Raw genomic sequence first — 141084 nt, 5'->3', positions numbered from 1 at the left:
TCAACGAAGCGAAGAAGATGAAGATGGGTTCATGACGAGGTGTAGAGATAGACAAACATAGATTCAGTGGAAAGAGAAAGGATAAAAGAAGAACTCTAATGGCGTCTCTCTCGCTCGCTCGCTCTGTCTCTCTCTCTCTCTCTCCTTCCCTCCCCTCCGCTCTGTGGGTGAATGCGAACAAAAAAAACAGAGTATGAATTAGGCTCTGTTTCTTTTCTTGTGAGACTTGAATAGACACACACACACATGTTCTATGCATACATACCTAAATCACTAAATAACAACAGCAAATCCAACACAAAATAAAATAATTCGGCTATGGTACCCATGTATTCCGTGACATTTCTTCTTCTTCTTCTTCTTCTTCTTCTTCTTCTTCTTCTTCTTTGGGCCTATGGATTGATTGGGTGATTCCTTTCCCTTCCATGTTTTGGCCCTAGGAAATGTTCCGTGATGTGCCTGCCATGACAATACCACCATTGGTTGTTAAAACATCTTCGATCAAATTGTTCTATAGTATGAACCATTGATTTGAACTTATCATATCAATTCAATGGCCGGCCCATACCCATGCGGCCCCATGAAATTACCCTCGAAGTGTTTCGAAATGTCCGTAAATGCTACATCTTCCAGTATATTTTCTCGCAATTCATTGTATGAAACCACATGTTGGAAGCTCGAGTCATTTATTCACGACCTGTAATGGCCAACATCAATGCACCCTTTTCAAACAAAAGAGTATATTCGATACAAACAAATGAGAGGATGTGAAAAGCTAGAATGAAATGGGTGTGCCTATATCACCTTGAGAGTGGTTGATAAAATAAGATAAAAAAGATGTCCATCCATGGAAGCCTTTGTTAATACAATATGATTTTGTTACCTTTCAAACAGTTAAGGCCTTTTCATCTCAAGACATAAACCATTGCAAACATTAGTCATACGCCACATTCGCTTGCTACCCACTAAGTAGCTTCATCATGGTCACCGACTGTTGACAAATATTGCCCTTGTCATGGGTTTCATGTGTGTATGTTATCGATCAACCCAAATGGATTCCTACTTCTCCATAATCCACGCAAACACACATATTAGGCGTAACACATTACACTACATGAGGACTACATTAGTTTATACTACTCCAAGGCATACCTAGTCTTAATGTCCTTTTCAAGTGGATGGCATGAAACTCCATGTTGAATTATACCTACAATGCTTCGACTCTAAACCATTGCCTATGACCACCAACTTCATTGGGGCCATCCCATGAATGTGTTGTAGGTATGCACTTAATAATCGAGGTTGAATGTTAACCCTTGAGTGGTTCAAGTGAAAATGTAGTAATAAACATAGGCATCAAGAGAGGAGGATAACATACACAATGTGTTTTGCATGGTCATTGACAGCATAGGGAAAATCCCCATTATGGAAGTGAGTGAGAGTGGTCGCATGCCAAGCTCTACCATGTCCCCACTACACCCAAACGCACTGTGTAGTAACAATAATATCTGGCATGATGAGGTAATAAGGTCACCCTCCCCCCCTCGATAAACTTGAAAGTCTAAGGCTATGTTTCCTTGCTCAACTCAATTTATTGATGACCATTAGACTGATATGGATGTTGCATTCGCATAGTTTTAACAACCTTACAAGGCTTATTGTTTCCAATCGAAGATACAAGCAATAGGCCAAATCTGTGTATGGAACATGATCATAATTTGTGGGTAACTAACTACCCTTTATCGTATATGAATGGTTAATGGCTAACAGGCTTATATAATTCAAATTTCATACCCTTCTTCCTTTCAAAATTAACCCCCACATATTCATCATAAGATTAGGAAAAACTACGGAAAATTGATGTCTTGATCAGTTATGGGTATGCACATAACACTCTTGATTTGTATTCTATGCCCCCTTTGTATCCACAAAGAGCCACTTTCCTCCGTGTAACTATTCCACGTTAATTAATCGAGATATACATGTTTTCTGCTTAGTATTATCTACTTAATTGAGACACACCTTGCATGTTTAATGTGTACTAATGATCTCTTTAATCAAAACTAACCCATTGCTTAATTATTGTGGTGATTAGGTGTGTGTTTATTTTTTATTAACTTGAGAAGCCTTCGAGGCGTTTAATGGTTCCATGGAGTGGAGCTATGGTCTTTGCAATTGAGGAGTGAGACCCCCCAAATCCTCAACCAACCCATTGTGAGGAAGGCAACTGTCAGGACCAAAGTTAGGAACAAGTTTTTAAATGAAGAAGAGAACGAGAAGCGAAAGATATGAGAGAGATAAGAAGAATTTGATAATGTATTAACAACGAGAGCAATGTTTACAAGAATATGCCGAAGACTGGCGTTGAACCAGAATGGTTCATCAATAGTCAAATACACGCATGATCGCCACTTGGCATTCATGCAAGCATGCCCCTTGGCAATCCTGTGTCAGCCTAAGCAATGTGACAACATTTCAATAATATTATTATATGTATTTCCTATTGATATAACCGAATTTATTATTCAATATATATAATATGATGTATCCTAATGGATGGGGTTGTATGCCTTCTTTGAGGAGGGCATGGGTTCGAATCACCATAAAGCTTATTGGGTTTTGTATACACATGACACTATCCCCCTCCTTTGATAACGAGTTCCATGAGTCGTAATGCATGAATTCGAACTTGGCTTATTTGGATATTGGCGATGAAATTCAGCCACCAAGTCAGAGGCATTATCAAGGTTCTCAACTAGCTCCCAAGTATGATCATTTGGTGTATATCGTAACCAATCCACGAGATAATAAAGTTTTTTACGTATTATCTTAGAGTCCAGAATAGCTTTGATTTCAAATTCTAGGCCATCAACAAGTTGAATTGGAGGTGGGGGTAGAACAACCCGATTTGGAATGGAACTACCAATGTAGGATTCCAACAATGAGACATGAAACACCGGATGTAGATGCATCTGTGGAGGTAGATCAAGGCATAATGCAACATCATTAATCTAATTGGAGATAATAAATGGACCAAGTTGTTGATAATCCAACTTGTCACAAGGTCTAGTAGTCTTCACATTACGTTGTAGTAACCATACACGATCCCTAATTCGAAACTTCAGTTCCTTTGGTGAAGAGTTGAGACGGTGACGATCTGTGGCTTTTTTGTGTGTGGCTTGAGCAGTTTGCAAATGTCGAGAATGTGCAATATGCATGTCTTGGAGTTTACACACACAATCTTCAACATCAGGATTTTTCGAGATTTCTGGATGTGCCATCATTGTCCAACAAGGATGATATCCTATGTTTGCAAAAAATGGAGTATACTCTGTTGAGGAATGAACTGAATTATTGTATGCAAACTCTGCAAAGTGCAAAAAATCCACCCAATCACCCTGTTGGTAATTGATGAAACACCGAAGATATTGCTCTAATGTTTGATTCGTCTGCTCGGTTTGACCGTCACTTTGTGGATGATAGCTTGACGAAAGTTTACAAGAGATTTTGAGCATCTCAAGCAAGTGTTTCCATAAATTTGAGATGAATTGTGGGCCACGATCACTAATGATGTCATTTGGAAGACTGTGAAGCCGAAATACTTCTTTCATAACAATGTCTACAGTTTCTTTAATGTTGATGGTTTTTGTGCATGGAAGAAAATGTGTCATCTTTGTGAATCGATCTACTATAGTGAGAAATGCATCAAAACTCTTCGAAATTGGAAGATCTATAATAAAATCCATTGAGATGGATTTCCACGAACCAATAGGAATTGGCAATGGTTGTAATAACCCATATGGTTGATGTCATGGAATCTTTGACCGACAACACACATCACAACTACGAACATAATCTTCAACAAACTCTTGAAGGTGAAGCCACCAATAGTTTTGAGAAACTAGCTCCAAAGTGCCCGACCATTGGGTAGTCATGACAATATTGCATTACTTGAAGTCAAGATGAACCATTTGGGACATACAAAAGAGTGTTGCGAAAAAGTAAACCATTATCCCATTTAAATTGGTTATAATCTTTACGAGGATTCTTGGAGCTTGAAGAAGAAGCGCGATCTGAAATTATATGGTTCAATATATCTTGAGCAAATTCATCAGAAATTATATATGTTTGGATTGAATCAAGAAGACTTGAATCTTCAAATTCTTGAGAGGCATTAATAGTTAATAGTTGTAACTGATTAGGCCCCAAGACGATTTGTTTTTTATGATCAAATCTGGGCTCTCCTGGTTGTGGAGCCAAATAAGATTGTCGTGAGAGAGCATCTGCCTTTCCTTGTTGTACTCCTGGGCGATATGTGATGACGAACTTAAAATGTGTTAGAAATTGTGCCCAACGTAAGAGAGCATCTGCCTTTCCTTGTACTCCTGGGCGATATGTGATGACGAAGTTAAAATGTGTTAGAAACTGTGCCCAACGAGCTTGTCGACGACTCAAGACTCTGGCACTTTGAAAGTATGTGAGGTTTTTATGATAATTGTAAACAATGATTTGGTGGGGAGAACCTTCTAAGAAATGTCTCCATTGTTCAAACGAGTCTATAATGGCTAGAAGCTATTTGTCGTGAATCTCATAATTGATCTTTGCGGCTTCGAATTTGCGTGAATGGAAAGCAATTGGATATAGCTTCCCATCATCTCCTGTCTGTGACAAGATACTTCCTAGTGCAAAATTAGACGCATCCGCCTCGATGATAAACGGGTTTTCTAGGTCAGCATGAAGTAGAATTGGAGCAAAAGTGAATGCTCTCTTTAGGCTTTCAAAAGCTTTGGTTGCACTAGAACTCCATGTGAATGACTTGTTCTTTCGTGTAAGCTCTGTAAGAGGCATCACAATGTTTGAATAATTCTTGATATATTTGCGGTAAAAATTCGCAGATCCTAAGAAACATTGAACATCACACACTGAATGAGGTGGTTGCCAATTTAGAACTATCTGAACCTTAGATGGATCCATAGATATACCTTGTTGTGAAACCACATACCCTAGAAACTCCACATGGTTTTGATCAAAGCTACATTTCTCAAGTTTGGCATAGAGCCCATATTCTCGTAAGTGTTGGAAGATTTGGCAGACATGTATGTCATGCTCTTCTTGAGTTTTCAAGTAGATCAAGATGTCATCAAAATATACTATGGTGAATGAATCCAAAAAATCGCGGAAAATATCATTCGCCATGTGTTGAAAAACCGCGGGGGCATTCATGAGACCAAAAGGCATAACCGTGTACTCAAAATGTCTGTATCGAGTACAGAATGTTGTCTTCCATTCATCTCCTGGATGTATCCGAACAAGGTTATATGCACCTTGAAGATCTAGCTTCGTGAAAACTTTCGCTCCACTAAGACGCTATAGTAAACTCGAAATCAAGGGTAGAGCATATCTATTTCGAACTGTGATTTTGTTTAGACCTCGATAGTCCACGACCAGTCGTAGAGATCCATCTTTCTTCTTGACAAAGAAGATGGGTGCACGAGCAGGGCTTTTAGAATGTCGAATGAATCCATTTGCTAAGTGCTCGTCTATATACTCTTGAAGGGCCTTGAGTTCAAAAGGTGATAGATTATATATTGGGCCCCATGGTGGCTCTTTCCCAGGTTGTAGATTGATAGGACAATCATAAGGACGATGGTCTGGGAGAGAACTAGCTTTAGCTTTGTTGAAGATGTCTTCAAAATCCAAGTACTTGGTAGGGAGGGGAGTACCTGCCCCTTGTGAGCTAGAGGATGGGTTTGCTATTACTGCAAAGACAAAAATTTCATTTGTTTGCCCGGTTTCTCGTAATTTTTGTAGAGAGATGGGCGAGGTTTGGTGAGGTTCTGAATCTTGGTTGCTAGTAACAAGGCAGCTGGATTCAGGTTTCTGCTGGAAATCATTGATTGTTCGATTTCTCCAGTCAATTTCAAGATTATGAAGTTCAAACCAAGGATAACCGGATGCTCAGGGCTACTAATTATATTGAAGGAAATCATACAAGCAAAGCTACCAAAAACTACTCTGATTGGCTCAGATTCTTCAACTATATTCCCGAATGAAATAGGGCGACCATGAATGACTAACAACAGATGCAGGGCAAGGGAGGTTTTTCAATAGGATTTCCTCGAATAAAGCAAATTCTTTGTCCATAAAACAAGAGTTGGCTCCTAAATCTAAGAGAGTAGAGGCAAGAACTCGATGACACCTAGAAGTGCTAAGCTCAACTTGTGCTAAAAAAACTATGCTAACATGATTTGATAAAATGGAACCACTACTTGGGGGTGACTTTACATATTCATGACTGTCCAACCAAATGGCTTTGAATTTGGTTGGACTTATTCGTTTAATATTTCATCAAGTTGACTCAAGACTTCAAAACTATGGACTGACCATTACATGTGGAACTACTAGGGCTAGACGATCTAACTAGAGAATTGGAATGAAGATTCTCACTAATACTTACTTGATTTACTTGAAGTTTTGGCCTATGTGGGCATGTGATCGAGATGTGTCTTGGACCACCACAATACAAACATAGACGGTTTGCTCAACGTCATTGCTTCTCAGCTTCAGATAAAGGCCCTCGACAACGTGTTACATCGATCTCCATTGGACTTGGACCACCTAATGGAATCATGTGTGAAGTTTGGGTAGTGCTCGTAGGCGTCAAGGCTGCTACCGAAGCATATGTTTGATCCGTTCTTGGTCATGACACTAATTGACGCTCCGAACGTCGCTCGAATAAGCGGTTGTCACATCACAGTGCACGACTTATCGCTTCTGTAAGTGATCTTGGATCTTCATGAAAAGTTAATAGCAAATCCTTTACATCATTTCTTAGTCCATAGCGAAATTGATCCATTAAGGCTTCTTCATCCTACGGAATATCACAAGCTAGGAGGCGAAAATCTGTGGCATAGGTAGAGGTAGGACAGTCCCCTTGATGCAATCTTTGAATCTTGTTAATCGTTGTTCTAACAATATCAATGTCTCCAAAGTTTGCTTGAAATTCTCTAATAAAACCTTCGAAGTCTTGGAGAAGAGAAGACTTCTTTTCTAGCAGTGGTGCAAACTGCGCTAATGCAGTTCCTGTTAAGTGGGTCCCAACTAGTCCAACTTGAGATGCATCAGTCAGATACCTATTAGGGTGCATATGAATTACTAGTCGTACTTGGTTTAGAAACCCTTCAAACTGTGATCGATTACCATCGAACTTCCCAGGCAAACAAATCTTCGGTTCTTTGGGAGAGGTTTGTTGCATTGAAACTTGTTGATGAAGAGACCGCAATGTTGTTTCGAGTTGCAATACACGTATCGATAACTCATCATATTGTTGTGCCTTTTCTATGCTTACTTGTTGCAAATCTCCAAGCAATCATTGATTCTCTTGTTCTAACGCCACAAACTTATTTGTGAGATGCTCTAGTTCAGAGACGATGCGAACATACGCTTGTTTGCTAACTGACTCCATGGAGAGGATAACGTTTGGCAAGATTCTCAAGGAGAAGGAAGGAAGGAAAAGAGAGAGAGAGAGAGACAGAGAGTGAAAGACACACACACACACAACAAGGAATAAAGAGAGAAGGGAGGAAGATTTTGGTTCAAACTGTCAGGGCCAAAGTTAGGAATGAGTTTTAAAATGAAGAAGAGAATGAGAAGCGAAATATATGAGCGAGATAAGAAGAATTTGATAATATATTAACAACGAGAGCAATGTTTACAAGAATATGCCGAAGACTGGCGTTGAACCAGAATGGTTCATCAATAGTCAAATACATGTTTATATAGCAGGGTTTGGATACATGCATGCTCGCCACCTCATAGGCCCGCATGATCGCCACTTGGCATTCATGCAAGCATGCCCCTTGGCAATCATGTGTTAGCCTATGCAAGGTGGCGACATTTCAATAATATTATTATATATATTTCCTATTGATATAATAGAATTTATTATTTGATATGTACAATATGATGTGTCCTAATGGATGGGGTTGTATGCCTTCTTTGAGGAGGTCATGGGTTCAAATCACCATAAAGCTTGTTGGGTTTTGTATACACATGACAACAACCCCTTAAGACTTGGTAGAGACCTTTGGAAGTGCAACACTCCTAGGTAGGTATAAGTCATGTTGGCATATTCAGGAAAACTTGATCAATATCACCATAATCAAACTTCAAAATAATGAAGGTTCAACGTGGATCTATTTTTTCAAATTTAAGGTGAATCGTCTTTAATAGTTACGGGCCTTGAATTGTGAGATGTCAAACCATCAACTCAAGCAATCTTATCCCTTGATTGTTATTGAGTACCTAGTGTACTTAACGGGATTAAAAAAAAAAGTAGGGAAAATAGAAAATTATAATGTGATTAGTGACAAGAATCTGGAACAAACAAAAGAAAAAGATCAACAAAAAAAGTAACATAATTAGCTCACAACTAACTAGTTAAAAAACTAGATGCAATTAATATGGATAATTAGGGAGCCTAAACTTCTCGGTTTTGGGCTCATCTTATATTGTGAGGAATCCCTTATTATTACCTTCTTACTTAATATTAACACTTGTTTTGCTCATGGAGCTTACAAAAAGGTGTACCGAACGCTTTAAGTATCAATCTCTAGTCCCCCACAAAGATAAGAAAATGATGTGTTGTCCTAGAGGTGTTGTTACCCCAATGCACAATTTCCTCGAGCAAAGTACTCTCACACTCAAGTCTTCTTGGGCGGATTTGAGCCAATTTACACCCAGTTGACTGGGGCAAGTCGAGTAAAAGTGAGTATTAACCATTCTTAAGGATGTTAACAGAGTGTTATTCACTTCAACATATTTACACGAAAACTCTCAACTCCAACACTTAGAGAGAGAGAGAGAGAGAGAGAGAGAGAGAGAGAGATTACTGAAAAGAGCTTTTTATCCAACATTGGGAAATAAAAGAATAAGTGGGGAAGAGATAATAAGTTAGTTTTTATACTTCGCCTTGCATTTAAGTGCTTGCCTTTGTCCTGTTTCACATTATTGCTACATGATGTCATTTATGAGGCTCCAAGCTTTCTCTCTTAAACTCTAGATCTAGAAGATACACTTGCATGAATTTCTCACCTAGTCACAATGTGCACTCTCAATTTTGACATTCATTACTAAATTTATTAAACATCAGGAGACGCTACTCACTTTCACATGTCTTACGTGAAAATGCTATATTTTTTTGTCTCATAAGTCATTCTTTTATTGTCAACAAGTGTAATTCTTCCATATCTCCCCCCACTTTGGTGCAAACAAACAATTATATTCATAAATGTGTGCGAAAGAATAATCCCCCAACCCCTTTCTTTGGTAGCACAATTGAGTGGTATTGTCATTATATTGGTAAGCAAGATCAACACTCCACCGAGGAAAGAAATTCAACTATGTTCCAATAAATAAATTTGCCACATCAGTACTCCCTTCAAGTTTTGTAGATATTCTCTATCTTCATGCCTATCATCACTTTCATAAGCATTGCACATATCCTAGTTGTGACACAATCCCTAATATCTCAGAAATAAGAAAACGATCTCCATCTCTAATTTTAGGTCGATCTATGTGAATTATGCAAATACCCATTTGTCTTTGCTTTGAATAACAATGAGACAAGACTTGCCAAATCAGCGAAATGTAACTCCAAATCTAACGATCAATTAGACATTGTATGAAATGACTCTCTCTCTAGTTGTTTGTTGGGTGGTTTACATTGTAGGATTAAAATCATAAAATTTGGAGAACCTAAGCTTTATCCTCGCCATGGGCTACGCTTTATCTCGTAAATCATAATGAGTCCCCCATGGATGTTGAAAATGTGCACTCTCTTCGCCTATTGGAATGGTGGTTTAATGCTTAACATTGAAATGTCATAAATATGCGAAACCCCATGTGCCGTCTTCACTATGGGCTTGGCCTTGTCTCGTAGATTGAAATTCTATGGACATTAAAAAGATATTTACCCCTCCATGCCTTCCTCTCTCCCCCCTGTGTTTCCTCATACCAATGCTAGTGTATGTGCCAATGAATTGTAGGCAATGAAGCGCACATTGAGCACTTAGCTTGATTAAGAGGGGAACGTCTAGAGGATACAAAGACCTTTGTATGAGCTAAATCAACCATAAGAGGGTGAAATAACTAGCCACACATAACATTAACTATTCAATATACACAATACAATTATATCTTCAAAGCATATAGTTTTGATGGTGTCCATACATTGTGAAGTTTTGAGTAATTTGCATATAAAACTTAGTGTGCCATCTTCATGAATTTGCCTCATGGAAGCATCATGTCCTCGATGACATGATGCCAATATTTATACTAGTTTAAATGAAGATCTTTCCATAAGAAATTGTTCCTTGCCATTCTTGCTCGACAAGTAAGTAGTTTATGGTTGGTTGAATAAAAGGTAATATGGGATGAGCCGGAGCCATGATGGATCATGTGTTCATTCAAGCAACTGTTCAATGAATCAAATAACTTTTAATAAAAATATTGATGCATGGGGAAATGAGTTAGTTGCAAAATGTAATACTTTAGACAACAACAAGAATTTTTGTGCGAAGCACAATGTGATTGGTCAAAAAAATGTTTGATTAAGATAAAAACTAGAGATACGACACTAATTGAAACAGGCACATGAAAATATGAACTCTAACTACAAATATTTTTCCCTTGGAGTGATTTGGCTCTTTATACTTGTTACAAAATGAGACCTTGGTTGAGCTTTTGAGGGTAACAAAATGGCTAGTGATGGAGATCCCCAAAATGCCTCACTCAGACTTCCTTGATTCCTGAACTAACCTTCTATGACGTTTAGTTGATGAAATGCTCATGATTGCCAAACTATTCCTCCCTTCAATGCCAACGAGTGCTTGAAGCACGATGCACACCCTCCTCTCCGAAAGATTCTCAACATACTCTAGCTCTCTTGTACCGAGGCTCGAAGTTGTAAAGTGAGACGGTCTCTCTCGAGAGGCGGTTTCGGGAGAGCAAACGAGCAGACGTTTGTTTGTTGGTCTTCGTGAGGGCGATTTCAAAGAGCCTCGAAGGGTACGAAATGAATGGAAAGATTTAGAGTAAGTATATTGAAGAATGCTGCACATTTTCTAGAGAAGGTCTCTGCGGCGGCCAAGTGTGAAAGCAACCCCCACATTTTATTTAGGGTTTAGGGTTTAGGTTTAGGGTTTGTGATATAGCTAAGGGCACGTTTTACTGCGGTCTCTGTGGCCGCACCATGCGCTAGGGTTAGGGTTTCCTGTTTGCAGAAGACGTGTACTGTCTCTGCGACTGTCTGTGTATCTCTGTGGGGGGGTTCTATTGTAAGGAAACATGTATTGTACCTGAAAGCATATGTGTCAAATATGCAGACATAGCATCATAGCCCCTCCGAGCCTGCAGCATCACCGTCTCGGCCATGGTGTATGACTGCAATAAGAAACAGTAGAGAGGGCAAGAAGGAGAGAGGTACTCTTGGTAAAGTACGAGAGGATGGAGCTACTTCCATTCATCCTCTTTCAAAGGTCAAGCAACATCACTCATGCAGTCTTGCAGACGCGTAAGACCCTACCGACACACACATGAATGATACCACCACATATACATCTTTACATGTTTCTTACATTCGTATAATATCCATGGAAAACAGAGTTCTCCCCTGCTTATGTATACATGTCTGTGCACATGTACTCGAGTAAATGAACAGTTAAAATACAAGAAACAGGGCACTTCAAACCAATGCGACAAAACCAGAGACAGCAAATGCATTTTGTTGCCGTCATAACTGTTAATGCAACAGCTTAACACATTGCAAGATATTGCAGTGAGCATCATTTCTAATTTTGCACATTCGGAAACCCCAGGTTTCTGAATGAAAAGAAGCCCAGAATTACCTATCAGAGTTTGTGATCTAGGTAACAAGTATTTTCCAGAGTAAATTAACTGCATTGCTACACGTTTGAGTAGACGGTAAATACAGAATATGTTTTGGAGTGCGGACAACAATTGTCAATGCTTAACAATATTGCTTCCTTCATACTTTCCTCCATTATTTAACCTTTGTGGAATTGAAGAGCTTCTCTTCTGGCTCATCAAATTCAATTATTGTGACTGTTGATTTGACAATTAGGAAGGAAAGTGCTCCTGCAATCAGACCTTGACGTAATTTACTCCAAGATTGAAATCCGTCGTCTCCGAATGTGATTGTTTTTTCACCAAGTTCATGAATATGCAATAAAAAATTTGAGCTTTTCGATTCATGTTTTTGCTCCTTATTGCCTTTCATAGTGATCATTTGCCTGTATGGTATTATGCCAATGAATTTTGATCGCAAAACGAACAATTGGGGGTCATTGGATCATCCAATAAGCTCATGAGCTTGATAATACAGAATGAATACCATTCCTCATCATGATTAGATTTGACTGTTCAGCATTGAATGCTGATTGCACGTGAGTCTCTACTCCATTTCTCCCGTCAGAGCATCCTCACAGCATCCTCAACTTGTGAGTGTTTGGGAAATTAACAAGTCTTGTTAACCTACCGAGAGTTTTGAATAAACAAAGATCAACTTGAATCATTTCGAGCCTTGGAATTGGACGAAATGGCTGTTCAAAATCAGCATTTATCTATCAATTGATCAATGCACATTGTGCATAGCCCCCCTGAGACCAATCATTTCGTCTTAATGAAATTTGATGTTGAAGAAATTCATTATGTAAATGTTTGTCTAGTGAATGAAAAGCTCATTTTTATGATGGTTTTTCTTTAAAATGAAAAAACAATCCTGGTTGGTTTTTTTTGTAGGTCGATTGTTCTTAAAAGTCGATATATCTTGTTACATTATAACACGCGTAGTATGTTAATTGATATAGATTGTGAGTCTCCTAAAGGAACTCGTAATGTCAATGTGATTGGCCCCAACTCCTCTAATGTCCCAAACTCCATTGACGATTTAGAGAATGAGGTTTATGTGGACTAGGCTCATGATCAGAATTTAGCACTATCCCTTGACATGCCTTTAACATGTTCACCACCTCTCTTTGGACTAGGCCTTCTTTTTATTAGTTGTGGAGCTTTTTTATAAAGTTTCTATATGTACAACTTTTTACCGTCACCAATCTCTTTACTCGATCGATTGCATTGAGTACACAATTTTCTTTATATTCGATTGTGTGTATCAAACTAAAATGAATTATATGGCAAAATGAAGAAAGCAACATGCTGTAGTCTTTCCGAAACTAGTGGTTTCAACCTTTTGGGTTTACTATTATTACTATTTGTCAGTAATGACTGAAATTTCTACAATAGTAACTACCCAAAAAATAGTAGCTTGATGGTATGTGCGGCATTCATGACTAGTTTATTAGTGGTGGAATTTCTATAGACACAAAAAGAGGGGATTTCATGCCACATCTTTCTGACATATCTTGTATGTTGTGATGTAGCTACACTATACATAGATAATCACACGAATGTACATGCTTTCTACTTCTCTTTTGATGGCTCATATTGAGAGAAGATAGTGTTGTATCCTAAACATGCATTGCGAGAAGATAGTGTTGTATCCTATTTCATCGACTTACTTTGGATCTCGTTTTATAGGATCGTCTTCCCTTCATAATTGCATGCATTGCTTCTCATTATATGCATTAGTGAATACGTGAGCACGTGAGCCACGAAGGCATTAACACAATGGCATAGCTGCTTGTGTGTTGGTGAGGCCATTATATTCCTCTTCAGTGCACATGAGCTACAAAGATAGTGTTATGCATGGGCATAGTGGCCTTTTACTTGATGATGCCATTATAACCAATACCTATGGCATTTCTTTTCCATAAATTCTGATTTTGGAGTTGGAAGATCTTGTATTGTTACTATATCTTAATTAACGACATGAAAGCATTACTGAATGTAAGCATGTCCATGATTATGAATGATCACTATTTACTATCTACGCCATGCAGGGATATCAGGAGGCATCTCTTATTTTTATTTATAAATTATTTTAGGGGACTATAAATCAGTGCTTAAACATTCCCTTGCTTTAAAAATTGATGGAGCATATGTAATAGTGGCACAACATTTCTCTTTTCATTCTTGTTGAGACATATTGTTCGGAGTAACATTTTGCTAATTCGCGGTGATTCAGAGGCTTTGGTTATTCTTTTAACATATCTAGAACTTATATCTCCATACTTTGCAATGTGGATTTACAAACTCATTAACTTGTACGTATTGCATCTTTCTCACTCAAGGCATTTTACTTTAGAAACATTCCATTGTAAACAATTATTCCCCATGTTGGCTTACCACATGAGGATCTTTGTCGTATACTCAAAGTCACTTATCAAGTTATTAGGAAGACAAAACATAGTCTAGTTATGGGATCATTCTTGTCGGTTTTTAGTAATATATATTTAGTATGTTATCTTTGACTGACGTCCACTCTTTATGGTTTGGGTAATTTGGAGTGATGCAAGAATTCCACTTCGATGTGTATCAACTTATAATATGTTTAGACTAAACATTGCTATGTACTCTCACTCCTTTTTAATATTTGTAATTTAATTAGCAAGAGGGAACCCTCAAATCATTGCATATCATTACAAAGAGCAAAATTCCTCTCTTAAAACTTCTTGATGTTATGCCATTGATAAAATGAGCATCAAACTATCTTTCATTGTAGAGTGCGCTTGGTCATTTATCATTATGTACTTGCTCTTTACGGGATTCCAAACCTTAGCCAACAAATCATTGGAGTTCAACCTCACAACCTGGGCTAGAAGATATTATATACATATATGTTGGTCTTCGTGCTTTGAACCTTATATTTTAATCCAAGCACAACTTTATGTTGCATCAAGTATATCAAACACTTTCAAGCAAGAGTTTCTCTTTCGCACTTGTATATATATGTTTTCCTATCTCTCAAATAAGTGAATGCCTTTGGTCTATCTTACTTTCAATTGCCTCAATACCTCTCATTTGACCCTTGCATGTTTCCTTCATGGATATATTTTCCAATTACTTACTCTTTTGTTGGTCATGAAACTTTAAGTTTACTTGAATACATTAATCAACACGATTTTCAATAATAAAACAAGACTTATCACTATAAATGGTGTTGAGGTACTTGAACAGGTATGCATATGTAAGTTTTGAAAGAGAACATATATTTGTGTCAAAATTAATATCCTTATATAGCTTGCCATCGATATTTGACTATGACATCCATCCTTACATAGTTATATATTGGTTCATTGATCAAGTTGTCCAGTGATAATGATGCCACAAAACTTTATGTAATCCACAAAAGTGCATTTAGGATTAAGGCATTTGATACCTTATGAAGTAGGCTATGTCAATGAACCATTTTTAAAACAAATAACTGTGCTTGATTACTTCATAAAGGAATATGTTGAAGTTTATATGGATGGTGGTGATGATGAGTGTGCCCCTACAAATACTGGTGAATGGGTTGATCATGAAGGAGGTGGTCGGGAGGTATGAATTCTTGATAGAGAATGCGGGGATAGCATCGATGCACACAGCAGTGACACGATTCAACACAGTGGTGCTATTAGATCGCACCAACATTGGTCCCTCGCGAATTTTGGCTACACATTGTCGTGACAATACACAAGACCTAGTCCTAAAGCATGATTGTACAGCACATTCCGTCATGTTTACACCGGGCCTCAATTCTATCCGCCCACTATTCATCTTCAGTGACACATGGTGCTCTTCCGGCCAATTCTTGCCTGATGGTACACTTCTACACACGGGTGGTGATTTTGATGGGAAGTCTACCATTCGTAGATTGTCTCCATGCCCTTCTTCTAGCACATGTGATTGGGTTGAGTTCCCACACAATCCAACCACCTCCCTTGTAGATCCTCGTTGGTATGCCACCAACCAACTTCTTCCCGATGGGCGTGTCATAATTGTGGGCGGTCGTTCCGTTTTCACATACGAATTCTTCCCTCGCCCCCCTTCGCAACGTAGCTTCTTCCTCAAATTCCTCTATGATGTGAACAACTTTGAAGGTACGATTTCATCCTACTTTCTTCAACCGTCTTTGTTTTATAAATAAACAAGCATATATTACAAAATAAGCTTAATGAACCATCATCATGATTCTTCGTCTGTATTCCCAAGCTCCAAATCGCAATACATATACCACTCTCACTTAATATTTATCATAGAGTTAAAGCCTAATAATATCCTTGTATTTTATATTGCCAATCATCCGGTCTCTTGCATTGCATCTGTTGTTTATCCTTTGTCTTCACTTATAACCAATGCACACAATGAACGATCAACGAGGCCCACAACTCCCATTGATCAACAACAAACATTTCCCATGTCCATCCCTGCCTAGACCTTCCCTCCCCTTACATGCAAAGGTTGCAATAGTTGGTCGCCCAATATGTTCATTTCCTTAGTGGCATTTGGCACAAACTTCCACATCTAACTTGTTTGGTAGTACATTGGGTAGTTATTATTTATTAACAAACTTTATGGTTTAATCCTTGTCTAACTCCTTCAGTGTAAACTCTTTGGATCATCTTTGTCCTCAACAAATACAAATGGGTAATTATCATCCATGAGTAATAATACCCAATAAATTCCTCCATGAACCAAAATATTCATAGATTTTATCTACATTGTAGGCATAATCCTATTTACTGATTTGGCTATGAAACTAGGGAGGTGTTTTCTAAGAATAGGCAATAAGGTTTTTGCTTTGTCACAAGCATTTTTTGATGTTATCCCATCACCTACACCATCACCTACATGATTACATTTTTGTTTTCAATATAAAGTGCAGGTTAAAACCATAGGAGGTGAATACTCAATGATTACATAATGCCCATCTTTTCGTCAATTATTTTCTTATAACACAAAAATATTTTTTCTCTCATCAAAGATACATTCCACATTACAAATAACAAGAGATAATGTATTTTACACTCTTACAACACTCTTACATATCATACTCCGAAAGAAATATGTGTGGGGCATTGTGTACACTTTTTATTTGAAAGAAATATGTACAAGGCCTTTTACAAAAGTTTGGTTTTTTTTATGTTAGAAAGGCTATACCTTGAAATATCCTAAGAATATGTATCGTAGAGTAGATTTTATGGAGCTTCAAACCTATTTCCTGCAATTTAACTAATTGAACTATACTTGAAATATTGCAATGTGGTTGCAAATATCACAAGGAACCTTGATTTCAAAAACTTTACCCAAGGAATTTGCAATGCAGTGTAGTTTGTGCATCCATGATCAAAAGCTCAATTGTAGCTTTGGGGTGCAAAAGAAAAAGTGAGTATGGTGGCAAAGAATGGAAGGGATTAGTGCTAAATAAAATATTTGTGCTACAAAAGAATGTGAAACTATTTTCTTGATACATCATAGTTTAAATTAAGGTAAGTTTTTGAAATTTTCATATTCCAATATATGATGAACATGACAAATGTCATGATATGCAACGTTAAGGCACTAGGTTCCTCTCAAGTAATGGGTTTGATGTCACATTCGTGATTGAAAAAACATCCTCATTATTTCAGTTTGAGAGCATGCATGTTTAAGTGTTCGCTCCTAGAGTATGCTTTTAGAAAATTCATAGTCATTTGTTTCACAATACAAAGAATGCAAATGCTAACATTAGAAAGAGACAATTAATTAAAAGACTAATAAACTATGCTAAAGAGCTCAAGATTAAGAACAAGATATGTTAATATCTTGATGGATGCATGAAAACATGGCCTATGGGACCCTTAAAAGAGTGTTATAGTGTACCTTAAGTATTTCATAAGGATGTTTGTGTTCTTAAGTAAACATACATATGTTCTGAAGGGGGCAAGTTGGGGTTTCCATCTTGGAGACATGGTGTGAGGTTGGTGCATTTTATATTTGATGGTGGGAAGCATTGTAACCCCACTTGTAGATTTGCACTTGTGAATAGTCAGTTAGTCTAAAGGTTTGATTCTTGGTCATCGAGTTAGAAAAGTAGGTTGCCAAATAAGGAAAGCAATATACAAACAAATCAACATTGTCAATGCTTAGGTTCTTGAATCTTAATATAGATAAACCCAATATCCAGCTTCCAATCGGGAGACTAGCATATTGGATCTTGAATGTTTTTTCTTTATGCAAAATGGTTATGTTAAAACACGAGTACATTTTACGCTACTAAATTCAAATAGAAAACAAAGGATTCATTATGATGTCACAACTCGAGGGTTTCTTCCAAAGTTGATGCTAAATTTAAAGCATCCTGGACTCGCTTGATTGAAACAAAATGAGATGTTATATTCAAATTGAGATTTACAGATATACTGTTTTTAATCACAAACACCAAAATTTTATAAGTGCTTGAAATCTTCAAAAATATGAATACAAATACTAGGAACGTATCTTATTATTGATTAGTAAGCCTAAACTTTTGGACCATTTGATGTAGGTGATAATTTGTATCCATTTGTCCACTTGTTACCGAATGGTCATCTCTTCATTTTCGCCAACCGTGATTCCATTTTGCTCGATTACAAAAGTAACATTGTCCTCAAAACCTACCCAACTATTCCTGGGAATCCGAGGAACTACCCATCAGCTGGAAGTTCAGTGCTCCTCCCCCTTGATGCACCTACTGACAACTATCAATCTGCCGAGGTGCTAGTTTGTGGTGGGGCACAACTTGGAGCCTTTGCTCAACCCAAACTACAACTAGGATGTTCAAATACATGTGGAAGAATGGTCGTTACTTCTCCTAACCCATCATGGACAATGGAAACTATGCCCCTTAGAAGGTGCATGGGTGACATGATCCTCCTACCAAACAGAGATGTTCTTATAATCAATGGTGCACAAAATGGGTCTCAAGGATGGGGTTATGCCTCTAACCCTGCCCTTAATCCGGTAATCTATCGTCCAAGATCTTATCCACAAGCACGTTTCATCCTCCAACCTGCGGGGACAATCCCTAGAATGTACCATTCAACTGCAAACTTGCTTGTCGATGGACGAGTTTTGATTGCAGGGAGTAACCCACATGAATTCTACACCTTCGATGGGGATTTCCGCACAGAGCTTCGACTAGAGGCATGGTTGCCCTTTTATTTCAATGCACCATACTTACCAAGGAAGCCAACCATACATTCGAGTCCAAATAGGTTGACCCATGGTTTGGTATTTAACGTCACATTTTCATGCCAAAGTTTCCCTATGGTTGTAGAGATGAACTTAGTGAGTTCATATTTCAGCACACATTCTTTTTCCCAAGGCCAAAGACTATTGAGAATGAAGACTTCTCCTCCCATACAAGTTGGGAATAACCTATTTGTTGTGACAGTTACAGCACCCCCTAATGACAATATAGCACCACCAACATATTACATGATGTTCCCAGTGGTGATGGGAATCCCCGGGGTTGCAATATGGGTGCAAGTTGTGTCTCCTTAATGAAATATTGTGGGGTGATCATAGAGTTTATCAGGTTCTAGTTGAATCATCAAGTGAATATTGTATATATGTATATAGTAAACAGCCATGATTTCTCAAATATGTGACCATTTCATTTTTCTAGCCAAAGCTCTCATTGATAAATGTATGTCTACGTCTGCCCAATGAGATTGGCTTCTAATGAAGTGATAGCAAAAACTTGCACATGATTGTATGTATGTATATGAACAAAAAATAAGGAGGGCTACTCATCATTTGCATGGATATTTTTACAATGACATTCTACACATACTAGGATTTCTAATGAGAACTCCTACCCTAGTTCTCTCCTTAATGAAGACTATGATGCTTCATTGTTAATGAAGTTGGATATTTACACCATATGCTTTGGAATCCATCGTTAGATAGAGCATACACCAAAGAAATCTTCTTGGAGATTTGGAGATTTAGTAGTTGATCACGGCAGCTTTGTTTTATGAGCAATGGATAATTACAGTATTAAAAGTTCATGAACACTAAGGTCTTACTTTCCATCTAACATACTTCACAACTGGCTTTCCATCCCTGAAGTAAGGCACATTAATCAGCTAATAGAGTGGACACATCATATGTTGGAGCAATCTCTAGCTCATACATTGAGTTTGGTATGTGCAATGACAATGAATCAAGCAGTAGATCCCCTGAGAGTGTAGGTAGAGATCTATGCCCTGAGGCGACCATAACAGTCCAAATTGTGGTCAATCAAAGGGTCATGCATCCCTAATGGGCATACTTTAGCTTTATTTAACCGATACTAATGTCAACCAATAGATTAGAAGGAAAGTAAGTAGAATTGAGAATAGGAGTGAAAAGCACATAAAGGTGTCTAGCTCTTTTATATATCCAAAAATCCTAGATCTATGTCTTGCCCCAATCACATTGACATGAGTTCTTGGTTAAATTACCCATTTCAATTGGTCTACTTGTTTTAGTTCTTTTCTCGCAGTCTTTTCTTTAGTAAAGAACATGTCAAGTTTACAACCTCACACATATATTCAACACAAGAAGAGAGATCAATACACTTACAAATATATAAATTGATACACTTTCTTAATAAATAAAAAGTCCTTGGCACTATGAGTTTATTGAAATAGCCGTAAAAGTTGATAGATTTACAGACATTTTTTAATTTTCAAGCTAGGCTTGTCGAGACAATAGCCTGTCTCACCAATAGTAGACACAGCTAAAAAACAATGGGTTGTATATACGATATGTACCTTGAAATATACATTACATATATAACCTTTAAAAATACATGACCCCATGAGCTGAAGGTGATATAAGGAGAGAAGCTACTCCCTTTTGTTATCCTCGAAATCTTTATCATCATCAAGGCTAGATTTGGTATGGTTGTCCTTCAAGTTACTCTTATGTGGCTCTACACTCACAATAGACGTTAAGAGAATAGCATCTTCTTCGTCGAAAGACCTTCCAGTATCTTCTGAACACTCAAATCTACACCCCACCCACACACATAAAAAAACGTTGTAAGGGACACTCTTAAACCTAGGGAAAAAACAAATATTCTAGCACACTCTTAAACCTAGCATAAAACACCCACAAAGACGAGGAAATCTACATTCCCAACTATTTCTCTTCTATATAGAAAATCAAACAAAAAATCAGAGGAGTTTACAAACAAAAAGGGAAAGAAACAGGGAAGATCACTTACATTTCAGAATTCTGTGATGGTGCCCAAAGGGTGCAGAGGAAACTTAACAATAGCAATGTCAGGATACTCCAGAAAGCACTAATCAGCCATGCATTCCTCCATTCTTCACCATTTGCATCCCTGGTCTTGAAATAGAACTGAAAAAAATCATGACCACCACCCTCACATGGTTACTTTCGTGCAATATGTTTGCAATCATATGACAAAAGAAGTCAAATTTATCATCATTATTGATTTCTATTATAAATTACCTCATAGCCTATCCAAGCTACTGCTATCATTACACAAATTGACAAAGTATTTGTAAGTTTTCTATAGAAGTTTAGCTTCACCATCCATTTCCTGGCCTGAAAAGAAGAAGAAATAATCACTGGTCATCCTCTCTCTATCTCTCTCATACTTTATGAGGACGTGAGTGATGCCATCCACAGGTATATATGTATGTAAATGAACATGCATACATACATACGAACCTTTTTATACAGTTTTTTCTTTGTTTTGAGTGAGCATTGAAGAGACAAGTGTCTTACCTGGAGTTTCTCGAGTGTTTTGGATAAGGATGCAAATATCCATATAATGAAGATACCATCCAAGATAGCCACCGGAAAAACAAAGAAGATTTTGGTTTGTCCAGAGAGATCATTGACAGCACCAACATTCTCAAAGATATCCAAAGCTTCAGCCGCAAGAAAATAAGTGCCACCAAGTATGGCTATCTTTAAGGTTTCAGCACCTAGAGTAAGGCGAACAACAGAATAGCCCATTGATATGGCCAACATAAGTACTCGTGAAATCACTTTCTTTAGTGCCCCGATCGTTACTGCCCAAATCGTTATGCCAATTGGTCTAAAACCACTAGAATTGAAATTTGCATAGTCAAAGTACCATAGAGTTGTCTCACACATCCCCAATGCTATAATGAGTGTAAGGTATTTGTGCAATTGCACCACATCTTTCCAATTCCTAAGACACAAAAGAAACCATGCCAATCCAAGAAGCATATACGCAAGTGACAATTTTCCATAGAATGATAACAAGGGTGCCATGCTTCCAGGGAGGTAGCCAGAAGGATTTTTCCAGATTGTAGACCCATCTATGATTAGATCTTTTAGCTCGGGATCACAAAACACGAAGAAAACATTATAAAATCCCGTCTTGGTGATGTTTACCCTTTCAATATGTATTGAAGTTTGAGGTAGATTTGCTTCGAGATTGATGGAGATTGAGACTGGCCAATGTGGGTCATATAAAGAAGGTTTTATGATGACTTTCCCTTCATCGCATCCCTCATTCTTTGCCAAATCGGAGGTGCAACAAAGAGCATCTCTTCCCCCAACATTATCTTTATCCGATACTTCAAAAATGATGACTTGAATCAAACCACCTTTGGATCTACTTATGTGTTTGAAGTTGATCGAATCAAATCTAAAAGAAAAAAAAAACATTTTCCATTGAGAATTAGAGATTGGTTGACACATTAATCCAGCTCTTTGAACAAACAAAGCATAATGCAACAAATCCATGAAGTAAGCCACATATATGGATGGGGTGAAATATCATTAAAAGGGAAAAAAACTCAAATGTACATAGCATTACTACATGAAAGCAACAACATACATACATATATTAGAAAGGAAAAGATAAAGTCCTTACTTAAACTACAACACCATGCATAATGTCACAAATCCAACATATATAGACATGGTCACATAGAAATATTAACATTAAAAAGAGAGATAATAAAACCCTAACATACAGAAAAAAATGACATACATATACATGCATATAGATGAGTATGCGCGTGCACGCACACACACGCACGCAGTTGCTTTGATGTTGAATATGCATACAGACATACATATTGATGTGTAATTATACACGTGTAGCTGCTTTGATGTGGAATAGGCATACATACATCTAGATTTGTATATATACATACATGTCGTTGCTTCAATTTGGAATATGCATGGACATATGATATTCCACATCAAAGCAACTGAGTGAGTGTATATATTTTTGTCAAATACCATATTAACATGCAAAAAAAATGGAATTTACTTACTTCAATACCACGATTTTAGCCTACATTATGGAAGGATTCTCTTTCGGATTAGATTGAAGACTTACCCAATGTAAGATCTACCATCTGCCACACCATTTTGACTAGATCTTGAAGAAGAGGATTTCATTCCTTCACTCCCACCATAGAAAGCAAATCCATTCTGAAGAGCTGAGAACTGTTTGTTAGAGTAGTGATGAACAGAGCACTGAACATTCTGGATACTGGCAGAATGGATCCAGATGAAGAAACAAAAGCAGAGGAAATGGGTTCTCATCATTGGCACATACTCATATGAATTCAATAAGCTTTTTTTCATTGCATTATGATTGAAAAATAGAATTCCGATCCAATTTAGTACAACAGAGTAAGACAAGTGTACATATGTGTAGTTGGTTTGTGTGTGTGTGTGTGTGTGTTAAGAAGAAGCTGAATGAGAAGAACATAAGGCTCTGATTCCATACAGTGACAGAGTAAGAGCTTATTAGGATTTGTGAGCTAATAATAATAACTTGACAAAGACAATCAAACTGCCCCATCTGTGTGTCATATATGATATATGTATATGTGGAAAAAGGGTCATCTTTTTCGTCTTTGTCTTTTATTTTTTGGTCTGAGCGGTCGCAAACTCTCGTTCCATTGATCTACTATGTGTACATAATTCGCTCATCGTGAACTCGTTATTGCCGGTGCACAAAACTGGTCTTCACTGACTCGTTCGATTAATACCATCACATGGTGAGTGCCTTGGGTAAAAATGTCCGCATTCGAAATTTTGAACTAGAACGGAGCACCATTGGTGACACAATTTCAAACTCATATGGGCTCCACAAGCACTGCATACCTTGCTAGATCTAGCTAGGCATGATCATGGGGTGGTCGTCAATGTTTCTTGTTTACGACATTGCTTTTGCTAGAGAGAGAGTCTCTTGCTACATATTGTTTATGCATTATATAGAAAATCACAAACTTTTGTGCATTTGAGACACGAGGACATGAGTATGCAACTAGATGTTTTGGAGGAGCAATGTGTTGCCGACCCTAAAAAGATCCTCGTGCACTAATAGCTCTCACAAAGTACAAAAGGAATTGGTTGTATAAGGTGCATGGATACACTAGTGTGTATTAGGTGAGCAATAGTTTCATATATTGAAACCCAAAAACTGAACATAATTTAAACAATAATCCAATTTCTTTCATGTTATGTAGTTAGGCGTAGGATATAATATTTATTATAATAGCTCCAATTTCCCATAAGCATAAAACAATTTCTTCTCTTTAGCAACGGGGACTATCATCCTTTTATATCCATGGACTATCATGTGGGGTATAGGTAGGTAAGCTTACTTCATTTTTCTATCAAAGAACAAACAAGTGTGTATGTGAGAATGTGATGTCTCTTCCATATTATTGTGTCGATGAAACAATTTACGGCCATTCTCTCTTGATTAATCTACATGCATACTTCATATTCTGTATCAAAATCAAAATAGAAATCTTGTAATGATTGTTACAAAGTAGGTGTTGCCCTAAAGACTATAAGCAATAAAGCACCATAATTGAGTGAGAGTTTGTTTCAACAATCAATGGAATGTTTGCATCTTAACATTAAGCTCTAGTGCTTATCATCTTTATAAGGATACTTAAAATGATAGAGATTAGTATAATGAATTTGCCATGTCTCTCGTCGATTTCTATTGATGAAGAAAGCACAACCAACCTCTTAGAATATGCTCTCTTGTTTTGTGATGATAGTCAATGATGATGCAATATTGGTGAGAAATTGAGAATGCATTATGTCAAAAACCACAAGCATGGCACACCATCGACCCAAACCCTAGAACCTAAACCTTGAACTAAATTCCTAATTCTCAAATTATAAATGATTCCTTGCATTTTACTTGATAAATTTCTAGATGTGTATAAATGTAATGTTATGGCTCCAAAACACATACAATTTAAAGACTACTTGAAACCCTAAACTCAAAACTTCAATGTTAAACCTCGTACACACTAGAATAAAGCCTAAACTTTAGGATCAATTTCAGTAGTCCATTCCACTTCCTCATCCAACATTATTACTTAATTAATTATCTATCATGGTGATGTTGATTCCTATGCATAGTGCCTTTCCCCCACACCCACTCATAAAATCTGACTATTTATTGGATGAGTGCTATCGAAGCAGTTTGTCTTGCTTTACATTTGGATCCCTAAACAAGTTGTCGATGATAAGTCAGAGGAAGGTGGGGATGACATGAAGTCAATGTGCCCTTTGCACCTTGTTCATGCTTTCTTTTGCTTTTGGAGCATTCCAAACACGTGCGCACTAAATAAGAAACCTAATCCTAAACCATGAGCTTTAAACAATAAAAAAAATCACCAAATGCCATAGATATATGATATACACTTATTTTATACCTTGGCCTCACCAATAGAGTCTCAACAATGTCTAAAAATGTCATATTGAAGGGGGAATAACTAGTCCCCTTATCTTCATATAGCTCAACACCTAAGGCTCCCATACGAGTATGTGTCCCCACATATCATAGGTCCATCTGGGTTAGTCCTAGTTCCTAGGTTAACTAGTTTCCTAACAGTCCTATCCATCAATTTAGTTTTACAATTGGCTCCTAAGGTTATGCATATACATAATATGTTGTAAGCATAAATATGATGCAATACTTTTTAATCATTATGAGGTGCAATATGAGCATGAGAAGTTGTCGATATGTTGATAATTGTTAGCGCAAAATTATGTAGACAAGTGTCCACATTGATACTCATAAGCTCTAATGATGTTGTAAATTTGTAATTGTGATGATCCCACGGAGAATTACAACTATTACATGTTGGAATGTAAGAAAGGGATGGAAATATAATTATGCGAGGGAAAGTATGCATTATTTGTTATGAAGTTATTTTGTTCAAGAAGATTATATAGAAGCTACAAGTTGTAAGTAGAAGAGCAATCATGGATGTGATGGCTAACAAGATAACTAATTGCATCATGAATCGTAGAGTAGTAACTCTACCAAGACTTCAAATTAATATGAAATGTGAAATGTGATAGGTACACGCATGCAGTCTTCTTCCACCTAGGTTCAAAGGTATAGTGTGGTAAGGTTGTCTTCGATCGTATGAACCAAAAGAGCTTAAAAGAGACGATCTAGTCGATCCAGAAGAGCTTAAAAGAGACAATCTGGTGACACTGTCCAAAGGGTGCATCTTTCATCGGGTGTTTGGGGAAGGGCAATAAATAATAGGCGGCTTCTCTTCGGCGTGAGTTCTATGATTCTTCGCATTACAAGAAGCCTCTTCTTCTTCTTCTTATGTCTTCTATCTATCTACTACCTACATATAGCAAAACATAACCGTTGCAAAAATCACACCCTATGAATATGAAAGAATCAGAAGAAGAAGATGTAAAGTCTCTCTCTCTCTCTCTCTCCATATACACACAAACACACTACTTCATCTTCAAAACTCTTCATTCTTTTCTTACTCTGTTGTTTTACTTGTGCTCTGTTTCTTCCATCCATCTCTACTTCCCAACAAAGAACTAAGTCTCTGCTCTCAGAGCTATGGCAGTGAGCAACAGCCTTGTGGGCACCCTTAATTTCATCGCATTCCTCCTCTCTCTCCCCATCATAGGAACAGGGATATGGCTAGCCAAGCACCATGACACAGACTGTTATAGATTTCTGCAAGTACCCATTATAGCCCTAGGAACATTCATTCTACTTTTATCTTTAGTTGGATTCGTGGGTTCTTGTTTTAGGGTTTCCTGCCTTCTTTGGGTCTACTTAATCATCATGTTTTTGCTGATTTTGCTCCTCTTTGTTTTCACGGTTTTTGCCTTCGTTGTCACTAACAAAACTGCTGGAGATTTTGTGAAAGACAAAGGTTATAAGGAGTATAAGTTAGGTGATTATTCCACTTGGCTTCGCCATCAGATGAATGTGACTTCTAATTGGAATAAGATCCAGAGTTGTCTTGTTGAAGCTAAGTTCTGTGATAAACTGAGGGATAAGTATACATCTGCAGCGGATTTGAATAATTCCACGCTTACTCCTGTACAGGTATGCGCCTTTTCATAGCAAATTTGATCACAGATATGTGCATTCATGGAAATCTATGTATGACAGCAGGTATAAAGATGCATGCATGCATGATTATGTATGCATTAATTGGATACATGTGGGCTGCTTATTAGAGATAGATGTATCGGTTGGACATATCCACAAGATCATAGATGTATTGGACATACCCATAAGATCATCGATGTATTGGACATATCCACAAGATCATAGATGCATTGGACATATTCACAAGATCATAGATGTATGTATTGGACATATCCACAAGATCATAGATGTATTGAACATATCCACAAGATCATATCAAACATTCATATGTGATGTCTTGTTATTCTTTTTAGGCAAATGCTGATCTTTGTTTGTGGAAATTTAACATCCCACACGCATCTGTGGTGAACTTGGAAGAAGCATGATCATATTCATCTGGAAACTGTTGCATTCATGTCTATGATAGTTTTTTCTTTTTGCATTGAAGCATTAGCTGTAGCTATTTATGGGTAAATTAGGTTGATGTTACATTGCATTCTTTGATTAATATGTGGGTGTGTGGGTTGTTATGTAAATATAGTGCTAATTTTCATGTCTAAAAATGTAATGTAGGGTGGATGCTGCAAACCTCCGGTAGCATGTGGATGCTCATTTGTGAATTCGACGTATTGGAACAACTGCACAACCCCATCGCGCGACGACGATTGCACAACTTATGACACCGATGACACCATCTTGTGCTTTGGTTGCAACTCCTGCAAAGCTGGAGTCCTACAAAACATTAACAAGGATTGGAGGCGAGTCGCTGAAGTGAACATCGTGGTCCTCGTCTTCCTCATCGTTGTTTATTCCGTCGGGTGTTGCGCTTTCCGTAATGTGAGAAAGAATCGGGATTACATTAAGCGAGGCTATGCTTAGTTCGGAAGAGGAATATAGCTCAAAAACCTTCCTCGTAGGAACCCTCTTTTTTTCTGTTTTCTTTGGATTGAGTCCTATATCTTGGATTGTATACCAAAAGGCTCATTTGGTTAGAAAAATGCATCTAGCTTATCGATCGCAGCCAAGTTTCTTTCTGTTATTATGCTTGTACTACCTGAAGTACATGTTGCATTACTTTATGTGAAGATATATGACCTTATTGAGGTCATAACATTTGAAAAGTAAAAAAAGAAGATGCAATGCCTTCTTGTCCACATTACTTGTTCATATTGCTTTGCATCCTTGTTAGGTTATGAAATGTTTTTACAAAACTTGGCCATAGCCGTGGGTGCGAATCACGATGGATAGATATAAACTTCAGCAAAGTATATGCAAATTGTGTCGTAGTAAGAAAGATAGACAGTAAAATATGAATTCAGATACCTACAAGCAAATAATGCAACATGGGCAAATTTCAAGTTGGGAGTGAATCTGCAACTTTAGATGACCCTTTATGACTGATACTAGAAATAACATATGAAAAAGTTCACTAGTTTTCGTCATCATGGCTAAGTATCAAAGCTTAAATACTCTACTTTTCAATATATGACCAAGCTTGTTTCTTAAATAGCTTTTACCTTCACTATTGGCAAAGCAAACACTTATTTCATTGGGAGCACCTTAATGGAATCTTCACGTGGGTGTAAAGTAATGAGACTATGGTGTTGGATATCACAATTACGGTATGCAACTAGAGATCTTCGTTATCCAGTGCATATGCTCCAAGTAGGTGAAGTACATCTATACCAATAAGACACATGTCTAATGTTGTCGTAATAAGATTATCTTTTCATAGTAAGACTCGCTGTTATATCACTTCAGTCTTCTTGACCCCAATATTCCACAATCCTTCCATTCTCTCCTAGGTATCATCAGCATGCATTGTTACAATAGTTCTTGCTTTTGGACATGAAAACATATTTATATACCTTTCAACATAAGGTGGTATAGTTGACCAATGCGCTTAAAAGATTATGTTTCTGCAAGCTGTAACTTAATCTATATGTAATCTAGAATCTCTCGTCTAGCTCATCCAAAGCATGTCTCTTCATATGTCGGACTACTTCATACTGCTTAAAAAAATATGTTTCTACAAGCCGTAACTTAATCTATATGTAATCTAGAATCTCTTGTCTAGCTCATCCAGATTCCAAAGCCTGTCTCTTCAATTGTCTATACATTTCTGGGCCAATTATAACAATGATTTGAATCTGTCGATCTTACTTTTCAACTTCCTAATTTATTATTCATGTTAACGTGAGCTTTTCTTCGTTAACAAATTACGATGGATATCAAAGTCACAAGGGTTTTGAAACATCACGTATCCATAATTGCGACATATTCTTCATAGGCATTATTATTACACCACACAAGACACTGACGAATTTGTTCTATACCAATTGGTGAGATATATGAAAGCCAACACAACAGGGGAAATCAATCATGTATCTACATTTTTCTCCTGTTCTTGGCTGATGATGTTTACCATTATTATGAAGTTTCAATTGAAATCTCATTTGCTATTTTTCTTTTTTCTTTCTTGTAAAAGAGGAAATAAAGACCCTCACTAATGTGCAGATGCTAATGAAAATCACAAGACGTTTCTTGGACCTTTGACTTTCCATATCCTCATTTTGATCCTTTTTCTGGATGTAATATTTTGTGTCATGATATTCTTGATTCCCCATTGTTTCCAGATTTGTTTTCTTCGGTCATTTGATGAACTGAGCTGTTTATATTTCAATTTAAAAATTTGTTTTTTGAGTTATTTGGAGGTATATAGCAATTCATTGTAATGTGGGATCTGTAATGTGAAAACATGCCTATATGTCAACATAGGGTCATTTATTTTATATTTAATGATTGATGGTTGAAGTAATAAAGAAATTGTGTGACGCACTAGTAGTCTAGTAGTCTAGTTTCACATTCACCTGTCCAAGAATCTGGTTATGTTTGTAATTATGCTATTCACAAATCAATACATCATGAGCCATAAATGTAATAATAAATTAATGAAATAGTTTGTCCAAAATTATTGCTATCTTAGAGACGCGCATTGAAAATAATGATGTGTATGTAGATATAGTATCTTGATAGCACCAGATTCCAACCTATATAATATGGAAGATTTTAATATATGTATTCAATATCCTGAAGACTATATAAATGGTGCCAAAATCATCCACAATCATGTTGATGGTACAAAAATATACATGTCATCACCTTTAATAAAGCCTCTAGTGATGTTTTGAATATGTTAAATCCATCCAGAAAATATTTTACTTGCATATGTTTTGAACATTTTTACTTCCTTCTGATGCACTTCTAAGAGGATGTGGGTTTGTTTCTTTACAATATTATGTGCTCAACAACTCTCTCCGTCACCACAAACTAATCTGCAACTTGACTAGAGATTTCACAGGGAGCTGTTTTCGAACATTTCCAACTCTTCACAAATATGCTACCCTTAATTTATCCAAGAAAGAAGAAATCATGACACCTCATTCATTTCCATCTGTGACTGCAGAATACGTCAATGAGGTAAAACTATTTGAAGCTTTCTACTATCTTTAAAAAGACTCAATTGGACAATGCATGATCCATCCATCTTCTTCTTCTTTCAGCACGGGCATGGGCGTGTGTTGTGTAATGAGAGAGAGAGAGAACTTCATTATAAGTAGCAAAGAAAAAATAGAGAACTAATAAAACTGGACAAAATCTAAATAGTACAAGTTATTATCTAATAGCAGACTTTCAGTAGGTAAATGAAGGTCAGCAGAAATACAACCTCACCACTTTGAAGCATTGCCACATTTAATCTTTAAGTGAATTAACTCTTTGTGTGGTATGGGTATTGCAACAGAATTAACCATTTTCATTTATCATTGATCGACGACATTCCATTCCCTATTATTTGGAATCCTCTTTAGTTTATAAAACATAGAACTCTTCATTGACAAATGTCAATCTGCCAAACGATGCAAAAGGTAACTACGGCACCAAATCTTCAGTAACCTATACAGCTTATATTTAACATGTCATTATCTACGTCAGCCATAACACCTAACACGAAAATCTAGCAATTACATTTTTAAGCAGCATCCTCACTTCTTTGACACATCTTCATATTCTGCTTCAGTGGCCTGTTCACCACTTTCAGAAGAAGCTCCTCCAGTCTGTTTGGACAGAGTCTCACCAATCTTCATAGCAGCTGTTTGTACAGCACTGACCTTTTGCTTGATGGCATCAGCATCTTCTGAATCCATAACTTCCCTAAGATCCCTAATTGCTGATTGAATTCCTTCAATTGTATCCGACTGCAACTTGTCCTTGTATTCATTCAGACTTTTCTCGGTAGAATATATTGTACTGTCGGCCTCATTCCGAGCATCAATTAGATTCTTCTTCTCCTTGTCTTTTTGTGCATATAGCTCAGCATCCTTCACCATCTTTTCAATATCAGATTCTGACAAACCACCAGACGATTGAATGGTGATTTGCTGCTCTTTTCCTGTGGCCTTGTCCTTTGCAGATACATTGACAATTCCATTGGCATCAATATCAAACGTGACCTCAATTTGAGGCACACCACGAGGAGCCGGAGGGATTCCCACAAGTTCAAACTGCCCGAGCAATTTGTTATCTGATGCCATTTCACGTTCACCTTGGAGAACCTTAATACCCACTTGTGTCTGGCTATCAGCTGCAGTTGAGAACACTTGACTCTTCTTCGTAGGAATAGTTGTATTCCTTGATATCAACCGCGTGAACACCCCTCCAAGGGTTTCGATTCCTAGAGAAAGAGGAGTAACATCCAATAGCAGCAGGTCCTTCACATCGCCGCGCAATACTCCACCCTGAATGGCTGCCCCCATGGCCACACATTCATCAGGGTTCACACCTTTGCTCGGCTCTTTGCCAAATATCTGAGATACTGTCCCCTGAACTTTGGGCATTCGGGTCATTCCTCCAACTAATAAGACCTCATGCACATCCCTTGCTGAGATCCCAGCGTCTTTCAAACAATCCTTGCAAGGTTGCTTGGTTCTTTCGATAAGATCATTGACAAGAGACTCAAACTTGGAACGTGTTAAGGTGATGTTCAAATGCTTCGCTCCGGAAGCATCAGCTGTTATAAAGGGCAGGTTGATATCGGTTTGTGTTGAAGAAGACAATTCTACCTTTGCTTTCTCAGCAGCTTCACGAAGCCTTTGAATAGCCATTCTGTCACTTGACAGATCAAGACCCTGATCCTTCTTGAACTCCTGAACAAGATACTGAAGCAGAGCATTGTCAAAGTCTTCACCACCAAGGAAGGTATCACCATTTGTGGCTTTGACCTGCACAATGAGTATTCAAAAGATGGAATCACTTTTTAAGACTAATAGCTACAATCATCTTAATTGCATCGACCCCACAAACTTTTAAATGGAAAACTCAATATCCTAAGATGTTCAGCTGATTTTTGATCCAGAAACTTTCTGCAGTATTAAATTCAAATGCTTTCTGGCAGGATAACATCTCTGAAAAACAGCAATGTTATAGGAACTTATACTTATGTTATATCTTGATAAATATAAGTCCATGTCTGAATCTACACCATCCAATAAATGCTCATCATTGAGTATAGATTTTATTAACCAATTCACCATAGCATGGACTCATTGGTATGGCATCTCTACTGAGCATACCTAATTGAAATCAATATTCTTGAATATAGGTTGCATTGCAGCAGCACAGCATAATAAGATGTTCACTCAGCCCTTTACACAGGCGAGTTGGAGATTACATGGAATAGTGACTTCCACATTACGTTTCACATAGCATCTTCTTACCTATGTATATAACTATGCATTAATCAATATTAGCAGTTTGAAAACAGTCACCAAGATTTTCCACTAACTCTTGTGATTTTCACTTTGAATATTTAGTCAACAGAAATCAACCACAGCAGCTCCAAATATGAGACCGATAATCAACTACACTAGAGAGAATATGAAAACAAGACAAAGAATATTTTTTCATGTCAGCAACTGAATACATAGGAACCAGAGAAGTTAACCGGCATCCGCCTAACAACAAAAACAGACTAGAATCTCAGACTGTTGTAATGTTTTGCAGAAAGGCCCTTGAAATGAGCATCAGATATGCTGCATATGGTATTATGCTATGCAAAGAACAAAACGCAATTACTTGCAAATCATACTAACATTAAGGGTGACGGAGGAGAGAACAAATTAGATGAAAACCAAGAAATTTTTGAAGCATACCTCAAACACACCACCAGAGATTTCAAGAATAGATACATCAAAAGTCCCACCGCCAAGATCAAAGACTGCAATCACTCCTTCCTTCTTATCGGCACCATACGAGAGGGAGGCTGCAGTAGGTTCATTTATAATCCTCGCAACCTCAAGCCCAGCAATTCGCCCAGCATCCTTTGTGGCCTGGCGTTGTGCATCGTTGAAGTAAGCTGGGACAGTGATGACCGCCTTGGACACAGGCCTTCCAAGGTAAGACTCGGCCGTCTCTTTCATCTTCGTCAGGACAAAGGCACCAATCTGGCTAGGCGAGTATTGCTGGCCACCGGCCTCAACCCACGCATCTCCGTTGGCACCTCGCACAATCTTGTACGACACCATCTTCATCTCCTTGGTGACCTGCGGGTCATCAAAGTTACGGCCTATAAGCCTCTTGGCACCGTACACGGTGTTGGTGGGGTTGGTCACGGCTTGCCTCTTGGCGGGCGTGCCCACGAGGCGCTCACCTTTGGTGGTGAAGGCGACAACGGAAGGCGTTGTCCGGGCACCTTCAGAATTCTCGATAACTCGGGCAGTCTGGAACACACACACACACACACACACACAGATGAGACACAAAGAATGTACATACATACATAATTCAGCACAAACACTGGAAAATAATCACAGGGAGTGCAAACACAGCTACATGTTTTGGCACAATCGTTGAACAAATTTTGGGATTGTATTGATGATACAACATACCTTTCCTTCCATGACAGCGACGCAGGAGTTGGTGGTGCCGAGATCGATCCCGATGATGTCAGATGCCGAGGCTTTGGAGTTGAAGAGGCGGCGAGAGGGGGCGGAGGTAGGGCACGGGAGAGGACGGGAAGGGGAGGTTGTGGCGTGGCGGAGAAGAGAACGTCGGAGGAATCGCGCAGCCATGGCAATGGCAATACGTGGAGAGAGGGAGTGGCTCTCAAAAACCCAGAACAGAGACAAACCCTAAATATGCAAAAAACAAAATGGAAATGGATGGAGGTCTCTCTCTCTCTCTCCTTCTCTCAGACACAGCAGCAGGGGCAGGGGCAGGGGCAGGCGCAGAGGAGGCTTCCCATTCATTCATTCATTCATTCATTCCTTCATTCCCCCATTGCTGTATCAGTATGCATATATATATATGTACATATCACTTCAAGCATAGTATGAACCATACGTGCATTTCCCATTCGAGAATGCTTCAATCCTTCGAGTATGTTAAACACCCTCGACGAAGTATGGTAAATACCATACTTTTGTATTCATTACTTATTATAAGGTTATAAATAAATAAATTTAATGTAAGAAACATAAGAATGTTTTGATAACATACGTATTCGTTATGTTTGGCAATGCATTCGAGTATATTATGTACGAATAATGTATGTATGCATGCATGAGTGATATATGCATGTGATATGTATATGTATGTATGCATGTGTGTGTATGTATATGTGTATCATTCCATCATCCCATGTCCCTTCATCATCATCAACCATCAACCATCAACCATCGTCCATTAATCATCATCTTCTTCCATCCATCCATCCATCCATCTCGGCTCCCCCGATGAACCTCTTTTCTGGTCGTGTTTAATTTGTATAAATGGCACACACATTCATCGGATCCCCCTCCCCCCCCCCCCCCCCCCATTTTCTAAGTTTCTCGGTCCACGACAATTATTCTTAGCTCGTGTTGTTGAAGCGTTACACGTACAAGAAAAAGCATGATACTCTCTCATTACCAATCAATCGTGTAGACACACGACCCGTGTATAACTAACTAACTAGCGTTGAGGGTTATTGGCAAGGAAGGCTTTCTCATATGGGGTGGTTGCCCTTGCCTCGTGAGCCTTTGCCTACACCAACAAAAAAATAGGGAAACATAGATGGAATGAATGTTGAATGGTGGGTAGATATTGATTAGTGGAGGAATTTCAATTCAAACATGGAATGGTGAGCTCTTTTGCCCCAATGCAAGCAAAGCTCCCACAAAAGAAGAAGAAGAAGAAGAAGAAGAAGAAGAAGAAAAGCAAAATATCCCCAAGGGGCAAATCACTCAACTCAGCCTTTACACAACAACACTCTCCCTAAGAACAAAAAGGAGCCCTTCAAACTCTTTCTGCATTTACACTACAAAAGCTATGATGTATGCGATGTATGCTTTAGATCAATCAGCTCCGTAACTGCAACTGCTTGGAAGAGCTATGATGCACAGCACAAACAACTCTGCACATCCAGGCAAGCATTATAATGACTTGCTGGATTGCTCAGCCCGGTTACTCGACCTCCTCCCTGAATCGTGTAACCGCAATGCAATTTATTCATATCCCTGCGTGAAGAAGAGATGCTTCCTCGACTTTCGATTGATGGCCTCGAATCGCTTTTACAGTGGTGTAGAAAGAATCGAACCCAGCCATATTATGCATTCCGTTTGTTTGGTTACATGTGTGGACAAGGGTTCGAATCACATTCCTGGATAGGCAATCACCTCGTGTCAATGCTTGCTGAAGCTCGATTTATTGATGATGCAAAGAAGGTTTTTGATGTTCTCCCGCATAGAACTCTTTGTACTTGGAATTCTCTTATCAAAGCCTATTCGGAATGTGGGAACCCCCACCATGCTCTCATCCTTTACCACAGGATGTTGGATGATGCCTTTATTCCGAATGGATATACATTTGTTGCTCTGTTGAGGGTCCTTGGCGAGTTAGATGATTTGGAAGTGAGTTACCGTATACATATCGAGATCGATAAGAAGGGATTACTTGGAAGAGATCTTTATGTGGGAAGTAACTTGGTACATATGTATGCCAAACGTGGTTTACTCGTTGAAGCACAATATGTATTTGAAATGCTTCCATTCCGGAATACAGTCGTATGGAACACATTGATTGGTGGGTATAATAGATGTGAACAAGGTGACAATGCATTGTATTATTTCAAACAGATGCAATACCCTCGGAATGCTATTACATTCGTTTATGGCTTGAAAGCATGTGGGATGACCAAAAATATCGATGTGGGCAAAGATATACATGTTCAGATTGTGAGAAATGGGATGTTGGAAAGAAATTGTTTTCTTCATAGTGCTCTGATAGAAATGTATGTTAAATGTGGGTCTCTTGCAAAAGCACACAGGGTGTTTGATAACCTTGTGGCCCGAGACATAATCTCATGGACAGCCCTTATTTCGGGATATATATTACATGATCGTTGTGAAGAAGCACTTCAATGCTTACAGCTCATGGAACTTGAGGGTGTTACTCCGAATGTTGCAACATTTCTTTGTAGTTTGAAAGCTTGTGCCAACATTGAGGCCATAGATAAGGGCATGAAACTCCATGAAGAGATTCTTAGGAGGGGTTTGATACAAGGAGATTCTGCAATGGGAAACACCCTAGTAGACATGTATGCGAGATGTGGTTTACTTGCAATAGCATTGGAGGTATTTGACAAGCTTCCATCCCGAGATGTAATATCATGGAATGCGTTGATTGCAGGGTTTGTCAACCAAGGTGTAGCCAAGGAAGCATTGAATTGCTTTGACGAGATGCATATGGAGGGGGTATCACCAGATGCTATCACATGCATAAGTGGTTTGAAAGCTTGCATTAACATCAATTCTGCATCAAAGGGTCAAGAGATACACATAACAATTGTGAAATTTGGTTACTTGGGCAGGGATGTTGCTGTAGAGAATGCGTTAATTGATATGTACGGTAAATGTGATTCCCTTATTGAAGCACGGGAAGTGTTTGAGAATGTTCAAGAGCGAGATGTGGTATCATGGACTACTATTATGTCGGCATATAGTGAACAAGAACAGAGCATAGAAACATCGATATTATTCAAAAGAATGCAAGTAGAGGGAACTCTCCCAAATGCTGCCACATTTCTCTGTGGCTTGAAAGCTTGCAGTGACGTTGGGGACACATACAAGGGCAGTATTATGCATGCTGAAATTGTTGGAAATGGGTTGTTTCAAAAGGATTTTGTCATTGGTGATGCTTTAATCAATATGTATTCGAAATTGGGAGAACTTCTGAAATCGAAAGAAGTGTTCGAAAAGGTTCCAACTTTAAGTAAATCCTCTTGGAATGCATTGCTTGTGGGATATGCCAAACATGAACACGGGAAGGATGCATTAGAATGTTTCCACTTGATGCAACGAAAGGGTTTCATGCCAGATCACGTGACCTTTATCTATTGCTTAAAAGCATGTGCTATTCTCGAGTATTCTAACATTGCTGCTGATTTTCATACAGAGATTTCTAGAAGAGGGTTCCAAGAAACAAAAACCGTGGTTAGTAATGCATTAATAGACATGTATGGAAAGTGTGGTTTACCACAGATGGCACAAGAAGTATTCGAAAATCTTAGGCTTCAAGATGTGGTCTCATGGACTTCCTTGATGGCCGGCTACGTCAAAGAAAAATGTAGTAATGATGCAATTTCATGTTATGAACATATGCAACATGAGGGTATTGCCCCAAATGCTGTTACGTTCATTTATGCCTTGAAAGCTTGTGGTGATGTTGTAGCCATAGCAAAAGGAGATGAAATACATGGTGAGGTTGTGAAGAGAGGGTTTCTGGAAACCCATCTCGGAGTGGCGAATGCATTGATTAACATGTACATAAAAAGTGGATGGATTGAGAAAGCACGGCAAGTGTTTGACTGGCTTCCAACTCGGAATACCTTGTTATGGAATGTGCTTATCATGGGTCATGCCAAATGTGAACGAGGCCAAGATGCAGTTAAGTGTTTCGAAGAAATGCAAGTCCAAGGCTTCAGTCCAGATGATGTCACTTTCCTTGGCCTTCTAAATGCATGTAGTCATGGAAGTCTTGTTTATCTAAGTAATATGTATGTTGGTGTCATGAGCAGTGACTATGGAATATTGCCAACACGGAAACATTATTCTTGCATTCTCGATCTTCTCGGTCGAGCTGGTCATTTAGAGGAAGCGATGTTGATATGTCAAATGTTGTCTTTGGTTCAGAATTCTGTCACGTGCCGAAGTCTAATGGGTGCGTGTTACAATTGGGGTAATGTCAAGCTTGGAAGGCAAATGTTCAAATCTACATTGCATTTATGATTATTTGGAAATGTTTGGAATCTACAGAAAGGCATTGTGTGACATAGTAAAGATAATCAATGTTATTATCATCAGGAGGCTCCCATATAAATCTATTGACAGGAAAAGATACAACTTTAGATAAGCAAAAAAAGAACTTGGATTAGCACGTGCGTCACATGTACCAATAATCACTAAGATTTGTTAGAAACAAGACAATTTGAGCTAAATCAGAACTACAGTTCTACAACACATTATTATATTGTACGATTGTCAAGCATTAGCAAAATTAACCACAAACTACTCTCAAGCATTAATTTTGTCCTCAGAAATTAAGTATGTTAAATCCATGTGAAGCTACATAAGCCATGGAAAATATGTGACCTTTGTCTTACAAAGCTCTAAACTTCAGAACATGATTATTAAGTTTGTAGCTCAAATTCAAGATTTTTGGCTCAAACATGATTTAGAGAAAGGGCTGAATGGTATGGTATCTACACAACCGATACACTGTCTATTAAATCATTGTTGATAGGTAAATAAAAAGCTATTTAAACATTCTGCAAATGCCCATAATTCAGGATGTACTTATAGCAAGCAAATGACAAGAAGTTTAATAACTACTCAATTATAATATATTCTTTCTAAGTATTTTATGCCAAAGGATCATGACAACATATTGGCATGCTTAGATGTTGAGGTAATTCATTGGAAATGAGAGAAGAGAACTTAGCCTTACCAATAGAGTCTCAATAATGTCTCAAGATGCCGTAATGAAGGGGTAGCTAGTCCCATTATCATAGTTCTATATGGGTTCATCCCAAATCCTAGGATAATTGATTTGAGGTAAATCAAATGTCATTCAACCAAGGACTAGGCTCTCCTCGAAAAGTTCTTTAGTTTTCCTTTCCACTTTCATCTAAGCATCTCACAACTCCTTATATCCTTAAGTTGAATCATTGCCGCACACAATGTTGTGATTTTCTCTATTTCAAACTTGGCATGCTTCGTTATAATATGGGAGTCCCAATCCCAAAGAAATTGGGACCCTTCAACTTTGACCAACGACATAATTTCACAATTTTGCATATAACCAAGCATATTTCGGGAATATTTTGTGAGATCTTCCTTTATGTGTTTCAACTTAATGCACTTAATTGCATCACAAGAGATGGTGGGATTCCTTGTAAGTATAAATAATAAAGATCCATTGAAAATCTAAGATCATCATGGTTGGTTTTGGTCTACTATTAAGAAACATGTTTCCTTAATTGACTGACTACATAAAGAACGTTTATCCTATCATTGACAAACCGATAAGTTAAATGAATATTCAATTTGGAAGGCTTATCCTTTGTGTGTACATAGAACAATGTGTGCGTTCATATTATTAATATTCGTGCATAAACGTTTGTGAGAGGTCTAATATAGTGTGACCTCCTAATGAGAAGGAGCTCCAATAGTAATGGAAGACTTTAGGTTTCGAAACTTCTTTTTCCTATATATGTAGAATGTCTCTTCTATCTTGTATGTCTAAATTAATGAAAAGCATGAAACATATTAATGAATGGATTCAATACAACAGTGGAGTAACTATAAAAAGCAAGAAATGTCACTCCAAATATATACATGCCATGAAGATTGTGTGTGTGTGTGTGTGTGTGTGTGTGTGTACAAACAAACAATGGGGATGAGGGGGGGCCTATTATTACCAATATGTATGTATACGAGATATACATAGATATATATACATATATGATATACATATATGTATATATAGTGTATATATATATATAGAGAGAGAGAGAGAGAGAGATGTGTGTGTGTGGATGTGTGGTGGGGAATGCTCCACACCAATAAATAAAACCAAAATCAAAACAAATATCAGCCGCCTTGGCCAATAGCCTGCTGCCACGTGGACGGGCTCCCCGGCATGCAGAGCCTCCCAGAAGATGCCACGTGTAGATTGCGCAGATTTCCCCACGCCAGCTCAGCACCGGGGAGGGCTGGCCACGTCAGAGAGGAGGGGCTGACGTGGCCGCCACGTCGGCGGGCTTGGATTTATTCTGTATCTTTGTGTGTGTGTGTGTGTGTGTGTGTGTGTGTGTGTAGCGGGCGAGAGCAGAGCAGAGCAGAGCAGAGCAGAGCAGAGCAGAACAGAAACGTCTCTCTCTCTCTCTCTGTAGCAGAGGCCTTCGCCATCGCCAAAACAGAAGCAGCTTTCTCTCAATTCCTCTCTCTCTCTCTGCCTGCCCATGGCCTCCCCTTCTTCTCCGTCCGTTTCTGCTTGGGCTCCTTCTTGCTGCCATCTAACTCACGATCATCATTCCTTCAGCTTCCCTTCTGCTCTTAACCTGCAGGCCTGTCCTCCCCCTCTCCTCGATCTCTCCTACAACCCTCATCTTAAGAGGCCTCACAGCCATGCCAGCTCCTCCGCAGCCATGACCACAGTAGTTCCTGCAAAATCAGCTACGAATAGCCGCTATCATCATACGCACAGGATAGCCAAATCCCTAATACGTTGCAACAGCAACATTAGCGGTTACAATGGAGGGGCAACTGCTAATCGTAGAGAAGCAGCAGCAGAAGAAGAAGGCTCATCACCACCAATACCATCGGGTCTCGATTCATCATCATCAACACCATGGACAGCACCAGGGAAGCTCGATCCTCCACGTATAATCATCGCAGGCGGGGGTATCGGCGGCCTAGTGCTAGCCTTGGCAGCCAAGAACAAGGGTATGTCTGTCAAGGTGTTGGAGAGGGATTTGAGTGCAATTCGGGGAGAAGGGCAGTACCGGGGGCCCATCCAGATACAGAGCAATGCCCTCGCAGCTCTTGAGGCTGTGGATGCATCTGTGGCTGAAGAAATCATGGAGAAAGGTTGTGTCACCGGAGACCGCATCAATGGCCTAGTAGATGGCCTCAGTGGAGACTGGTACATAATAAATTGCACATAAAAAATGATGATGATCCTTATGATGGTATATGATTATGTATATATATACCACCATGTCTTCTTCATTTTCGGCCTTCTGTGCTACATATATATTTATGTACTTAGATATGTAAAATGAGCATTCATGGCTTCCTCTTTCTTGTTTCTTGTGTGTTTTTCAGGTATATTAAGTTTGATACCTTCACTCCCGCCGCGGAAAAAGGCCTTCCAGTGACGAGAGTGATCAGCCGGATGACATTGCAACAGATCCTGGCAAAAGCTGTCGGACCTGAAATCATAGAAAATAGCAGCAACGTCATAGATTTCGGAGATGATGGAACCACAGTATGTGTACAAATTTTAACTTTTAATTATTCTCTTCATCATCATCATCATCATCATCATCATCATTGTCTGAAGCTTTCCTGACTATTGTGAAGGGAAATGAAGCTCCAAAATTCAGTTCCTATTCGCTCTAATGCCCTCTGATTTTCCCATATTTCCCTCAACAAGACAGAGAGAGAAAAAGTGGTGATTAATTGACCATATTATTTGCTCAATTAGCGCATATAATTTCTCTAATTTCAGGTGGTTGAACAATGGTATTTTTGCAATAATAATAAAATCATAAAGGGCATTTGGGGAACAATTTAACTTCCTGGTTGGCAGAAACCCCACAAAAAGTCTGATTTTCCCTTATCAAGTTTTCTGATTACTGTAAGAGAATTACCCATCAAACTTTGATGACAGGTAACAGTTGAATTAGAAGATGGAAGAAAGCTGGAAGGTGATTTATTAGTAGGTGCTGATGGGATCTGGTCTAAGGTTAGTAAAATATCCACTAAGATCCCATAATCATGATTCTATTACGCATTGATTGTACCATAGAATCACCATTGTGAATGTGATACCGGAGTGTAGTTATGAATATTTTTAAATCACCATTTTAGAGTGTTTAACAACGGATTTTAAGTCAGAAATGTGGAGAAATCCCCTCCCCATTTTGGAAGAAGTTTCCATATATCTCCTTCTGGTAGGTAGATAAAATAAATCAATGTTAAACCAAGTTTCAACTCGGGGGTTTTCCTCTCTCTGTTTGAATAAAGTTTGAATGTCTCACTCTGTTTCCAAATGTGTATGAACTTTGCCTAGTGCTATTCTTGTATTTGCATTACAGGTAAGAACCAAACTTCTTGGACCTTGTGAGGCAACATACTCTGGTTACACTTGTTACACAGGAATTGCTGATTTTATCCCTCCCGATATTGAGACAGTAGGGTATGTTTTTTCAGATTCATGCCTCATGTTAAATCGTCAGATTAAGTTTACGGAAACTCAAGTATACAGCCACATACATCCAAACACAGAAACTGTTTTTTAGACTCAAGATTGAATTCAAGGAACGGTATTATATTAAGAATTGCTCCATTAAGAAACATCTACTGCTCCTCGTAAAAAGAATAGAGAAATACATGAATACACATATGCATGCAGACACACACACACACACACACTCATATTATCAGTCTTCTTGGAATTTACTGTTTTGTTTAGTCTGAGATATTTGGTTCTTGGTATAGGTATCGTGTGTATCTAGGTCATAAGCAATACTTTGTATCATCAGATGTTGGCTACGGTAAAATGCAGTGGTATGCATTTTACAATGAGCCTGCTGGGGGAACCGACTCCGGAGGTATGCTGAGAAACTTTTCCATTGACATGTATTTGTGCATCAATTGATCTCTTCTGGATTAGCTTTTAAGTAGACACTCATACATGAGAGAGCATTCCCACAGTATGTAAGCAGATGAGAATATTGAACTTTGTGTGCAGAAAAGAAGGAAAGGTTACTGCAGCTTTTTGCAAATTGGTGTGATGGTGTGAAGGATTTACTTCTTGCAACACCAGAGGAGCTGATACTTCGTAGGGATATCTTTGATAGGGTTCCCATATTTAATTGGAGTAGAGGACGAACAACACTTCTTGGCGATTCAGCACATGCAATGCAACCAAACTTGGGGCAAGGAGGATGCATGGCCATTGAGGTAACACACTTTCGCTGTTTTAACATAAACCGTCTTTCATCCCATGGATAGATAAATAAATAGATAGATATTGAATTTTAGTTATGTTGACATACAAACCTCATGTAGATGTATGAGATGAAATGGACATAAATCTCATTAGATACATTTAATTGAGATGGACCGATGAATCCATGTGTCCAACCATTGAGATGATGATCGTCACTTTTTATGTGTGCTACGTCAGCACATACAGTGTATTTATCCCTTGTCCAAGCTGGTGACAAACGTTTGCCTTAATGGGGAATTGCATAATATAGCACTACATCTGTGAAGCACACATTGATAGTGAGGACAAAACGTATCATGTTTCAAGCACTATGAGAACCAACACTTAGTTGCTTGTGTTTCAAATATGCTAGATAGAGGGCTGATTTTCTGTATCCGTGGCCTAACGTTGAAATTGATTTTGTGGAGACATATTCTGAGTCAGATTTAGGCGAACTCGGCTTTCTCTAACATGTTAACTTGCCTATGCAGGATGCTTACCAACTCTCACTTGAACTTGAGAAAGAATGGAAGCAATCCTTGAAAGACAATAGATTCGTCGACATGTCTGCTGTTTTGAAGAGGTAAACAAATTATTCATATGCTGAAACATTATTGCTGCTTTAAAGTATTGCAAAGGGAATACGTGCATGTCCCAGAAGTTTAGTGGCAAATGTTATGAAGTTTCCTCATGGTTTGTTGGATATATTCAGGTATGAAGATGAAAGGGTTTTGAGGGTTGGTGCAATTCATGGCATGGCTCGCATGGCTGCTATAATGGCCTCCACATACAAACCTTATTTGGGTGTGGGACTTGGACCTTTAGAGGTGAATTAAGGATGTATAGGGCTTATTTAAGTGTATTTCCCTTGCTTTGACTTAAATAAGTGATATATGGTGCGTTATTGAATGTTCCCTCAGTTTCTAACAAATTTGAGGATACCTCATCCTGGGCGAGTAGGAGGGAGGTTTTTCATCAGTATATTCATGCCATTAATGCTTGACTGGGTTCTTGGTGGAAATAGGTATAAAAAATCTTCTAAAAACTTGCAATTCATATATACTATCTTAATGATGCACTTGCATGAGGAATGGAACACGCCCTTCTAAACATTCATCTTAAGATATAGCTCATTTTGTGTGCAATTTCAAATAAACTGCTTTTAAATTACTCTAGTTATACAGTACCTGGCCTTGCACTCTAAAGGGACTGTGCAATATTGACGTTTAATAGTTATCACGGAGAACAACGTGATTTTAACAGAGCTCATTTTTGCCAATTTTGAATTCTTCAGTGCAAAATTGGATGGCAGAGTACCCAGCTGTAGGCTCAGCGATAAGGTGTGAATGGACCTCTGTATGTATGAGTATATAAATCTTTGTTTTCACTGCTATTGTAACCAATGGAGTGTTTATTTCAGGCTGATAGCAACTTAAGGAAATGGTTCAAAGATGATGATGCTTTAGAGCGAGCAACTGATGCCGAGTATGCACACTGTCAAAATTTAGGTTTTTCAGCTTTAGAATAAGGTTCTTGCTATCAGAATGAATGTTTGTTTATCCTATTCTATTGAAATCCTCTGCATAGATGGTATTTGGCTCCTGCCAATGTTATGATGTCTCAAATCAATGTTATTGGTGCTGGCGGTATACAGTTATTTCAAGAAGAAAACTGCTCAGTTTTAGTAAGGTGTGTTTTCATTCAGAATATTTGCTTCATGTCACAGATAAAGAAATGTGTTCCAATTTTGATGAAGTTTAATTCATGCAGTAATGCCCCTGGTGAACAATCAGAGGGGAATTATGTGGTGGTGGATGCACCGGGTGTAAGTGAAAATGTGGAATTTGGTCAGTGGTTTGCATTTATGTTTTAACTCAGAAATAAGTATTTTGGTGCTCAGGTATCGACCAAGCATGCTCAAATCACATTCCGAGAAGGAGCCTTTTATGTTGTAGATCTCCAAAGTGCTTATGGCACGTGGATCACAGAGTGAGTAGTGGAGAGAGAGAAAGACACATAAAAGAATGTTAACTCATGTCCTTGCCTGTATTATAAATTCTTATGACTTTAACATGTTTTTTATGTGATTGCAGTATTGAAGGACGGTGCTTTAGATTGACTTCATTGATTCCTCAACGGTTACGACCAGGATATACTGTTGGATTTGGAACTGATGCCAAGGTTCTCTCTCTCTCTCTCTCTCTCTCTCTCTCTCTCTCTCTTGCACTGTCCAGTGTCTCTATAGAAGAATCAAAATTAAAAGTAAAGTACACATACTTCATCAATTTGAGGTACAAGTTGTGATATAACTGGCACATATATACATGCTGGATAGATGATATAGAACTCATTTACTGGGATTTTCATGTAGGCATCCTTTAAAGTGAAGTTGCAGAAGAAACATCAAGCAAAATATGCAGCTGCCCTAGTTGAAAAGCCCTAGCTGCCTGGTTTCTTGTCATCACGACGGTAGCTACTTGTATTTGTAATACTAGACTGTGGATATTAATGCAGTAGACGAGTACAGAAGCGGTAACTTGTAATGTAAAGAGAAGGCAGAGATATTTGTACATAATGACATTTGTGAGTGGGATTCATATTTGGAACACGTTCTAATTTTGTATACTACAACAGTACATGGTGAATGTTGAAATATACCATGCACTTCAAATATAATACGAGATTTTATTATTGCATACTATTGTTGTGATCATGCATTATGTAGATATTTAACAATAAACATTCGAAATTTTTTTGTTCACAATGCTAAACTGTTTATTATATATTCAATTAGCATTTAGCTTTGAGTGATGATTGATTCAGTATGGGTTGCATGTATCACCTGACCTTTTTCACCATGATTGTTAGTTTTATTATCCATTTAATTAGCATTTAGCTTTATGTGATGATTGTTGATCCACTAGAAGGGGACAAGTATATTATTTGTGGCTAATATTATCAATTTGTTGACTTCATACATGATACATGCAGAACACATTTTATTGATTACTGGCATGAATGAAACAATTATAACCAGCATTTTATTGCGTGAACTTGCAACAATCAATTGATATGTTTATCCATACAAAGAAGTGCATTTTCGCTCTTCATACCACTAAATCTGTGTGAAGTCCCTTCGACAAGTATTTACTAATGCTAGAACCAGCAGGAATTTTGATAGCTTTATGTCACTGATAGCTACTTGAACTCCAAGACGATCTTTTCTCTTCCAGGTTGATGTTGCCAGACCTAAAATAGTCCAAGATATGCAAATACGATGTACATCATACAAAGTACTAAGAGATGTTGTAGAATAAGCAATCCATACTAACCTTAACCCTTGCCAATGACAGCAGCTTCTGTGATGCCAGGTACGAGCAATCTAATGAAGAGTTCTTGTCAATAAAGTAAACCACTTCAGCAACTCCTGCCTGCAAAATGCTTCACTCAGTTATCGATATGATCATGCTTGATTCAAAAGAATTCAAAAGAACTCAATAAAGGTTTTCATAACAATGCAACATCATAGACCAAGTTCTAACTGATATATATTATGAAAATAGGGTTAAGGGTTTTTAGTGCAGATCATTGAGACAACATTTAATTTATCTGCTTTATTTAACATTTCCTTAAGCCAATGATTATTCCTCTTAATCCTTAGGGTTGGGAAAAACGAAACATAATGATATATTTCAAGGAGCAAACTATTAGTGCGTGAGGAACTTTCTGTAATCAATGCACAATCAAATCAATGGCACAATTGTTACGGGCATGACCATAAATTATCCCATGGTAAGATTGTACCATAATATTCTATACACATGACCATAAACGAGAGCGTTAAGCAAGATGAATTACTTTTAATCCTAGGGGTTAAGACAACCCATTAAGGCCAAGTGTAAACTTGCCTAGGGGCCTTAGGTCTGGTTATAAATATGAGGCCTAGCTACCCTCATTTGAACAAGAGTAACGAGCATGCCAACACCAAGTACGACTTGATACAAGAGTTGATCACCAAAAGATCAGAGTCTCCACATAGTCAATAATGTTCAAATGAGGGTAGCTAGGCCTCATATTTATAGCCAAACCTAAGGACCCTAGGCAAATTCACACTTGGCCTTAATGGGTTGTCTTAATTCTTAAGATTAAAAGTAATCCTCCCTTCTTTACACTCTCGTTTAACCCTCACACTTTATCTACGTGTATAGAATATTATGGTACAATCTTACCACAATATGATTTATGGTCATGCTTGTAGTAATAACAATACTTAAAAGTCATAAATTTCACAAAGGACAAGCTTTATACTTATGCCCTTAATTTTAAGCCTTATAATAACGTAAACATACAATAGTTTGTTAAATGAATTGATGGAGATGTAAGTCAAATGCTTTCAATGGTCATATTGTGTTTCGTTGAGTTACTAATCATTGACCAAATCTATCTATTGTATATATAGCTGCAATTTTTACACATCACAATTTTCTCATAGAAAAGGGCCCTAGAGAAATGCACCCACAATCGTGAGCAAAAAAGGGAAGAAGATTACCAAGAACAGAATTTAAACTCTATATTACGCTTAAAACTGTTCTCTACGAATTTCATAAATCTCTTCAAATCTTTTAGGAACTTGTCAAGGACAAGAAGAAAACACTAGACCTGAATTATGATTTTGGCACACTCGTTGCATGGAAACATTGTAACATAAAGGCGCTGTCACATTAGAAAAACAATAAAGAGTTAGAACTCGCATAAACAATCCTGAAATCATAACATAAAAAACTATAGAGTATAGCCCCTTAACATAGTGAGCAAAATAAACAGATGACCCTGGCCAAGGCCCCAAAACAGAGAAAAAGGGGATGAATTGAGCATAAAACTTGTACAAATTAGCACATGTAACTGCTCTGTTTGGGGGTGGCCAAAGGAATTTCGAGGAGACAACAAGAACACAGTAGTATTTGGGGAAACAATGAGAAACTCAAGTATTTTGGGAGTTCTTTCACATGGAAAATAAATACCTGGCCCCGAGCTGAAGCATGATTTTTGTTCAGGATGGCATTTACTTCTGCATGGCACACATACCTGCATAAAAACAGAGAGATGTGCCTCTCTACTACACCAAAGTACCCATGTTCAAAACTACTTTCACACTTGATCATGAATTTCTTCGATAAGTAAGGCATCTGTTTTCTTTCTATCTGAACTTACGGATATTTTGTTTGAAGTGGATCGCCATCAACCGACAACTGCAAAAAAACCAAAGCAAAAGAGCATATAAAATATATGCAGAAGGGTTAGTTGGGTTTTCTTTGAGAGAGCAATAAGGTCAAGTTTTCACCTTTGCCCATGGAAGTTCGTCATCAGAGCAGCCCCGAGGAAAGCCATTGTAACCAATTCCTACAGTTGCAAAGTGAGTGTGGTGAGTCATGAATCATCCACCCGCAACAATCAAAGTGTCTCAATTAAAGTATAAATGCATATATTACATATTGAGAAAGAAAGAGAGAAATTTGGCATGAAGTTGGAATCATGATACATTATGAGTTCATAAACATACCTAGAATTACTCTGTCTTGGCTCACCAAACATGCCCCAACCTACAAGTTTCCACAAGAATAAGCTTGATTTTATGAAAACAATTACACAGCTTTGAGAATATCTCAAAATAGTGATCCATATATGGCCATCAATATTTTGCAATCTAATTCTAATAAAAACTTTAAAAATGCAATAAAGAATGGCAACATATGTGATGGAAATGTCCTAATATAAACATTCTACATACCTGACGATTGGGATCTTTTGATCGATGAGCAGAGAGGAAAGCTATTGCCATAAAGTAATCATCCCAAGACAAATACCTGTTATCATTTCCAGCCAACAGCATGTTATTCATCGAAGCATTAATGATTACCTTTTGAATTGGGCACAATGAAACAGGTAGCACACCATTTTACCGAACTCAGACCTTAATCCAATGAATGATTTAATTGGAACACTATGGTATATATAAAATAAACAAGTAAAAAATATAAAACAACATGATATGAGACCTGGACATGCAATTTCTCTGCTATAATTCATAGGTCAGAGATTCATTCCCCCACTTCAACTGGGTTAAGACATAAGTTTTTGTTTTCTTGGTTTGACAGCACTTGCCCTTAAGTGAAACACGCCAATTGTCTGCTAAATTCCCACAAATTTACTGTATTCTCTTGTAAGATTTTTATTCCATTTCATCCGCTGAAAACAAAAATATGACCTATCCTGAACACATACACTACAGATATAAATGAACAACAAATGGCATCCAAACTGAGGGATGACGGAATCTATATGCTTAGAAAGTCGATAGATTTAGAGAGTGTGCAAAGAAAAAGTACATATATTATACGCAGCGAAATTTACCCTTTGCGTTTAGATGGATCAAAGGGATCCGGCTTTGAGACTGCATTTAAAGAAGAGAGAAGAGGAGAAGAATCTATTTCTTCAACAATTTCGTTGGATTCATCGTCAACTATAGGAGAAGAAGGTAGATTATGTCGGCATCGTTTTTCATGGCAAGATCCAGAAGAACAGCTATCTGGGCAGCGAAACAGGTGCTGCGAATAACAAGGACATAAGTTCTCAGTTTGCAGGAAACAGAAGATCGACACACAACGGACTCTAGCAATGTGTGTGTATTTGAGAGAGAGAGAGATAAAGAGGGACCTTAAGGATTGCAAGCAGTAGAGGTGGAGCGAGGGAGGCGATGGAGATTCCAACGAAGACTGCAAAGAGCAAGGCTAATAATAAGCCAACCATTACAACCCCTGGGTCTTCTTCTTCTTCTTCTTCTTCTTCTTCTTCTTCTTCTTCTTCTTCTTCTTCTTCTTCTTCTTCTTCTTCTTCTGCTGCTTCTGCTTCTGCTTCTGCTTCCCTTCTCAGACACCTGCTTAAGCTGTTAGAGATGAATAGGAAGAAAACAGAGGAGATGGAGATCCCACAAAGAAGACAACAAGGAGCGAGGCAAACTGAAGCAAGGGCACCATTGCAAGCTCCAGGCTTCCTTCACGACCTTTTCTTCTCCCGTCTTCTTCTTCTTCTTCGATATCCGTCGGAGTCCTCCTACTGTGCCGCCATGGATTCCTGGTGGTTCTTCGTTCTGTTCTCTGCATGGGTTTTACCTGGGTCACTTTGTCTCTGTTTTGGCGCCAAAAACAGGGGAAGCCATAGCTTTCCCGCCACAACCATATCTCATTGGGCGATGGATGTTTGAAGGAAAGGAAAGGGGAAGAAGAGGGTTTTCGGGGTTAGGGTTTATTTGGGATTTATGATTTACTTGATTAATCTTGGAGCATCCATCGGATATTCCCGGCCATATTCATCGACCACAATGAGACGTAGAGATCTCCCCTACATATATATGTATACACACACTTGTGTAAGTTCTCGATAGTTCTATGCATGCTCCACAGTTCTTCGATTATGGGTAGCTAAGCTATCCCACAATGGTGCTACATGATCGTTGTAATGTAAAGTGACATAATCAATTTGAATGTGTATACTTATCTGCAATTGGATCGGGTTTATGTTCACGGAGCCAAAGCTTTACCGCCCCCCCCCCCCCCCCCCCCCCCCCTCTCTTCCCCATCAAAGGGTTGTTTGTTTCATTGGGGGTATGTGGTGCATCTAGCTAAGTGGAGTATGAGACATGGGGTTATTGTTTGATGGTCTCCATTGAGTACCATGAAATGAAAAATAACGTTGAAAGGAAAATTTATTTGACTTGATAGTTTGTTTTCAAATAAAGGGTTGCAAGCACCTTGTCCTCGTAGGAATTGCCTCGATGTCTCTTGGTCTACTAGCACCTCAATGGGTTTTACCTTGCATGTAACATCCTCCCCATAGCACTATGGACAACCAATGGGTTTTTGTATTGTCGTGTTCTTTTAATATATATTATTTTATTTTGTTACGAGGAATGAGACAGAAAATAATCATGGTGACATTATTGGTCATCCGCATTAGCTACTTACCTTTTGACTAGTGCTATAATTATTATTTTTCAATTTACTACGGTACTTTCAATATTTCCCATTAATTTTATGGTATTTAGGAATGTGAATCTCGATAGCATTTCACATGCATAAAAAAAGAGTAAGATATTGTTTCATAAGAGTACACAACAATTTCAAGTATACAAAATATGCCATATTTAGGCACACAAAGCAACGAGGAATATATTGCGTCTAATTTGCATAATGGAACATGATATAAGCAATGAAATGAAGTGTTTGTATTTGTATATATATTATAAGAGGAAGCATGAATATCTACAAAGTTAAGCATTGTGCCACGTTTCCAAGTAGGAATCGGCAACGGCTTGACTCAAGCCTAAACCGAACCACCAAACCGTTTGGTGGTTCGGTTCGGTTTAGATTTGAGTTTCCTTAACTGGTTTGGGATTTGCTCAAACCAGTTAAGGCTTAATCGACTTGGCTAAACCGGTTCCTAAGTCGGTTTAGGTGGCCAAACCGGTTAGCCTAAACTGGTTTAGAAACCGGTTTGGTTCAGGTTTGGAAACCCCCAAATTGGTTTAGCCTAAACCGAACCGTTGTCGATTCCTATTTCCAAGTACTCTTAAATGAAGACAACCACTTATCTTTCTGGTTACTTTTTGTTATTTGAGTGGTGTTATTTGTAGCAAACAATGTGAAATGTGTTGTGTGTGTGTGACGTGGCCTATGAAACCAAAAGACAAACATTTTTCACATAGTATGTGTAGAATTAAGTCGCGATCGTTGATAATTCAAAAATTTTGCCAATGAAGATTATGATCGAGAGTTCACATTGTCATATTGAGGGGAGTGTACGTCAGTTGTAGGTTTAATTGACAATGTGAGGAAAGAAAACATGAACGTAGTTGAAGTCAATGCATTGTGTCAATGTGTGATATTCTAGAGCAAAGTATGCATGGTTGATGACCTTATGATCGCTTGTGCCCCAACACTTCATCTTGCATAAAAGAGAACGCGGGTTGAGTCACTTGGAACAATGTTACAATTTAAGCCTACACATGCAAGTAGAGGATAATACAATTCAAAACTCGTGTTGGACATTATTACTATAAAGAGAATGAATGCAACCAAACAAACCCCACACAAGGCGCCTCTTCTCGATTGCAACATCATGCTCGAGGAGCCTCAACTCAACTTTCAATGTTTCCTAATGACAATGCTTAGTTGGGTGTGAAGAGGGCGCCTCATTCTTCTCCCTCACGGGTGGTCTACAACATTTTCAAATCCTTGGTTTCAATAACTCTCTTCAATTTGGATGAAGCCCTTTCCAGTAAAAGCTCGTTTACCTCTCACTTGTACTCTATGTTGGGCCCAAGCGAGACATGGGCAACGTGGTGATACATGCGTGTGGATGGCGAAGATGGTCGTGAGCTAAGGTAAATGACCCCAAGTTCTTTCAGAAGACCCCTTATCTATATCGGCATGGATGCGGATCAAACAGTTGTAGCAGGACGAGAGAGAGGTAGAAATCTTCTAGCATGCAGAGGAGGAGCAAGAGGAGGCACATACGTAACGGGTGAGATATAAAAATCGATGGGATAGAAACAAACTCGTACAAAGGTCTACATGCCCACCACAAACGAGAAAGATGAGAAAGAGAGGTTTGACGGGAATTCGAGTAGTGGAAAAGGCTTCTCCTCCTCTTCTCATCAATCCAAGCGTATACATACATATGTATAGATACGTATACGTATATATGTATAGATACGTATACGTATATATGTATGTATGTATGAACAGCACAAAAGAAAGAGAGTGTGTGTGTGAAAGCGCTCTCGAAGCTTTTGCCATTCTCCATTTGCTTGGCCTCCAAGAAGACTCTCTCTCTAGTCTTCTGTCTGTGTGTGTGTGTGTGTCTGCAGGCAGGAACACACAGAGCGCGCGCGCGCGTCAGATTTCTGTAGAGAGAGACAGAGAGATCGTCTGTCAGAACAGAATATCACGCAGAAGAAGGAAAAGAAAGAATAAAACAGAAGCAGAAGCAGAATTCGCAGCTGCAGAAGCAGAGGTAGAAGCAGAAGCAGAAGCAGAAGGAGAAGGAGAAGGAGAAGGAGAAGGAGAAGCAGAAGCAGAAGACGACGGAACAGGTGGAACGAAGAAAACGTAAAGAAGAAGGCGAAGAGTTGGGAAGAAGGAAGAAATCAGAGGAAGAGAAGGCATGAGGGAAAAGAAGGAAGGACGAAAGAAAGACAGAAGGTAGTGGGGAGGCGGGAAGAAGAGAACGGGGAAAGCCAAAAAGAAAAGAAAAGAAGGAAGACAGAAGGGAGAAAGCTGAAAAAAAGGAGGGAGCACTGACAGCCTGCCTGCCTGCCTGCCTTTGGTGAGCTTCCAAAATTTTACTTGCTCCTCCACATCGTCTTATTCGAGTTCAACTCGGATTCTAAGGTAACACAGACAAAGGAATAAGTTCCATAAGATCCGTGGACCTCGAAGAAGCAGAATCTGTCTCATTTTTCTTCTCCCCTTCCTACAAGATTCTTTTAGCATCGTAGAGGCAAATTTGGTGGATAATTCCTATATTCAATGGACCGCGATACAAAATAATTAGATGTAATGTACTCTCCTCCCCTTCCGCACACACTTAAGCTTTTCCTTTGATTAATCTCGCATAGGTACTCATGTTTAAGCCATGGAGGTTACATGTTCTCATAATTTTCTGCTTCTTGGTCTCGTTAAACATTCTGCTAATGTTTTGTTATAGATTACATGTTTTCATCAGCATTATGGCACTAGCGCTTTTCCTTCCATGGATCTCTTGAAGCATTTTGTTCCTGCTTTGTTACGTCAACACCTTTTCATTTGCAACATATAGCTTTAATGCACATGTTGTGATCTCATGATCCATCAAAAAATTTCTGCTGGTTGTTCTTGTAAGTAGCTGTAGTTGCACTGGAGATTTCCTGTTCCCATGATACACACTATATGTTCTTGTTCAGCTGAGCATATAGGCCTTATTAATTTACCAAAAGAAGCATTAGTTTAACGATAATAGACATTGTAATCTTGTATTTTTGATGGTATGCTAGCTTGTCTGTGTTATTTTTGAAGTTTCTTTTAGCAACAGAGATATATAGATAGACTTTGTTATCGTCTTCGGAGGTCAAATATGACATTTGAGACCAAAAGCATAACATTTTCTATGTGATACATGTGAGAGTGAGTAGTGACTCTCAATGTTCAAGAACTTTCATGATGAATGTACAATTGAAAGTGCATGCTGTGACTGAGTGAAATTCGTGCAAGGATTGGGTTTGGTTGAAGAGGTGTTGAAAGTAGAAACAACAAAAACTGGTGGGAAAATGTTTTTCTTGCATACCTCTTCCATTTAATGATTGCTTCATTCATTAGTCTATGTCTTAAATATTAAATCCATCCTTCTAGGTTTTTCAAGAAAGCCAAGATTCTCAACTATGAGTGAACACATTGTTGAATGCATTTATTTCAGAGGATTGGTTTATCACTCTTCCTAAGTAAATGTCCTACTTGATTTATGCATAGTGAGGATATTATGTAGAAATAGAGAGAGAGAGAGAGAGAGAGAGACTGAGGAGATGTAAAGGCTTAGCATGAAACCCACGATTTTTTATGCTAACTGAAGGTATTTCTCAAGCAACAAAGTATTTCTCAAGTGATCAAAAGTTACTAAAATCCGATTCAAAAACTTCAGATTTGGTTGGCTGCAGTGAAAAGACCAGAAGACCTTATCTGGAAATAAGAGTCTTTTCTTTAGATAGAACATAAGCATGGCTTCCAAAAGACTCAAGTTATTGTCCAATATTGTAATTGGTGCTAGTTCTTTGTTTAAAGCACAGGACAGATAGGTTTTTGTGACAAGTTGTGTACAATTTCTGAAGCATGCATCGATGGTACGATTTGAAATCCAATGTATATGAACATTGTACTCCATTTGTCTCCCATAGGTCTCTTTCAGCCTCCTATGGAAATCAGTATAACTGATTTTCTTCTCTATCTTGTGCCATCCCCACATCTGGCCTGTCCTGTATTTCCCCTGTGCTCATCTGAGATCCCTGCTCCATATGACAATTGTTCCATTTGTAACATCATATGTAGGAATGCGAGCAGTTGAAATATTCATGATGAAGCATCCTCTAATGAGTGTCTTTAAGGTTTTATTGATAACCTGACAAAGATTCATTCAGTTTTGAAACGAACTTGTTACATGCTTGTGGTTATAATTTCAATAAGAATCAGTGACCATGTCAATGTGGACTAGGTACTGTATTAGACTGTCTGCTTTCAATAAACAAATCAACATCCTATTAGAAAATGAACATGAACTGGAGTATGAAACTTTTGGATGACGATTTCTGGATCCAAGGACACAAGGAAGCTTTTTTCTTTTGATTTAATGTTACACCACATGTCTCCACATTTGAAACCCAGAAACCTACCATATGAATCTGTTCTGATGAAATGAGAGATTTAAATATTTGTTTACAACTGAGCATTTTTTTGAGCACAAGTATCAAATCAAAATTCGAAAAGCTTGAAACAAGCAACTTTGACTGATTCACTTTTAAATTACTAGGTTTTATTCACATATTAAAGTGGTTATAGGTTTTGTTTTTGTAAGTAGCTAAAATTTGAGGTTTTTTCGATTATTCAAACAGCAGGTGAAGCACATTGACTTCTTGCATGATAAAATTGATATTAGAAATATTCTTATACTGCCTGTATCATCTGTGAAGTTGGCTGCATTTCAGCTCCAAAATATAAGTCAAATGTAAACCATGTTCAGCTCTACAATTTCAGGTTATTTCTATCAAATTGCATTGATCTTCCATCTCAAGAACAAATGCAAGGGCACATTGGCACTTCGGGATATAGTGTGTAGTGATGTTGCAAATGGGGAGTGACAGTTTAATGAATGAGTCCACTCTCTCAAAAGAGGAGGCAGCTACCACATCAGAAAGTAAGCTTGGTTTCAAATATCTGAAAGTTCATTATGAAAATATCTGCTACAGATTCAACAATGTTATTTTATACCATAGAAAACACCAGTTTGGAAAATATGCTAGTTTATTTTGAAAATTTAATGATACTTGGCATTATATTTTGATTAAATGGAGGTATAGCTAGCTCTTTTAAATTTGAAGTCGTTTCACATACATGGACTGCACATTGTGTATGTGTGGAAACTTGATTGGGCAGGACTAACCAGAAGTGGGAGAGCATGGTAGTGTTATCCCCCAGGGGCTGTGCGCTTCATCCCTACCTGTGAAATATAAGTTACATATGCATGGCAGCCTATGCTAAAAGTTTTTCATATAGACTGGGATGATAAGATGTGCAGTGGGAGGAGGTTTTTTGATAAGTTGGTAAAATGCTGGACCCAAATGTTTCTATGCACATGTGCAAACACAGTAAACTGACACCTCGTGGAATTTCATTTTGTGTGAAACAATCATACATCCCACTTTTTCTTATTGTCCACCTGACTGTCTGTAACGAACATGAACATAATCAGTACATTTTACATATCTTTTTGACAAAAGGGTGTCTGCTTTTGTGAGCCATGCATTAATCTTTCATTTAGTTGTGTTTGGAGGAGTGCATTAGGTTAATGCAGTGCAATTACTGTGTTACTGTATCACGGTTGGAAGCTCAATAATTTTGAGAGTTAATTTATCTTATGTAAGTCCACAACCTGTTAATCTTCTCTCTAGTGTGTTTGGTGCCTTCTCTCTGTTTTCAAGATCCCTCATCTCCTACAGCTTAAGCTATCACAATCTCTAGGCAGCATTATGCCTGCTTATTGGGCTAGGCTATAAAGGTGATAGTGAAGGGGATTAATGATTGGAGGAGTGCAGTAATAATAAGGTCACGATTAGTAGTGTTATTGCAGCAGAAGTTGTTCTGTTGATTGATGAAACAAACAATTTTCTATGAAGAAAAGAAAGCCATATGATCCATCAAGAGGTTTTCAACAAATTAAAACAAATTCTCTCCTCAGAGGGGACGATGGGTTGGTTGAGAACCCAAGGGATATAGAATTCTCGTATGCATGTAGAGTGTAATGTGGATGTAGATCAGGTTCTAGAAGATGTGTTTGATGAAGTGCAACTTGTTGATTCTTTTTTGGGAAAAGTCTTGGATGGTATGATATCTCTGATCATGTGTTATATTATTGTCTCTAAGTGAGACCAGAATGGGCTATGTGACCCAGGAAGAGATTACATAAGAGAAGAACAATATAAATGAACAAGAAACATCCCCCACTTGTTGACGGCATGAACCCTTAGATATCCAGTGAACCGTGAAGAAAATGTAGATATTGTTGGAATTATCCCACGTAGAGATGTCCTCACTCTCATGACTTCTGGCCTATCAGGCACTGAATCTTCAATGCCATTTTTCTATTATTGAGTACAGGTCTCTAACATTTTGTTTGTTTAGTCCTAATACTAATCCCCCATCATTAATGTATAGTTATTGTAATCCTTGTCAATCCACCTTAGGTAATAGCATGGTACAGTGCATAGATCAGATTAAGATTCTTATTGTTAGCTTAATCAACTTCTAACTTTATTACTAAACTTCAAATGCTATCATTTCTTCAAGTTAGGGGTTTTGTGAAAAGGGGTGTTTGGTCTTTTCATCACCATTATCTCCATTGGCTTTGTTTCATTTATGTCACCTCTATTAACTCTTTTACATTTTTATGGCATTTTTACACATGTTTTTTAGTAATTCTTTTCACAGCTCTTGAAGGTGGGACCCATTTTCTTACTGCTCCTTCCAGCTGGACTTTGCCCATATCTTATTTTTTACTGTTCAGCTCTTTTGAACTCAAAACCTACCTTAAACATTTGTGGGTCCATATCTAGGCTGCAGAGTGTTTCCACAATTAGACCTGAGGATACAACCTCCAACTCCCCTTCCTCAGGTATGTCAACCCATGTAATGAAAGCCATTTCATAAGGTTCTGGTGCTCCAAATTTGTATTGGGTCTGGATAATCTTTAAGCTGTCTGGGAATGCTTCTTACCCTTGGAACCTTAGTGCTACTAGGTTTGAGGCCCATTGTATGCCTTGGGGTTCTGGTTTTATGATGGGCATTTCCAAACTTGACCTGGGGTCTCACAGCATCTCTCATGAGTCCTTGCTCTATACCTCCACATCAGCCCTTATTTCAGGTGGCCCATTCAATTGGCCCAAACTGAATATCCTTGTTATACACCTTCATTTTGGGACTAGGGCCTCAGGACGTTGGGCTCAAATTTCTTTATGTGATTCATATGTAAATGCGTATTAATTTCTGTACACATGGTAAATGAAAATAAATATTAAAAACTGTTATAATATTGCAAATTACAAAACACATGATTGGTTTCATCTGCATTGCAACTTCTAGACTGAACATGTTTGAAAACATGGTGGTAGAATGGAGCTTTTTATTTGCAGACTCAACATCCTGTGAATTCGAACTTTCTTGCAGAGGATAAAAACATGATTCAAGACAAAGTTAAGATTCTTTCTGCTGATGCCTCATGCTTGGAAGAAGATTTAACTGTGGAGATAGTTGAACTTTTACCTGTAGAGGATATAAGGCTGAATAATGAAGACCAAGCAACAACAGAATGTTCCAGTTCTTTTGGTTATAGTCAAAGTGAGGATGAGGGTCAGAGTTGTGAGGTTGAATCTGAGCTTCGAGAAGGTAATGGGGCCATGCCTTCAGCAGAAGATGTTCCAACAATAAAAAGGTATTGTTTTCTGATTTCTGAACATTTGGACAGACATCCAATTTTGCAACTGTAGTTACAAGATATCCATAGTTTACACATTACCATTAAAGATGATTTTTTTTAGGGAAAGGGTTAAGTTGTAGTTGTGTCTGATATATCTCTCCGCGTTATCCATTGCACCCCTGAATGATTTTGGTCAAACTCAATAGGAAATTTACCGTTTGTATTTACATGTTTTCTATCCACAGGAAGAAGAGAGCATTGAATGCTGAATGGAAAGCATATCGGCAAGGTATTGAATGGAGGTGTCGATGGCTTGCTTTGCGTGTTAAAGAGCTACAGGCAGAATCAAGCAAATATGATAGGATACTTGCACTTTCCAAGAAACAAAAAGGGCAGTACCTTGATCAACAGCAGGATGGCTCAGCTGCGAGGACAAGTACAATCATTGGGTACACACATAAAAACCGCATTTTGCAACGCAAGCGGCGCAGAAAAGCTGAAGAGGTTATTGACTTGAAATCCTACATGTCGAAGCACCCAGTGTTTTCTAGATATGGTAAAGTTCAACTGTGACATGATTTAGTGATATCGGCTGAGAATTAATATATGTTTCTGTTGTGGTCCTTGAGAATTCAGGTTCTAAAGGTTGACCCATTGATTTGTTTGTGGCTATGTCTTGTTTTTGTCTAATGGCTGTGATGGATTCCTTGTTCAGAGAAACGGAAACAGCGAAATCAAGATGCTTCTGGTGAAGAAGCAATTAAAGATGAAAACCAGCAACTACTGGAAAGTATGTGTCTCTGTAATATGGTATCTATCCCTTTCTTTCACGACTGAAAACATTGTTATGACACAATAACCTAATCCTTCAAATTCTGTATCTTTGATGCAGTTGATGATTTTAGTGCTAACTTCGAGGACGAGTTTGTAGATAATTTTTCAATTGAAGAAGATTCTGTGGAACAATATCTATGGCATATAGAGACAATGCAAATTCGTGTTTCCAAGCTGAAGGATCATCTAACAAGGGGTTACATAAATGCATCAAAACTTCAACCTTTGCCTTTGCCTTTGCCTGTAAGTGTAGCCAAGCCTACTCCTGTGGCTTCATCAAAAGCTCATCATGGAGGCACTTCAACTGTTAGGAGGAGAAATAGTGACTTCGATATCAACAATGTGATTATGCCTGACAATCTAATGGCTAATTATATTGAGCCTGCAAGGCATGAATTCATTGAAACTCCCCAGTGGCGGACACATGCCATGCATACATCAGATGGAAGCTCATCGTCAGAGGTATGATATGCGCCTAGAAGTAGATAGAGATGTGATTTGTTTATATTCTGTAGGAGTAGAGAAGGTAATCCATTTCTTTGTTTGTTCTCTTCAACTCTATGGGATCTTATTGTCAAGAGTATCATATATTGGATGAATTGGGATGTGCAGGATACTGATGATGAGGTTTACAATAGACGTCATGCGGTGATGCTAATCAAAGAACGAGAACATCACTATGCACCACTACTTAACAAGAACAAAATTACATCTGGCAAGGGGATTTGGAAGAACACTGCTTCCGGGAAGGAGCGTCCAACTGGGCCAATTGGGCCACCTCCTGCATTAGATGTTATCGAGGATTTTCCAGATTTTCCATCTACGTTTGTTTTCATCCCTAAGCGGAAGAGGAGGAAGAGAGAGTCGAGAGACATTGCGTCAATAACAAAGAACATGGAACCATTGTTAAATGCCCCAAATACAGATACTTTAACAGAGCAGAATGAAATGGTTAAAGATTGAGTCTAGCAAAACCCAAATGGAGATGCTTGAATCAGTGTCTCTTTGGCCTAGAAAACCCAAATACAGATATGTTACACTAAGTATCCCTTGAAGCTAGAAAAACAGAATCAAGTTCAGAGGGATTACATGATGTTAACTACCAGCCAGATAACTTTGATTGATGGTACATAACAGTCTAAAAGTTGGAAACCAGTTAAAGATACAAGTTGTTATTTACTTGAGAGATAGATAGTATAGACACCAAAAATATCAACAGATTGTCCACTGGCTTTGGGTGATGGTATATTTTTGCAGAGTATTGTACATTACTACAAATTATTGGTCAAATGCCTATGGGTTTTTCACATTTGAATAGTGTAACTTATTGTAGTTGAATTGCCAAAGAATTGCTTCCTTTGGTATGATCCAGAGTAGTGTAACGTGCTGATGAGAAAGCCGCAAAGATCTACTATCTTGCCTGCTAAGACAACATAGAATTTTAAAAGCACATATATTTGTCTCTTTTAATTGCCACTTTATATATAGCAACTTTCATTTGCAATATGAAGACGAAATTTCAAACATATCTTTCTTTTAGTTTTCTTGCATGTCAAATCATAATGTAATGTTCTTTACCTTGATGTTATGACACCCCACTCATATGTGCATTGGTAATGGTTGATTGACCAAGATTTGATCATTTTTCATATTGGGTCTGACAGACAATTAATAAAGAATAAAGTTAGTAACTACAAACATATTTCAAATGACTTAGCTTCATGCCAGAGTATTTAGCACTCTCAAAAGCACAAGATCAGTAGTGGGTTGATAAGTTTCAAAAACTAACATTTTGGTTCACATCCTAAATTTACTTTTCAAAAGTATTAAAAGTATTGAAAGATGTGAGTGTCTTCTCAGGTTCACTTCATCACTTCAACTAATGAAGTATGCTTTACATGATTTAGATGCATGTTGACAACAACATGAAATTGCATATCAAAATCTAATATTTAGCACTAACCTTTAAGGTACTCCTGCATGCTTCAGCACAATGTTAACCTAAACTTCTGATGCACAATGTCCACTACAGGCTGAAATCCTTCAAAAATGCATATTGGCCTTGTGTTAGCAATGATTATGTTGATGGTTACAACTTTAATATAGATGAAACACTATGCTGCTATTGCAATGGTAGTTACCTGCGCTTATGATCTATCGCAATTCATAGGTCAACATTAATTGAAGATTACTCTGTTAGTTATGGTCATAGACTAAGGCACCGTTCACTAGATGAATACGCTTCATTAAATTCTGATAATAGAATACTCAATACTAGCTAGGGCAGCATAATTGTATGATAGTTACAAAAAGTGAATTTATCATGGAATTCAGGGCAGTCATATTGATATGCTTGTCATTATGATGTAAGCATAAGACATCACTGCATGTTTAGTGTAATACTGCACAATGATCTCAACTGAATATACTTCAATGCTTAGCTGTCTACTAGCCTAAACTGAATTAAACTAGTAAAGTCTTCTAAGGGCTCTTTTTCTTCTTCTCCATATTTAATCTTGCCAAACCTCAATTAACAGTTTACTGATGGGAAATCAGATTGCAAAATAAAAACATTCGGACTTCCAACCAAAACAAAAAAGCAACAATATCTACCTTAAGACACGGACCTAAAAAAAATTGCCAAGACAAAACCTTGTGAGAGAAATTCTGTCTCTGTAAAGGAGGTATTGTAAGGGAAATCACTTCCAAAGAGATTCTAAAATCATTAAGGAATTTATAACAGAGGACATCTTCACGAACTTATGATCATTTTAAACTCATTTTACAGTATATGAGAGGAGATCTGACTTTCAGACACTAATGATATCATTTACAACAGCAAAACCTGCAAAAATTACTCTCAATATGTCCACAGAATCTCCAAATTTGACATGGAACATATGAAAGAACAGTCCAAACTGCCTTCTATGAGAACTAATAAGATTTTCATAGACGTCAGATGGTAGAAAAGACATAGATTATGTAAATGTTACTTCTATCATATCAGAAAACAGAAGGGAAGGGAGGGGGGATCTTCATACCTTAGGAAAGACGATCAGATGAGGGTGATGAGCTTGCTTGTCTGTAAGCAAAATGAATGCCTGCAGAGAAGAGATGAAGAAAAAACAGTAGCAGTAGCAGTATAGCAGCAGGAAGAAAACTCTTATGGATTTCTCTCAGAAACCTAATGTCTTCTTCTTTTATTTTTCCTCTTTTTTCATTTATTAATCTCTATTATTATTGTTATTATTATTATTATTATGATGATGCCTCTTTCCCAACCTCCCTTAGGGTTTATCATGTCCATTGTCTACATTACATTAGGGTTTATGTTTTGTCCCGCCGCATTTTGGCCTTGGGGTTGTTTCTGTCCGAAGCTCTCCCAAATTGGAGGCTTCTTTGTATGAGCACCGAGTCCTGACTATAATAGCCATACCCCACCCATGACTTGTTCGCAGTTTCTCCTTGTTCCTTTTATGGCTCCTCGTTCCTTTTGTGGCTTGACATTGGTTTTGTCCGACCTTCCTAGCACACGATGAGTTTTGTATCCACACTAATGTCCTACCTCCCTTAATGTTATGAGCATATCCTTCCACCGTGTGGTTTGGCATAATATGGCCTTACTTGTTGCATTACAATGTTTACTTATACACGAGGAAAGGCCTACCTCTTGTCTAAGGTAGTATGTTACGGTCTTTCCCTATGCATCATCGTCGATATACATGCATACATACATACATGCATATATACACATACATTGTACATACATGCATACACACACACACACACATATAGAGAGAGAGAGAGAGTCAAACCGTTGATACAACATCTATCCTAAGTATTTTGCTTACTATCATACTTGTTATTGGAAAGAGATATTGAAAACCATTTGATGTTCTTACAAATGTTTTATTGTATAGACTTCGTCCAATATTTGTAGACCTTCTCATCAAGTGTGTTTTACAAACAATGCAAATCATGTGCATAAACATGTTCATATTCACAAACAACCTTTGTCGTGGTGGTGTTTTCCACACAAAACAAGAGAAAGTAGCCTTGAGATCTTAGACATGTTTGCTTGCCTATTATGTGAAGTGCTTATGTAATCAACGACTCCTTTTGGTGAGGTCATCATGGTTTGTTTGTTTACGAGCTTCCTTATCAATATCTTAGTAGGCCGAGAAGATTTACTAATATACATGAATTTGCTCTATCTTATGGAATTTGCTACGCGTCTTAACTCATTGTTTCATATGAATGGTATGCCTTTCCTAATGATCACAATGTGTTCTACGACATCTATAAAAGTATTATTTTCGCCATATAGTTATTACTTGTTAAAAAAACATTCATTCTCCCTATAGTAAATGTTGATGTTAACCTAACTCAATAGAAGGTTCACACTTGATGCTTCTAATCAACGGGGAATCAAAACCTTGATTGCCACCATTACTTTCTAACCAATGTTTCTAAAGCATAGCGAGTGCCAATTAACGTCATGTACTACTGTATCTTTGTATACCATCACGTAGTGTCGTTGAATGATTCTTATTCCACATCACAAACATTTATGCATAATACATTTGTCGAATTGACACCATTGGGTGTTTTTGTGTGATGATGATGTTCACAATCATTGTGGCAATGCATCGAGTGTATCCCTAGATTTTTATGTAATCTTCAATAGTTTTGACAACTCATTGCGCTTATTTTGCAATCATCTTGCCCAAGCTAAGGCAATCACGAGTTCCTTACAAAAGCTAGCGCAACAACGAGGTCCTTGCTAACAACATCCTAAGGCAACACATAACACTAAACAAAGTCGTCAATAAAGATCGGAGCCAACTGCATAGTACAAACATGAATGGGTCGAGAGGGGCATGAATCAAACAATTGGATTAAATCGATATTTGTATCCCCGCCAGAGTGCAAGGCAAGTTCTTAGGATAAGATTTGTAGGATATGGCGCACATTAGGTATGGATGTAGCCATTACATTAAATTGAAATCTTGACAATGACCGACCATTTGTGAAAACTTTGAGATACCCAAGGGTATATACCCTAATTTTGAAAACCTACAAGCATTCTGTTGACACCCCTCCACCAAACATAAACCCTGCTAAACCCTAACCCTAACCCTTCCCCCGTCTCTCACTCTCAGCGAGAAAGAAGAAACTCCAACGCTCGTCGCTATGGCGACCATTCATGAAACCACTTCTTCTTCTTCTTCTTCCTAATCGTGGTAATTACGATGCAGAAACTCCAACGAAGCTTCTTTTTCATCTTCTCAACCAACCGAGCTCGCTTGAAGATTGCCCCTTACCTTTCGCCTGTTCGCACCTATAGCAGCTTTCTTCAACAACGAAACAGGCCACCCACTCACCATAGCTCTGGGAGAAGATTAGATGGAATGAAGATATGCACTGATTGGTGGATAAGCTGCTTCAAGAACAAGAACAAATCCTATGAAGGTTTATCTCCTCTGCTGAAGAAGCAAGAGCTATGGTTTGCAGCGTATCAAAAAGTATGCATGGAATTTGTTGGTTCGTATTCCAATGAGAGTGCCTATGACAGAGTAGTTCTGCTCAACCTTGAGATGCTGAGTGAATCGGTGATTCAAAAGGAATTCGTGTGGGGAGGTTATGGCAAGATATTTATAATTTCCCCTGGAGAGAAAGAGGTTTTGGATGAGATGGGATCGACAAGGAGGAAGAAGTATCTATCGAGGATTCATGCATCCCCGGTCTTCCAAGATCGGATTGTGCAAGAGGTTCTCTTGATGATTCTGGACCCAATCTACGAATCCCGATTCTCACCAAAATCCCATGGTTTTCGACCAGGCAGAGACGCCCATACTGCCCTTCGAGTCATTCGACGGTCTTTCCCTGGCTATGTTTGGTATTTCAAATGTGATTTTAGCGATTCTTTGGATACTGTGAGGCCTGGTATCCTCATGCAAGCCATGTTTCATGCAGTTAAAGATAAGAAAGTTCTCAGTGTTATCAAGTCAGGTGTTATGACTGACCCGCCACCTCCTTTGCCAAAGCCAAGCAAGCCGAAAAATAAGAAAGAATGGAAGAAAAGGATCGATGAAGGTGGCCCCAAACCTGACCCTTATTGGTTGGAGAGCTTTTTTGGATTTGCACCCAGTGAGATTGCAAGAAATCCTACCTGGGGTGCTTGTGGCGGGCTTAGCTCACTTCTTTTGAATATATATTTTGATCAATTAGATCGATGGATGGAGAGGAGGATCAAAGAGTATCTCAGAGTATCCCAATCGGACTCGATTTGGAACATAGAGGATGAAGTAATGGATGAGGGCGATGCTTTTGTTCAGTTCATCCCAGCTGCACCCGGGGTTGTAAAAACTCGACGAATGGACTATATAAGATATGGTACCCAAATTTTGGTAGCTTTTCGAGGTCCAAGAGCTGATGCCATTGAAATGAGGCAAAGGATTCTAGATTTTTGTCAGAATGACCTCAAATTGAAGATCAGCGAAGAAGCCTCGAAGCTTATTCACGTGAAGAAAGGAATCGTCTTTCTAGACCATGTGATTTCGAGGAGAGTGAAGCAAATCTTGATCCGACGCACCACACCGGAAGGGAAGTTTATCCGAACTAAAGTCTTAGGAAGTGTTCTTTCGATGACGGTTAGCTTGGAGTCGTGCATGGCACATCTTCGAAGGATCGGATTTCTTAAGGGAAAAACGGATGCCCAACCTTGCTTCCGCCTTTTCCATGCACCACAATCCATAACTAATGCTCAAATCAACAACATCCTTGAGCATTTGGCCGAGTGGTTTCGATATGCTGACAATAGGAAAAAAGCCTCCAATTTTTGCCAATTCATCCTTCGATCCTCAGTGGCGAAAATGTATGCGGCAAAGTATAAGCTTCGTTCAAGAGCCCAAGTGTATAAGGTTGGCAGTGGAGATTTGAGCTTGCCAATCAAGGATAAGAAAGGTCTTTCAGAACATTTCAAAAGGATGATGAAGAAAGGCTTTGTTGAGGGGGAAATACCCGGGATCGAGTTCCATAAAATCTCTCAATCACCGGATGTAGATTTAACGCCTTTGCCTCGAAATTGGATCCCTGAACACGAGATCTTCTTGAGAGAGCTAGCATTTATGCTTCAACCTGGATGTGAAGAGAATCTAAGGAAGCAAATTGAGGAGAAACCAACGGTCACACCACAAGAGAACATGTCTCGGATATTATGGTCTTTTTTCAAGGGTTCATATCACATGAAAAATGATCTCCTCGGTGCTGGGCAAGTAGAGGAAAATGTAAAAAGTATGCTTAATGAGGCAGTTGGTTAGAAAAGGGGCTTTTGGGTATGTGATTTATTATGCCCAAGGTTCTTATAGAGTATGCGAAATGGAACGAATATATGCAGGGCAATATACTCAAAATGATCTCTGAGAGATCTTGGTCCAGAAACAAGGAATCAGAACCATTTCCCGAGTCTTAAGGGTAACTGGGGGCCCTGTTTTATGACCTTTTGGATGGTATTAAACACCTCTATCATGTCAAGTTATCAGGCAGGCTCTGTTGACTTGCAATATGTGATCATGTGGACTGCAGATTATGGAATATGTATAGACAGTGATATGCTCTAAAGCATGATATCCATTCTCCATTTTTACTTGAAGGCATCACATCGGCGTATTTCAATGAAACTTATTGCGGTGTTCCAAAAAGTTAGTTTTTGCTTCCATGCTTGTTTTGGATGATTTTTCTTCTTCTTCTTCTTTGTTTGTTTGTCTTTTCTTTTGATCGATTCAATTGTGTTTTATGCAAACAGCTCATATTGGCGGTCCACTCCCCGCATATGAAACATAGGTTCAGCGAACCAAACAAAAGCATCTTTAAGAAAGAATGGCCTTGTCTTTTTATTTATCTTTCCATGGTGGTTTTTGAAAAGGTGATTTATCAACAACAAAAGTTCTTCATAATATCCACCTCCGATCTCCATATTTTCTTCATCACACCCTTTCCCCCATATTCTGTGCTCTTTTCCTAATGTCTTTCTCACCGCTGTTGATGGGTGTCCTAGGAATAATTTATAACAATTTGATCAAACATATTCTTTGCTCTTTCCCTAATGTCATTCTCACTCCTGTTGATGAGTGTCCTAGGAATAATTTATAGCAATTTGATCGAACATATTCTTTGCTCTTTTCCTAATGTCTTTCTTACTCCTATTGATGAGTGTCCTAGGAATAATTTATAGTAATTTGATCAAACAAGTCCTTACATTTTATAACACCATTAAGCTTTGTATGTTAGCGTGATATAATACTCCTCAAGATGATTCGGTAACAAGGTGAGATTTGAATACATTATTTACTCCCAAAATCAATTTGAACCATGATGATGTCCATGTCCCTATACAAGTAAACAAATATAGGACAAATCTAACATATGGAAAGACTTGTTAAAAATGAGTTAGACAAGTTAACTCAAACTCAAATTGAAGGAGGTACTTTTAGGTTAAATTGACACACCAAGGTAATTGTATTGAGTTGTTCTAACATGTTTCACATGATAATATGTTGATTTTAACAAAAAGTTGTAATGGGGATTATATGGCTCTACAAGCCAATGCATATTGTTTTCGCTCCCAAATAACCGGTCCAATCAAAAGTGATGCATTGGATCATGGCACATTAGGATTGCTAACCTCTTTCATGGTTTGGTATTCAACCATATGTTTTTTAATCATCATTACAATTGTCCAATGTGGGGCCTCACCCTCAATTTCAACAAAGGCCCCACATGACAACACTTCATTGGTTGTTAGACTCGAGTCATGTCTCCCATTCACTATATTGATGTGACTTTGAGATTTGTATGACACAAAGTTTGTCCCCCACATACCACACATCTTTGGACATAGTCCAACCTAGACCATCACATGGGCATGTTCATACTTCAAAGGCACAATACCATAATCCATGACAAGCCTTCCTTAGAACTATTGATTACAAACAAATGAGACGTCCACTTGGTCCCATTTAAACATTCAATGCTTGAATGCCAGCACGGGGCAAACCAAGCATTTGTGACGATTAATTGAAGAGCTAATTGGTACGAAGAAGGATTAGTGTAAGCTAAGAGTCAAGAGGATGCATTGACAATGATGCTAATGATGATTAATTGAAGTTAATGGCAAGACTTGATGATGCAGAGTCATTTCTGTAATTTTCTTATACTACTTTCCTATGCATTACAGTTTTACAGAGACATCTTACGTTTTGCTGGTCCTCTCTTTCTTTCTTTCATTCTGTTCTGTTCTGTTCCCAGCTTCCATGGCGGCCTCAAGCTCTACCCAGAGACGGCCCCTGCTCCTCCCTCAGACCAAACCGAAGAGCAAGATCAGACGCCGTGCTTGGATCTTTAAGAAGGATTGCATTACCAAACAGATCAGAACCCTCGTCTTGTTCGCTATTGCCATCTCTTCCATAGCCATTTTCAAGATCGGGTTTCCTCACACTTTGCTCACTCGCTCTTCGTCGACATCATCTTCTTTGCAGGCATATGTTTCTTCCTTAACTCTACTGAATGCCACCGAAGTTAAAGAAGCTAGAGTAGATATACAGATGAGCGAGCTTTATGATGAAATTGAGTTCAGAGACCTTGATGGTGGTGCTTGGAAACAAGGATGGGATGTGAAGTATAGGGGAGATGAATGGGATAAAAAGAAGCTTAGAGTATTTGTTGTTCCCCACTCTCATAATGACCCTGGTTGGCTTCGCACTGTTGAAGAATACTATCAAGAGAGATCACGCAACATCCTCTCCACCATTGTTGCTGCTCTTAGCAAGGTGAATCTTTTGTTCAAATTTCTTTTATTAATTCTTTGAGTTTTTAAGAGCAGTTATATATATAATGCTATATGATTGGGATTCAAGACAGGGACGAGAACATTTAGAGCACATTCACCTTCCCTTCATTGAATTGTAGTACAAAAATTGATGTTTTTATTGATCCTATGTAATTGAAGGTCTGTGTTTGAAAGTGATTGTTTATTTGTTTTCAGAGCATATACTTATTTTCTTTCGTGTTTGCAGATTCAACATTACTAGACTTGCATTTAATTATGCTATGATACCACCATTGTGGTTTTTTTTGAGAATACCTCCTCATGAAGAAACTGGTCATGATTCTAGAAACATGTTTAGTATTTTTTCTGAATACTCATCAATCTCATATTAAAGATCAATGCTGTCATGAATACTGCCTTACTTTCTTTTTCGACCTTTTGATTAACTTGATATAATTTCATTAGCTCCAGAAAAGGCCTCATGATCAAAAGGTAGTTCACTAAAGAGTACTGAAGATAATTTATACTTATGAAGACCTAATTTCTGTTAATGATTTACACTAGGAATAGTTGAGAAAATTTATGATAGGGAAAACATCAGTATGGAACAAGTGAAATGTGTGAATTGATTCAGTCCAAGACAACACTGAAAATATGGCTTCTTAAGCATGTAATTCCTGTATCCTATTACTTAATCATAGGCCTATACATTTCTCGTATGTTGCTCATAGCTATATGATGTTTAGTGTTAACATTTCATGAAGGTGATATGCATTTCAAGGGGATGAAATGTGTTCGGGGTGGAATAACTTATGCAAAGGCTTTGCAATAGCAACTTTACATTCAGCTAGAATAGAAGGGAGGTGTTTGAAAAAGAAAAAGAGATGGGTTCTTGATCAATTGCATGTACTCTATGGCATTGAACAAGCTAGTATATTGTATATTGATATATATGTAAATGGAGGAGTGTGAACTGGAAGCTGTGGTAGATAACAATTTATCCACAAGTGATATTAGCAGAATAATGTAAATAAAACACCTAAAAAAAGATTAATGTGTTAAAACATAACTTGAAGTGTGCATTATCATTGAAGTGTGCGTCTTAGCTTAAGCTACTAACTATTGTGGGTTCTTGATATTGTCACTATATTTTCTGCAGGATAAGAGAAGGAAATTTATATGGGAAGAAATGTCCTATTTGGAAAGGTGGTGGAGAGATGCATCCCATTCTGAAAAGGAAGCTTTTATTAAACTAGTAAAGAATGGACAACTTGAAATCGTTGGTGGTGGCTGGGTCATGAATGATGAAGTATGTGTGCTTTCTATTTAGATTTTGTTTACGTAAAGTCTTTGGTCCAGGTTTCATATTAGTTTGTTCTTTCTATAGTTGATGGGTAGCCGAGTGCATCTCTTGCATGACTATATCCTTGAACTGGAACTTCCAGAATGCAGCAAAACTCAATGGGTCTGTCAATTTGGCTAGAATTTCTCATGGTTGGAGATTTGATACAGAATGGATTCCCAAAAACCTTGTTTAAGATTACAAAACCTGTTGAAATGGAATTGTTAAATACACATGAAATTTAGATTTCCCCTAAAGACCAGTGTTCCTTTCAGTGTTTCATTGTTAACTGGTTGCACATACTTGTGCCAAGCTGTATGGTTTACACCTAGAGCATGTGTTGTCTCATATGTCAACCCTCAAATATGGCTGAATGAAAAGTTTTTTGTCAGTATTGAACTATCCAGTACATCTGATATCATCTAGTAATACATTTCATTTTTCCTTCCATCGAGAAAGTTCAATTTAGACTTACTAAAAATAGTCTCATGTAGCACCACGTTTCATGTTCTTTTCTGAAAAGTTCAATTTGGTTTATTTATATCAAATCACCTTGGCCGCAATTTAGTTTTCTAATCAAAGTATGGGTTATGTTGATGTGTATCAGGCAAACTCTCATTATTATGCTATCATTGAACAGGTATGTTCCCATATCCATTCCATATAAAGCTTATTTGAACAATGTAATGGTTGCTCCTACCATCAGGACTAAGATATCTCCCATATATTGCAGATAACAGAGGGAAATCTTTGGCTTCTAAACACTGTGGGTGTCATCCCAAAGAATGCATGGGCTATTGATCCCTTTGGACATTCACCAACCATGGCATATCTATTGAAAAGAATGGGTTTTGAGAATATGCTCATTCAGAGGACCCACTATGAGGTAAAGAAAGCTCTTGCACAGCAACAGAATTTGGAATTTTTCTGGAGGCAAAGCTGGGATGTATCCAATACTACAGATATTTTCTGCCATATGATGCCATTTTATTCGTATGACATTCCGCATACATGTGGTCCAGAGCCAGCTATATGCTGCCAATTTGACTACTGGCGTTTACCAGGGTATGGTTCTGCACAGCGTTGTCCGTGGGGATACGATCCACAAAGAATAACTATAAATAATGTTCATGAGAGATCTGAGAAATTATTAGACCAGTATAGGAAAAAGTCTACCTTGTACAAGACCAATACTCTCCTGGTTCCCCTTGGAGATGATTTTCGCTATATCACACATGGAGAAGCAGATATACAGTTTGAGAACTACCAGAAGATCTTTGATCACATTAATACACACCCCCAATTCAAAGCAGAAGTACAGTTTGGGTCATTAGAAGACTACTTCACAGCTGCGAAAGCGGAAATGGATGCAGAAAAGGACAAGTCAAAGTTCCCATCATTGTCAGGAGATTTTTTTACTTATGCAGATAGGGTACAGGATTACTGGAGTGGATATTATGTAACAAGGCCTTTCTATAAGTCCATAGACCGGATTTTAGAGGAGACATTGCGGGCCGCAGACATCTTGTTTTCACTCTCTTTGGCATATTGTCAAGGATCAGATCTAGATGCTTTCCCTTTGGCTTTTAGTCCAAAACTAATCTCGGCTCGGAGAAATCTTGCATTGTTTCAGCATCATGATGGGATAACTGGTACAGCAAAAAACCATGTGGTATTGGATTATGCAATAAGGATGCACTCAGCTCTCCTAGATCTAGAAACATTTATGGCACAAGCAGTAGGTGCATTACTTGGAAAAAGAGATGCCAAACCTCAAAGTGCAGATTTGGATATGTTTATGCCTGAGGTCAACAGGAAAGCACATGATATGATTCCAGTTAGGAATGTGGTTGATATCAGCTCTGGCAAAGTCCAGAGAGTAGTTATTTACAATCCTCTTGAAGAAACACTGAAACAGGTTATGATGCTTCCTGTGGAAACGACTGATATATGTATAGTTGATTCCAATTGGGAACCTGTAGAGAGTCAGGTTAGTCCAGAGTGGGTTGTTGGCGATGGTAACCATGCAAAACACAGGCTGCATTGGCATGCAGATATCCCATCTTTGGGCTTTCAAACATTCTTCATTTCTTCTGCCAAGAATTTGCCATCTTGTAAGCCCGCAGAGCTCGCACAAGTAAAGATCTTTAACTTACCACCAGCCTTCTCTTGCCCTTCCCCGTATGTGTGCACAAAAATAGAAGAAGAGATTGTCACAATACATAACCAACATCAGAGCTTGGCCTTTTCTGTTGAACATGGTCAACTCGTATATGTAAAGAACTTGGAAGATGGAACCAGATTGAGTTTAAAGGAAGACATCGCTTTTTATTCAAGTCGTGGAAGTGGAGCATATCTCTTTAAACCTGTGGGGGAAGCCAAGTCCATAATTCAATCAGGTGGGTCACTCATTGTGACTACAGGGCCTTTGATGCAGGAGGTTTATACACAACCAAAGAGTGATTGGAATCCCTCTCCATGCAGTCGCAAGGCTCGTCTTTATAATGGAAAAGACTCTATCCAAGTGTTTTCAGTGGAGATGGAATACCATGTGGAATTGCTAGACCATCAATATGATGACAAGGAGTTAATAGTCAGATATGAAACGGATCTGGATACCAGCAATACCTTCTTTTCTGACCTTAATGGTTTCCAAACCATAGCTAGAGAAAATAGAGAGAAAATTCCTCTCCAAGGTAACTATTATCCAATGCCATCACTTGCATTTATACAAGGGAGAGATGGGCACCGTTTTTCTATTCACTCTCATCAGGCACTTGGTGTGGCAAGCTTAAAAACAGGGGCATTGGAGGTAATGCTTGATAGGAGGTTAATGCGAGATGATGATAGAGGTCTTGGGCAAGGAATACTTGATAATCGGCCGATGGATGCTCATTTCCATCTATTATTTGAAAGAAGTGATCGAGTATTGCAACCTATTATAGCATCTGCTACCCATATGCCATCCCTCCTTTCTCATCGCGTATCAATGCAGCTAAGCTACCCGGTACACAAATTCCTCAGCAAGGTGGAGAATGCCTTGGAAGCAAGGAGCAGTTCACTCCGTAAAACCTTCTCACCATTGGCAGTAGAATTTCCGTGTGATTTTCATATAGTATCTCTGAAGGTTCCACAGCCTCTAGAATTCTTGAGGTCAAAGGCAACCGCGAAGTATGCTCTTACCATACATCGAAAGGGATGGGATGTTTCATATCACAAAAAGGACCAGTTACATTGCAGTGATGTGGGTGATAATGGTGGAAGGCTTGATTTATTTGATATTTTTAAAAATCTCCATGTGAAGAATGCAAAAGTATCATCTCTAAATCTAGTGCATGACAACTTACATTATGAGCTTAGTGAAGAGTCTTTGGGGAGGAAGCAGCGTGTAGGGTTTGGTGGGAAGAAGGGAGTGATCAATCTATTTCCCATGGAGATACTATCATTGAAACTTGAACTGAGTAATGGCAAATGAACTAAGGAATGTCAAATGTTTAACAAGTTATACTGAGGTTCAGGTTCTTGCCTTGTATTATTCTACAGGTTGGAAGTTCAAGCCCCACCTCTGGCCTGGTTGCCACGTATAGAATCAGAACTACCCCGCATCCAAAAGAAAAAAAGAGGAAATAAAAGACCTACACAATCCATGTAGATCATAAATTTTATTCAACAATATATATGGAGCCAATACTGCATTGCTGGATCAACGTTAGAGAAAAGATTTCAAGTCAATCTGAAGATGACTTCCAGTTGAGAATATGGTTCATTGCCAGTAGGTGAGTGAGCAGCTTACGAAATTTGTGAGATGAAAAAGAAAATGATATGTTTAGCTTTATTGCCTAAACAATTTTTACCCATCATTTAATGTAACAAAATGGTGAAAACATAGTTGAACATTTTCATAAAATGGAGTACATATTCATCAATACTATTTACAATTGTCTCTTGCACAACAATTCTTACCATTGCACATCAGTTCTATTTATGGCCAATGTCAAAGTAACTATTTCCTTTTTAGTTGATGTGTACTTTTATGCACTTGTGGTATTTTGCTTTTTGTAACACCTTAGTGAAAATAAAATAGAAAGATGATACCCAAACAATTGATTGTTATGGGAGACACCAAGGCACGACTAGTTGGAAACTCACTCCTTTCCCTAAAGGTGTACATGGATACAAAGCTTTGAAAGATTAATGTGACTTTACATCTTCTAGTCTTAAACTCACACCTTGTGATCTTGAAGATTCCATGTATGGCAAGCCACTTAACCAATGGTTGTGGAACTACCAACTTCCAACAAAATGTAGCTTCATACTAATTGGTCAATAATAGTTGTATTAGCTAGGTCTCTATGCAACATCCAACATGGGTTAATATATTGGGAAGTCGTTAACACCACTTTGTAAGCCATTAAGCATCAACCAATGAGTGATAAATGCAGAGAGGACCAATGTATAGACTTTTGCTAGATGAGAACATCAAACCCAACATGAAAAATTGAGACAATAACAAGAAGTCTGGTCATTTGATGGCTATCCTAACAGTAATGGGTTGCTAGTCGGGAAATTGATTATTCTAGGAAGTGGGATAAACACATAAGGACATATGGCATGTAGGAACAAGTGGTGGTCTGGGAGCAACGTGCATTGACCTATATAAAGGATATTGGCTACTCGCTTCATCATGATAGTTTGAGATGCTATCGAGAGTCTATTGGTGAGGTTAAGCTCTCTTCTTTAGATTGTGAAATTGTGTTCCGCATTGGTTGCTCATGTCATAATTGACTATAAAGATGGTCAATCTACTACCTCTATTGTCTCAAACATACTTGTACATTCCTATGCCACAATGAGACTCATCAACAAGTTATACATGTCCTTCCTTCTCGAAACAAGCTCACATTTAGGGCTTATTGCAAGGAGATTCATCTCTAGCAAGCTATACATGTCCTTCCTTCTCTAATTTGCATTGGTAACAATTAGACCTGATTGAAATGTCACTTTGTATTTTGTTTTCTTTTATCGTAAATTACTATGGAATGTAATTTCGGAGTTGAACCCATGACCTTGTAGTCTCCATTGGACAACATTACCAACTGAGCTACATCCATCTCCATGGAGACAGACATGATGATCTCTCTGGATGGGCCAGGCAATGGTAGCTCACTTCTACAGTATATATATATATAACTGGCAATGGCGTTCTTCATTCACCTCTGACAAGTAGATTGACAGAAGAAGACGACGCACAACAGCCCTCCTCCTCTTTGGGTGTCCAGCACATGTTTTCTTCTTCCTCCTGTTGATTTTTTTGTAAGTTTTAAGGTTCTTTGTTTTCTCTTTGCTTTGATTCATCGCTGCCTCTGATCAAAATCGAACGGAAGAGGAGAAGAATCCCGGGCTTTCTGCAACCTTCTAGGGTTTCTCTTTGTTACGAATAAAAGAATGAGAAGAGCACCGGCGTTTCTGCACAAAGGCTAGGGTTTCTCGGGTATAGGTGAAAATAGAAAAATAGGGTTTCTGTGCTTTAGAAGGAGGAGGAGATAATACGGTTTCTTTGTTTCATTTCTATATCTCTTCAAGTTTCTGAAACGGTTTTCTTGGATGCATTTGTGTGAAAGGAGAGAATCAGATCAACCTCAGATGCCGTTTCCTGCTATCAATTGTGACCAGTCTCTTGTAAGTCCTCATGGCACGAAACGTCAGAGGCGACCGAGTGTTAGATTAGGAGAAATAGGTGATCAACCTGCAGCTTTCATGACAGAAAGAAGACACAAAAAAGAAACAATAGATCCGTCTGCAGCTTTCACCACAGAACGAAGAAACAAGAAAGAAACAGCAGATCAATCTGCATTTTTCTTGACAGAAAGAAGAATGAAACAAACAATAGATCAGCCTTCTTTCCCGGCGGAAATAAGGAAGAATGAGATTTTGGATCAGAGTACATCTTTATTGACAGAGAGAAGAAAGAAAGAAATGGAAGGTCGCTTTTCTGCACCTTTCACGACAGAGAGGAGAAAAAAGCCCACATCTGTATTGACAAATAATACCAGATTGAAGGAGAATACAGCTGATTTGGAAAGAAACAGAGCTTTAGTCTCTACTCCAGGGAATCACAGAAAATCAGCCAGATCTTCCAAAACCTGGTCTTCCTTTCATCCAAACAATGGAAGGTTCCATGGTGATGGTGATGGTTTGCAGCATACTGTTATGCCTCCTGATGTTTCTTCCACATGCACTATTATAGTCCCTAAGGATAGCTGGCTGGATCAGAACCGAAACTCCCATGGTGCAGTTTGTGTGAGGTCTTCTGAGAAGTTTGTCAAGAACATCGACAGAGAAGTTCATAACATAGATAATGGCTCTAAATTGGATTCGTTTATGGAGAATGTAGAAGAGAATTCTGATCCAGAGGATTTAAAAGAACTACACTCTGATGATGCAGAGGATGGGAATGTAAACGAATCACATTCTGATGATGAAGAAGGGGATGCGAAGGACATACACTCTGATGAAGGAAATGAGTGCCATACGCCTGAAGGCTTTCGAGACTGTGATCTGGATGAGTTGGATGAGCAGAATGAGCAGAATGACATGAAAGAGACTAGTAATTCGATGGAGAGTAGGCCACAGGTAAAATCTCAACAAGAACAAATCTCTCAGAAGATCTCTAGGAAATACTTGCTTGAGGGAGGACAGGAGATACAGGTAAGAACTGGAGGCAATGTGTTGACTTGGAAAAACATAAAACAAAATTGCAAAGAACTCAAAAAGAATTGCGAAGATGATATTGAAACCAAGGCCTTGCAAGAAGAAAAACAATGGAATGATATATGTGAGCAACCGATCAGTGAGTGTCGTGGAAACAAAGAAGCCCCTAAACAGCATTCTCATTTGTTGAATGGCATAGCAGGATGGCTCGAAGATCTTGGTTTGACAAAATATGCACAACATTTCGAGGTGCATGAGGTTGATCCACAAGTCTTGCCTTTGTTGACCCTTGATGACCTAAAAGAGATGGGCATCCCTGCCGTCGGGTCTCGCCGGAAGATGTTCTGTGCAATTCAACAACTTGCTAACTGTCTGTAAGGATTAGAAACATTTAAATCTCATTCAACAGCTTGTTTATTTTGGCCATAGTTTTGAGAAGCTCATGTAGCCACTACTAGAAATATGCGACTCATCAACAGAAATCGGAATAATATATAAACCATAGCTTTAAGATGTTTATGGAAATGTTTAGTTTTCTAATACGAAGATATTTTGCTCTTCAGTGACATCTTGGAAACTGTCTTTTGAAGGACACAAATGATGTCTTATAAGCCAGTGGGTATTTGGGCCAGACCTTGACCAAGCTTCTGTAACTATTAGAAATGTGCTATTCAAACTTGCCAAAGAGGCAGAGATATGATAAGCCTTAATTAAGAAGCTTTTTGTGAATATTTGTTTATCTGGCATGTTAGCCAATGTCTTTCGTAAGAACATTTTACATACGAAGTCTTGGATCTGTTTTCTGTTCGTAATATTGGGTGTTTTTTTTGGAAAGATTGAGCAGCCTGAACACCTTGTAAAGATGGAAGAACAAGGATTGGTGATGGTTTATCAATGCTGCCAATGCTGCCAAGACGATGATATTATCGGTGGATGACATAAGTTAAAGAAGACCATATTTTAGTGGTAACACGTGTGTAATATTTGATGTACATCATAGCAATGATAGTCTCATCATACATGGTAAAATTAAAAGCAGAAACATCTTCAGACTGAGTAAGGAAGAAAGGCGTTGTGTAAAATGTAAATTAGCATTTGTAGGTTGCGTACACAAGCTTGTAAATCATTTCAGCATAAATAGATGGTACTGAGTAATGGTTTATTCACCCACAATAAATTCCTTTCTCTGTTTCTCAACAAAATCCTCTCATCTGGTTGGGTGCTAGACATCAGCAAATGGATTAAAAGATGGATTGGAAGATTTTTAGGCAGCCTCAAGTGATCATGTGAAGTATGTGATCATCAAAGAAAGATTAATGGAGGCATTGAGGATGAAGTTGCAAGATGCTAGAAAGTGCGGAATCAAGGGACATTACTTGACTGTCACTGTAAGTACATATGAAGAAATGCTCAAAAGAGTTCAATTCAAACCATTATCACTCCAATAAAAAACCACCGAATTGGATATTTTTACGTTTTTTAATCCCAACTTCAAGAGACATCTTATATGGAATCTGAGATTCCATAAGAATATTAGGTGACTAGATAAATTTGGTACAGAAGTGGAAGCCAAGACTATGTATTTATATGACCACAGGCAACCTCCTTAAGAGTCTAGACTCTCGATTTTAGAGAGAGATATAGCTTTTAACATTAACTAGAGACCGATTACCGTATGTCAATAACCATTTCTCATTCAACATTCTATAAATTTATTGGAGGGTTTCAAGAGATTCTTCTTTTTCTATGCTCCACAGAGGGTTACAGTGAAGCTGAGCTTTTCTTTTTTGGCAATTAGGTTTTTTCCTTTTTTCGTAATTAGTATGGTTTTCCTGTGAGAGCACTAAGGGCGGATCAAATTTGTTTTTGAGATGTTTCGGTAGATTCACATGTAAATGGAGTGGATAGATAGCCTATAGCTTGTCATGGCAAATTAGAATAGTTATTATATATGTTTGAGGATTTAGGCAGCCAAAGTGATTGTAGAATATGGAAAGTGGGATGATGTTATTCAACGTTATGGTGTTTCAAGTGTTGCTTTTATGGGGTAGAACTTAGTGCATGGAATGAAATAGAACAAATTTTGTGCTTGGAATGAAATAGAAAAAATTCAAAATTTGTTCTTACTCCATGTCAAATGGCAGTTTAATCCTCAACATCCTGAATGTCGTCAGATTTCTCCATTTCATGATGGGTTGTGCTGTTAGCTCAAATAAAGGTCAGCTGTCATCTGCTTGAAGATCGTAAAATTAATTGAATTGGAGGAAAGAGTTCTGTAATTCTATAGATAACAAATCAATCATATGGTTTTTGCTTCCAATGCATATAGTGTGTATGCACATTGAGAAATTATTGTGTACTGATGGTCAGTGGCAAAAATGCAACGAATCATTCAAAACATGGTGGGCAGTGTTTCTAGTAGAAGGTAATCTTCGAAAAAAAGTCGTGCATTTAGTTTCGCATAATCCGCTGGCATTCATTAAGAAAAAGAGTTTCTGGAATGAAGCTCATTTCAAGAAGGTTGTGTATTCAGTATTTTCTAAGGTAGGCACGGTTTGGTGTTTCATCAATCATTGCAAACACATAAAAGTAAAATGTATGGAAGCATTTCGTTGTATGATAATGGAAATAATGTTCATACATTCTTCACTGGAAGGATGGGTATGCTTAATTAATTCATGGAAGTGACGTGTGAGGCCTTGTGATTGTGATACATAATTCTATGCTTCAGATTACGTCAAAATAGATTCCTGGTGATACAATCCTGCTGTTTCTTCCAAACAAATACACTTGAATAATTCATCCCTGGATGATATATAGATCTTGCTACAAAATGGGGAGCTTCATGTTATGTTCGGAGAAGAAATGGTAATCCTTGAATATCTTCTTCAAATATTTACATAGAAAGGAGAATGTCCTTTTTGGATAAGCTCCAATGAGGAAAACAGTAGATGATGATTGTGATACATAATTCTATGCTTCAGATTACGTCAAAATAGATTCCTGGTGATACAATCCTGCTGTTTCTTCCAAACAAATACACTTGAATAATTCATCCCTGGATGATATATAGATCTTGCTACAAAATGGGGAGCTTCATGTTATGTTCGGAGAAGAAATGGTAATCCTTGAATATCTTCTTCAAATATTTACATAGAAAGGAGAATGTCCTTTTTGGATAAGCTCCAATGAGGAAAACAGTAGATGATCCAGTGATATGCATACGACAGCCCTCATTCACGCAGATTCACGTTAGTGTTTTGTAATTTAAATTATTTCTCACTAAGATTCGAATCATTGTCAACATCAACTTATTTTCAATCCCAATTTATGGATAGGCAATCTATACTAATCTTACAGTCAACTCCAATTAAATTTACTGTACCAATACGTTGGAGTGCTGCTACACTGCTCTTCAAGAAGTTTGTTGTTGTATTCTTTGACAAAATTTAAAAATATATATTGTAGCAAAGACACCGTGATCTGTTTATTGATATTAATTCTATTTCAAATATTTTCACCCTTCCTATCCCATGTTGATTAATTTGTTTTCAGGTATTGTACACTTGTATCTGGTATTTCTTCTCAATGCCTGTGGCCCCATGGTGTTTAATAGTTTATAACCTGGTATATGCATAAGCATGTATATGTTTCAAGGTGACAAGTTAGATTGATGGTGCGGATCTATCAGAGTTATCTGCTAATTAAATATTGTTTTACTTCAATAACCTTTCAGGAGAAAACAATCTTGAAGAGATTTATGCACAGACATCACTATGTAAGTTTCAATGGAACCCATCAGCGTACAAATGTAGACCTAAAAGGCTCTTTTTGTAGACACATTAATGTTTCTCCCCTGTAATACGAAGTAATGCAAAATTGGTTTTTAGCTTTACAATTATGTTGAGTACAATTCTGAGCAATATAATAATTGAATTTTTTGTATGTACAAATCGATATGAGCATTGGCAAAACCAAAATCCAATTAACATATAGGAGGGAAGGTGGGGCAAGGAAAGAAATCAAGGGCCTGTTGATCTATATATCACACAAAGTCTCTATTGTCTTAGCAGGGCTGAAAGATTATCTTCCTCTTCCAATGCACTCCGTTGAATAACATCTATTATTTTCATGTCATTGTTCTTCATGAGTTGATGAAGTATCACATCCTCTCCAATCACATTTGGAGTGTTTGAATTCTCTTGCTTGCATACACATTCACGTGTTTTTGATGCAACTATTGACCTTGAAAGTGAAGCTTTCTTCTCGATTCTTGTGTACTTGTTAGCCTCTTTTTCTCCTGATGCTATAAGCCAATATGTATAAACAATATTCTTTTGTCCAATCCTAAAAGCTCTACTTGAAGCTTGTTTCATCCTCGATGGATTCCAATGCATATCTAAGAATATAACACGTGAAGCTCCGGTTAGGTTTATGCCCTCTCCACATGCTGTTAATGATGCTAATAAGATATGTGTGCCTCCCTTCGCACCATTGAAGCTCTCCATTATCTCTTGCCGCTCCAACATTAAGCTTTTTCCTGTTATTAAGAATACCTTGAACTTCTCTTCCAGCAGTTCTTTCACGAGCTTTAATGGTGCAATATACTGACTAAATATCAAGAGTTTTTCTTTTGTCGATTGGCAATGGTAGGCCATGTCCAGAATAAATTGCACCTTTCCTCCTCCCGTCGGGTCTTTCCTCATTTCTTGTAGTTTTCTGTCATCAATTGAGAGAGAATCCCTTGGGATCCGTACTTCTAGAAGTAAGGAAGGATGTATATTAATGAGTGTATCAAGGTACTCCGCGATCATTGCTCGAAGCTGAAGCTTTTTTACTTCATTCAATATATTCTCTTGTACATGTGTTGCTTGTAGTAGGACAACTGATTCTTTTAGGCCTGGCAATATATTCAAAATATCTCCATCATAGGAATGCACGAAAGATGCAGTAATGGATCTATACTTCTTTATTCCACTTCGAAATTCTTCTTCATTGCTTTTATCCAATTTACTTCCTATTTCCTCAAGAAATAGTTTCCTTGACCTCGCTTCTGTTTCCTCTTCAGCTTTTGTCCTTCCAGCTTGAAACTCTTCAAACCGTTGCCACTGTTTGATGTTTTCCTTGTCCAGACCATCCAATCTAGCATGCCATGAAACACATGATTTGTTTGTTAGTAACTAATAATTACTGCTGTACAAGAAAAAGTTGAAGAATTACAAGAAATATTCACCAAAAATAAGTTAAATATTGAAGTTTGAAAGATTGTTGTAATTCTCTATATTTCAATGGTTTCATAACTTCTAACTTCTTTCAATAATTTATATGAAGTCCATGATGTTCCACAACTTTTCACCCTGATCACGACATTTAACTTGATACAAGGCATTATTAATATTAAGATATGGAGAGAGAGAGAGAGAATTTATTACATCACTCCTCCTTGGAGATCAAATATGATCCTAAATGACAAAAGTGAACATTTTCCATAGAGTGGAGTAGCAATGGGCCCAGTTTGGTCTGGTTTCTTGGCCTTGAAACCAAACCAAACCATTTATTAATAATAAAAACCAAACCAAACTTTTTCAAAATTTTGAAGCCATTTAAACCGAACCAAACCGTTTAAAGAATAGGAGAAACCAAACCGTTCACGAAAAATTTAAAACCAAACCAAACCAAACCGGTTTATCATAAATCAAAACCAAACCAAACCAACCCATTTTTTATCAATATTAATCATCATACTTATTATAAATTTGTGTGAGAAAATCATCATAAATTTTGTCATCATACTTGTCATAAATTTTGTCATCATACTGATCATAAATTTTGTCATCATACTTATCATAAATGTGATCATCATAAATGAAAAGGAGACTCTACATATAATGCATATAAAATTTAATAAGTTAAAACTAGAGTTTAAAATTAAAAGTTGAAAGTTAGAGCCTATAGGGAAAATTTATGAGTATTTTTTAACCTATAAACCTATAAACCTTTAAACCAAACCACATAAACCGAAACCTATAAACCGATAAACCAGTAATTTCAAAACCGAACCGAAACTGATTAGTAACATTTGAAACCAAACCAAACCGTTTATTTATTTCCGAACCTATAAACCATTAAGCCACAGTTTATCGGTTCGGTTCAGTTTGAGCCGAAACCGGGCCCATTGCTAGAGTGGAGTTAGTTAGTGATTTTCCACATTCAAGAATTTTTATAGTGACAGCTGTGAATTTGTGTGTGTGCGTGTAAGAGAGAAAGAGAGAGAGGAACAGACAGATTTTAAGGAAAAGAAATACCTCTCATTTAGGTAAGGTACATCAAGACCATAAAGGAAGTTCGGCCGAGCCAGATATAAACTATTGAAGAGCTCATGCACATTGTTTTGGAACAATGTTCCTGATACCAGTATCCTTCCCCATGTACGTACTCGTGATATCGACTTCCTAAGCTTTGAGTAATCCCTTCTTGGCACATGTCCTTCATCCATGATAAGCAAATCTGGAATATATAACAGAAGCTTTCCTATGTTATGATACTCTAGTTTCTTTGATGCCGTTCTTTCATCAGTCAATTTTGAAAAAAGACCATACGTAATAATGAGCACACTTGTAGTGTGGTGCCATTCTGAAATGATTTTCAAGTATTCAAGGGATGGTTTAGCCTTAATTGATCTCAGTAAGTGTACATTGATGTTTGCATTCCATTTCTTGAATTCATTCTGCCACGGGAGAAGCATGTTTTTTGGAGCAACAATAAGCGCTCTACTCCAGGAATTCAAATGCATGAAGCTTTTAAGGAAACTGATGATAAGCAAAGATTTTCCTGTGCCAGGAGGATGAGCTAGGATGCATCCACCGATGTGGTTCCCATCTTGCTTAAACGAAGCACCGATATTTTTCCACAAGAATTCAAATCCATCTTTCTGATGATCCCTCATCTTGTCTTGAAGTTCTTCTATTTGACTCCATGCTGAATTTAGATTGCAATTGACCGGATTCCTTGCAATAGCTGGGCACTCATTGTCATCCTTGAGAGTATCCAGATCCCTTTCTGGCCCATTCCTATTATTGTAGTGATGCATCTGAAAGAATTCATTCAAAAACATTTAAGATAAGTTATGCAAGTTCTACCTTAGCAATTAATCAACATAGTGTAATAGAGAAGTGGTGGGTAAATGAATCTATGGAATCAAAATGACAGTGACATCAATTTGATAAACTAATTACCTTATACTCAAGTGGGGGAAAGACTTTCTCGATACTGAGTGTCACAAGTCCGCAGTGAATGCACGAATAACCTTCATCCTCATGTAACGCTAGCACATGTTTGCAATTAGTCTTACATGAAGATTCCTCTCTTTCATCCACATCCTATTCTCCATGTAACATGCACATAAGAAAATTTAGAGATAAGTAGTGTTGGGGTAGAGATACTTCCTTCTAAATAAATAGGATACATACCATCTCTCTAGAAGCTTCCTCCATATCTTCCCACAAACTTTTTAAGGGGTCGTCTTCATTACTAGGATATTCTTCCACTACTTTATGCTTGTGAAATATTATTGGATCCCACTTTACTTGAGTTGATCCAATCTCTTTAGGAATTTGAAGAGGTGATGTTATCCCATTCCTTCTTAGTTCATCTGTGTTCCTCAATATCCTCTCAAACAAATCATAAAATTCTTTCTTTCCATCCATTCTGGAGCTATGTCGAAGCTTCTTTGTAACATAAAGTTTTTTTTGACGCTGAAGAGCTCTCTTTAGCTTTCTTTTATTTGTTTTTGGCTTATTGAATTCTTCCTTTTCAACTTTTCCATGTGTGTATCTGGGCCTCTTTGCCCCATTTAAGTCTTCTGGATTAAGAATGGCTCTCTTTAGCTTCTTTTGATTAGTTTTTGGGTCTTGTCGCTGCAAGCTCAGTTTTTTTCCACATGACTGCCTATGCAGCAAGCTATGTTTCCTTTCTTCTTTTCCACAGGTGTATTTGGGTTTAGTTGTAGCACTTATATTTTGTTTTGGATGTAAAAGAGATCTCTTGAACTTCCTTCGACCTTGATTTGATTTTATGTTGTCTTGCATATACATCATGCTATGTTTTCCTTCCTTCACTGCCATTGTATCTCTCTGACTCTGACGCTCCCCACCTTCACTGGCATTATTATTTACAGGTGGTTTTATTCTAACACTTCGCAACTTTTCCATCAATTTCTTTTCCTTGTTCTCTGGGGTAAAGGATAGTTCACCACGTGTATTGCCAGATCGCGCCCTACGGGAGCTCGATGAACCTACATTTTCTTCAACAATCCCACATGATCCAACAGATATTTTGGAGGAATGCGATGAGAAACTATTAGATATTCCCCTATCATGATCCAGTTTCAACTCCACAATATCATTTTCATTTGTTACTGACTTGGAGCAAATGGTATAATATTCTTTTCTATCATCAACATATATTTTTGCATGATTTGAATGTGCATCATAAATCACAGCGCTACTGCTACGTGAACTAGAGATCCTGTCTTCATCTAGGTCCAGAGTAGCTTCATACCCTTGTTGTTCAGCATCATCTCTTTTTGATTGCTTTGAAGGTCCAGAATGTAACCTGGATTCAGCATACACGCCTACCTTGTGTATTTTGGCTTTCCGAGGCAAGAATTGTCGAGTTCTTTTGGAACCTACCTTAAAAGGTGACATTGCATTTCCATTCTCACTTGAAGAATCTTCTGACAATACTATAACATCTTCAGCAACAGATAGAAAGCCTTCAGGTTTGTCCAGTTCTACAAATTGGTCTTCTAAGACTTTCTCAGTACTATTCGGTTGATCAAACTCATCGTCTACACTTGTGAGATCAATAAAAATTTCATTGTTTCCAGTATCCAAATCCATCCTCACTGGAATGTTATCATGGTCTTTTGATATACGTGGGTCTTTTGACCAAACCTCTTTAATGTTCTCTTCCTTGTTCAGAAGAAACAACTTTTCCAAAACATTCCCCATAGTTCACATGAGAACTGAAGGATGCTGATTCTCTCAATCTTCCATTTCAAGGTCATCAATACTTTTACAGTAAAGTTAGCATTTCCATGATGACTTTAGCTCTTTTGATAGAAATCGAGCATCCTTTCAAGCTTATTGATAGAGGAAAACAAATCAATATTTAGTGCATATTATGTGCTTGAGAATATAAAGATAGAATTGTTTATGTTACCACGTAAACAGATACTAATCAAACAGGAAACAGAAAAATCTCATTACACAACTCTAGAGGCAATCATTCATCACCTCTTAACATTCTTTGAGGATCAAAACACTCATGGTGAGATAGATTGTACTGTACAGCTACAATGAAAATCAATATCGTATCTCCATTTTACTGAAAGAAATTCTAAGCTTAATTTCAGGTATCTTCTTGTCACTGAGCTTAAAAGCTTAAATTAATTAACAACCTTACATGTGGAAAATGCATATAGGGATATAAGTGTAAAAAATGCAACGATTCACAGCCACAAGAAGTTCATTCACTTTGTATAATACAACATACTAAAACCAAGATAGCATCAAATTTGAACGAATCTCCTCTTAAACATCTAAATCTCTAATTGAAGTGTTTCACAGTAGATGATCATGGAATCACAAAGAGGGCATGACACTGTTTTCCCAACTTGTATAGAAACATGTCCCCAAGTATACATTAATGGGGAAAACCTCCAGCATAGCACCCCTAAAGTTTTCTTCATTTCCACAAATACCTCTATATTTTCTTTCCATCTCCGAATGTCCTGGTTAACCTCTCTATCTTTGGTTTTTCTGCAAAACTTGGGATTTTCGCACAGAAATGAATTCATGGAGGAATTCTGGAATATTGGCCCCCAAAGTTTTTGCTATTTCCCTAGATGCTCAGCCCCCTAGAGTATGCAAAAACAACGACTGAATGTATGAACAATCAAAAGGGCAATAAAGAGAAAGGAACAATAACACTAAGAAAAGTATTGTAAACACGAATGAAGCATCGACAAGAAAGAACTATAACTATCCTGTCAAAAAATAAAACCTTGCTTACCCAAGGGCTTACGATATCAAATTGTTGATGACGAGATACTGAATGAAGAATATAAAAGAAAGCCATAGGTACTCCTGTCACAATCATAAAACAAATTTTGCCTATGAGAATAAATAAATAAAAGAGAGCACATCTCATTGGTTGAAAGACATTGATATTTTCTCAAAATCTGATGATGATTGACCATTGATCCTATGAATGCATTCATTAATTTTAAATGGGATTTTTTTGTGTTACAACGTATTTTTACATTATATTTCAAATGCATCATTATTATGTTCCCCTTTTTCTAATATAAAGACAAAAACAAAATTTATATACATACACTCACATATATACCATGCTTTTAGTGTAAAGAGTTACGAGAAAGAGCTGAATATGTATGCTTTTTTTGGTGATGTTTTGATTTTTCCCTTGTTTTTTCTTTCTAAGGGGGTTTAGGGTTTACCAGAAGATAATAAATAGATAAAAGGTTAAAGAGATAAATACATCACTATACTTTTTACATGTGAAAATGAGGATTGATCTTATGAATATTTATTAGGTTAATAATGTTAGAATAATGACGGGAGTGAGTGAATGACTGACTGACTGATGGATGAACGTGATGATGATAGTCTAGAAAGACCCAACATATATGTATAATGTACATATAAGAGATTCCTCCCTGTAGAATAATCAAACCTAGCTATATATTTTACCTAAACCCCTAATATGAGCTATATATTATTACTCCGATTATATATTGTCAAAAGTAAAAAGGAAAAAAGCAAGGAAAAACAAGCTCTCTCTCTCTCTATCCATCTATCTACTATTTGTCTTTCTCAAACTGCTAAAACTGTGCATTTGTTTCTTCTCTCTGACTGTCATGATTCCCAATATATATATAATAATATCATATATGTATGTATCTGTTTCTTCTCTACGCCTGTCATGATTCCAAATCTACTGATTTGGAATCATGACAGGCATAGAGAAGAAACAAGGAGTAAATGCTGATGAATACCCTCAAAAGGTTTCCAAGAATTTACACAGAATACCCCTCAGGATTGGAGCTCTTCTTTGTGAACTCCACAACCTCTTGCTTTCCATCCTCTCTTATGTGTGTGTGTGTCCATCACGATTCTCTCAACATACATCATCATCACCATCATGTATGTATGTATGTATGTATGTATGTATGTGTGTGTGTGTGTGTGTGTGTATGTATGTATGTAAATATGTATGTATCAGTATGTATGTGTGTATGTATGTATGGATGAATATGTATGTATGTGTGTGTGTGTGTGTGTGTGTGTATGTATAGTTAATTTGGCCAATACCCTTTCATATATGTTTTCCGAAATTATCCCAATTACCCCTTTCTAGTAAAGTCATCTTGCAAAGAGTGGTTTTCTCATTCAACATTACGAGAACAAACGGTCGGTGCTATCTCAGCTTTATTTGTAGTATATCGCATCCATCTGTGTCAGCACTTTTATCACGATTACGATGTCTTGCGTTTTCCAAAATTACCTACAATACCCTTTTGTAGCGAGTACTAAAGAGGAGTCGCCTTTGTGTGTTCTTGAGATTAAACTTAGAGCCATTTCAGTGCTTTTGCCTGCTTTAGGAAATATGGAAAGGCGTACACTCATGTGTTTATATACACGCACTCTTGAGGATTATATTGAATGTGCAACGCTTTTTCTTTTTGGGCTTGATAGCCCTAGTTCCTCATTCTTCAGAGTCATGTTCCTTTGTAGTTCTAGACATATATTGTCCCTTGTTTATACGTTGGCTTAAGATAACTAAATGGGTTCATGCATGGAATTCGTTTTGTGTTGATCACATTCCTTGATCATTTTTCTACCTTGTCAAATAATATGTTTTGGTCTATATTCTAGTGTATGCAATGGTGGATTGATGATAAATGTCTCAACGTCATTTGTTGTTCTAACTTATTCATGTTTGTTGCAATTAAAGTTTGTCCAAGAACCAATTAATCAGACAAAATTTATAAATATCGATCATACTTGTCTGCCACACCTAAGGTGTTTAATACAATTAAATTTGAAAACCTCAATCATCCCACTAGTTAACTAACTGTAAAAGAAGTCAAATGTAAGGGAAACACATAGCAAGTCTTTGCCTTCATAGTAGTGATGTTTGTTTGTACTACTTAGACTTCGTATCACTTGGTGTTCGCATCTCTCTCTCTCTCTAGGAAAAAATCCTCTCGCACACTCCACTTGATTCTGAAGATTTGTCTAGCACATAAAATCTACTCGTTATGCGTGAAGATTATTTATAGGGTACTACTACAACCTTCAGTAGTAAATGTAGTGCTCAATTGGATGATTGTTTTGGCTTATTTATAGGGACGGCTTATAACCTTATTGTAGGCTACAACACTTACCATTCTCTTTTGGCGTCACTATTTAGTAACAAGTCCATTTGCCCTTTATTGCTCTTATTTACCCTTTGCCTATCATTGTCTCATGTCAAACTCCCACATGAACCTTCATCACAACATGCACACACCTTAGAACACTCTTAATTTATTGTTACCTTCGTAGATAACATACTCAAACTTGTACTAATAGCTTCAGGCATTATTTTTAAGCCACGTTGAAATTTCCTTTGAATCTAGCCTTTAACCTTTCCCAATATTGTGTTTGCACATCTCATTGAAACTCTCATTGATTCTTCTTGAAAATATGTGGTCTCCTTTGAAATGCATTTTTTCTTGTGTGAATTTGCTCAAATAACAATGCAAAAAATGACCCTAAGTTAACGTTTTGAATTCATGTGAGTTCAATATCATGACACGAGACATCATACCAACACTTATCTTGACCTCGTCTTTGGGGATTTGGTCCTACAAATAATAACATTCTACTCTTTTGTGAATGTTGCACTTGTTTTGGAACTTTGATGGTTCATATTTAGATGTCTTTGTCATTATGTGTGTGCGTGACCATATTTGTAGACACAAAAAGAGAAAAAGAATATTGGCAACACAATATTCATTGTCTTGAATGCTACAAGTTCAATTGAAACAATATTGTACAACATTATTCAAATAAGAGTAACAAAAAAAGGTTATAAAAACTTTGATATACATGTGTGTATATATATATATACAGTTTTAGAGTATTTGTGTGTGTCTTGCCATGTATGGCAAATGTACTAAGGTTCAAGGTGTTTTCCAACTCTCGTATGACAACTACTACCTACAAGCAATTGATAGTTTACATTTGTCCTTGCTTGAAAATTTCTTCAAAGCACTCAAATGTTTTTTGAATCATTGAAATTACTTCCCAATAAATTTAGTGATATGTTTTATGCTCACAAAAAAGTACTAATCAACACTTTTGTTTGTGTGTTATTGGCGTGACATGTAGGTGATATTTGGGTAGATAATTTTGATAAAGTTTATGTATGCTCTCTCATATCATGGGAATTTATGTATGCTCTCTCATATTATTTCCGTCTAGTTGTGCATATATAGAATATGAAAATCAATATGAAGCCAATGTATTTTGGCATATATTACTTCCAAAAGGAGGCCATTATGATTTTTATCAAATCATTTTGGAATGAAAATGGGATTATTCAACACCCCAAAGGCATACCGCAACTCTAGACCAACAAAAAAATTCATATGTGCACAATCTTTTGTTTCCTGCACAAGCATTCTTCAATTGAACCATTCCCACACAAAAAATAGGCAAATATTAAATTGTATTAGCATATGCCAATCATGTGATTTCAAGCCTATGCGCACACCCTTGATGCAAAATGCCAGTAACTTTTGTCCTTTCACGTGCTGTTACAAACCATTAAACCAAAGCAGCATCTCTTCGGCAATGTAATGTTGTTTTTACGTCACCACAAATAGACATCCCAAAATTCACATTCAAGATTTTTGTACTTCAAAATATGTTTGAGACTCTTTCCTTGTTTATGTGGTTTGCAGATAATGACAGCATTTTGTTTTCGGATGCATTCTAACTCTTAATTCAAGTGACATCCTCCATGTACTTGAATGGAATTTATTTCAATCTCCTCATAGCTTCAAGCTTTTCCACATTCATCATGCATACTAGCAGTTGCATAAATATTGCTCAATGAGATATAACTTGCACTATAATTACCATCTAGCTGCGTCGCGTGTTCAAAAACTAATTTGCCCAGGTTCAAATTTCCCCAGTTTTGGCAAGAACCCAACAATGCACTCCAAACTGGACGATAATCCGAAGAGGGCATTTTTGTGATTACATCTGTAGCTTTCTCAAAGTGCCCCACTCGGCCGAAAAGATTTACCATGCAAGCATAATGTTCGGGGTTTGGTGTAATATCATAGCTCTTGATCATTTCAGCAAAGCACATCTGGCCCTCATCCACGAGAGCCGAGTGTGTACATGCATTCAGCAAACATACATAGGTGATAGCATCTGGACTCATCCCATCATGTAGCATTTGCTTGAAACATTCCAATGCTTCCTCACCTTGCCCATGTTGGGCATATCCTGAGATTAATGCATTCCACATGGCTACATTACGCTTAGAAAGCTCATTCAGCACTTTGCGTGCTCTTCCAAGAGCCCCACATTTAGCATACATATCCACCAATGCAGTGCCAAGAGTGGTATCATTTCTCAAAATTCCCTTATTTGCAACCTCATCGTGAACTTCCTTGCCCTTCTCAATTGCTCCGATACTGCCACATGCCTTCAAGATATACGAAAATGTGATCGCGTCTGGACAGAGCCCTTCGATTTGCATTTCTTTGAAACACATGAGTGCATCCTCATTCTGCCCTTGCTGGATATATCCTGCAATAAGTGAAGACCACGAGACAACATCTCGACCACGAAGCTTATTAAGTGAATGCCGAGCTTCAGCAATCGCGTCACATTTGGCATACATATCGACCAGTGCATTTCCAAGCACAATATCTTCTCCTGTTATTGATGCTTTCTTTTCAATTTCATTGTGTATGTGTTTACCCTTATCTAATGCTTTCAGACCACCACACGCCTTCAACACACAAATCCAAGTGACCACATTCGGGCAGATACATTCACTTTGCATTAGTTTATAGCAAAGGAGTGCTTCTTCACCCCGGTCATGATGAGCAAATCCTGTGATGAGTGTTGACCATGAGACCACGTCTCGAGAATGTAGCTCATCTAGAACCTTTTGTGCTTTTTCCAATGCACCACATTTAGCATACATATCAATCAAAGCATTGTCTAAGGAAATATGCTTTCCTAATAATCTCTTACCTACAATTTCATAATGAATGTCTATGCCCTTGTCAAGGAATTTCATAGTAGCACATGCATTCAAAACAGAAGTAAAAGTGATAGCATCTGGGGAGAATCCCTCACTTTTCATTGTTTCGAAACAATGCAATGCTTCTTCACCATGCCCATGTTGTGCATATCCTGAGATTAACGCAGACCAAGATATGACATTCCGGATAGGAAGATTTTCCAATACCTTTTTCGCTTTTTCCACTGCGCCACATTTGGCATACATACTAACTAAAGTACTTCCTACATAAGGACTCTTCTCAAATAGACCCCTTTTTAGAATATCTACATGGGCTTGACTTCCCTTGCATAGATCCTTTCTCTTGGCACAATCCTTCAATAAATCTACAATAGCAACACACTCATTGTTATCACTGCCAACAGTATTTGCATCCTTTCCCCTTCCTCTTTTCAGCTCTTGGAAAACCCAAGATGGAGTGTACCAGTTGTCAACCCACAAAAAATCCTTAGTGATTTTGTGTTTGAAGTCTGGAGATTTAGAACAGATCTGTAATAAAGCAGATCTATATCAAAACTTGAACAAAAAGAAAAGCCAAGCTTAGAATAACAACATCAAAAAAAAAAATCTAAAGAATTATAACAAACAATTCCACAAAGAAAACATAAAAGAATAGAAAACCAGCTTGACGATAGATATACAGAATGTTTCTAACCTTAGTGTTGCTAATGTCATACCACTGAAATTTAGCTGTAAAATAAGAAATCCATAGCATGTGAACTCGATTGGGGTCATCAGGAATAACAGTGTTGAGAGAGCTATTGCAAATGTGACTTGGAGAAATAACCACTTTCTGATCAACACTGATGGTATGAACACGACGGAAGGTGAGTGGCATAGGACACTCTTACAAGAAATTAATAATGAATAATAGTAGCAGAAAAAATTGGATTTTGCAATATTTATAATGACCTAATATTGACGTGAGGCAAAAACTAAAAATGGTTAGTAACCATTGAATTTGTTTTTTTACATGTGTCAAATATCATGTATTCGTCAAGTGTTGAGCTTTTTCTGTGCTATGTATATCATCTGCTCTGGCATTGTTGTAGTGACTAGTTAATCCTGTAAAGAAACAGAATGCAAAAACTAAATCACCACTTAAGGACAACAATGAGGGGAACCCTACAATATAGGTATTCAAAAATTCAAACGCAAGTTAAACATTCATGTGACATGGAGCTTTCAAATGTATAATCCTAATCCTCAGTATTTCTTATGTTAGATGCATTGATTCTTTTTCATCCAATCTTTTGAAAATCTATCTTTCTACCTTATAATTCACGGTATTATCAAATGAAAATTCCTCGAAATTTCTAATAGTACATGCATTGGTCCTTGTCTCATCTGAATCTTTCCAAACCTATCATTCCATCTTGTAGATCATTCATTGAATTATCCAATGCAAGTTTCTTAGCATTTCTTACATTAGATGCATTGGTCCTTGTTGCGTTCAAATCTTGCCAAATATACCATTCCATCTGGTAATACGTTCATGGCATCATCCAGAGCAAAATCATATCTTATGTTAGATGCATGGATCCTTGTCACATCCATTCCATATCTTTCCAAACCTATCATTTCATCTTGTCATTCATTCTTGTATGTACATGTACCATAAACATATACGTGTGAGTATTTATGGATACATATATACGTTCATACAGATTTACACATAGAACCTCAATAATCTTCACAATTTGATCAAACCCCTCGCCCCCCCCCCCCCCCCCCATTAGCTAGCTCACAAATGTACACATCCACACACATGAAATGATTTTTTTCATTTTCTTTAATCATATAAACAAACTTACAGTTCAGCAGCACAGAGGCTCTTCTGAGACGGACTCGTCTGAAATGGCAGGAAGCAGAGCTTTTAGAACAGAGTATTGTCCCACGAAGACATCGAGGTTAGTTTGAAGTATAAATTTGCTAAAAACACTAGAAAATAAAGCCGGTGTTTTCAAAATTATGCAGAATACCCCTCTGTTGCACGAATCGTCAATTGTGTGCTGCATTATATGTGTATTCTGGTAATGTTTGGAAACTTACTCGGAATTCAGGTGAATGTTTAGCAATACTAATGGTTCTGGAATCCGCCCTCAATTCCGATTCAATAGATTTCCCATAAACCATTGGTAACATTTTGTTTTATTCCGTTAGGCTCCAATTGAGGTCTCAACTCCTACAAAGTTCAGATTAGGTGGCCTAAAAAGACATTTTCCCACTTGCTCCACCCTTCGAAGACAACCCACACAATGTCTTAAAACACAAGATGAAATATCACCCCACAATGACACAACTTAAAGCTAGATAGATGTATAAACATAACAGTGCCCTAATCATAACCATGTAATGCAAGAATATGAATATGTTGCTCATAACTAGTAATACTTTCATGAAGAGCTCGACTTGTCAACTACCCAACAGTTATCTACATCTCATCATGACTCTCTTTATGTAGATCCCATTCACAAGCTATGCTTGTCCCTCTCTAATTCAAGCACAATTCAGTAGGAGAGAAGACAAAAAACCGTTAAGTAACTTCACATAGTTACACTAGTTCTATCTTAGGCAACTAATTGAGACTAGTTACACCATAATAAGTCACCAATGTGAATTGTCAATTAAGGAATGTAAACTCTTGAGACTATGACTTAATTTGTTCTTTACTCTGCCCTAGAAAAGTGAACATGCCTTGGACTCTAATAAGATTAATAAAAACAAAGTTTCCCTTATCTATGATTTCAAAATCCAAAAGTTCACTCTTTATCTATGATGGAGCTAAGATACAAATCATGATTTTAGATCAACATATAATCAACTGGTGTTGGAGGTGAAGCAGATAATCATCCAACTTGGAAGTGACATGATCACAACTTTACATATAGGGTCTAACTCCAATCATAGGCAGTGCAGACTAAGGAGATACATTCCCACAATAATGCTCTGAATCTCTAGAGATATATCCACCTCATCATACCATTGTTCATCTTCAACAAAAACAGCCATCAAACGTGAAAGATAATTACCTCATATTAAGATATCTCAGTATGCTTTGTTTCAAGAGTATTGTATGAGAGAGTGAACAAGATTACACACCGTAACTACAATCATACAATCAGATTAGTTAAATCATTTCTGGGAACTCAATAGCTAAATTTCTGGGAACTCAAGCGCTTGAAACAAGGTACCAATATAAATTTACAGTCATTCATCCTTCACATCAATAAATTGAATGCTTTAGGATCTTTTTAATTTTGATTAAGATGAAGAAAATCAAGGTTAAAAATCTCATGTCAAAATTTATCATCAATAGTTGCTTCAGTGTACATATCACCCCCCCTCCCCCCCCCCTTCAAAAAAAAACTTGTGTATTCACACTAATGGATGCTATTCTATTTTGCAGCTTTCTGGGGAAAATTACAAAATTTTAGACATCCATGAATCTTCTCTTCTATACTTGCCATGCATCAAGAAGCATGGCCACAAGTTTTACTCTCATCCTCTGACTGCAACATTGATTCTGATTATTAGTATTCTGGGAATAAAATGAAGAGACGCTGGACGAATCCTCATCATACATTCTGTTTTTTTTACTGACTGTCATCATCAGTACTTTCTAAATCCTCCATATCCCCATCTCCATCCTAAAATGATGAAAAAGTACATGGCAAGGAATGTTAACTGAGAGTTGAAACCCTTTCACAAAATATAGATTCATGCTTTTCAAACTTCATAACCTAAGATTGCCAAAAACTCCAATGAAAAAACGAAAAGAAAGTATATGGTTATTTATCACGAATTACTTGTTTTTTGTCCCAATCTTTTAGCTTAGATTTGCCAAGCATGAAACTGTCTTGTAAAGCTGACCACCCTGGTTGTTGTTCAGTGCCCTTGCGAAATTAAGTTCTCACAATAAGAAATCAAGCTTCCATTGAAAATTCCAAAAGAAAATGCATTACTAAGGCCATCCACTATCAGTATTAACTATGTTACTTGAATAAAGAAAGAGATCTTCACTATACTCACATCTTAAGAGTAAGAAAATAATAGTTATTCACAGTAAGCTTGCACTAAACCATAAACATAATTATTTCACATCTGATGTTTTTTATGACAGTATAGGTTACATTGTTTTGCTACATTGACCATTCTAACGTTATTATGTATTGAGAATTTATCAGTGGATTGACACCATTGAAATTAGCATTGATCATCAAGTGATAATTATCTCAATTATTTGAAGTTTCGTTATATGTGATTGTAAAAACTTCTACTTTATGCAATGTCAAATAAGCACAAATATATGGGTCATCACATTTTCTTAAAAATGTATTTTTAGAGTGAATTGCCAAAGCGCCAAAGAGTGATAAATTTGTTGGTTCTATTCAAAAGAACACTAAATTACAGTTCACATATCTTGAAAACCATTGATATAAGATTCCATAAAAGCACAAAAAACAAAGAATACCTTATTTAGACCTTCAGTTTTCTTCTCTGCTTCTGATGCAATGGCATTATCCCCTTGCAACGTTGCCAGAAAGGCTGACTTGCTTCGCTTCGCCACCTCTTCAAGCAAAAAAATAAAAGCAAATGAGAAACTGGTGTTATCATAAAGAGGTAGTTAAAGAGGGGAAACGAGTTTTCTATATGTTTAGTTAGTTACCTTTGGTTTCAGCTTCCTTTGATACTTTTGCTGCTGCTTGTACAGATTGCGCCTTGCTAACCTGTTGTTTGTAATTAATTATTTCAAGCAGACATTTCTAACAATGATGCTATCAAAACTCCATTATGTGAGAAATGATAGTAAAAAGATAATTACCGCATTGAATAGCTTCACCACTAGTATTACAGAAGAAATGAGAACATTAGAATGGTTATGTTCCAGAAATATATTTTAAAAAATCAATAATGAAGTTTGAAAACTGCAATTTCAAACCAGTCCTCTAACCTCCCCTTGTAGCAAGTTTGATAAGCTCTCGATCTTTAGCAGCAGGATAAACAGTTATAGTTGTGTGGCCTTTCTCTCGTATCTGGAAGGAAATAAACACGTTTCTCTATGATTTATATCTAGAAGTAAAGAAAATGAATGCATTGGAACAATATATGGTATCACTCCAAAGCATGTATCGACGCATATTTTGTGAATATTGAGACAAGATTCAAACGAAATACAAAGAAGTTATTCAAAATAATAACCAGTTTACAATAAATCAACATAATATATTTTTGTGGAGGCTCTCTGTTAGAATATGATGATTAGGATGTGAGGTAAATTTAACTTCTAGTAATGCCTCAAAAGACTTCACATAAGTTGGCATGTATTGTATTATTCCTCGATTTAACTTCATCAACTCATGTGTATGATTCATGGGAATTACAATAAATATGCATATGAACCATGGAATTTCTCCAGACATGATGCTCTGAATATGTCCTTACTGTTACGAGGATTATGCATATTTCAGATTCACCTAATTAAAAAGAAAGCAGTGTTCTAGATGTATATAATTCAGTCTCATAAAAAAATATTGCAAAACAGATGAAGAGTTTTAAAATAGTTCGGATTCATCTGAAGAGTTTCAGACGAATAAAGAGTAAATTACCGCTTGTTTCTCTCTCTTCCGTTCAGTCTTTGACTCCTTCAGCGCAACCATCTCTTCTAGTTTCATTGTAACCAGATTCTTGTGAGCACATAGCATTGGACCCTGCATTTTCCAATGTTTAAAACAAACAAACCTTTTCAGATTTTTCCTATCCCTTTTCTTTTGATGAGATATCCTATGTAATGGAACTAGAAAGCATTTAATAATACTGCAACTGAAAATTGACCCTTGCTTTCCTCTGCAAACTTACCATAACTGACCATTAAATACATTTTTATTCCAAATTGATTCAAAAACAAAGAGGGTATTTTTTCTATTTCACATGCGAAACAAACATCTTGGCAGGTTGTAGATGCCTACTGCATTGCAAACTTTGGCAAATTTGGATAATTAAAAGAAAAAACGGAGTGTTCTTTGCTTTTCCTTATTCGTGTGCGGGAAACTTACCATGGCTTCTGTAAAAGAGGTTTCAGGAACCTTCTTCTTCATGATTTTCCTGAAAGCCCTACCAAATGCTGTAGAATCTGGACGTTCTCTCTCATTCCCTTCATCGTCACCATAATCATCATCGTCATCTTCAACTGCAGAATCGGAGTCCTTATCACTACTACTGCTTCTAGAACTTTCTGTGCCGTCCTCCTCCTCATCATCATCATCATCTCCTTCTTCTTCTTCATGTTCATCTCCGCCATCCTCACTATCATCTTCTGCTGCTGCGTCTCTTGAGCTTCGTCGCTTCTTTCTTGACTGGGATGGAGCGGGAGTCGACCCATCCTGCTTCCTTTGCGAGGGCTTCCTTTTCTCTTTCTTCTCCATCTTCGTGTTGCTGGTGTTGGCAGTGGGGAAGGGAACCTGGTCGGAGGCATCATCATCATCATCATCATCATCATCATCGCAATACTCCTGCACTTCTTCAGCCGCTACTGTAGCTTCTGTAGCTGCTAAGGTAGCCAAACTCCCCATTTCTTCGCTAAGGCTCTGGCTCTGGCTCAGGCTCTGCTGCGCTTGCGTGTGCTTCTGTTAAAACCTACAAATACCCTGCTCCCTCCTGCCCTCCTGCTCTGCAGACATATTCAAGGAAGTATGTATGTATATACATACATGTACAGATACGTATGTATCTATATACATACGTATACATGTACATACAATACATACATACATATATGTATATAATACATACATGTATATCTATATCTACATCAACATGTATATGTATGTATATGTATATATCTACATGTATGTATGTATATATGTATCTACATGTACATGTATATGTATACGTATATGTATATATCTACATGTATATGTATAACAGTATATGTATATATCAACATGTATATATGTATCTACATGTACATGTATATGTATGTATGTATGTATGTATGTATGTATGTATGTATCTATCTATCTATCTATCTATCTATCTATCTATCTATCTATCTACATGTATATGTATATGTATATGTATATGTATTGTATATATCTACATGTATGTATATATATCTTCGGTAGATGCTCCCCCCTCCCCTCCCTCGTTAACTTTCTTCTATTTTCAACCCATGCCCCCCACCCCCACTTTCATGCAAATTTATATGCACTATCTGATCTCGATTATACACTCGGACCAATTCCAATTCATTCGCTAACACTATTTGCATGTTGTTGTGGAAAAATCCATCCCTTTTCTTCTACACCTGTTGGGCTTCACCAAAAGATATATTCTAGAGTTCTTTCTACATGGATTATGGCTTAATTGACAATTAATGCTAAAATTGCCCCCCAAAATACCCCTTTTTGATACACCTTGGTATTATAAAATCACAAGAAAGAGGTACATAAGTTGTGTTGGAGAAATGGAGATAACATTCGATTCCATTAGGCCCACATCATGTCCGATTTGACGTTCATATACAATAGCCAATATAGTTTTGTATATCATATCTCCAAGATTACTATGCTCTATTCCTCCCAGATTGCAAATGATCACAGTATGTAGCCTATACCACAGAGAATTGTAACGACTAAAGCCAACAACAAAGTTAGCACACATTGTTTCCCAAAAATATTTTTGTTGCACATTTGAAGGATTCCCTTAAAGTCTTGTTTCAACAAATGAGGAGTTTGAATGAGAAACACGACTCATGGAAATTGCATTCATTAAGCTTCTCTGGTACCCCGTTGGGTAGTGGATAAAAAGTTGTTTCTCTTGTTCTTATTCGGTACTTACTCGTTCATTCTTGTTTTGCCAAATGAATAGTAAGTAGAGTTTAGAAGTTGCAGCCTCCTATTGTCCTCCCTATGGTATACGGATCTTTGCTATTAAAAGCATCTTTCTTGAGATTTTAACTATGAATGTGACTGTGAATGTTTCTTAAAGAATTTAAACAAGAAACTATAATGATACAACTAGATTGGAGAAGGCAAATGTTCATGTAAGTTTTTTTTTTAAAGGAAGATGCACCTTAGTATATTACTTGAAAAGTCTACATAGAAAAAACAAAAGGAGACATTTCATCTCACTTCTTGTTGTAAGATACAAAGCTAGTACATCTTATACTAGCTTTGTATCTTACAATAAGAAGTGAGATGAAATGTTCATGTAAGTTGCGTATTTATTGCCCAAATTATGTTTCACGTGGGCTCTAACGAAAGGATGTCGTGCCTCACTCTTATGGGGTTTAGATGAAGCTAAACATGTCATGTTGAATTGTGAGTTTGCTCAATCAAGGTGGCAAGAATGCTAGCTAGGATGATTATTGTTTGTCAAACCGTGCAAATGATCCTCGTTACACTATGTATACTTGGCATAATCCAAAGATATTTGTTGAATAGCTCGTGTTATGGAAATAGTTGACACTTGTGCATTGAAATTATGGAGTAGGATCAATCACGTGGCTAAACCATGGAATTATGGAAATGAATTTGGCTTTTCGATAGAGCACATATTAATGTGCATGGGTTAGTGCTTCTTTGGTTTATTGAATGCTACATGGTTGATCTTGGATGATATGGCCAAATATTTGTAGGAACGGAGGCTACTTAGTCATTGTTGATGTTTCCCTCTCTCAAAGTACAAATCTCGATGTACAATTTGTAAGTCTTCAATGTAGTCATTTGTTACTCGACAATTACACATTGAAGTAATGATGACTAATTTAATAAGATATCAAGGAAAAGACCGGAATAAGGATGCTCAACCACATCAATCACCCTCGAGCAAAGGACATGAAATGATAGAAAATACAATTGGTGATACACCTAAAATTACTACCTGTTATACATTGGTAATTCAAAAACAAATCCTAATAAGACAACTTGGCCTCACCAATAGAGTCTCAAGATGTAGTAATGAAGTGGGTAGCTAATCCTCGTTACATAGTCCAACACCTAAGGTATGGGTTTGTCCTAGTTCTCAGGATAATTGGTTTTTCCTTAATCTTTAACTTTAGAATTGGTCCTATAACATAGAGGAAAGTGCTACAAACAATTGCTATTCCCATGATTTCAAACTTTTTTCTACTACTAATATGGACAAATTAATCACATGATTGGTTGGCTCTTCCATGAAAGTATATAATATGGAAGAAACATTGAAAACTATCAAATGGAAATATTGGTAGTACTATTCATGTGCCAATAATCCTAACATTCAGTAATGATGAAAAAAGATGAGTTAACTTATTAAATAAACTTCCATCACTCTTGCAATGTAAACTATTTTCAACTTTCTAAAATTTTGGCCATTAACTTTTAAAAACATGATTTTTTGTTGGTAATGGTTGAAAATTGTGAATATTTTTATTTAGCGCCATAGTTAAACTTTTTGTTGATTAGATCACATTAGTGAAAAGTTTTGTCAATGAAGCATATTGGCAAATTCTTTTGTGTGTGGGAATAATAGAGATCATGGTCATTGTAGGTACTAGGTAGTAATGATAATGCACATTGAGATAGATTTAAGAAGTGTATTATATGCGGATATCGCGAATGTAAGCATATAAATGACAAAAAAGGGCGCATTGTCATTGACCATATAAAAAAATACAAAGAATATGGCATTAAGCCATTCCATGGAAGATTAATTAATGATTTAAACTTTTATTTTAATTAATGAGAATATTGATGTTGCTTAAGCTACATCAATGAAAAACGAAGCATAAGAAATTTGTGACGGGTAATACGATCCATAACACAAATATTTAGTGGATCTTGTAACAAGTCATGTAAGATCACAATGGTAATGTAAACTATCAAAACATTATGTTGCAAGAGAGAGCGATGTAAAGGAGATCATTAAATTTTCCATGTTTTAAAAGAGACATTATAATTTATAAGAGGAGATTTGTGCCAAAGATTAAATTTTTTTTAGATTTGTTAAATTTGTAGATAATGTATGGATGGAGTGTCACTCGTGGAAATTCATTGTTTCAATTCTTGAGAAATATTTTGTCAAGGATAATGTTATGAAGAAATCTTGTATAGATGCAAGGTAAGCATTGTCATGCATGTGATTAGAATAAGACACAATACATGTTTGTCATAATGATTAGAATAAGCCATACAAATTTACTTGTGTTTAGAATAAATTGTTGTCACATAGTTTGTGTAGTTTTATGCCTTTTTCCTCTCATTCTACTATTGAGGCACACATATTGATGCACAAAAATTCCAAGCTTGATAACACGACATGGAAAATCATTATGAATCAAACTAATGATGAGCAATATAATGAGAGATTAAGGAGAATAATGGGTTAAGGGCACTTAATAGCAACAAGCACACCTGAGCGAATGATATTGGGCCAAAGTTAGTTGGACTCATAACTAGTGAACTACATTTTTAGGTGGTATCACATAAAATGAGGTTATACCTCATCCATTGGGAGAATACCTCTTGTTGTCATGTAGAGAATGATTGATTCCTTTGTCGCTCTCTCGTCCCTATACGTGAGTACCTTTCGTTTTGATGTAGATCATTGTTGATTCCTCTATCACTCTCTCATCAAACTCTAAGAGAACACTCTACTTTGGGCACCTCCATAGCAAGTCATGCACATCATTGGCATGTTGCCATCGACACTTTGGGTGTGAAACCACCTTCAAACCAAACAAATTCTCCAATTTGCCATTACATTATGTAGTTATTGAGGAAAGATTAATGAACCCAATAAGGAAGAAGTGGAACAAGGCTAAAAGGGCAAAATTAGAATATTACATTGCAAACATCAATCCCGAATGTTGGGTTCTATATAAGGCAAGGAGGCCTATTGATCGTATTCAATGCTTTTTACATGCTATGCATATAATGCAATTTGTGAAAACTATGATGATATGTTAAGAGGGGGATGATTGCATGAGTATCGTACTAAATAGAATGAACTCATATGTGTATGCCTTATTCGCACACCGAGACTTGGTGCTTCAAAGTATGAATATCCCTTCTCAGGAAGGAGACACACATCAATATAACTTTTTGTACTTAGGTCCTATGGGTCAATATCTGCCTCTCTATGGACGATACAAAATATCTATCTATCTATCCACTACGATTTATGTATGTTACCCGTAAGAATATACTTCACCCCCCACCCATCAACAATGTATTTGTAACGAAAAACAAATTGTGTGTTTTGAACCCTATACCTCAAATTTGAAACATGTTATAAACTTAAAACATCATACTTGATAACTTGTTTTGTTCTAATGAGATAGTAAAATTTCATACGCGATAATCTTCTTTTATGTGTGTGTGGTTGGTTTAATTAATCAATAGAATATGTTGTTGAGTTGTGATTTCTTGTGTTTCCCTTTAACTGATTAAAAGATAATTAAGTAATTGTGAAACCATAGGTTAGGTTATCATCCCTAAAACATTTTCCATCGATTAACCAATATATGAGAGTGAGATTATGAAGACAATTACCTACACGAGCTAGTCACCTTGTCAATGTGCTCCAAAGTTGTTGACATTCTCTCTGCTTTTTGGTAGAAATTGAATGACCAGAAAGGGACCCTCTTTACCTTCCAGCTAAGCTGCCCAAGCAAGAAAGAAGAGCTTGAAGCCAATCCCACAACGGGAATAGTGAAGCAGGTCTTTCCGTCCAGAAAGAATAACTTGTATGGCTAACAATAGGGTGTTTGTGCAACTGAAGTTTCTATCAATGAACTGATGATCTATATTTCCACCATATATTAAGCTGACTATGACTATAGAAAGAATGTCATACAATGACAAGATCATGACAATGATATCAACCTCGAGGATAAAATATGGTCTATAGTGAGACATTCCGTAATGCCAAAGATGGTGAATCATGGTCATACTACTAGCAATAGTTGCATTGCAATGCATAAGAGTTATTTCCCAATCGCTCACACTCTCCAAAATAACCATCACCTTCCAAACTCATACTTGGAGGGTTCACAGTACTTGGAGCCTAAACCCTTGATTTGAAGACTAATGCCAAATCCAAGATGTTGTCTTTAATACGTCTATCCTAATGGGCATTTCCCACTAGTATCCTATATACGATGACTTGTAATATATTCATCTGAGCATTACTAATATTGTTTACGTTGTCATGAAGAAAACCGGCCATGGGCGGAATCGGAGAAAAAGGCGCATGAATCGGCTCCTACACGGGTGGACGCGAGAATTGATATTTTATACATAATTCGTAATTAGGTCGGCTGATGTAAATACTAGGTAGTACACATTTATTAGGGGGATTTGTGTGTATCTCTGTCGGAAGGGATAGGGAATAAAGCGATTGGACTAAGGAAGAAGGGTCTCCCCTTTCCGAACTATTTAAGGAGGGAGAGAAGAAAAAAAGAGAGAGATCGTGCGTTAGGGAGGACGGGGTGTTGCAGGACCGAGTGCCGAGCTCTCTCTCCTCCTCCGATCATCATTCTCTATGGGGGCTGGGAGTTTGACACCTCTGCTTCATGGGTAGCCCGTGCGCTGCCAGCAGAGGCTCTCCCTTCTACGCTTTTTTTGGGGGGGGGGGTCCAGTGTGTTTTGTCTGTGTGTGTGAGTAGGGTCCCCGTGTCGGGTCCATCGCTGCCTTGCCGGTTGTAATCGTCAGAGTTTGTAATCTCTTGATATTGTAATCGACTGTTATTGTAATTAAGTGTCCTGTTTCTTTCTTTCCTTCTCCCCTTTGCATATCTACAAATCTCTTATCTCTCTCTCTCTCTCTCTCTCGCTCCTCGATTCAAGGCCCCCGTGGTCCCGCCTCTTTCTACACGCATGCGCCTAACAATGCGGCATATTTGGTGAACCCGACGTGAACAGGTGGCAAAGGAGTCAGAAGATGCGGGGATCGGAGCTAGCAGAGGCAATGGCGGTAGCCGTCGACCGGCTGGTGAGCACTCGCGAGGGGACGGGTACCCTCGACAGAGCCATTGAATCGATTGTCGACAGCATAAGCCAGTTCGGTGGGAAGAATCCCACAAGTTATTTGGAGGCTTACCGGGCCGAAATGATCATGAGGGATATCCCGGTGGACATGCGGCTGTCCGGATTCCCTCGAATGGTGACACCGAGCATCAACGCGGAGGTGCTCGAGGTGCTGGCCGGATGCCAGACTTGGGAGGAGTTCGAGCTGCAGCTCCTCGAGAAGTACGAGTTTGATCACTCGCTTCGGCTGTTGAGGTGGGACTTCATGGCGTGGGTGGAAAGCCCTGGAAATGGGAGGAACACGTCGGCGCTCCTCCAAGAGTTCGAAAAACGATTCGCACGATTGTCGACGCTGGACCGAACCGTGCTCGAAACGAGTCGAGTACTACTGTTTGTCAAGTCGGTGGACGCGCTCGACAGGGAAAAGGTGGGTCCCCTATTGGAGACGGACGAAGGGCTCACGACAGACTGGGTCGCTTGCCAGAACTACGAGGTTCTGGTGGAAGACAAACGGGCAAGGAAGGCTGAAGGGGCCGGTCCCACGTAGAGGTATGAGACTCGGTTCGGACCGAAACCGACTGGTGCGGGCCACCCAGGCGCGTCGGATGGGAAGAAGCAGGCGGGGTTTCGGTTGAGCACCGAAAACGAGAGAGCAACGGACCTACGGAAGGTCCTTGAAGAGCGGATCCTCGATAGTAAAGTGGAGCTATCATTGCGGGAGGTGCTGGGAATCGCCAAGAGGGAGTTCCACGACTCCATTGTAGACTTGGTGAAGCGGAAGAGGCTCTCGACGGAGCCGGAACCGGAGAAACCGGTGGAGGTGCGAACTACGCACTTAGAAGACACGACCCAAGAAGACGAGTTGGCGGAAAGCCACTACGCGAAGTCGCACTGGGCCAGGGCAACCACGGAAACGTCTGTGCGGATCGACGACGTTCCTGAATCAGTGGTGGCCTTGGTAGACCATGGATTTGAAATCAACCTGATGTCCATGGATTTCTATAAGAAGGGTAAATGGCCGATCAACACCAAGCATGGGTGGAAGATACGCGCGACGACGCGTGCTATGGAGGAGCTGCATGGTGTGTGCCCAAATGTACACATTAAGATCGGTGACGTCGAGATGGATCAACATTTCTTCGTGCAGGAAACATCCTCGCACCCGGTGATTCTCGGCGAACCGTACATTACGGCAACATGCATGGAGACGAAGGTGCTGGACAATGATTCAGCGTACGTGTGCGTCAAGAGCCAAGACGGTCGGCATTCCGTCCAATTCATGACCGTACGTCCGAACCATGAGAGGAATCGCGAGACCCTCGGCGGTGACAACCAAGGGGATTTTTAGAGAGGGTTATCAAGGCGTGGGGCCGCGGTAGTCTGGACGTACCGGAAGAACCTCACACATGTACAATAGGTAGGAAGTTTTGGTTCTCCTAAAACAGAGGTTGTATTATAGCCGGCGTCAACGGCCAGGTGAGGAAGCGAGCGGAGGAGCGGCTCAGGGGATGCAGAGTCCTCTCCCCCGACGAAGAAATCAGCGGCGCCACGGAGGCGGTTTCTTTTGACGACACCTTGGGCGAGTTACGAAAGGTGATCGATGAAGACCTTAGAGAAGACCGGACCGTTCCTGTTAGTTCGATGGGAATGTACGAAGTCATCGCGGACTTCAGGGAAAGGATCGGGTCAGATCGGAAGGCCCGCGTGGATACAAAGTACAAGACTGTGGACTGGAAGGTGAGGCCAGTCGCGACACCCTTGCCGGAGGGCAGCGAGGAGCGGATAAAAGGGGTCGCGTCGGACACTAGTTTACGAAATCCGGCTGGCATAGGGCATCGGTTCACCGACATAACGCTACGGGAGCTCAAGGTCGGTGGGGGTGGCTTTCTACTGCCGGCGGAGGAGGACAGGTTTCGGAGAATGCTCGGAAGGCATGGGAAAGCCTTCGTGTTCTCGCCAGAGGAGATCGGGTGCGTGGACCTGACGATCGTTGAACCGATGGTGATCTTCACGGTACCGCATGTACTGTGGAATCTCAAACCGATTCTGGTGCCGAGAGCTCACATCCCGAAGTTGATGGAGCTTCTGAAGCAAAAGGTGGAGATGGGCATCCTTGAACCGTCGAGTGCCCCGTATTCGAATCGTTGGTTTACGGTGCCGAAGAAGAACGGCACGCTGCGCTTCATTCAGGACCTGTAACTGGTCAACAGGGTGACCATCCGTAATGCAAGAATCAGACCGACCATAGATGAGTTTGCGGAGGCCTTCGTTGGAAGGTCGATCTATTCGGTTGGTGACTTATACTCGGAGTACGACCAGTTCCAACTAGCCGTGGAGAGCAGGGATATCACGACGATGCAAACCCCTCTTGGCCTAGTACAGATGTGTACCCTACCACAAGGCGGGACGAATTCGGTGGCGCATATGGTGAACGCAATGAACAAGGTGCTGAGGGACTGCATCCCGGACATCACCATGCCATTCTTGGACGACATCCTGATAAAGGGGCGTTCGGTGGATGATGCAGACGAGACTGTCGGGCCAGACGGATGCCGAAGGTTCGTCGTGAACCACATCGACGACTGCGAGAAGGTGCTGCAGAGGCTCGAAAGCGCACGACTCACCTTCACGGGAGAAAAATCGGCGTTCAGGTAGTCGGAGATCTTGGTGGTCGGACACCTATGCGGGCCTTACGGTAGGAAACCCTCTCCAGCAAAGGTAGAGGCCATCTCCGTGATGAGGAACGATTGCGGGTCACATTCGAGAAGCTGAAGGAGAAGCTGAAGGAGAATTGGCCACGGCTCCTTCCTTACGCACTATGGGCGGACCGAACTACACACAGTTCGGTGACAGGGTTTATGCCGGCAGAGCTGATGTATGGACAGAAGCCGATCGTGCCGGTGGAACGGACGGTTTCTTCGTGGGCGGCGGTAGATTGGAAGGACGAGATGAGCCGGGAGGAGTTGCTGGCAGCGCGGATTCGGGAACTCAAGTGGAGGCCGGAGGACATGAAACGGGCGAAGGAAAACCTGCAGGCGGCAAGGGAGCGAAACAAGACCCGGTTCAACCAGACGCACCGGTTGCGACCAAAGAAGATCGAGGAAGGTGACTGGGTCTTGGTATACGACAACAGCCTCGACAATCAGCACAAGGTGGTGCGAAAGTTCGCTAGGAGATGGTTCGGGCCCTACACGGTGACGAGCGCGAACAACGGCACGTACCACCTAGCGAAACTCGACGGGACACGGTTAGCGGTACCGATGGCCGGAAAGCGGATCAAAGCGTTCAAGAAGTGGTGCGAAGACGAGCCGGAGCCGGTGAGCGAGAGCGACGACGACGATCGGTTCGGGCCCGACAAAGAATCGGAGAGCGACGAGTGAAGCCGGTTTTCTTTGGTATCTACCCGTCTCTGGCGCATGCCGGTGGATGCGCGGTTTGGTGGGGGTGGATGTCGTGAAGAAAACCGGCCATGGGCGAAATTAGAGAAAAAGGCGCATGAATCGGCTCCTACACGGGTGGACGCGAGAATTGATATTTTGTACATAATTCGTAATTAGGTCGGCTGATGTAAATACTAGGTAGTACACATTTATTAGGGGGATTTGTGCGTATCTCTGTCGGAAGGGACAAGGAATAAAACGATTGGACTAAGGAAGAAGGGTCTCCCCTTTGCGAACTATTTAAGGAGGAGAGAAGAAAAAAAAAAGAGATCGCGCGTTAGGGAGGATGGGGTGTTGTAGGACCGAGTGCCTAGCTCTCTCTCCTCCTCCGATCATCATTCTCTGTGGGTGCTGGGAGTTCGACGCCTCTGCTTCGTGGGTAGCCCGTGCGCTGCTAGCAGAGGCTCTCCCTTCTACGCTTCTTTTTTTTGGGGGGTCCAATGTGTTTTGTCTGTGTGCGTGAGTAGGGTCCCCGTGTCGGGTCCATCACCGCCTTGCCGGTTGTAATCGTCAGAGTTTGTAATCTCTTGATATTGTAATCGACTGTTACTGTAATTAAGTGTCCCGTTTCTTTCTCTTTCCTTCTCCCCTTTGCGTATCTACAAATCTCTTCTCTCTCTCTCTCTCTCTCTCTCTCTCTCTCTCTCTCTCTCTCTCTCTCTCTCTCTCCTCGGTTCAAGGCCCCCGTGGTCCCGCCTCTTTCTACACACACGCGCGTAACAACGCGACAACGTGTGTGTGCTCCACATCAAAGAAGCGAGAGGAAATCGTGAATGCGTACCATGGAGAAGGTGTCACAATCTTTGAATGAATTCACTAATTGGAACGAAGCTTAAATTACCATGAGTGTGGTCCTTAGTTTTGTTGTGATTATCTCATATAAAATTGGATGGTTTTGCTCATATCATACATTTGATGGCTTCCATCTATAATGAAACCCTTTTGTGTGGGTGGATTTCTTTTACGAAAAGTAGTGAGCCATGGATACCTTATTTATTATCCATATTCAAGGGTGGATGTGAGAATGATGTCAACAAGCAAAAAATTGGTTCAGATAGATTTTTGAATGTTTTCATTGTTGATCGATTGCCCCAAGGCTTACATATGATTGAGATTAAACAAAACATGGTAGTTGTGGTGTCTATGTTAAGTATTTGGAGTTTGTGAGATTAATCGTCATAAGGAGAAAAGATAAATGGTGTCACAACAATGTGTGAATACTAGGATTTGAATGCATGACCTTTTATCAATAGTTTAAATGGGTTACCATTAACATAGACCCATCATCATTCATTGCTAACTGGTGCTGGGATATTTATATGGGAGATTGGATTCCGATTTGTGATACCTTCCTTCATTCAGTGGGATTACCTAGCAACTATGTTTCTTGAGATAGTGAATCTCAATGTGTTGAAAAGACTAGCAAATATTTGAGTACATGAATGGGATATCATCCATATATCCCTTACATATCAGGTTGCTAAAACCATATTGTCTTGGTATGGTGCAACTTTGGGTATTATTAACAAGTAAAATGTTGTCACCCTTTTCAATGGGTTTTCCCTTGGGGAAATTGATTTGGAATTTACTACGATTGGGCTCTTACTTATCCTTAGAGTAGTCTCCTTTCCGTTTGCTACTTTTGCATCACCATACAGAGATTACCATGCCACAAATACTCTATTGTAGTAGAGACGACACGAGTATGTTGTATTGTTATGTTGTTTTAATACATCATTATATATTTTATAGTAATTTTATAGAAAAAAGGAAAGGTACATGAGAAACATGTACATTGAATTTCAAAAAACATATGATACTTCATGACCCCTAATACAAGGGTACTGTCGAGAATCTCCACATGAAATAAAGCAAGTTTCAATTAATTTTAAAAGGTCACACACTCTTTCAACATCTTGAAAAGAGAAGCCAAACTTTTTAAAAATTTCATTGACGAGCAATTCTCAGCCCTATACACACAAGAATGGAGATGAGGACTAAATCTTGATTAAGAAGTGGCAACAACATGGCATATTTAAACTCTTTAAATGATTCAATGATAATAAAAAACTTAAAGAAGGTGCGGAAAATTCTAGCATTGATTAGGAAGTGACAACAACATGGTTAGTAAAATGTTTATGGGCCATGGCTGTTATTATTGTCTGTATTATAATTAGATTCACAATCATTATTGTTTAGGGAGAATTTAAAATTAATGTGAATAATAATAACAACAATTAATAAAGTGAGAGCTCAAGGTACAGAATCTCGAAGTGTTAGTGTAATTAGTAGTGGACAAAAAAGAAAAAGAAAATGTTGACTAAACAATAATGAATGAAAACGCAACTAATCTAGAAGGTTTGAAACAGAACTAGAAGAAGAAGAAAAGGTTTTCATTAGTTGTTGAGGGTACCCTTTAGAATAAAGGAAACGTACGAAACCGTTGCTATGTCGATACTAGATAGGCAATGACTCTCCCAAAGGAAACTACTTCATTTGTGTGGAAGGTTGTCTCCCAAGGAGAATAGGAATTAGGTTTGGAAGCGGCTTTCCATAAGAAGGAGAAGGATTTCATCAAGTGTTCTTTTGTGTGTGTTCATGTAGAGGGTACCCTTTAGAATAAAGGAAAGGCAAGAAAGCACTTCCACGATTGGAAGCGACTCTCCCAAACGATTTGTTTGCGCAGAAAGGTCACACTCAAGGTTTGATTACGCAACGCTTTGGCCATACCTCTTCCTAAGGAAATGACTTTCTTGGTGTGAAAGGTTGTACCCAAGGAATGATATTATGAAGTTCGTGATGATCTCTCTCGCAAGTTGACGTGCAATTAAGTTGTCCTTAGAGAGACTTTACCCACTTACAACCTCATACGATGGGCGTGATTGGATTTGTCTGGTGAATCGAAACAACGCAGTGTGAAACCAACTGAGAATATTGAAAGTGGAGTGAATGGGGTGGGGGTGGGGGGGGTACCCTCGTACAAAATAAAATATGAAGGATTTTCTGCAATTGTGGAGGGTAGCCTTAGAATAAACAAAAGGAGGCGGAGGAAAGCTTTTAAAAGCAACCCAATTACCTGTTGCTCTAAGACAAGTGGCTTCTTCGATTCCCTCTGTTTTTCGTCTGCTTTCTCTATTCAATCCATCCAGTTGCTATGTCGATCAGCATTATCGATGATCTCCTCAACCTAGACATCACTCCTACAGGATACATCATTGCTGAATACATCTGGTAGTTCTATCTATCTATCTATCTTCTTCGCTCACTAATTCAGTTCCATGTGGTTTTAGGGTCAGGATTCAGATTAGAACCATGGTTGTAGTTAGGGTTTACGTTATAATTCTAGGATTAGGGATGATTTAACGCATCCCTCTTTCCCAGGTGATTAACAGGGAATTATATTCAGCAGGATCGTTGAATTGAGCTAAGGTCGGCTTTTAATGCTTAGGGTTACTGTTGTTAGTTATAGGGTTTAACGGTTCCCTTTTTTGTCACGTTCTTCAGCCGAAGTGACAGTTGAAATTAAAGTTTTCTGGACAGGGGGTCATGGTTTGGGCCAACGTTAGATTTTTAGAGTTCAATGGTTCCCTGTTTTCCAACTCAAATGATGAATGGCATTGTAGGGTGGTGGATCTCTTCTAGGGTTAGAGTTAGGGTAATGGTTAGGGCCTAATGTTCAGAGTTCGAATTGGGGTGTAATGATTCCTTCTGCCCCATGTTCTTGAACTGAATTGAGGAATGATATTGTAAGGTTGGTGGATGTGGTCTATGGATTAGGGTTACTTACAGTTAGGGTTTTTGGTTTAGTTATTCTTTCATTTGTCTCCATTTTCTTGTCTTGAATATAATTGAATGATTTTATTGTGTAGGATTGGTGGATCTGGCCTGGATCTGAGGAGCAAGGCCAGGGTAAGTTCCCTATCCTATCCTTCATGTAGTTCTTGGGTTTGATTTCTGTTCTTCTTGTTCATCAAGCTAATAGTTTCTATTATTTATTTAAATTCTCTAAAGAAAGTAAGAGATTTATTTATTTACTTATTATTATTATTTTGTTAAAATTTTTATCAGACATTGAAGGCACCTATCAAGGGCCCCCAAGATCTACCCAAGTGGAATTATGATGGATCTAGCACAGGCCAAGCCCCTGGCCAAGACAGTGAAGTCATTCTATAGTAATTTGCTTCTCCTTCTTATGTATGTATGTGTGTATGTGGGTATGTATTTGTATGTATGTATGCATGTATGTAGGCATGCATGCACATATGTATGTACGTATGTATGTACGTATGTATGTACGTATGTAACTTGTAAGTATGTATTTGTATGTATGTCTACTCATTGTCTTTGCGAGATTCGAAATGACATACATGTTTGTATCAATGTATCTACTTCGTCAAGTCTTTCCTAGATTAATTAGTTAGATCTAACATTATTGTCATTTCTAGGCACGATGTAGTATGTATAACATAGATACATAACTAAGTGCGATTTTCTTGGTGTTTTTTTACGCCAGCCCTCAAGCTATCTACAAGGACCCCTTCCGTCGAGGAGACAACATCCTTGTATGATACATATATCCTTCTCTCTACATATACATATGAGATATATAGCCAAACACACACTCACATGCCTCTCCCATGAAGCAAGTGGGAAGTAGCCGGTATCTAATATCTAGATTTATGTAGTGAATGATAAAAGATGGATCTCAATTGTTACAGGTAATTTGTGATTGCTACACACCTGCTGGAGAGCCGATCCCGACCAACAAGCGTCATGCTGCAGCCAAGATATTTGACAATAAGGCAGTCAAGGATGAGATCCCCTGGTACATATACTACTGCTACTTATAGACCTAGAATATGCATAAATGTGCACCATAAATAATTATATGTATATATGTGCTCGAAACATTCTAAGAATGTTGGTCATATAGACTAACATGGCAAAGATGCTAATGTAAATTATCTTATTGAATCTTGTAAGGTATGGTATTGAGCAAGAGTACACGCTCCTTCAGAAGGATGTTAAATGGCCCCTCGGATGGCCCGTCGGGGGCTTCCCTGGACCCCAGGTAATGTTCGAAGAAATGCATTGAGGTTTTTCTAGTTTACTGGCTAATGCATATTTATTTTTTCTCTGCTCATTTACTATTCGGGTTTAATGGGTCTAGATCTAATGTTTTTTTTTTTTAATTTGTTACGATTATTTAATATTTTGAGTTTTGGATCAGTTACAATTGTTTTAATTGATAAGTAAAAGCCAATTCTTTCACAGGGTCCTTACTATTGTGGAGTTGGAGCAGATAAGGCATGGGGCCGATCGATTGTCGATGCTCATTACAAGGCTTGCCTCTATGCCGGCATACAAATCTCGGGTATCAACGGGGAGGTGATGCCAGGACAGGTAGAATGAGATTGATTATATATGTATTGCTATATATGAATATAATCAATATGGAGGATTGTCTTATATGAATATATATTTCTATATATATCTATATCTATATCTATCTATCTATCTATATCTGTATGTATGTATGTATATGTATCAATGGGAAGGTCAATCAAAGTGGTTGTTTTTTTTATCAATCAGTGGGAATTTCAAGTTGGGCCAGCTGTGGGAATCAGTGCTGCAGATCAAGTGTGGTGTGCACGATATATTTTGGAGGTGAAAGGACATAGGATCATATATGACACTTGATGAACACATACAGTGCATAAGTGTATATGCAAACTCATGATTTCTTTTCATGATTTTGTTGACTAAATTCGAGCTCGATATTGACAGCGTATCACGGAGCTTGCAGGAGTGGTGCTATCATTAGACCCCAAGCCAATCCAAGTGAGTGAATCTCTAGCACGTTCTAGATTGAAATTTCAATTGCTCACCTAGAGACTATCCCTTATAATCTTATGTTATGCTTTATTTTATGGCTAGGGTGATTGGAATGGTGCTGGATGCCACACCAACTATAGGTAAGGATTCAAGGTACTCTGCTTATAATCTGTTGAATCGACCACAAATAAGGAATCATGACATTTTTGTCGGGACTTTTGTAGTACACTTTCCATGCGCAAGGAAGGTGGTTATGCGGTGATCAAGAAGGCAATAGAGAAGCTGGGATTGAAGCACAAGGAGCACATTGCGGCTTATGGTGAAGGAAACGAACGAAGGCTTACGGGTCATCATGAAACTGCCGATATCAACACTTTCTCATGGGTGACTATTATACATATTTTCACTTAGTATTAATAACCGAGAAAATTGTTGAATGTATTTATATACTAGCCACATTGTTGGAGTTCTAACTCTTAACATTGTGTGAATTTGATTAGGGTGTTGCTAACCGTGGAGCCTCTATCCGAGTTGGTCGTGACACTGAGAAAGAAGGAAAAGGTGGTTAAGTTAATTGATCACACTTTGCTCATTTTTAGTGTAAAACTAAACTAATCTCAATTAATTTGGATATATATAGGTTACTTTGAAGATAGACGACCTGCTAGTAACATGGACCCATATGTTGTCACTTCATTGGTTGCAAGCACCACTATTCTCTTCAAGCCCTAGGGTGAGTTGTTATCTTCTTTTTTCCCATGGTGTTAGTGCCATGCATTCTTTTATTTATATCTAATCTTTGAAATGTATGATGCCCTAGGAGTTTGTCATCTTCGCGTTGTCACTTGATTTCATAAAGCTTGTGCTTGGTTGGTTCATTGGATGGGTACCATCACCAACATGGCATACATTGTTATTGTTGCCACAAATTGATCGCACACTTCTTGAACATATTGTTGTAATTTTGCAAACTCGATACCAAAAAAATAAAATAAAATAAAACTCATTTCTTTTTCTCACATCCCTAAATGGCTACTTAATTTATTGCAAATGTGGGCTTCCAAGGTTAAGATCATAATGCGCACGATGATAAATATCACATGAGAATAAATTAGTTAATGAGGCTCTAAAAAATGTGAGGTTGAGGAAAGTATGTGTGTTTTAGTACCTTAAAATTATTATTGTGTTGTATTTTAAAGACGATCATGATGATATAAAAATACACAAGACACATTTTCTTAAGAAGGTCATCTCTCATGAAAGTTAGATGCTTATATTAAATCAAGAAATTAATTAGATGTAGATGTTTTGTAGGCAAAAATGAAAGCAAAGTTATATAATAGGCATCACAAGCAAACATTGTATAATAGTGCACGATTTAGATAGTCGGGGTTTGAAAGTCATATGATGATGACCTTGCAAGTGTGCGGGAGAATCTAGTTAGTGATCACTACTCGGGCTTGGGAGCAGACCCATGATATATGATTATAAATAAACATAACAAATGTTGAAAATGATCAAATATTTTAACTTCATCACTCGAGGCTAGATCCCTCTCTCTAGGTTGACATGCGTGCCTCCCTCAAATATGTATTTATATGCATCAATCTCAAAAAATAAAGCAAAGTGCCTTGGAATTAATATAGCCCTTGCGATGTACAAAAATGCATGCATCTTGCATGTGATAATTGCAAACCCACCATAAGAGCATGCTTACTAAATTACTAAAGGTTGTTCTAGTTTTCAACTTTAGAGATTATAAGTAAATAAAAATAGCTAGTTGTGCTATGCACACATTCATTCTCGCATCATTTCAAGTATCTTTATTAGGACATAACATATGCTCAAGATTCTTCTGTGAACTCATCACACTTATCCAATGTTCTACATGTGTTGGGAGATTAACAACCAATTAATGAATATGATTAGGAAAAGAGTGTTGTAGATAGGAACAATGCCCAAGACTATACATAATGGCAATAATTTCTTACCCCAATCTTGTGAGCTTGTTATTCAATATTTAACACGGTGAAACAAATGTCAAAGCTTCATATGCATGAGCTTATGCGCGAAGAAGATAGAAAAATCAATAAAGGATTAGTGCCATAGAGATGGATAGAAAATCAGCAACTCACTAAAGAAAAAAAATCATTATTACATGGTACATGAAAGAGAAACACACAAAATGTTAAAAACTTAAATGATGGAAGTGATCACAACATGTCAGGGATATGTATTCAAACAAGAAGTAAGGACAAGAAAATATGGCATAAAAGCTTGGAGGAGAGTTAAAAGTGTAAATCATTACATGAACATTCAAACAAGACAAAACTTAACAACATGATCTAATGTGATGATCAAGGCTAAAAAGCCAACCCCAAACTTCTCTCTCAAAAAGCATGGATGTGGGGACGGAGATCTTAGTTCACTTTTTCATGGTTCCTACTATTCATTTTCTTCTCCTTCTTTTTGATTTTCCCATAAAAATATCCTCCATTGGTATTAACATAAAGTGGCCAAAGGCAATATACAAAATAGTCCAGTATTACAAAGAAAATTGCAACATAATTAACATTTTCTTCTCCTTCTCTATATCCCACTCCTAATTTTGATTCTTTGCATTCAATGTAGTGATTCACGAACACATTACTTATTTAAAGATAAGGTTGGAAATATTCTTGATATGTATATGTAAGGTGGCTTAGCAAGCTAAAGAATAATACAAACCTTGTAAGTGTATCCGATACCCAAGCCTTTGTATTTGGTAGTGACATCACCACTTTATGTAGAACACAATTGCTAATAAAACAACAAAGGTTCATTATTTAAGTCTTAGAATATAGTAAGCATGATGGTGAACTTGGTTAAGTATGCACACTGTACACATATACAAAATCAAATAAACACAAAACCGAAAAACAAAGTAGAGGACATTATCCTCTAAGTTGGTTTGATTTGTATCTATAAGTGAAGAACTTGCATGTGTACTTTGGGAAAGCAAGATATGGTAAAGACAAAGAGATGATGATGTATTAAGGAGATGAACCATTTTTTGTTGCTAAATTTATACTCAAGGGTAGACTTGTAATAGAAAATGTTGTTTCAATCATGTTTGTGCTTCTTTTGAACCATGTTCTCTTTGACTATTGAGTATAAATCTTGATAAGACACATGGCATTGAGTACAAATATGGATGGCGCATTCCATTCACTTAGTTGGGTAGGTTTTACATTGCCTTAATTGTCTCTAGCCTTGGCGTTGCCATCACTTCAATGTCTAAAACTGGAGCGAGGAGGTCCATAACCCAACCTCCCCCCCTCTCCATGGACGCAATAACTAGGGCCAATCCACTAGTATCATCATGGCCAAGCTTGCCTTTGCCACTCCTTAGCTTCCTCTATTGTGTTGTGAGCCTACACAATATTATTTTCTTGGTAGTGGAGAAATGAATCACTTTCTCAATAACTATTGGAAAGGATCGTAATATCTTGTTGCCTCCTTTGTAATGTGTTGATGAACCAATGCCTTTTCATTTTGTCCAAGTTGGTTGTCGTAAATCCTTGCTCATTACATGAGAAGTTGGAGAATTTCCACTCATTTGCTAGTTACTCTCCAATTCCCCTAGCTTATTAATCAATAAAGGCACAAGCTCCATTGATATTGGTAATAACTTCTTTGTCTTATCTTTTATGATGCATACATCTGCCTCTTGATCCTATTCAAACATTCCCTTACACCTATAGTGAATTTGACTTGGCACAACATCATTCATTATGGCAATGGAATTCTTAAACTTCTGCAAAGATCAAATAGTTGTAGTTCTTGTGCTCTTTGTCTTATTCAAGGTTGTCACCAAGCTATGATGCATACTTGCCACTTTGTGATTGTGCATTACTATCACATAATGCATTATGATAACCACAACATATAATGTCAAATTGACGATGTCATGGATTGAAGTCGCCCAAAACCCATAATGTTTTGTAGATATATGACACCACTCCCATTCTTTAAAGACAATTTCAACAAGTGCAATGCACAAATTGGAACTTGGTTTACTAGGATACCGATGATAAAATTTTGCTATATGACCATGGGCATCATTTAAATTCTCTAAGTGTTCCAAGTCCCATATCTAGATGTATAACCTCATAATCAATGAGGTAGTATAATTACATTCACACATTATCTTGGAGTCCATTGTTACTTTGGCTTCAAACTTTGGTTCTTCAACAAGTGAACAAGAAGCAAAACCACTATATCTATTCTAGAATTAAAACAATAAGGTCCAATAATGAAATTTAGAACACTAGGTGAGGAGAGATAGATAGATTTCCTTATCATCTTTGGAGGTAAAATATGACCTATGAGAGAGAGAGAGAGAGAGAGAGAGAGAGAGAGAGAGAGAGAGAGAGAGAGAGAGAGAGAGAGAGAGAGAGAGTTGTATTTGCCAAAGTTGATACATCCCGCACAATATGGTTTTATTGCAGGTAGGAATATATTGCATAATGTGTTGAATGTTCAAATGGCCATGGATTATGCATGTAACACTCATCAATAATTGATTATGGTGCAATTAGATTTGGAGAAATCTTATCATCATGTTAATTGGTTCTTTGTTTCTAGGTTAATGCATAAAATGGGCTTTGGACTACGTATGTCTTGCCTCATATTTTTAGGACAAGATGACGTGTCTCGAGTAATGCTTAATGGGGGAAGTTACATCAGATATTGCTCTCAAGACCTGTTTGTCAAGGATGCCCACTTAACCCATTGTTGATTGCTATTATTGCTCATCCCTTGTTATTGATGTTATCAAGGCTTGCAACAAATGGTGACATTAGGGGTCTACACCTTCTGTCTTGAGGGCAACTAGTAGCACAAGCTTTAGTAGATGATTCTTTCATGTGTCTACAAGCCGCACAAGAGAATCTTGAGAAGGGGATGCTTGTATGGAACCAATTTGCATTCACTTCCGGATTACATATTAATTGGAGGAACTCTAGTCTCATATCATGTAAAGAAAGGGATTTGGAATGTTTAGGATGACAAGGATCCATAGTGAAGAAAGGCTCTATTTTTCGACACTTGGGGTATCCATTGGGAATGAATGTTACAAATGGTCAATTGATTGAATGGATGTCTAGTAAGGTTAGGGATACGTTCATGTATTGGAAGTCACAATCTTGGCCATTTCATGTATGCTTGAAGGTTGTACAATGTATTATGAAACTCGTGATATTATATTACTTGCCATTGTTGTCATGCCATGGACAAACAAGGCTTTGCATTCTGTTTTGCAACCTCTTTGATATTTGTTGTGGAAGAAGAAGGATAAGATGGGCATCACATGAGTTGCGTGGAATCATCTAGCAACCCCTAAATGCTTGGGGGAAGCTAGAATATTGGAGTTATCTATGCATATATGGGTCGTAGATGTTCATTATTATGAGTGTTTGAACTCACCACCATGGATATCTATTGTTCAATATTTCATTGAGAACAAGGGTTTACCACATGGGAGGACAACGATTAAGGCTTCATGGTGTCAATTGTTGAATGGATGTATTTCACTTAAGATTCCGGGCTCTTTATGTGTTCAACACTTGGTTATCTCAGGGCAAGAAACCCTCTTGTTATGTATATGGAAACCATCAACTAGTAGAGAGCATTGTAATTATTTGCAAAAAGAGTTATTGTGTCTTCTCGGTTATTATGTTGGCTAGGAAAGGAGATATTGCACTCTCAGTTTAATCGTTTATTTCATTTGGGGGTCAAAGAGGTGAGAGATATAGTTGAGGCTCCATCTCAAAGAATTTTGAAGTTTGTCGAAGCGTGACAATTATTACACATCCCGCTTAATTATGGGTTTTTCTGGCAACAACTACAAAATATTGCATTGATGCAAGGTCCTTTACCCCGACAAACAGGAGAACAACCGGGGATTGATTGGTGTTTATGGGGTCAGACATCGTTGTTGCAAGTGGTTACTAATCTTTTGTATTATTGTCTGTGGATTCTCTTGGATGGCTGCCATCTAAGGATGAAGAAGAATGGAAAATACACAAATCTGATTATAGGTGATGGCAGATCTTAAAACGTAGTTGACATTCTAAATTGCCACTTGTAGCAAAGGTCTTCATTTGGAGAGTTTTGATTGGAGGATTGCCTCTAGGATTAACTCTAAATCGTTGTGGACTAGCAATGGGTAATCACTTCATTTGCACTGTTCAAATGGAAAATAGTATTCATCGTTTTATACAATGTCCGATTGCTTGTCAGATTTGGAGTTACATTTCTCAAATTTGGCAAGCTTTATCATGGTGTTATTTGGGGGTTATTTGACGCCTAGACAATGGGTGTTTGTACAATTTACAAAAAGTTGACCCAAAATCAGAGATGGAGATGATCGTTTTTCTATTTCTCAGATATTGGGGATTGCATCATAATTGGGGTATGCAATGTGCACAATGCTTTTGTATTTGATGGTTGGCATGGAGTGAAATCATATCTACGAAAGTTGAAGGGAGTACTAATGTGGCAATAATTTTTCTTTTATTGGAGCAAGTGGAAATTTTTTCATTAGTTGAGTGTTCGTCTTGCTTATTGGCAATTCAACATGTTCCACTACCCATGTAGTGTAGTTAATGGGTGATCATACTCCATTGTGACACTCATTGGAAGTAGTGTTTTACCCAATGGAGACTAGGACCAACGTCATGGGTTCAACCCCTACGTTCCACAGTGGCATCTAATGAATTAAGAGATATAATGCATGCAATATATAATAGAGGTGAGAAATTTGGGTTTCAAACCCAAGGTTGCAGTGTTTGTAGTGTAACAACTTACCACAAGGGTAAGTTAATTACTGTTGAGAATCAAGCTCAACTTGGTCTAGTGTGTGAACTCACCTTGAGAGTGAATAGACACTCAAACGGTCAAGAGTCACCATTATGTCACCTCTTTGTATTCTAGCATTTAGTATGAGTCATAGAATCATATTCTATGACACATAACTTATGAGCTTTCACATTCCCCATGCTCCATGAGTCTTGTAGTTAATCAAGAGAGAGGGTGACTATATAAAGCACCCTCCTCCCACCTTGTATTGTAGTTGAGTCTTTCTCCTTTGTTAATACACTCTTACCTTGCGTATTCTCTGTGTCTTATTCCTTGTCTCTCTCACTCTCTCACTCTCTCTCTCATACACACACATAACTCATATCTCTTCTACTTCACAAGAATCATATCCGATTCTTCACATGGTATCAGAGCGATTTGGTAGTTCGATCTAGCCCATTCGCCTCATCATGATCGTGTGTTGTGCTCCACGCCGACGACCAAGAACCGGCTCATCGCTATCGTAGCTTCGCTACATAGGTCGCATTCGAAGAGAGAAGAAGAAGAAGAAGAATCGACATAATGAATACTCAAATGGGGAGCGCTCTCCCTACCGAGAAGTTGGATCGAAACAACTTCGCATCTTGGGAGTACAAGATGCACCAATACCTTGTCGGACAAGGCTATTGGAGCTACATCAAAGGAGCACATGAAGACTGACCCATCGACACGGCTCCTGGATACGCGACATGGGACCAAGCCGCAAGCCACAAGCCACGTGATGTATTGTTTGGCGACATGTGTTCACGACCACATGCTCGGTTACATTCGAGAAGCCAAGACGCCGAAGGAAGCGTGGTAAAATCTATGAAAGATTTTCGCTGCCAACATGATCGCGAGGAAGCTTCAACTCCGCCAAGAGTTGAACAACATTCAACAAAGGGACATGTCCATCACGACATACACCTTGAAGATCAAGGAACTTTGCGACTCACTTGGCTCAATAAGTGTAAGTATCGATGATGATGAGATGGTGCAAATATACCTTGGCGGCCTCGCACCACGGTTTAGCGCGATGTGAACTGCCATTCTAGCAAGGGAGAAATCTCCCTCCTTCTTCGAGCTCCAATCAATGCTATTGGTCGAAGAAAACCACGTGTGTACAATGAGCAATGAGTCGGAAGGCCACATGCTCTACACACACTCGAATGGAGGAAGAGGACGCGGACGAGCGAGAGGCCGATTCAGCCAAGGACAAGGCGGACGAGGTCCGACCTACGACAACAACTCCCAATTTTGGTCGTAAAACGGTAGCCAACGAGGAACCTTCGCAAGAATGGGGAGCTTCCACTCCGGCTTGAGCCGTCAAAACACAACCGAATGCGGATATTGCGGAAAGCTCTGCCACCACGAAGAAGAGTGCCAAAAGAAGATGCGCGAAACGGTTTCCACAAGCCGACAACTCACGAATTACGCGCACAACTCCGACTACGAAGATCGTGGCGGCATGTACAGGCACAACTCCGACTATGAAGATCGTGGCGGAATGTATGCACACAACTCTGACCGTGGTGGAATGTTCATGATAAAACATAGAGCAAACTCTATGTCGGCCTCTACCTCAACTAGTGCCTCCGGTCCGGAAGACGTATGGTTCGTTGATTCCGGTGCCTCGAATCATATGACATCGCATCAAGAATGGTTCCGAGAACTTCGAGAGCCGGATTGACCCGGTTATGTCGAAACCGGAGACGACACTGTTCGGCACATCGGCAATGTTCCGTTCGGAAAAGAAGATAAACAAAATTACATTAAAAATGTCTTGCATGTACCGACCATTACGAAGAATTTGGTCTCCGTCGGCTAAATTGTAGAGCAAGGGATGCAAGTTCGATTTAATCAAGGCGGTTGCTTCATCGAAAAAGAGGGCCAACTCATCGCACGCGGATGAAGAGAGGGCCGAATTTTCATTCTCGACTCACACGAGATGAAATCGGCCATGTTCGCAAAGGGCATGAAAGCCGACTCCGACATAGAGTTATGGCAGAAGCGGATTGGCCATATAAATCTCCAAAAGCTCAAAGCAATGAAATCGAAAGGAGTCATCATCGGACTCCTAACATTCAAAGAGAAGGAGATTGAAGGTGTATGCGAAGCGTGCCAATTCGGCAAGCAACATCGACACCCATTCTCGAAAGAGCGGAACGTGAGCAAAGGTCTACTCGACGTAGTCCATTCCGATGTATGGGGACCGGTGCAGACGGCTACATTCGGCGGATGCCGATATTACATGCTCTTCATCGACGACTTCTTTAGGCACACTTGGATCTACCCGATGCGGCAAAAGAGCGAAGTGTTCGAACACTTCCAAAATTTCAAGAATGAAGTCGAGAAAGCCACGGGCCGACATGTACGATGTCTCCGATCGGATGGTGGCAAGGAGTACTTCTCGGACGATTTCACGACGTATCTTCGAAAGGAAGGAATTCGGCGAGAATTCACTTGCCGACACACTCCGCAACAAAACGGAGTAGCCGAGCGCAAAAATCGGCACATCCTCGAAGTAGCGTGGGCCATGATGAATGAGAAGCATGTGCCCAAGTCATATTGGGCCGAAGTTGCAAATACAGCCGTCTACCTAATGAACCGGTGCACAACATCCGGCATGCACGAGGTCACTCCGCAAGAAAAATACTTCCGAAAGAAGCCGGACTTATCGCACACCCGGATATTTGGCGCAATAGCATATGTGCACATCCCCGATGAGAAGCGTCAAAAGCTTGACCCGAAGTTGGAGAAATGTATCATCGTAGGATACTCATTGGAGCAAAAGGGGTACAAGTGCTACAACCCCTCAACTCGAAAATCTCGCATAAGTCAAGACGTCGTTTTCGACGAGTCCGCATCCTGGTACGCACTAGAGACAACTCCGACTCCGACTCCGCTCGACCCGGAATCCGCCGAACAAGAGATACAAGATGAAGATCGCCTTACGTGCATGTTCGAAGAAAGTCCGATCACGACCCGACTGAGCGGACCACACGAGCCTTTGAGCGATCAAAGCACATCACGGCCTAGCCCGAAGATGGACAAAGGCAAGGCAAAAATGGCGGAATACGCATACAATCACTTCAACGACGATGAGTCGACTCACTCACTCGACAGTGAGTTTGGCGGTTTCGAGGTACCAATCGGAGTTAAGAAAGCCCTCATCTCTGCAAATGAAAAGCTTCGCCGATCCACCTGTGAAAAGAACCCCGTAAGCTGATTCGGCTACAACGATTATATGGCGTACCATTACGCCTCTATGATGAAGGTAGCGACAGTACGGGAGCCGGAAACCTTTTCCGAAGCCGCGAAGGACCCGCGATGGATCAAAGCAATGAACGAGGAGATGCAGGCACTACGGAAGAATGAGACGTGGGATCTCGTTCCCACCTCACCACACAAAAAGGTGATTGGATGCAGATGGATTTACAAAGTGAAGTACAACGCCGACGGTTCCGTCAACCGCTACAAAGCGCAACTCGTAGCGAAAGGCTACGCACAAATGTACGAAGGCAAAGATGACGATGGTATGAACTGTAATTGCGCTTGCCTCGGCACCTCCATCAAATGGACATTAAGAACGCCTTTCTACAAGGCGAATTAGAAGAGGAGGTAGGTGTACATGATACAACCACCCGACTTCGAATCACGCATTCATCAAAAAGTTGTGTGCCAACTCAAGAAGCCACTCTATGTCCTCAAACAAGCACTGCGTGCTTGGCATTCGAAGATAACGCAATATCTTCATCAAATCGGCTTCCATATGTCAAAGTCGGACAACTCCCTCTACATGCGAAGCAATTCCGCAAGTCCGATCATCATCATTTTATATGTGGATGACCTAGTCATTGGAGGTGAGCATCTCGTCGAAATCAATAAGGTCAAATCCCTCCTTTCCGACAAGTTTGAGATGACGGACATGAAGGAGCTCCACTACTTCCATGACATCGAGGTAATTCGGACTCCTGCCGGAATCATGATCTCTCAACGACACTACATCCTCAACTTGTTATACAAGTTCGGGATGGTTGAGTGCAAATCCGCGGCAACCCCACTCGATCGCAATCTCAAACTGGATGTGAACTCCGGCACCAAAGCGTGTGAGCCGACTCAGTATCGGCAACTCATCGGGTGTCTCATCTACCTCACGATTACTCGACCCGATCTTAGTTATCTGATCGGTCTCCTTAGTCAATTCATGCAAACACCGCGAGATACTCACTTGGATTGCGCTAAGCAAGTTCTACGATACGTGAGCGGCACAATGGATTGCGGCATCCTCTACAAGACCGCGATGCCAATACGCCTCGAGGGGTACATAGATGCCGATTTGGCCGGCTACAAAGCTGATAGAAGATCAACCTCCGGATTTGTTTTCTCCCTCGGCAGTGGAGCAATATCCTGGAGCAACAAAAAGTAACCAACCGTCGCTCTTTCGAGCACAGAGGCGGAATACAGGGGCGCGACAGTGGCCGCATGTGAAGCCGTATGGCTCAAAAGGATACTCAAGGATCTGGGCGTACCCATCAAGGATCCGACCTCCCTTTACTGCGACAACATGAGCATATCTGGCTCGGAACCCGGTGTTCCACGCGCGGACAAAGCACATCGAAGTGCACTATCACTTCATCCGAGAGTGCGTTCTAGCTAGCGATGTTGACCTACAACACATTAGCACCAATCTTCAAACAACCGACATCTTCACAAAAGCCTTAGGAGCCGACAAGCTATGGCAATTCATGACCGATCTCGGATTGACGATCCCTAACCTACCAAGCTTGAGGGGGAGTACTGAAGACATTACACAATAACGTGTGAATTCCGCAAACCGCGCACACTACGCAATAACGCGTGGTTTATGCAACTGCGCAACGAAGCCGCGAAGAGCTGATCTACTGCGCAAAGCCGCGAAGAAAGACGCAAGCCAAAGCATAGACTTCGCAACTATACGAAACGCAAGCTGGAGCACGGATTCCGCAACTCCGCATAAATGTGTGTCGATGCGAGTTGACGCGGACTCCGGAATGCGAGTCGAAGCGGATTTCGGATATCGTCTAAAACCGACCCGACTTGAGTTTGAGGGGGCGTGTTGAGAATCAAGCGCAACTTGGTCTAGTGTGTGAACTCACCTTGAGAGTGAATAGACACTCAAACGGTCAAGAGTCACCATTATGTCACCTCTTTGTATTCTAGCATTTAGTATGAGTCATAGAATCATATTCTATGACACATAACTTATGAGCTTTCACATTCCCCATGCTCCATGAGTCTTGTAGTTAATGAAGAGAGAGGGTGACTACATAAAGCACCCTCCTCCCACCTTGTATTGTAGTTGAGTCTTTCTCCTTTGTTAATATACTCTTACCTTGTGTATTCTTTGGGTCTTATTCCTTGTCTCTCTCACTCTCTCACTCTCTCTCTCATACACACACATAACTCATATCTCTTCTGCTTCACAAGAATCATATCCGATTCTTCACAATTACGATAAAAATAGAGAGAGAGGGAGAGAGTCGTGTAGGGATATGGAGAAAGATGCTTGTTAGTGGATCTAAATGGGAGAGAATGAGAACCAAAAGGTAGCCCCAAAGTAAGGGCACCATAAAGCCCCTTTTATACAAGTTGGTCCATTTCACATTATAAGCTCATTGGCCATTGACCATTCCTACATAATAAAGTGTGGAAGAAAGGGTGTTAGTCCACCTGATCAACCCCCAACGAAGGTGATAGACAGATCCAAGTCTCCCATTGATGTCCCATACCAATGTGTACGGACATGGATCATACTTTGGGTTTGAAGGAGGCACACCTGTAGAAAGTTAGAGATTTGACACATTGTTAGAGTCTCTATCTTAAAACAATAAAGAAAAGAGATCCCCCCTTCATGAAGGTAGCTAGCCTCCTTATATAGGCGCAAACCCTAGGCCCTTGTATGTTTCACATTGAATTGCTTTCCTATAAAAAGTATCCAAGTGATAAAACACTCTAAAGTTATCTGCTACCATAGGATGAGATAATAATTAGTTACCTTCATCCTTACAAATTAGCCCACAGCTACAATTATGGTTATGCTCATAACATCATCATGTTGGCTCTGGTTCATAATCCATTACTTTCTTCTCTTGTGTAGGCAACTGTGCCAAAGCCATCGTATGAACATGTGAACTTAAACCATTGTGTAGAGCACTTAACAACTCCCATCATATGTAGGACTAACTATTTCTATAAGACTTGCCTTGTTTCCATTGTGTGCAGAAACAAACAAAAATCATTGTGTGGACAAGGGAACTAGAACAATCGTGTTGAGGTTTAAAACTCTCAATATAAAGCATCTTGTAGATCTCACCAAAACCATTGTGTACACGTTGAAAAAACCTCAAAACCAATAACTGTTTAGGGCTTATTTGCAACCATTGCATAGATTTCACCTTACTACCATGTAGAGGTTAAAAAACCTCAATACCAACCATATGGTAGAGCTCACTTAAACAATTGATTAGAAGGTTAAAAATACCCCTATCAATGTTAACCATCATGTAGAGCTCACTTGAACCATCGTGTTGAGGTTAAAAAACTCAGAAGCAACCATCGTGTAAACCTCATATGCAAGCATCATGTCAATGATCAAAACCTTAATGTCACCAATTGTGTGGAAAAAGTCAACAACTCCCATTGTGGTGAACCGTCATGTTCATTTAAAAAATAAAATGAAAGAGTGCATAAAAACAAAAACAACAAACAAAATGAAATGTCTATGTGATGTGGTACAAACATCCAGCTTGGGATCATTCATGAAGTTGGAGGTGTCATTTGTGAGATGTACCTTACCATTATTGGTATCACCCTTCTATTTCCAACATCTTTCCTCCATGTGGCTTGGTTTACCACAATATTAGTATCCTAACTTTTCTTTTCCTAAACAAGATATAACATCCTACATTATTTTAGTTGTTGTTTGTTCCACCTTGGAAATTTCACCTATTGGCAAAGTTATATTTTTGTTGCTTTCTTAAATGCATCCAAATTCGTGTGATATGCTTTGGTTATATGCATGACGACCAGTTAATAGGCTGATGTGGGACCTAGGGGGATGGTTTTGGACTAGTCCCATGATGGATCCAATGTAGAAAATTCCGTTCTTTCAGTATACTGTGAAATTTGGTAGAACCTTAGTCATGTCTAAGAATATTCAAACTCCTGCGGCTCAAAAGCACTGGAATAAGTAGGGCGTTTCAAGCAATCATTTGAAGGCTTATTGGAAATGGATTTGGTCTTTTAGGGGAACAACAAAATACACTCTCTTCATATGGCTTTTACTACATGCAACACTACCAGTAGGTCAGTTTTTGAAAGGAAACGTGGCACCCGTTCTTAGAGAATGTAGTTATTGTGGTGACTTGCAAGAAACTACCAAACATGCTCTCTGGTCCTGTTCACTAGCCCAGTAGGTATGGGGGGTTCTCCATTCCAGTCTCTTATTGTATGAGGCAGATGATGCTCTAGAGGCTAAGACAATCATCAATAGGCATTTAATATTTGTCTCCCCTTTTCAGCAACCTCAAAAGCAAATGTGTGCAGCCCATGTATGGAAAACAATATCCAAGGTTACATTATGGACCTTATGGAAGTATCAGTGTAAAAGACGATATGATTCCATAATTCCCCTTCTCTCATATATATTGCCAGAATTATGGGAGAGCTTATTGGCGGTAGTGCGTGGGCAATATGACAATATGTCGGGCTCTTCGAAGGTTGTTCTTAAGAAAAGGAAAAAGTTACTGTAGTTATGGAGGAAGTTGCCTCTATTCACGGTCTCCTCTCAAGGACCAATCTGGAAATATCATCACCCTTGGCCCTTCCGCTGATGACCCTTTTTGTATATAACACTCTAATTGTACACTTTGTAGCCTTCCAACGTTTTTTTCTTAATACTAATAAAGGAAATCTTTTTGGAAAAAAAAAATGCATCCAAATTCGCACCTTGCAAATTCTAGTTACCTCTTCGTGGTAGGAGTAATTAATAATTAAGCAAAATATAATGAAAGATAGACTAAAGAAAGGAGAAAGGGGCACTAGACCACTTGACCACCTCCTAGTGATGAACCTGAATCTCGTCAATGTTTGATTACCATTGAGTATTGATGCAAGTGTTGAACCCAGTGCTCGGCCACAACCGATAAATAGGATTAACTCACAGAAAACAGGAAATAAAAATGCACGAAGATAATGGAGAGAAGAGTACACAAGATGTTTTACGTGGAAAACCCTAAATGGGAAAAAACCACGGGAGTCCTCAAACTCCAACTATCACTATAAGCAGAGATGTACAATGGTGAAGCTACAAGGCAACGACCTTGGGCTCACTGTCTTCGCCACAGGCGGCGGTAATACACTGAGGCAACGACCTCTTCGTCTCTCTCTCTCTCTCTCTCTCGGCTGCTCTCACTTCGCTCCCTCTAAATGGAAAAACAGAAAATGAGCAGCAACAAAACAACTGTTTGCCCTAAGTCATATTTATACACATATGACTTTCGGGCTATTTACAAATATGGCCTCAAGGACCCTTGGCAAACATATTCACAAATATGTCCCCGCATCCGGATCTCTCTCCGGGTACATTCATCATCCGACTCAGTAGCCGGAGTCTTCATCATCCGGCTCCGTAGCCGGGGTCTGGCTTGCCGTCATTCACCTCCGGACATCCCATCCGGAGGGACCGAAATCCCAACAGCAAGTCATACCTTGTGAGTGAGTGTGTGTCTATGAAGCAAGGAGTGTGTGTCTAGTTTAGAGAAATTGTGTAAGATGAGCGCATTACATAATTGATGGTGAGAAACATTTTTGGATTGTGGTTTTCAATGTTTCTCATTGTAGTATGAGGTGGTCCTCATTCTCAGTCTCTTGATTGGGACAAAGCGTGAGGATCTTGTCTGTTGATCAAGGATAGTACTAATATTAATACGGAGAAGAATGATTGATTCTTCCGCCTTGACATGTATGAGGGATCACACAATGTGGTTGGGTGTGACATGCCTCCATTATGTCTCAGGAGGTGTCCTTGATAGTACGGTTACATGTGAGCAATTGCATTGATCAGTATATGTCAAAGCAAAATTATGTGTACAATGCCATTGCAAATAACAAGATTACGGTTGTACCTACACAACCCCACACCCCAACAAAGGCAACACACATGTAGCGTGTTGTTCTTCTCTAAGGATTCCATTAAGCAATTTGTGTGCAGGATCGAACACTAGGCCATGGTAGCAACACCTGGGTTTTGTAAGTATTTTCATTCCGTTGGGCAAAACGTGCAGTGTAGAATTGAAGAACACTGGGTCACAACAACAAACACATTGGGTAGCTCCAACTCTTGAAAAAACAAGCGAATGAATGAACAACAAACACGATGTAGTAGTTTTGAGAGCTTGATTGAGGCCAGATTTGTAATTGAAGAAAACAGGGGGCCTAGAACCAGAGAACTCCATATAATCGCATAGTCTGAGAAATTACAGAGACAGCGAAGGTTAGAGTGAGCGCGCTTCATCGATCAGTCGAGATCTGAACGACGCAGAAGAAGACGCAGAAGAAGACGAAGAAGAAGGAGAAGGATTGAACGACGGCATAGAGAAGGAGAAGAAATATCTGAGCAGGAAGGAAAGATGAAACAGATCTCATCTCATACAGTGGAATCAGGGCACCAAGACATGGTGCACGATGTAGCCATGGATTACTATGGCAAGAGGATGGCCACCTGCTCCTCAGATAAGACCATCAAGATCTTTGATTCCTCTTCTTCTTCCTTGTTGGCCACACTCTCTGGACACGAAGGACCTGTGTGGCAGGTTGCTTGGGCTAATCCTAAATTCGGATCCATCCTCGCCTCATGCTCTTACGATCGCAAAGTCATCCTCTGGAAAGAAGGCCCCGATACCAATGTTTGGTCTCAGTTTCAAGTCTTCACTGAACATGAAGCTTCGGTTAACTCAATTTGCTTCGCACCTTTTGAACTAGGTTTGTTTTCCATCCCTCTGTTTTTTCTCTAGTTTTTGCACGTGATTATTTTTTTATTCAATAACGAGTTGTATTTCGGCTTTTATTCTCAGTTAATCTAGGTTTGATCGGTTTGCTTGTTTATTTTTTTCTTCTATACAATAGGGAGCATTTTATGTTCTTTATTGGTGTTTCATTTCTGTGTTGCTGAAGTTTGGTCCATTTGATTATGGGCCATTTCTTCTAAATAAGGAATATTTTCTTGCGGAAAGAATTCTGTGTCAGTTAATGGTTTTTTTTACTGTGTGTGTGTGAATCGGTTTTGGAACTAGATATTTGATCGTTTTGCTCGTGGGTTTTTTCTTCTAAATAAGACGTTTATTTGTATCTAGATATTTATCCAGTAAATTGATATGTTTTTATGGTTTAGTTCTCATTTTGAATTACAATTTTGATTCTTATGCTTACCGTTTCATTCCTTCTTAAAAGGAGTGGATGCTTCTTTTCTAGTAAAGGGAAGTTTATATGCTTGTGCTTTTGTGACTTTCTTTTGGCGTTTCTTCTACACAGGGAATATTTCTTCAGTTTGTTTTTCCCAATCTTGTTAATTCAGTTTCTTTGTTTTGCTCTCCTCTGCTGAACTAAGTTTAATCCTTGCTTATCATCTCGTTCTTCTAATTTGGAGTAAAGTGTTTGGTTTTTCCCCTGGTTAATGCAGTTATTTTTTTCTCTCCTTTTCAACTAGGTTTGATCCTTGCTTGTGGCTCGTCGGACGGGAGTATATCAGTTTTAACTCGCCGTGAACAAGATGGGTCTTGGGATAAGACAAAGATTCTTCAAGCACATTTGGTTGGTGTTACATCAGTATCATGGGCACCTGCTGCTGCTCCTGGTTCTCTTATTGGTCCATTCTATGGTAACAATGTGCACAAACTAGTCTCGGGAGGCTGTGATAATACCGTGAAAGTGTGGAAATTTGCTGATGGCCATTGGAAAATGGATTGTTTCCCACCCTTATCAAAGCATTCTGATTGGGTGAGAGATGTGGCATGGGCACCAAACCTTGGATTACCTAAGAATACTATTGCTAGTGCTTCACAAGATGGGACTGTTGTTATATGGACTCAGGGTAAAGAAGGAGATAATTGGGAAGGTCAGGTATTGAATGATTTTAAGACCCCTGTCTGGAGAGTAAGTTGGTCTCTTACTGGTAACATCTTGGCTGTTGCTGATGGGAATAATAATGTTACTCTATGGAAGGAGGCTGTTGATGGTGAATGGACATCTGTCACGACCGTTTGATTAGAGGGAAATATCTTCTTCTTCTTTTTGACAAAATATCATTTCGATCGATTTATACACATGGTCATCGGAAGCTAAATGCATTAGTTTCAGGTGAATTTGTTCTATTTTCCTTGATACTTTCTGAATTGCACTGCTTTAGGTATATCCATCTAGGAACAGTGTTTTTTCAAGTCATAAATCTAGTTTATGATCAAATCATGGATGGTGTATGCTATTATTTCTTCTGCATAGCTGAAATTGTCTGGGTTTGAGCTTAATTCATTCAAATTGTTCTAGTGGAGTATCGCTAAGTGAAAACTCTTTGTTAGGCTCGAATAGAGGTATACACGCACACACACACACATGTACCACTCGCTATGTTTTGATCCCGAACCTTTTAGTTTGTAGGATCATGTGTATTAAGAGGCAATCGACCAAAAGCAAGAGAATGGAATGTTAGTGACTTTTGCCAATGCAGACTCGATAAGGTCATAAAAGAAATGCTAATATTTGGCATATAATGGCTTGAGAATGTGATTTCAAAGACCGAAACAAAAGTATACCTTATTGAATCAAAGGCATAGCATTGGTTCTAGTGTGTAATATAAAAGTGGCTGCGTTTGGTTTTCTTTTCCCATTAAATTGATTGATTTACAGATATTTGCATGATTCAAAATGCAGATTTACTATTAGGGTTGTTAGATCAGGCTTCATTCGTTTTTGCTTTACAGTCCTGGTAAAAATACATGGTTTCTACCCCCTTAAACTTTATACATATATATGAGCATAATCCAGTGTATTATAAATACATGGTTTATAGATCAAAAGTCTTTTGAGTAATGTTTTGTAGAATATCGGATTATGAATAAGGAATCATAGTTAAATATTTATCAAATGTCTACGGTATTGTTCTTAAAATATTTTTGTAGATGTGAATCACAATTGTGCCTATTGTTCTTAAAATAATTTTGTGGATGTGAATCACAATTGTGCCTCGGAGGAATCATAATATATACATGCTTTTGTGATACTAGCTATTGTTTTTCACTATGCCACTCCCACTTATTAAACCCCTCAAATCTTGATTATGTCATATTCCTCTATTCAAAATGTATTGATTATGATCTAATCTTGACCATGCTGTTGTGCTGTAAGAAACTTTCGTTGTATATAATGGACATTGGACTTCTAAGTTATGATGCCAAAGCTTAAGTTTGTCCCTTAGCCTTTCTAATGGTTGTGGACTCTAATGTAAGATGATGCTGACATTGCAATGAGTACCATAGGTTCAATTAGTTTTTGAGAGTCATCCATGAACATTTGTTTTTGTGGTGCTTTAAAGTCAAGTCATCAAGGCTGACTTGCCAATTTTGTTCTTATCAAGGCACACAAGATAGGGCTTGTAAATTTTGTACTCAAGTAAACATCAATCGTACTAGTCTTTATGAGTTATGCACCATTGCCATGTAGATTTGTGGCCTAGTGTGATTTTTACTTGAATGCAAATTTGGGTTCTTCCCTCTCATCTATTTTCTTACTATGCTACACTTATAGATGGGTAGGAAAAGTTAATATGAAGTATGTGGAAAAATACAAAAATGTCTTCCCATTGTATGCAAGTTTAAGATGGACAATAATTAAGATCAGTTTATGATTTAATCATAGATAAGGATGTCATTTAGGAGGTGCTAGAGTTAGATTTGAAGTACAATGTTTTTGTGCAATCTTGTTGAACCTTGGCTATACATCGCTCTTCCTTCAATCTTTTATGTGGTATACGCTCAATCCTCTAGAACATTGGGTGATTTACATGAGTACTCAATCTCTTTGGTAATCGAGGGTGAGGACCAAAAGAAAACCATGATGTTTAAATTGATATATATGGTTTATGGCAACATTGGGCTCATTGGGCTCATTGGGCCTTCTCAAAACTTCTTGTGCTTCATTGGGATAGTGAGTTTATTCTAGATCTTTCAATGAGTGATAGGATGTCATGAGTTTGTTAGGGACATTTTATTGAAATTCAAGATGCTAATGATCAGACAAATTTATCCTCAAAGTAAGAATGGTATGTTTATAACTAGAGACCTCCTTGCTCGCAATATTATGCTCTTTTTCTCCAAGTTCACATTTCTCCAACTAGAGACCTCCTTGCTAATGATCATACAAATTTATCCTCAAAGTAAGAATGGAATGTTACAACTAGAAATCTCCTTGCTCACAATATTATGCTCTTTTTCTCCCAGTTCACATTTATGTAAAGATAAGGTAGTAGAATTGAATTACTCGTCTTCAAATATCAATGTTGAGGAACCTAGATATTTGGTGCATGATATTGAAATGTTGGGATAAGTGGATTGAAGGTTGCAATCATGCTAATCAATTACAATTCACTAGATTTTATCCCCAAGGTTTAGACTTTGACACATGGTCAGAGCTAAAAGACACATTATTATTAGAACAATCAAAGGGATATAAATGACAAGTTGGTTTACTTTCAGAATCACTTTAAGTATAAAATGTATAAAGAACTCCACAATTGGGTAGATGAGGGTAGGTGGTATATTGATATCAGCATTTTGCTATGCTTACTAAGGTAAAGGAGATGTTTTACCCATCCCCACTAAGTAAAAAAGTGTGAATAGACATCAACGAAGGCGAATTTGTTGATGAGTTTTGTCTAAAGAATCCTTCCCTTCCATACAAGTCTATATATTATCTACATATACATAGAGAGACATTAGTATGTGTGCATAACTTGTATAAGAAATGCCCCATATAGATTAGAAGATGAGAAATGATAGTGTGCATATTAAGGCTTCCCATTCTGTTCAACATGATGATGATGAGAATAACATGATAAAAAATCATCATCATAGTGCTATGCACCGAGATTTTAGCCAAGTTCATGGAAGTCATGTGTATTTAGTTGCCCATGAGAATGAATTATGCAATGTCATCACAGGTCTTCCTCCTAGTGAATTTAGTGTGAAACCATCGCAGCCAGTTCCACTAGGAGTGGTCATGAAATTCGGACGCCCACAAGAAACTTATGCCAACATATCCCATTGGCTCAATTGGGCTGATTTTGTTGATGCTCCATCCTACAAGGAGGCCAGCTATTGGCTCCATCTCTTGGATCAGGCCAGTCTAACAATGCCAACCGCAAAGTCTATGTTGGCATCGAAAGATCAATATAATCCTTCTATAACATTTCCATTTAAGAGCGCATCTCATTCGAGCATCAATATGGTTCCCATGTCCGACATCCCAAACCGTTTAGGACCTCTCAGTGCATCTCTAGCCAAATCGTCATCATCTTCATTGACACGAACAACGAAATCCAAGCGTATGAGTACTAGATCCAATAATAATAACAAAAAACAATCAGCATTGTCGCTTCGACCCGCTATCGAAAACTTCTTAGATGGACCCGCTTTATCCCTTAAAGATGATCGCACCTACAAGCAAGAATGTAGGGATTTGCTCCGAAAGCTCTCTACCATCGATACTGTATTCTAGCCCAACATGGAACATTTCTTATATACCAATATCATATTTTCTTACTTTTCTCCCTAGCACAAGTTTACAAGTTGGATCTCTTACCATGGACCCACCCCATCCTATAGCTCGCAATTCAATCTCCAATGAATATCATATAATCCATTTATGTATCTCGATCTCTCAAATTTGTATCATCACATGGGCTTGGATCATAAATCATTACGATGTATCTTCTTTGGTGTTACCAAATACAACCGGTTAAGCCTATCTTTTGTGATACTTGTCCATAAAACTCCCAAAGTACCCCCTATTAAATGGAAATTACCAAATTACCTTTCTTCTAGCTTCCCAGTTCATTTATACCACTCACTCTACTTTTAGAATGTGTTGAAGTCTTTCGGCATGCACTAGGTTTTTGTTCATACACAATTCGTAAGAACAATTCGGAACCGTTAGCCCTTAGCTTGAGAAGGTGGACAAAGGAAGTTGTTCATGTATGGGATATATATCTTTGATCCCATAATTCAGCTCTAGGTAGGAAGAGCAAGAATGGGCTTTGTCCAGGGTCTTGCATTAATCAATGGTGACGTAAGTCTATTACAAAAACATTTAAAGTATGCATTCACTCACGATTCATATAGTATGCTCGACAGAGAGGAAAAGGTATTTCATAAGCATTAGAGAGGAAAAGTTGTTTTTGGTTTACGAGAAATTGAGCCCGAAAAAAGTTGTGGAAAAGTGTCCTAATAGCTAGGCCTACTCGGACCACAACAAGGTGTCATTCACTTTCCCCCACGACAACTTCATCGCATTGTGTAGGCCTTTGAGTGTGGAAAAATCACTTGAAATTGCATGTATAGTAAGTGTCTCGAATGGGAAGTCATGACTTGAGAAAATATCTAGGAGATGTTGAATGCCAGATCGAACAAAATACAAGTTACCAATGGTGTTGCCTCCATATAGAAGGCATAATTTGGTATATATGGTTTCTTGCAAACCTAATATTATTGACATGTGGGTGTATGCATGGTTTAGGGGGGGACTAAATACCTCTGTTCATACATTGTATAATGATTCTTGGAAATTCCCTCCCCCATTAAAGAAGATATCTCTGGTTCCAATAGAAAAACATGTTTATAAATTTGTGTATTAGGATAGGAGATAAGTAAATGGACAAGATTCATTCCGACAACATTTCATAGACCTCATAAAGTAGAAACCCATAGATTATATCAAGTTTCAACCTTAATATGCTGAGATCGAGTATATGTTTTCCGTTTGTTGAGAATTTGTATGTTGAGACTGATTATTATTTTTCAATTAGTTGATCTCATTGAGACGTCAAGGATCAAACTTTAAGGATCTCAACTGTGTTGGGGAGATTTTCAAAATGCCACTCTTTTTCGTGAGTCATTTTGGATTAAATGGCTGCCAAAATGTCACAGTTTATCGGCATTGACTAAGCATGTGATTCGATTAGAGCACTGCCATGTAGTGGCCAAATATTCAATAAGGGACATCATGTTACTTTTGGAATTAGTGGCATGGGCTTGATTAGTCAACACTTAGTGCATAATTACCAACTCGAGACGACCGATCCTAATGTTTTTGGATTAATTGAGCGAAAAAGTGTGGGATTGTCTTAAATACAAACAATTTGACAAATACACTTGAAAAGAATGGGGGGGGGGGGGGGAGGATGTATGAGAACATTCTCAAAAAACAAGAAAGAGAAAAAAGGAAAAGGGTGGATGTAATATGATGTGGGTGAGGTGGCAAAATGTTGGGAGGGTATGCAAGAGAGAGGGAGAGGCACACATTTTGGAGGGCTAAAAAAGGGAGGCCTATCCATTCAGTAAATACATACATACATACATACACATACATGCATGCATGCATACACACACATCCATGTATACATGCATGGAGCATATACATATACCTGTATAGACTGAAAATTTTGTTGACTAATAACACATACTAATAGTACTAACACTAATACTAGAATCAAAGAGGAAGTGCTAGCTGAGACATGGCCACTAACACCTTCTCACACTTGGTCTCCCCAGGTAATTAACTAATTTCCCTACACTTCGAGCCTCAATTGATAGTGTGTTTTATTGTATTAGAGCACATGATGCCATTTGATCTTACATCGGAATGATTCTGTTATTGGATTCATATTATTGGTATGCTTTCAATTAATCAACCAAATCAAAGATAAATATGTGCTGAAATCCAGCCAATAAGAACCTTTTTCTAGCCACCTGAATTGACATGAATTAGGATCCAAAATTTATCATGATCGCCAAATGAGACTAACTTGCTCATGACATTGAGTTCATTTCTTATTATTGATACGATGCTCGCACAATCTCGTGTTAGAAGATGGTTATCATTTGTCTCTTATTCGGAGATCCTTTCATGAAAGCCTGCTTAAATTGTACTAGTTACTGTCATTGATTGCATTTGTGCAGTTACTCAAGATGGTATAATTTCATCGAACTGTTTCCCAAAGCAATTTGTCGGGGTTCCAATTCATCTCCAAAACTATCATGGGGGGGTTTGCCAAATGCCTAAGGGTGATCTTAGACTAAGAGTGGTGAGGATGACCTCGGACTTCGAGAAAACTAATCCTTATGTGGAGGAGCTCAAAAGAACAGCCGCGCGCATCGCACAGCCAGGGAAGGGTATCCTTGCCTCCGATGAGAGCAATGCCACAACCGGGAAGAGGTGAAATCTTATAACATTCTCATTCATCATTGTTTTGCTAAGAGTGTTCATGCTTTCTCTAGTTATTCAAGCTCTTTCCTGAGCTTGTTGCCCAGCCTTCTTTGTCAATATCTTTCTTCTTGGGATGTTGTGTGCCCTATCTTCTCAATGTTCGAGATGCCCTATTTGTAGGTTTTCTATGTTTTTGTCCCCATTTTGAGGTACTATCTTCGATGGGAAAAATCCTAGCAATATGTCTGAAAGTTTTAGACCTCGAGCATTTAGGAAGGACTTAAATCAACTATGTCTCAATCAAGATGTCACCTTCACCTCGACCAATTGTTACACCAAATCGTGTATATATATATATACATATTCAGCCTAAAATTGTTGATATGAAATGTTAATTTGATGTGCTTGGAGAATAGTGTCAATCTGCATATCTTTAGTCATGGAGCCATAACGTATAATGAGAGCATTTGATACAGACTAGCGAGTGTGGGTGTTGAGAACACGGAATCCAATAGGCAAGCATGGAGAGAGCTGTTATATTCTGCTCCCGGCTTGGGTAATGTGAGTATCTCTCTCTGTCTCCCTCTAAGAGAAAAAATTTAAGAACATTGATGCCACATGCAATCCCAATTTCCTTAACCAATATGTAGCATTTCAAATCAATGTACCATAGTCAAGTTAAACATGTTCGAGGTTTGAAAAAGAAAAGATTTTTTTGGTAGACTTGTCCTCAAAGAAAAGATAATTCCATGGAATGTTTTGCTAAGAAAAGTTCGGTGATTAACTTTGCGGTTGCAGTATATAAGTGGTGCCATCATGTTTGATGAGAC

General features: G+C 38.5%; 19 protein-coding genes and 1 long non-coding RNA gene across 25 annotated transcripts in view; 12 read left to right on the top strand and 8 right to left on the bottom strand.

Annotated features, from left to right (window-relative positions):
- LOC147863577 (uncharacterized) overlaps positions 1-169 on the bottom strand; it is a 12325-nt gene extending 12156 nt beyond the window's left edge. The window contains exon 1 of the mRNA XM_087319299.1: positions 1-169. This exon is cut by the window's left edge and continues 1380 nt beyond it. The gene's annotated coding sequence lies outside the window, so the exon portion shown is untranslated.
- A 14652-nt stretch (positions 170-14821) lies between these two features.
- LOC147863576 (aldehyde oxidase GLOX-like) lies at positions 14822-19608 on the top strand. Its single transcript, XM_087320395.1, has 3 exons — positions 14822-15156; positions 15427-16061; positions 18488-19608. Exons 1-3 carry the CDS (start codon positions 15134-15136, stop codon positions 19483-19485), a joined length of 1656 nt encoding a protein of 551 aa, XP_087176521.1. The 5' UTR covers positions 14822-15133; the 3' UTR covers positions 19486-19608.
- A 943-nt stretch (positions 19609-20551) lies between these two features.
- LOC147863575 (uncharacterized) lies at positions 20552-23774 on the bottom strand. Its single transcript, XM_087320033.1, has 5 exons — positions 23324-23774; positions 21727-22621; positions 21448-21543; positions 21197-21333; positions 20552-20979 (listed from the first exon to the last, which is right to left on the bottom strand). The coding sequence occupies exons 1-5, from the start codon at positions 23572-23574 to the stop codon at positions 20817-20819; spliced, it is 1542 nt and encodes a 513-aa protein (XP_087176159.1). The 5' UTR covers positions 23575-23774; the 3' UTR covers positions 20552-20816.
- Positions 23775-26691: 2917 nt separating this feature from the next.
- LOC147863574 (tetraspanin-8-like) lies at positions 26692-28402 on the top strand. Its single transcript, XM_087320599.1, has 2 exons — positions 26692-27337; positions 27956-28402. Exons 1-2 carry the CDS (start codon positions 26840-26842, stop codon positions 28259-28261), a joined length of 804 nt encoding a protein of 267 aa, XP_087176725.1. The 5' UTR covers positions 26692-26839; the 3' UTR covers positions 28262-28402.
- Positions 28403-31183: 2781 nt separating this feature from the next.
- LOC147863573 (heat shock 70 kDa protein, mitochondrial-like) lies at positions 31184-34524 on the bottom strand. Its single transcript, XM_087319793.1, has 3 exons — positions 34327-34524; positions 33592-34158; positions 31184-32661 (listed from the first exon to the last, which is right to left on the bottom strand). Exons 1-3 carry the CDS (start codon positions 34507-34509, stop codon positions 31426-31428), a joined length of 1986 nt encoding a protein of 661 aa, XP_087175919.1. The 5' UTR covers positions 34510-34524; the 3' UTR covers positions 31184-31425.
- Positions 34525-36102: 1578 nt separating this feature from the next.
- LOC147863572 (pentatricopeptide repeat-containing protein At3g09040, mitochondrial-like) lies at positions 36103-38703 on the top strand. The gene has a single exon (XM_087319296.1). It carries the CDS (start codon positions 36103-36105, stop codon positions 38701-38703), a length of 2601 nt encoding a protein of 866 aa, XP_087175422.1.
- A 2216-nt stretch (positions 38704-40919) lies between these two features.
- On the top strand, positions 40920-46316 carry ABA1 (zeaxanthin epoxidase (ZEP) (ABA1)). The gene is made up of 16 exons (XM_087319474.1): positions 40920-41620; positions 41803-41965; positions 42371-42445; positions 42798-42898; positions 43201-43313; positions 43454-43665; positions 44185-44276; positions 44406-44520; positions 44614-44717; positions 44988-45033; positions 45114-45178; positions 45281-45382; positions 45464-45518; positions 45594-45682; positions 45787-45874; positions 46065-46316. Exons 1-16 carry the CDS (start codon positions 40938-40940, stop codon positions 46134-46136), a joined length of 2175 nt encoding a protein of 724 aa, XP_087175600.1. The 5' UTR covers positions 40920-40937; the 3' UTR covers positions 46137-46316.
- Positions 46317-46710: 394 nt separating this feature from the next.
- On the bottom strand, positions 46711-50811 carry LOC147863570 (Cytidine/deoxycytidylate deaminase family protein). Of its 3 annotated transcripts, none has more exons than XR_015529879.1 (10): positions 50408-50811; positions 50105-50298; positions 49482-49557; positions 49254-49293; positions 49035-49093; positions 48905-48942; positions 48715-48809; positions 48353-48406; positions 47026-47124; positions 46711-46942 (listed from the first exon to the last, which is right to left on the bottom strand). XR_015529879.1 is itself a non-coding variant. In XM_087320609.1 (10 exons), the coding sequence occupies exons 1-10, from the start codon at positions 50498-50500 to the stop codon at positions 46892-46894; spliced, it is 768 nt and encodes a 255-aa protein (XP_087176735.1). In that variant the 5' UTR covers positions 50501-50803; the 3' UTR covers positions 46711-46891. The 3 variants fall into 3 exon arrangements, 1 of the variants encoding a protein (XP_087176735.1); XR_015529880.1 differs by having other exon boundaries at positions 48715-48806; positions 50408-50810; XM_087320609.1 differs by having other exon boundaries at positions 48715-48778; positions 50408-50803.
- A 2840-nt stretch (positions 50812-53651) lies between these two features.
- On the top strand, positions 53652-61613 carry LOC147863569 (uncharacterized). The gene is made up of 7 exons (XM_087319564.1): positions 53652-54306; positions 56530-56689; positions 59215-59479; positions 59710-60020; positions 60180-60254; positions 60357-60760; positions 60911-61613. Exons 2-7 carry the CDS (start codon positions 56614-56616, stop codon positions 61259-61261), a joined length of 1482 nt encoding a protein of 493 aa, XP_087175690.1. The 5' UTR covers positions 53652-54306; positions 56530-56613; the 3' UTR covers positions 61262-61613.
- LOC147863568 (uncharacterized) lies at positions 61511-63486 on the bottom strand. The gene is made up of 4 exons (XR_015529789.1): positions 63340-63486; positions 62262-62339; positions 61877-61955; positions 61511-61709 (listed from the first exon to the last, which is right to left on the bottom strand). It is a non-coding gene; the product is annotated as an uncharacterized LOC147863568 (long non-coding RNA).
- Positions 63487-65435: 1949 nt separating this feature from the next.
- On the top strand, positions 65436-67931 carry LOC147863567 (Intron maturase, type II family protein). Its single transcript, XM_087320086.1, has one exon. The coding sequence runs from the start codon at positions 65551-65553 to the stop codon at positions 67618-67620; it is 2070 nt and encodes a 689-aa protein (XP_087176212.1). The 5' UTR covers positions 65436-65550; the 3' UTR covers positions 67621-67931.
- Positions 67932-69574: 1643 nt separating this feature from the next.
- On the top strand, positions 69575-75407 carry LOC147863566 (alpha-mannosidase 2-like). Its single transcript, XM_087319363.1, has 4 exons — positions 69575-70128; positions 71287-71436; positions 72077-72109; positions 72203-75407. The coding sequence occupies exons 1-4, from the start codon at positions 69613-69615 to the stop codon at positions 74942-74944; spliced, it is 3441 nt and encodes a 1146-aa protein (XP_087175489.1). The 5' UTR covers positions 69575-69612; the 3' UTR covers positions 74945-75407.
- A 1387-nt stretch (positions 75408-76794) lies between these two features.
- LOC147863565 (uncharacterized) lies at positions 76795-78960 on the top strand. The gene is made up of 2 exons (XM_087320143.1): positions 76795-76966; positions 77004-78960. The coding sequence occupies exon 2, from the start codon at positions 77074-77076 to the stop codon at positions 78556-78558; it is 1485 nt and encodes a 494-aa protein (XP_087176269.1). The 5' UTR covers positions 76795-76966; positions 77004-77073; the 3' UTR covers positions 78559-78960.
- Positions 78961-82049: 3089 nt separating this feature from the next.
- Positions 82050-88786, bottom strand: LOC147863564 (SNF2 domain-containing protein CLASSY 1-like). 3 transcript variants are annotated; one of them, XM_087319529.1, is made up of 7 exons: positions 88594-88786; positions 88255-88328; positions 87944-88099; positions 85650-87322; positions 85416-85559; positions 84486-85270; positions 82050-83322 (listed from the first exon to the last, which is right to left on the bottom strand). In XM_087319529.1, the coding sequence occupies exons 4-7, from the start codon at positions 87189-87191 to the stop codon at positions 82239-82241; spliced, it is 3555 nt and encodes a 1184-aa protein (XP_087175655.1). In that variant the 5' UTR covers positions 87192-87322; positions 87944-88099; positions 88255-88328; positions 88594-88786; the 3' UTR covers positions 82050-82238. The 3 variants fall into 3 exon arrangements, with proteins under 3 accessions (XP_087175655.1, XP_087175658.1, XP_087175656.1); XM_087319532.1 differs by lacking the exon at positions 87944-88099; XM_087319530.1 differs by having other exon boundaries at positions 85650-88099; positions 88267-88328.
- A 2969-nt stretch (positions 88787-91755) lies between these two features.
- Positions 91756-95680, bottom strand: LOC147863563 (pentatricopeptide repeat-containing protein At4g38010-like). 2 transcript variants are annotated; one of them, XM_087320442.1, is made up of 3 exons: positions 95391-95680; positions 94232-94641; positions 91756-94065 (listed from the first exon to the last, which is right to left on the bottom strand). In XM_087320442.1, exons 2-3 carry the CDS (start codon positions 94412-94414, stop codon positions 92314-92316), a joined length of 1935 nt encoding a protein of 644 aa, XP_087176568.1. In that variant the 5' UTR covers positions 94415-94641; positions 95391-95680; the 3' UTR covers positions 91756-92313. The 2 variants fall into 2 exon arrangements, with proteins under 2 accessions (XP_087176568.1, XP_087176569.1); XM_087320443.1 differs by lacking the exon at positions 95391-95680 and adding an exon at positions 95004-95177.
- Positions 95681-96796: 1116 nt separating this feature from the next.
- On the bottom strand, positions 96797-100153 carry LOC147863562 (uncharacterized). The gene is made up of 8 exons (XM_087320568.1): positions 99633-100153; positions 99186-99287; positions 98531-98612; positions 98402-98421; positions 98246-98306; positions 98051-98148; positions 97386-97472; positions 96797-97226 (listed from the first exon to the last, which is right to left on the bottom strand). The coding sequence occupies exons 1-8, from the start codon at positions 100146-100148 to the stop codon at positions 97173-97175; spliced, it is 1020 nt and encodes a 339-aa protein (XP_087176694.1). The 5' UTR covers positions 100149-100153; the 3' UTR covers positions 96797-97172.
- Positions 100154-113100: 12947 nt separating this feature from the next.
- LOC147863561 (glutamine synthetase cytosolic isozyme-like) lies at positions 113101-116880 on the top strand. The gene is made up of 14 exons (XM_087319528.1): positions 113101-113257; positions 113896-113935; positions 114095-114198; positions 114540-114588; positions 114745-114851; positions 115010-115097; positions 115301-115429; positions 115619-115693; positions 115814-115867; positions 115964-116001; positions 116086-116245; positions 116362-116422; positions 116502-116594; positions 116682-116880. The coding sequence occupies exons 1-13, from the start codon at positions 113181-113183 to the stop codon at positions 116591-116593; spliced, it is 1074 nt and encodes a 357-aa protein (XP_087175654.1). The 5' UTR covers positions 113101-113180; the 3' UTR covers position 116594; positions 116682-116880.
- Positions 116881-132305: 15425 nt separating this feature from the next.
- Positions 132306-134322, top strand: LOC147863560 (protein transport protein SEC13 homolog A-like). Its single transcript, XM_087319829.1, has 2 exons — positions 132306-132763; positions 133488-134322. Exons 1-2 carry the CDS (start codon positions 132412-132414, stop codon positions 134042-134044), a joined length of 909 nt encoding a protein of 302 aa, XP_087175955.1. The 5' UTR covers positions 132306-132411; the 3' UTR covers positions 134045-134322.
- Positions 134323-136761: 2439 nt separating this feature from the next.
- LOC147863559 (uncharacterized) lies at positions 136762-137873 on the top strand. Its single transcript, XM_087319136.1, has one exon. The coding sequence runs from the start codon at positions 136817-136819 to the stop codon at positions 137546-137548; it is 732 nt and encodes a 243-aa protein (XP_087175262.1). The 5' UTR covers positions 136762-136816; the 3' UTR covers positions 137549-137873.
- A 1568-nt stretch (positions 137874-139441) lies between these two features.
- Positions 139442-141084, top strand: part of LOC147863558 (fructose-bisphosphate aldolase 8, cytosolic-like) — a 4194-nt gene continuing 2551 nt past the window's right edge. Inside the window, exons 1-4 of the mRNA XM_087319294.1 lie at positions 139442-139599; positions 140008-140263; positions 140731-140815; positions 141053-141084. The exon at positions 141053-141084 is cut by the window's right edge and continues 162 nt beyond it. Of these exons, the coding sequence (XP_087175420.1) occupies positions 139563-139599; positions 140008-140263; positions 140731-140815; positions 141053-141084 (410 nt within the window). The 5' untranslated portion in view covers positions 139442-139562. The remainder of the gene's footprint in view (positions 139600-140007; positions 140264-140730; positions 140816-141052) is intronic.

The sequence above is a fragment of the Azolla caroliniana genome, unplaced genomic scaffold, assembly GCF_043228905.1.
Source record: "Azolla caroliniana isolate FFs.n. ecotype wild unplaced genomic scaffold, voAzoCaro1.0.p SCAF_5, whole genome shotgun sequence".
NCBI lineage: Eukaryota > Viridiplantae > Streptophyta > Polypodiopsida > Salviniales > Salviniaceae > Azolla > Azolla caroliniana.
The sequence above is the reverse complement of the archived record's forward strand: the minus strand, read 5'-3'. Positions and strand labels throughout refer to the sequence as shown.

Coding starts and splice junctions, on each gene's coding strand:
- LOC147863564 (XM_087319529.1), bottom strand. CDS start 87,191: ATGGGGAATGTTTTGGAAAAGTTGTTTCTTCTGAACAAGGAAGAGAAC. Junction 85,271..85,415: donor TTCCCCCACTTGAGTATAAG/GTAATTAGTTTA, acceptor GAATTCTTTCAG/ATGCATCACTACAATAATAG. Junction 83,323..84,485: donor GTACCTTACCTAAATGAGAG/GTATTTCTTTTC, acceptor ATGGCATGCTAG/ATTGGATGGTCTGGACAAGG.
- LOC147863572 (XM_087319296.1), top strand. CDS start 36,103: ATGCTTGCTGAAGCTCGATTTATTGATGATGCAAAGAAGGTTTTTGAT.
- LOC147863567 (XM_087320086.1), top strand. CDS start 65,551: ATGCAGAAACTCCAACGAAGCTTCTTTTTCATCTTCTCAACCAACCGA.
- LOC147863569 (XM_087319564.1), top strand. CDS start 56,614: ATGTTGCAAATGGGGAGTGACAGTTTAATGAATGAGTCCACTCTCTCA. Junction 59,480..59,709: donor GATGTTCCAACAATAAAAAG/GTATTGTTTTCT, acceptor TTCTATCCACAG/GAAGAAGAGAGCATTGAATG. Junction 60,021..60,179: donor CCCAGTGTTTTCTAGATATG/GTAAAGTTCAAC, acceptor TTCCTTGTTCAG/AGAAACGGAAACAGCGAAAT.
- LOC147863575 (XM_087320033.1), bottom strand. CDS start 23,574: ATGAAAAAAAGCTTATTGAATTCATATGAGTATGTGCCAATGATGAGA. Junction 21,544..21,726: donor AAACACTCGAGAAACTCCAG/GTAAGACACTTG, acceptor TCTTCTTTTCAG/GCCAGGAAATGGATGGTGAA. Junction 20,980..21,196: donor CCATCACAGAATTCTGAAAT/GTAAGTGATCTT, acceptor GGTGGGGTGTAG/ATTTGAGTGTTCAGAAGATA.
- LOC147863560 (XM_087319829.1), top strand. CDS start 132,412: ATGAAACAGATCTCATCTCATACAGTGGAATCAGGGCACCAAGACATG. Junction 132,764..133,487: donor CTTCGCACCTTTTGAACTAG/GTTTGTTTTCCA, acceptor CTTTTCAACTAG/GTTTGATCCTTGCTTGTGGC.
- ABA1 (XM_087319474.1), top strand. CDS start 40,938: ATGGCCTCCCCTTCTTCTCCGTCCGTTTCTGCTTGGGCTCCTTCTTGC. Junction 41,966..42,370: donor TCGGAGATGATGGAACCACA/GTATGTGTACAA, acceptor CTTTGATGACAG/GTAACAGTTGAATTAGAAGA. Junction 44,277..44,405: donor ATGTCTGCTGTTTTGAAGAG/GTAAACAAATTA, acceptor GGATATATTCAG/GTATGAAGATGAAAGGGTTT.
- LOC147863566 (XM_087319363.1), top strand. CDS start 69,613: ATGGCGGCCTCAAGCTCTACCCAGAGACGGCCCCTGCTCCTCCCTCAG. Junction 71,437..72,076: donor GCTGGGTCATGAATGATGAA/GTATGTGTGCTT, acceptor GATGTGTATCAG/GCAAACTCTCATTATTATGC. Junction 72,110..72,202: donor ATTATGCTATCATTGAACAG/GTATGTTCCCAT, acceptor CATATATTGCAG/ATAACAGAGGGAAATCTTTG.
- LOC147863574 (XM_087320599.1), top strand. CDS start 26,840: ATGGCAGTGAGCAACAGCCTTGTGGGCACCCTTAATTTCATCGCATTC. Junction 27,338..27,955: donor CCACGCTTACTCCTGTACAG/GTATGCGCCTTT, acceptor AATGTAATGTAG/GGTGGATGCTGCAAACCTCC.
- LOC147863562 (XM_087320568.1), bottom strand. CDS start 100,148: ATGGGGAGTTTGGCTACCTTAGCAGCTACAGAAGCTACAGTAGCGGCT. Junction 99,288..99,632: donor CCTCTTTTACAGAAGCCATG/GTAAGTTTCCCG, acceptor TGGAAAATGCAG/GGTCCAATGCTATGTGCTCA. Junction 98,613..99,185: donor GGAAGAGAGAGAAACAAGCG/GTAATTTACTCT, acceptor ATTTCCTTCCAG/ATACGAGAGAAAGGCCACAC.
- LOC147863561 (XM_087319528.1), top strand. CDS start 113,181: ATGTCGATCAGCATTATCGATGATCTCCTCAACCTAGACATCACTCCT. Junction 114,199..114,539: donor GACAGTGAAGTCATTCTATA/GTAATTTGCTTC, acceptor TTTTTACGCCAG/CCCTCAAGCTATCTACAAGG. Junction 116,246..116,361: donor ATATCAACACTTTCTCATGG/GTGACTATTATA, acceptor GAATTTGATTAG/GGTGTTGCTAACCGTGGAGC.
- LOC147863559 (XM_087319136.1), top strand. CDS start 136,817: ATGAGAAATGATAGTGTGCATATTAAGGCTTCCCATTCTGTTCAACAT.
- LOC147863570 (XM_087320609.1), bottom strand. CDS start 50,500: ATGGTTGGCTTATTATTAGCCTTGCTCTTTGCAGTCTTCGTTGGAATC. Junction 49,294..49,481: donor CAAAAGATCCCAATCGTCAG/GTATGTAGAATG, acceptor GGAAACTTGTAG/GTTGGGGCATGTTTGGTGAG. Junction 49,094..49,253: donor CCAAGACAGAGTAATTCTAG/GTATGTTTATGA, acceptor TTGCAACTGTAG/GAATTGGTTACAATGGCTTT.
- LOC147863563 (XM_087320442.1), bottom strand. CDS start 94,414: ATGCCACTCACCTTCCGTCGTGTTCATACCATCAGTGTTGATCAGAAA. Junction 94,066..94,231: donor ATGACATTAGCAACACTAAG/GTTAGAAACATT, acceptor GCTTTATTACAG/ATCTGTTCTAAATCTCCAGA.
- LOC147863565 (XM_087320143.1), top strand. CDS start 77,074: ATGCATTTGTGTGAAAGGAGAGAATCAGATCAACCTCAGATGCCGTTT.
- LOC147863573 (XM_087319793.1), bottom strand. CDS start 34,509: ATGGCTGCGCGATTCCTCCGACGTTCTCTTCTCCGCCACGCCACAACC. Junction 34,159..34,326: donor TCGCTGTCATGGAAGGAAAG/GTATGTTGTATC, acceptor TGTGTGTTCCAG/ACTGCCCGAGTTATCGAGAA. Junction 32,662..33,591: donor TCTCTGGTGGTGTGTTTGAG/GTATGCTTCAAA, acceptor CTCATTGTGCAG/GTCAAAGCCACAAATGGTGA.
- LOC147863576 (XM_087320395.1), top strand. CDS start 15,134: ATGGTGTTGAGGTACTTGAACAG. Junction 15,157..15,426: donor GTGTTGAGGTACTTGAACAG/GTATGCATATGT, acceptor TACTTCATAAAG/GAATATGTTGAAGTTTATAT. Junction 16,062..18,487: donor TGATGTGAACAACTTTGAAG/GTACGATTTCAT, acceptor CATTTGATGTAG/GTGATAATTTGTATCCATTT.